The sequence below is a fragment of the Apus apus genome, chromosome 11 (genome assembly GCF_020740795.1).
Source record: "Apus apus isolate bApuApu2 chromosome 11, bApuApu2.pri.cur, whole genome shotgun sequence".
Classification (NCBI taxonomy): Eukaryota; Metazoa; Chordata; class Aves; order Apodiformes; family Apodidae; genus Apus; species Apus apus.
This window is the reverse complement of record NC_067292.1, coordinates 2,883,319-3,025,029: the sequence shown is the minus strand read 5'-3', so window position 1 is coordinate 3,025,029 and position 141,711 is coordinate 2,883,319. Positions and strand designations below refer to the sequence as shown.

Below are 141,711 nucleotides of genomic sequence, written 5' to 3'. Positions count from 1 at the left end.
GAAGTCTGAGAGAGCATCTCGGGGCCATGGGATGCAGGGGACAACCAGCCACTTCACCAGCTAGGACCAAGAGCAGCCCAGGTCAGCCCAGGTGCTGAGAGGTGCTTCCAACATGCAGGTGATGGGTGGAAAATAGAGGAAAGCAAACAGCGGGTGGACTCCAAGGCTGGTTACACTGCAAGAGCCAATCTGGAAGAGGTCAGAGCACCTGCTGCCCATCACACAAAAAAAGGCTCAGCTGTGAGAGATCCAGGTGGAGAAACCACCCAGGCTCAGTAGGGAAGAGGGGAGCAAGTGCTGTTGTGTGGTGATGGGTGAATCATCCAACTTTGGTCTTTTTTTTCCATTTGATTCACTGCTGCTGTAGGTTGACTCATAGAGACCAGCAGTGTCCTCAGCCCTGGATGATGCTGGGTGTCTTGACCTAAAGTCCAGCAAAGCAATTGAGGATAACCTCAACCTGACTTTATTTTTTGTAAAACATGAGTTCTTATTGAAACAATAATGATTCAGAAAGCCCTGTGGATCAGCCCAGAAAAGGAGACGGATGAGTACTGGGAAGTGCCTACAAAGCAGGCTGAGTTTCAGTGGCAAAGCACAAATGCCCACATGGGTCAGTGTTGACACATGCAGCCACGTTTTGTGTGTGAGCAGGCACGTGCTGAGAGTGCACACCAGTGTGCCTCAAACTCACAGCCAACAAGTCCAGGCTGCAAAAAGAGAAAAAGAAAACGAAGGGAGAAAAAATGCAAATAAAGATTTGGGCAACTGGAAGGAATTATTCTTTCTTCTATACCCTGGGTTCTATTCATAAATCATCCACCATTTTTAAGATGTCTAGAACAATGTTACTATTTGATGAAATAAAATATCGAACCTATGTGACATCATCTTTTATCTTGAGAGTTTTGCACACTTGGTCATGTTCCTGAGCCACATTTGTTCTGCAGATATTTAGAACAAACCTGACATTTTTTAGACTTCCTTCTGCTTGTGCATGTGTTGGAGACAGTTGTTTGGATTAGCACGATCAAAAAATTTAACACAGCCTTTCAAGATCCCATTTTCATCTGGATTTGCACAACATATAAGAGAGCACGATGCCAAAAATATGTTTTTTGGAAACACATACACTTTGTTGTGACTGTTTGTAACTGGTAAAATCCTAGGATGCCCTGATTACCATGACCTGTGTGCTTTCATACAAGCCTAAGATATAAAAGTACTGTATACAAATGAAAACCGTTAGCTTTCATACCACATGTGTTGTACTTATGCCAGTGGGAAATGACAGAGAATGTACAAGGTCATGGTTTACTAAAAATATAAAAGTTTAACATGTGGTGTTAATAGAACACACAACAGGGGTCACTGGTACAATGGAAAATAATTCATTTCCAATGTCAGGCCAAGTAATTCACTAGGAAAGAACATTTGAAAATGTGTTACTTATATCTTTCTGTTCTTTATGATGAGTTTTGGAGCTGGGGGGGAGGAAGGCAAATTACTACTAATACAAATGCATAAATAATAGGCATGATTCAGATTTTGCCTGTGTCAGTACAAACCAGGCACATGAGCCCTACCGGAGCTGGCAAAATCACGTCAGTGTGTGCGGCACCAGAGCTGAACCTCCTCCTTCTTCCCAAATGTGTAACCACCAGTGAGCACTAAATCCTCCCCAGGACGTGCTTAAACCTTGACCACTGTCTCGCCAGCTGTTGAGGTGCCTCAGCCCAAAACCAAATGCCACAAAACCCCTGCCCAACCACTGCCTAATCTGGGCAGCACTTCAGCCCAGCAGGCAGCTCTGCTTCCAGCGGTACATACCGCGAGCGCAGGATGTGTCTGCACGGACCTGGCACAAGATCCCACCAGAAATCACAGAGTTTTGGGCCACCTCTCAGCTCATCTGATGGCGCTTCCCAGGACAAGTGCCAGGCTGACCTTTGTACCAGCTGTGGCTACAGGACAAGGTGGAAATGTCCCCTCTTGCCCATGACATCCAACTTTGAGAATGCTCAAAACCCTCTCTCAGGGGACTGCCACCCACATCTCCAGGAACCTCTGCAGCCACCAGCATGTGCATGTGCTGCTATCAGTCCTCTCTTCCCCATCACCTGGGCTGAGCGAGACCTGGTACCTCATTAGGAATCCCACACTTCTCAGGCATCCCTAATAACTTGGGAGGGGGAAATAATTAGAAACAGATGTTGCAGAGTTGCTTGTTATAGCAGATAGAGAAGCCTGTGAAAGGAAGCTATGCTGGGCACTACAGCTGATGCTGCTGATACGATGCTGGCTCTAATGAGCTCACCCCATGCACATCTTGAGCCCAACAGCTATGGCAGGCAGAGGTGATATAACAGCATGGCTGTTGGGAGCATCCCAAATAAACTTGCCAAGCAGCACCTACCCCAGCCCTGCATTTACCTGCCTCCTCCCACATGCTGCATGCTGCTCTGTCAGCAACTTTCACCTAAGGAGAGCAACAGGTGAAGCTGTTTTTCTTTCCTTCTCTCCCTTGCCCATAAGTGTTTTCATTTCTGGGTTGGCTCAGTCCGTTTATGTAACATGCATCTCCCCATCTGAATAGTCCAGCTGATTGAAAACATGTTTTAACTGGCTGTCCTTCCTCTCCTGTCTCCTGGAGTTTCTGCTGCAGTCTCCAGTACGTGTCCACAGAACCGCTTGGCACTGGCCCCTGGCAGAGATGTTTTATGTTCTTCAAATGAGAATGACCATGGTCAAGCTAGAAAAACTGTTGTAAACCATCAGCTGGTGCTTCCTTGGTGCCTGCTTTTCTAGGACTCGGCTCAAGCCGCTGCCAAGTTTTTGTAGGTCAAATCTTGAAACCGTTTGCCCTCCCCTGGGAGCCCCAGGAAGAATTGTGAGCAAGGCTGCAGCCTGATCTGTGCCCATCTACATCACCCACAGTGTCACTAAAGTTTATGGGATTCTTCCCATCTGACTCAGTCAAAAGATCATTAAAATAATACAGTGAGAAACAGTATAAAAGCCACGGCGGAGCAATTAAACTGAGCAGACAGATGGAAAGATGGATCAGAGGGACAAGTATGTTGGGCATTGAGAAATGCAAGATGGGGCCTGTGCGTGTCTTTTCCTTGAAACAATTGTAAAAGTTTGTGTCACACCCTGACTGGAAAAAGCTTCATTATGGATGTTTGTTATCTTATCTCCTGCTGCCTTTTGCATCTGCTAAAGCCAGGTTTGCTGCTGGCATGGAACTGGGATACTTGTTTTCCCTCCCTTTGAGTGGCAAACAGCAGTATGAAATTAATCTTTAATATACAAATGTGAGTTCAACACATCCGAGTTGCCACGATTAACAACCTGACATAAAATATTACAGGATGTAGTACACTCATAATAAATTCCTAAGAGATTATATTAGCTGGCTGTTGGAAAGCCAGCCATGTTACGACACATTAAGTTCACTATAAAGGATGCTGTTTAGTGAGATTCCAGTTTTCTGGCATTGTTAGCAAGAATTTTAAATTACTTTCAAAAGACAGACTGTATGTGATACATTGCAGCAGTTCCTCTGGGAATAGAGACCCCTCAGAAGTCTGCTGAAGTTAGGGGTGTCATTCCACGGTGTCTAGCAAAGGGTCAATGCATCTGCAGAAACAGTGAGAAAAAAACAGCAATAAATAATTGTTAGGAACTGGAAAAGGAAAACAGCTCAGAATATGGTTTAACAAGCTTCTTTCCTAGTCTTAGACTGCCCCAAATTTTGTTAATCCACTTCGTGGCAGCATGAGCAGCCGTGCCTGTGGTGCCCTGAGGGTTACTACAGCTCAGCTGATGGTTGGTGACCTGCTAACCCCCTCCAAGGCTGTTTGCAATCAGATAAACCCTCCCAGATGTCACACTGAACAAATTCAGAAGGGAGGACATGCCTCCTTTTGTGGCTCTATATACATTTACAGTCATTTCTCTTCTCCAAAGGAAAACAAAATCTTTCTCATTTTTCTTGGGAACAAAGACAGGTTTTGTTGCTGATGCAAAATTAATCAGTTATTTTAAAATAAACCACTACATTTGCAGATATGCTCATGTGTACACTGAGAGAGACAGATACCCTGGCAACTATCATGAGGACATTTTTAGAAACTGTCTTAATTATCTGGCCCAGTGTTTTGTTAGGAATCAGGAGAGATGCGGTTTCTCTGTCCTCTGCCAAACCCTCTGATCCTCACTGTTTGCCTTGTTAATTTAAAAATGTAGTCACCATTTCAGAAGTTCCCCGTACGCTCCAACACAACTGAGAGTTGCATCCTCCACTGCCACAGGCTCTTGGCAGAGAACCAGATAAGAGTGGGGCTGTGGGGAAGGAGAGGAGAGAAGGAGCAGAGGAGATGATGCTCAAAGCACTGAACTGAAGGAGCATCCTCTTGCAGTTCTCCCTCTCCACTGCCCTATTACTTTTATACCACTAATCACAGTGAAACACATTCTTCATATAAATGCCAGCTTCATAATTTGGACTATGTACCTTCTACACCATATCTGTTGGGATGTCCCTATAAATGGAAGAATATGAGGAACATGAAACATCCAAAAATTCCACAAGTTAACCAGTCAGATGAGTATTAGTACTTTCAGAAAGTTTTCCTGTTGTTAAATTAGTTTCTCTGCAAGTTGCAGGCAGTTATATCTCAGTGTAAATCACTTTTTGCATCCACCTGAGGGAAACCAAAAGCAAAAAAATGGACTTATATAAAGCCTCTGCAGAAGAAATCATTACAATATTATGTTACGTTATTCTAAAGGTCTGCTTTCTCCTCAGATCTTCCCCAGGCAGCAGTTAAAGTGGCAGAGCTGCGGGGGGGGGAAGTGCCAGCATGAGAGCAGGGCTGCCCAAGTCTTTGCTCTTACATGACCTTTCAGAGACACCCTCTCCTAAACACTTGTGGTCCAGTTGTCCCTTCTTTCCCCCATCCAGGCTCTTTAGAGAAATGGAATTAAAATAGTTCCACAACTGCTCAGGATACTAAAATGGAATATGATTAACCAGGTCCTGACCTCTGCCATCAGTGAGCAGCTCCTTTTCCTGCTCCTCACAGGCAAATCTCCATTGGGTGAAGGTTCCTTTGCAGGACTGGCATCAATCCCACTGGCACCAGCACAAGGAATTTCTCCATTTTCTCAGAACGAGGTGGTTGGGTTCCTCACAGGGGTGAGGATTCACAGGGCTGGGACACAGGATCAATGGGAAACTTTTACAAACACTAGTCAGAGCCATAAAAGGCCCAGGAAGAGCTGGGCTCCCAGGGGGGTGCTAGGCTGTGCCTACATGAGCCACCAGTGCAGCCCAGAACATTTTGGGGGAACTAAGGACATAACACCCAGAGATGACATGATGCCTCTTTTTTCCTGGAAAGCCCTTAAAACGCAGCAGGTCAAACTGAGATACTCAAATGTGTCTGTGTTTAATTGGGATTAGGGCTATAATCAAGGCTGAAATGAACTTGTCTGCTTCTTACTGGTCTGTTACAGGATGTATTTGTACCTAATATCCCCTAAAAAAGCTGTGCTTAGGTAGAATATATCTGTAGAAGAGTAGCACTCAGCTACACCCCTCAGAAATAAATCACACCCGGGCCTGAATAAGCAGGCAAATGATAACAAATTAACAAATTGCATCTGATGAGGAAGAAACAGTGTGTAAAGCACAGCTCCAGGCAGCAGGCTGGTAGCAGCAGGGGCAGGCAGTGGTACAGGTTCACCACCAGGTTACTTTCCCACACACCATGTTCCCTGTTTGCGCAGACGGATCTGTCTGTCTGCATCTATATTTAACTAGTCCAGAAACAAAGTGAGATAACCAGGTTAAGGTTAGTGTTGGGATACATGTGTGCCTGTGTCAAACAGGGTATCCTGATTACATAATTAAATGCTTTCCTGTTGGAGTAATTAGGAGAGACATGCTGAGATTTATAGACGTCTAATCATTGCAGACATTCTCAGCTCCCTATCTGAGGGACTGAGTCTGTAGTTTTTGCCAGATTCTCATTTCCACCACATTTTTACAGCCTCAAAATTAGATTAAAAATATGAGACGAACACGAAGGCTTCTCAAGAGCGAGAGCGAGCTGACTGCTGGGGGCTTTATTGCCAGCTTACTCACATGGACTTTGTTTATGTGCTGCTCCATTTTAAACAAACTCTCTCTTTGTCTTTTCCCCGACAAGAGCTGTCTAGATGGGAATAGAGGTCCCTCCAGCCCTGCTATCCCTGGGTGCACTTGTACCTCTCTGGGAAAAGATGAAGCAAAGTGAATCACTTCTACCCCATTAGTACATGTGCAAAAGATGAGAACTGGCCTTGGCATTAATTAAGTTGGGCAAACCAGAGAGCTGGCTGGCAGTAGCCAACATGGCAACAGTGCAAAAGCCTCAGAAGATGTGAAGATTTAGGGCTCTGACTCACAGATGTAGCAGATTAAACTCAGGCTTCCCACAGCTTCCTGCCCTGCCCCATTCTGAAATGCTCCCCCCTCCACAGCATGGACACTCCAGCCACCACGGCACAAATCCCTGCTGGACACCAAGAGCAAAGCCCAGACATTTAGCAAAGGCATTTTCATGGCACCTGCCCCTCCACAATTACTGTTTCTTGCCCCATTTTTGCTGCTGGGGAAACTGAGGGAAGGAGAAGTTTTGCCAAAGTTTTTTAGGACTGGCTGGTTGAAGCTGTGTTTCTGAATCAGCATATAGGCACCTGCTGAAGACCTGCATAGAAATTTAGGCAACTCGTGGAAGTATCTCAGTATGGAATTAAAAATCAGGGTTTAGGCATAAGTCTCTTCAATGCTTTCCTCCCATGAGTTACCTCTCATACTGTTGTCCCACACTGCAATAGAGGGTGGACATCAGAAGACAGGGGAGTGCCAATGTGGATCAATCATCACTAGCAGGATAGGGAGTTGTAGATATATTGCTCAGGGATGTGGTTTACTGGTGGACTTGGCAGTGCTGGGCTTGATGATCTTAAAGGTCTTTTCCAACCAAAACAATTTTATGATTCTATTATTCTAAGAGTGTTTCCTCTCCATTTTCTTAGCCCAGCTGAACACAAGCTGATGAGGAGTCTGAGTCCAACCTCACTCTCACCACCAGCAATCAGGTATAAACCCAAACTCCGGGACAGTGATTAGCAATCACATCTAGATTTAGTTATCACAGCTAAAGATCCCAAGGACTGCTAATCTCAGCCCCAGTTGACAGCCAAGAGCATCAACGCCAGTTCAAATTGCTGCAGGTCAGCAGCAACACGGGACTGCGCTTCCGATGGGAGCCATGGGGTGGCAGGGAACTCAACCCATGCGTGAACACAGGCGGTCATGAGGAGTTTCCCTTTGCACATTGCTTTCAGAAATCGTTGCTGCGACGATGTTTCTTTCTGGGGATTTTCCTCCTTATCAGCATTTAAGATCTGCCAAGCTATTGAAATGTCATTTAATTTCTCGTCTATGTGATCTGGATATTACTACTCTGCTTCAGTGCTGAAAAGTTCGGGGTAAGTCAAGAGGTTCCTGGAACCCAACGGTTAATGAGAAAAAGTTGTCTTGGCAAGAGAAATGGTCTCATAGGCTGGTTCGAATATATTAAAGGTGAAATGTTTTGCAATGGGGAGGATGCTCTTTCCAGCCCAGGCTTTTAAGGTTGAGTTTCCTGATTTGCATTCTTTTGAAAGCACAGATAAAAGCTTGGAGCCATTTCTGCTTCCTTTGCTGTTTTGGAAAGTCCAGGGGCTAGTGTGTAGATGCTGAGGGATGTACTTGGCATACATTATAAAACTGAGGAGGAGGGGAAGACAGGAAGAAATCAAGAGTTTAGGCATGTGGTAACAGAAGATATTGTTCCTCTGATTTGAAGGTCAACGACTTACCCACTGAGGTGAACAGGTTCTCCTGTCTTGCACCTCTAAATGGCATCAGCTGCAACGTTTCAACAGGAAAACGTGAAATAGCTATTCTGTTCAGGCCAGTAGATATCAGTGGAAGGAGGCACCCCTGAGAGCTCCTTCCCATCTTGAATATCTCTTGGCTGCCTCCCTTGCTGCATTTCTTTTATCACATGGGTGCAGAGGAGAGCAGCCTGCCCATGCCTTGGCCAGAAGGGCATCTCATGATCCTCAGGAGACCGATCTCGTTTCTTAAGGAGTTTTACTAGTAGGGCAGTCACTGCTGGAGGAAAAGCATCTCTTTAAATCCTTGCCACTTACCTTGCAGTGTGCAAGTCCCTCCTGCCCCTTTTCACACGCTGGTGGTGGAACAGGACAGGTCATAACCACGCTTTCAAGGCTGGCTGTTTGGCTCCCTCCTCGCGGAGCGGCCGCTCGCCACCGCCCGCCTTTGAAGTGTAGCTGAGCTCCGGCAGCTATAAGATGACACTTCAGTGACACCTCTCCTGCATTCTTATCTCTGTCAGCGGTCTTTGAATCCCTGACACGTTGGCAGCACGATGGCCCTTCTGGTGAGCGGAGTGTCCCCTGTGTGACCTCTGGGTTTCTGAAGAAGACACCTGAAACCCCAAATGGAAGGGATCAGAGGAAGGGGGAATCCCACCTCTTCTTCATCAGCTGCCAAAGAGCCGTCTCCCCTTCCACAGGAAACAGCATCTGTCTTATCTCTTTATTTGTCTCCCTTTTTAAAACTTTTCCTTTAGACATAGGACCTTTTGAAATCCCTTCTTGTTTTTCCTTCTTTCCCAATGCATCTTTGAACCCGCTCTCTCCTCCCAAGAAAGTATCATTACAAAAGGGAAGGCTGCTAGAGGGAAGGAGGTTATGTTGCTGTTAGTTGTGCAGAATAAAGATGAAGCCCCAGAAAACATCTGAGTTTTTGGTCCACTGCCATAATCTGGAGTGCAGAAGGCAGGTTTCCCCTCTTTTTTCATAGTTCCTTTCACATCAGTGTGAATACCCCTAAAAAGGAGCAGAGTGATAACATTTTATATAGTTATTACAATAACATTTAAAAAAACCCTCTCCACTCTACTTTGAATGAGGTTGTTGAACATCAAAGAGCATCTGCTTCTCCCCATCTAAGTCTTCACCTGCACTCATTTCTCATTCTCATCCCTATAAGGTTACACTGATAATAAATCTGGAATTTATGAGCACATAAATTAGTTATTGTATAATGTTCTCCAATACGGATGGAGCCATCCCAGAAATAGCACCAAGCCTGGTACCTCCTGCCAGACAAGTCCACTGCAGTTAGTCAGAGTGGACAGGAGTGTTGGTATGCTGATACCTGCAGGGGTTTACTCCTCACATCCCAGACTTGGATTTGCTGAGTACTGATGGCAGAAGGTCCCTTGAGCAGTGAGGGACACCACAGAGCTCCGTTATGTCTCAGGTAGTCCTGGGCAGCACCATGCAAACCCACTGCTCAGGACTTTCCTTAGCTGGGCAGAAAACCAGAGGAGGCTTCATTTCTCCTCAGATCAGCAACTCCCTGATGAAAATCTGCTTCCAGCATCATTCCCTCTTCTCAGCTCCCTGTTTCTCCCTCCCGTGCTGCAGACCCACAGCCCCATTTGCATTTGTACTTTTCAGCCACATAACGAAGACCAGAAGGGCTGCTGTGATGGACAGAACTAGTTCAGCTCTTGCTGGATTTTGATGAAAGGCAATTTGATTTCCACAGCCAAGTTATTTAATGAGCCTCTAAAATTACAGCCACAAATTATGCACATACAAAACTATGCATTTGTGCACTGAAGAGGCAAGATTTCCAAAACAGGAAGCCATTGGTCTGCACCAAAAAAAACTCCCTGCCTGCATTGCTGGTTCCCCATATCAATGCATATAATTATTCTGTCTGCCCAGCTAACACAGTGGATTGAATGCACAATGGCTCTGTAGGTACCTACCTGGCCATTTTCACATTATAGTTGTCTCCTGCTGTGTTTATACACTCATTTTCTACAACTGTGCACACAAATTTATGTCTGGAGCATGAAAGGACACGGCTCCCATCATGCAAGAAGTGTGTGCACCATTTGCTGATGATGAATAGGGGGGTAACATTACCTTAATTAACCCAATTCCCTCCTTCTTTCACCCTCAGGGGTTCAAACACCTCCTTAACCAACTCTTTGCAAGATGTCTGAGATGTTGCTAAGTCTGCAACCAGCACCACCTGCCTCTGCACCCCCTACAGTTGTATGGGAAGAAAACACATCCAGAAGCCATTCAATTAATCAATCATTTATTTCCTTTCATAATAGAACACTGGTCACAACACGTTGCTTGCTCCACCACCAAGCATCCCTCCAAGTCCCAGTTTTGAGGCTGGTCATGGGTTGTTTAGATGAGATGATGGAAAGATGGGGAGCTCCATTGCAACACAAGTCAAGTTTTAGAAAAGGTAGAGGAGAAGAGGTACATGTCCCCCAAATGAAATTACTTTCAATTGATAAACCCCATCTTTCACTTTGCCTCAGCAGTCAATGCAAGTCTGTCATCAAGGAGGGGTTTAATTTCTTCTTGTCTTATGTCTTCATCTACCACCTTTTACTCAGCTCCAGAAGTCTGATTGGGCCTTAATTATAACGTATCCTTTTCCTTCTCTCAGTTTAAGTGATTTAGAGTCTTATTCTTTTTCTGTCTTTTTTTCTTTTTCTGCCGAGGTTCTCACAGAAGCCCACTGAACACTGACCTGTTATTTTAAACCTGCTGGCAACCTCACATCAGGTTCTTTTCCATCGTATCTTGTGACTCTCCCTTGCTTCATCCTTCACATTTCCCAGAGCCCATGAGAGCAGCCACATTTCACCAAACCAAAAGCAAGACTATTGCATGGTTTTTTTCAACTCTTGACTATCATTCCCTTCAGCTAAACCTACTCTCAAAGAATAATGTTGGAAGAGCTGTCAGAAAGGGTCTTTTTCTAATTCCACAAAGCTCAAGAAACTCTCTAGGAGTTGTGGGAAAATAAATCAGTTTTCTGTTCTCAAAATTATTTTTACAGCAGGGAAAGGAGGTGCTCAGCTGACAAACCTACAGATGACAGCTGTCTTCTCCAGAGACCATAGGAAGCATGAGGAATAACAGAGAGCAGCATACATTATCCTTACACAGTGCTGTCTCCAGCACACTTGCTCCCCTTCAGGTTCCAGAAACTCCAGAGCTCTGAGACACAAGTTTCTCTTTTAACTCTTGAAAAACCCTTTGCAGCTCTGTGGGCACCATGAGTAGCTGGAAGGGACTGATCTTCATTTTTTTTGTTATTTTACTGTGCTTTCTGCTTTTCTCTTTCATGAAGCAAGACCAGTTTTGCCAATTCCTCTTAAAACGAGCACAATCTCAACCTTTGCTTCTAAGGATTCACACAGCCACCAGCAGTGTGCAAAAGCCAATGGCATTAAAGTGACCTCCATGCACAGGCAGCCATGGCATGAACTTGGTTTTATTTCATTTTGAGACAAAATGCACATCTTTGTTTTTCATCATGTATTCACTAACCTGACCTAAGCTGCTGTTTAAGCACAAGCTTCTCCTTTTCTTTTGAATAAGTTCTTTGTACAACCTGACCATTTACCTACTGGTTAAAGAATCAAAATTCCTGAAAATATAGCAACAACTCCCGAAACAGGAGCTCCTGAGAGAGCAAAAAAGCTTCAGAAATAAGAAGAGCTTCCTGTGCAGCAGGAAATGCCGACACACACCTCCCCAGACAGAGCATTATTGGCCACCCAACCCCAGAAAGAAGTAACAGCAAGGTTAGAACAGCCAATCTTGACATTTCCTAAACTTAGCAACATAGGAAAATCAGGAAAAGCAGCCACAGAATAAAGCCCAGACTTTTCAACATAGCTATAATCTCAGCAGTTAATATACAGGACTGTGAGAGCTGGCAAGTCACTGAAAGGTTAGGCAGAAAACTAGAAGCTTTCCAAAAACAAGAAGAAAAAAATAAAATAAAATTAAAAGACTGCAAGGAGGTCAATGCAGGGTATGGAAAGATTTCATCACCAGCAAAGAGATTTGAGAATTACCCTCTGGTAAAGCTGGAGTGAGCTGCCAGATAAAGAGCAAACACTCTCATGTTGCAGGAAGTGCAAGACCCTACACCAGGAAGGGGACCTGAGTCCCATGCCAGGACAGAGGAACAAGTGTTGGCCAAGGGGTGCAGCAGAGCCAGGAGGGAGAGCATTTTCATGGAGGCAATTTTTAACAGTCAGCTCAGGAACCAGCTGCAATTGCAGCCTCAACTTCTGCCAAGCTGGACACACCAGCCCACAGCTGAGCCTTGGTAATGTGCAGCAAAGCATCTCCAAGAGAAATCTTTGAAAAAGCCCTAGCAAAGGAAGCAGTAGAGTTGGTTTTAACAGTGTCGAGCTGATGGAAACCACTGCAAAGGATGGAGAGAAGTGGAAGGGACAAGTTTCCACCCTGAGTGCCAGTGTTGGCCCAGAGAACATGTAGCGTCATGTAAAAATAATATGCTGTTAAACATAATGGACTGGTTGACCCAAATGAGTCAAAGGATGAAAATAAAAATTAAAGGTTTCTATGGCATTAAATTAAAACTACTTGTCATTATTAACAAAAAGTGGGGAAGCCAAAATTCTACAGCTCACCTTTTTGGAAGTTCTAAAGTTTTCCCACATTACAGCATTTCATATATAATACAGACAAAATTGCAGTGCAGGTCGGAAATTGATCCATCCAAAACTGGTGAATCAAAAATTGTTGATAAGAGAATGACTGGCATTGATTTTAAATGGACTTTGGGTCAGCATTTTACAGAGCAAAACCATTGCACAAGAATACTACCCTGTTATATTAATGTCAACAACAACATCCTTTCAAATATTGCTTGCTTGCCAGTGCCAGTCCACCTTTTAAGTCAAGTTCAAGGCTCCATTTGAATCCTCCAGTCTTTCCATGTCTTACTGTGTACCTGTGGGAGGGGAAAAGGACACTTTCTGGAAGTATTTTGAAAGAACAAGGTTCAGCAGAATGTGTATGCAATGTGGAATGGTCAGGACAGCAATGGGGGAAAAAAAAAAAAGTAGTTAAAGTACTAGTTAGTAAGTTCCAAATATTCAAAACTACGTAATAAGAATGGGAGCAGATTTTATTTTGAAGGATGTCTGAAGCCTTAATGAATGTTTCTCTAAATATAGAGAACTCAGAGGTTCAAGTGCTTCAGGATGTATAAAATGTGGATTTTCCTCTCATATATTTGCTGTTTATTATGCATGTTTATGGATGTACCACAAGGTGTGGGCTTAGTATGAGAAAGGAAGAAGGTTTCACTTATTTCCAGAAAACTTGCCAGCTCCAAATAACCTTCTGTTTCTTTTAACACTGAGCTGGGATACAGCACCCTCCCAATTAACAACAGCACAAAACAGCTGAAGTTTGAAATAAGCTGATCCTAAAGAGTGCTGAAAAATCAGACTTCATGTTTAGTCCACAGAGGTGCAAACATGCTCTAAGGCTCCATTTTCAGCTGCTTCACAATAATTAACATCTCTGTTGCACTTGGCAAACACGACCTGGGGTAACCCTGAAAGCAGGCAAATGTGGTTTGTGCTGGAAATATTGAGGTCTTTGTTGAACCAGATCAAGGTCATCACCTGCAGGTCACAGAAAGGTCCTTTTCACCGTGCCTAGAGATTCAGCTGAGGAGAAGATGGGGAGAAAGGAGATAATCCCTGTGCATCTCCTAGGAGGAAAAATCTGCAGCTGTATCTCTGGGCACCACCTTGCCAAGGTGACATTTTCAACAGCTTGAATTGGTACCACAGCTCAACCATCAAAACTTTCCTCCTGAGCATTTTTCTATTACTCAGGATGCAGCAATCCCAGTTATCACAGCCCCTGTGATGGAGGCAAAGAGGGCTCTGTCACATCTCAGTTGTGTTGGGTTCGTTGTTTGTTTTTTTAATTCCACAGCTAAGCAGGCAAAGGGGGAAAAAAATTATGTGGGGTTTCAAGTACATACAAAACATCTGAAACCAACATTTTTGGAACGTCTTGATTGCAAATAAAGAAAGAGGTGATTTGAGATTTTCATATTTGCTTGTGTCTTTGAGGATGTTTTCAGCCTTTCATCCCGCTCTGAAGGCGTGTCACCTCATTATGACTCTTTCATCCCTCTATTCCCTAGTTAGAACATGCCAATCCCTTTTACTGCAATTGATTATGACTTGGAGGTTTCCACATTCCAGCCAGTTCAGAGAGCTGGGATATTTGTGAATACCTGAATAAACTTCTTTAATCCAAAAACAAACTCCACCTGAAAGCGGCGGTATGAAAAGACCATTCATAGGGTGTTTTCTGACTTAGTGCTTCATGGTTTCTTTGGATTTGACCCGACTTCCTGTACTAATGGTCTCTGAATGCATTCCCAATTGTGGCTTATTGGTCTATAAGGTACCCAGCATTTACAGGGAAGAGGAAAAGGAGTTACACAGCAACTGCTTACACAGAAAACTGCCTGAAAGAGCAAAAAATGGACCCGAAGTTAAAGGAAATATAAAGTGTACAAATGGTTGGCCCCTTCTGCTGAAATTTTTTTAAACAAATACTCTCTTGATGTTGCTGTTTTAAAAAGCTCTTGGCTTCTTGCAAATGAAAAATACCTTTCAAATTACCACCACAATTGTCATTCCCAAGTGTGAGAATTGACACTTTGCTGATGAAGGTAGAACCGTGTTTAAGTAATCTGGTAACTTAAGTGCAAATGTGTCGATGATCTCACGGAGCAGGGAGAACCCCCAGAGAGAGATCTCTGCTCTGGAGAGCTGGGGGACACAGCAAGGTCACCAAAATCTTGGGGATCTCAGCTGCCAAGATCAGATAGCCAAGATCAGACCAACAAAAGGAGACTGAAGTTCAGAAACACACATAATCATCTACAAGTAATATTTTTGGAGGCTGTGAGAGGATTTAGAGGTAGCATTACACATTTGCACTATTTTAATACATTTTCTCATGTATCTTCTATGGACCACTGCCAGAAACAGGACTTTGTTCTGGTATGATCAGATCATTTAATTTAGTGTCAAATGCTTCATCACGTGCTGAAGGTGAGTCCACCTAAACAAACCTTCTCAGCTTCTTGAGTTCCTGCAAAAGTCAATTAAACCTCCTCAAGGGTGTTCATCTTTTTGGAGATCGGGCCAATTCCAATTAGAAAGCTGCAGATGGCTTTTGGTGGCTAAACACTGGGTCTTACCTTTAAAAGCTGGGCTCTGCTTTACAGCAATGTCTCAGACAAAGGTGCTTCAGCCTCCATGAGTGAGATGGAAGATGACTTCCTTTGGCAGCAGTCCTGCTGTCCCCATCTGAAGCTCTTCCTGATATTAAGAACATAATGCTGAGGCTCAGCAAACCACACTCATGATGATGGACCTGCACCCGAGAGTCCTTAAAAAAAGTTAGTTGGGGCTTTTTTAGATCTTTGTCTTAATTATTACACTTACTGCCTCATAAAGTTTCACCCAATAATGTGACAACATAAGACCCGAGGACAGGAGCTTGTGTTTGAATTTCCATTATTTGGTGGTCTGAACCGATTTATCTGTCTGCAAACACACGGGGCCTTGAGCTCAGTATCCTGTGAAAGGCAGGATCTAATGAGGCAGAGGAAAGAAGTGACAGATTTTGGCTTCCTGCAGCCCATCCTCAGAGATGGAAACTCCCGGTGTTGACTGACCGGCTTGGCTGAGTGATAAGACAAAATGGATTCGGGCACTTGGCCAAGATGGGGACAGTTCCTCCTTCAGGATAAGATTAATGAGTTTCAGGAGAGGGGACAGAAATTCAGGCCCCGTCTGACATCTGGTTTCCGCCCTTGCAGTGGTGACATTCGTCTCACCAGCGCGGGGTCTTTGCGTTTCTCCCTCGGTTGCCGTCTGACTCTGGTCTGCTCAAGATGCGCCAAAAAAGCCCTGGAAAAGAGACAGTCCAGCCTGGAGAATTTGGCAGTTCTCCTCCACATACACTATCCTTGGTAAAGCAGATTTTTTTGGAACCTATAGCTAACGCTGCTTGCTGGTAGTGGCTGTTTGCCTACAAAATAAACAGGACCAGAATATGCCTCATTACAGCCACACAGTGGGTTTTATTTTTCTCTGACATTTCAGGAGGTGGTGCAGAAAATGAGACTCTCTCCAGCGTGATTCAGGCAGTGGCCAAAGAGGTCTCTGTGGCTGACAGTAAACTGTGTGACCTACTCATTTCCCAGTAAGGATCCAGCACCCGGCGCCAGCACGGGACAACAGGGCAAGAGGGAAGGCTCCTGGAGAGAGATTTGGTTTGGAAAAGTCTCTGGGTGATTTTTGAAGGCAACAAAACAAAACAAACCAACCAAACGAAAAAAAGACACAATAAAAAATGGAGGCAAAGTTTAAAAAACACCAAAACAACTAAACCTCCTCAAACTGAAGCCAATCTTTGATTCCTTCTCTGAAATGACATCATTGCATACCCAGTGCAGCCACAAAGCACGACAGCCGGCATGGGCCTGCCTTGGGAAGGACAGATCACTTCCCTGGAAGAAATATGGAAGGTATTGTGTGTAATCGCTGCCTGCCCTGGGCCAGGCAGGGGGGCTGGTTTTTCCAGTGAGATCCTTTTGCAGCCTGTTGTGTTTTTCCCTTGGTCTTTCACACAAATGAGAGGACCCCGGGAGGCTGGAATGCTCCCCGCAGCAGCTGTGTGCATCCACAGGCTTTGAGCAAGGAGGTCAGAGAGGGATGGAGTTGGACAAAGATGCCTGATTCATGCAGATGTGGCTGCTTGCAGCCCTGAGGTGATGGTTGCAATGTCCCCTGGTGCCACATGTTCCTGGTGGCATTCACTGCTGAATGCCTTCGTGCTTAACCCTGTGTCTGCCAAGCTGTAACTACCTGCTGTTCTTCCCTTCTTCAGTGCTGGAGCAGGAGAAGCACAAGGGGTCTTGCTCTGCAGAACGTATGGATATGGAACCAACCAGCAGTGCTTCATTAGATGCAAGCAGATACACAGGGATTATATTTCCAGGAATCTTCTCGATGTCAAAGCAGGTCATCATAGAGAATGTAGAAACTAAAGTCCCAGGAGCAGAGGTTGACTTTGGTCTGTTTTTTGACGTGATGCATATCATGGGCATCAGGAGTTTCACTATACATGAATGATTGGAGAGAAAAGGAGTTTGAGGTTCCCCAGAGATTTGCTTTTGGATGGTCAAATGTCCCACAAGAGCATATGTGCATCTGCCTTTCAACGGTCAAAGCTGGGTCAGGAGGAGTTCACTCCCAAAGGAGAGAGACCAGGGCCCTGCTTCACTCCACAAACTGCAGTCTGGCTGAGAGACAGACAAATGCCATAGGAATCTCAAAGATGTATTATTAGGACATGTGTAGCTCATATTTCATTCTTCAAAATGTCTGGGTACATTAATGAAACCCATGCTTCATTGTTTCAGAGAATTTTAAGGCCAAAGGGACCATTAGATCATCTGGTTTGACCTGGGTAACACGGGCCAGAGAATTTCATCCACAGAGACAAATAATGTGTGTTTGATTAAGTTCAGTTAACACAACGTTTCACCAAAACAATAGAAAAGGATGCACTTTCATAATCCATATTTTTAGGAAAGATCTTAAAATTTATGTTTTCCCCTTGGGAACAGGAGCTCAGCCTTTATTGTTCTTTTCAATGGCAACGCTGCCCACACTGGTGGCCTGGCCACACTCCCGCCCAGGGGGAGGGTGGGGAGCAGAAGCCACAGCCACATCACAGGGGACCATGCACCATCCTATGCTACGCCAGTGGGGCTGGAGCCCTCAAAGTCCCTCCCTGGATCAAGTCTGTGGGTCTGGTGGGGTCTGTTCACAACACACCTTGACCTGCAGAGTGAATTCGAGAAGGGAGATCCTCTCTCTCTCCCAAAACCAACTCAAATGAGCAATGCTTAGACCGAAGACAAGCTGAGGATGCTCCTGCAATTTGCTTTTTTATTATTACTGTTAGCAGAATCGTGGTAGAAGATACTCAGATGTTCTGGCCATGAACAGAGAAAGAAGCTTTGAAATAAAATATCATGATTATGGCTGCATATTTCAGCTGGCACCAGATGAAGACTGTTGCAATGAGCACTGCACAAGGAATTGTTGGAAGACACCATGAACAAATGTCAGAAGACTGACTAGTGGTGAGAAACCCAAAATATCTTCAGAACCACGGGAAATTCTCAAAGTTTTAACAACATTCTTCACGGCATCCCTCTCCTCTGCATCAGCTGTGGAAGTGATCAGCATTTTTTCTCATTCAAATGGTGGCAAAAAGCTGTCTTTTACATCCCACAAAAGCACATCCCCTGTTCTTATTTCTTTTTCCCAATTATTGAGTGATAAATGGAAGCACGAGGAAACTTTCCCAAGGTCACACAGGAAACCTAAGGAAGGGGCCAGGAGTCAAAACCTGAATTTCTGGGTCTGAGTCCATCGTTACAATCAATAGGGGAAATGATGATAAACCTTATACTTGCTATAGGATACACGATGCACATTCCTGAGCCTGAATAATGTACATTTCAGACAGGGATAATTATGAAGTTGGGCAGAGCTGCAGCTACCCATGAAAACTTCCCAGCTACTGCCAACGTTTGTGCAGTACTTTAAACTGTTTAAATGAGAGGGAAAAGGTTTGTCACAGACTGCAATCACTGCCACTTTGCATTTTCCTGATGAAGCCCATGCAAATGGTTATGATCCTGAAAGAGAGGGATCTATGGACATCATTCTTCACAAGGCTTTCCATTCCCAAACTGGTACAGTCACTTGAACAGAGCCTTTTGGTAAGGGAGTTTTTCAAGATGTTCATAGTGGAAAACACTGACTCCACTGTCTTTTATCCTTTCTTTTTTAAGACTTCCTTTTAATTTTTTTAAATTTTTTTCATCTTGTGGTCCACATTACTCATGGACTGAAAATTATTCCCAAGAAAGCCACAATCAGTGGATTCTCCTTCTGTCTGTAAAAACAAGACTGGGTCCGACCTGCCGTGAGGTCATCGTTAGCAGCCAGTTCTTTGGCTGGAACCAAACCATGAAGGCAATTCACAGGCACACGGCCACCTCTCACCAGGTCTGCCTTGCAGGGGACTAGCAGAGCTCCCAGGGTCACTGCCCACAGCTCAGGCAGCCAGTCCTGGTCAGTGAAGCAGGACTTCTTTGACCACCCTGCTACCTGCCACACCGGCAGGGCTAGAAAGGGGTTATGCTTTTAAAGCAACACGGGGTATAAAATAATGAGACTACATCAGAGGGCTAATTAGTGGCAAGCAGTGGGGTGCCAGGGTGGCATCGTGGGGGCTCAGCACCTCTGGTGGTGCTGAGCTGCTCAGATGTGGCAGAGACCAGGTGATAGAAAAGGTTCCTCAGAAAACCGTGGGCAAAGCGCCTTTGCAGCCCAGGATTTTCTGGTTTCCAGACTGAAACGTCATGACCTCAGCTCCATTCCCTGTGGACTTGGCCCAGCAAAGCTAATTTAGTACCACCATCCTGGCTGGCAATGTCAGCAGGAAGGCCACGAACCAAAGCTCTCCTCCTCCCATCTGTCCTCCTTAATGGAGATGTGAGTCACAGGGAGGGCTGGGAGACGGGTGGAGGAGGCAGGGAAAGGTGTCACTGGAAACAATCATCGTTTGTGCTACCTACCCTGGGATACAGAGGGACTTTGTTCTTCCACCAGCATGAACCAACGTGGGTGTCCCTCCTCCATGAAGCATGTGCATCCCCTTTGCCAAACAGTAGACTTGAAGAAATGAGCCCTCAGCACCAGAAGTGCCTTGAAAGGTGGCGGGTTTTAGCTGTTCATGATCACATTAGAAGGGGGAATTAATTTGAAGTTATCACCGAAGGTGACAGAGTTGTCTTGCTTATGAACTGCTGCTGAGTCTGTGTGTACGGATCTGTCGAGGAGAAAAGAGCCAGAAGCCTTTATTGGCCTGGCTGTGCCTAGTGAGAGTGTCTGCCCTCTTCCAGAAGATAAGTTCAGCCTTGTTTATTTTCATTTTAGCTATTCAGAAAGCTCCATTATGTGCTGTCCCAGACAATATCACTGGGCCTTTAAAAAGGAAAGGAAGTGTGGTCCTGGCAAACATAACCCGAGCAATAAAATATAAATCTTTGTAATTGTTGTGGAGACAGAAAGCAAAACAAATTGTACTTAAGAACATTGTAAGAAAATGTCAGAGATTTGAGGGAATGGTCATTAGCATACGAAATCATTTATCTCCCATGAGTAAGCGAGTTGGACAGAGACCAACCCATTTAATTTTCAGTATTTTTCCTTTTGGGATTTCTTGGAATGACAAAACTACTATTTTTTTCCTCCAGAAGAGAAGGTTGACTTCAAGGCTTGATGTTCAGAGACCACAGAAACAAGTTGAGCACAGTGTCAGCTCCCCCAGCCACCCCCAGCACACCCGAAGTTCTTTTGCAGATGCTCTGTCTGCAGCCCTGAGCCCTGTGCAGTGTTCATGAGTGCTGCCTGACATTGACACCCAGCTCCTGAGAGAACTCACAGGCTGCCTCCCATATCATCACCCCCACCCATGAGGGTGTCCCCAGAATGTTAAATTTGCTCATCTGAAAATTATAGTTTCCTGTAGGTCTGCGATCCCACGGCCACTGCATGAAACCATCCCAAGAGCAGCAGGATTCTTTTAGTGTCACCTCAAACCACCCACTGTTTAACTGGCCCCTTCCTTGCCGGGAAGCTTGTCTGAAAGCCACTTCCACAGGCAGCCACTTCTTCTTTGTGTCACCCCACCAACATCATGTCTCCTTTCTTTATTCATTTAACAACCGAATTATGGGGGGAGAAGGCTATGGGGATAAGCATAACATGAAGTATCTCCATCCAGCTGGCATCAGGTGATTGTGTCCTGGTAGCCTTCATCTCCCATCCAGATGGTTCCTCTTCCAGGAGGGCCAAGGGACAGGGATGGGTTGAACCCAATGGGGAGCCCCATGCTGCTGCACTTGGTTACACAGCTGCCTCGCTGACATACATGAAGTTATTTGAGACAGTTATGGAAACATTTGGGTACCCTGAACTTCTCCCTGCTGGATTCTTCTCCCATATGGGAAGAAAATGAAGTTCAGATCTTCTGGGATTAATATAATCAGACAATCTGAGAGGAAAACTCATGAGATACATTCCTCCTTTCTTTGATGAGGGGGGTGTCTCCAAGGTTAATGAACTGCATCCCTCACAGTAGGCAGAATGATATCACACGTGTTGCAGAGCAGAGCAGGCTTGGAGGTACCATGGAAAAAGTTTATTCTTTTAATTATAGAACAGGAAAATCATGTTTCAGCTCTTAAGGCTGTTTCTAGTAAGAAAGTACTGAACAGCACCAAATGCAAATATCTTGCCTTTTTTTTTTTTTTAATAAGGTGGCCAAAAGGTCTAAGGGGAAGCAGGGATTTTGGAAGTATGCACAAAGTCAACAGAGCAGTTAGCAATGGGATAGTAAGATTTCACAGCTCTGCTTTGATCAGTATTTCAGAAAAGTGAAGCCATAGCACAGAACGTCCTCTGAACTGAAACCAAGGCAGGCTTTGTCTTTTATCTCAAATATCAGCTAGGAAAATTAGAATGATATGAAAATGCTGAACTCATTACATTTTCCTCGTGGTTTTACAAAACTGCTCCAGAAAGGCATATGGGTTTTAATCACAGAATCACAGAATCTTAGGGGCTGGAAGGGACCGCGAAAGATCATCCAGTCCAACCCCCCTGCCAGGCAGGATCACCCAGAGCACATCACACAGGAGCATGTCCAGGCAGGTTTGGAATGTCTCTAGAGAAGGAGACTCCACAACCTCTCTGGGCAGCCTGTCCCAGGCCTATGTCACTCCCACAGTAAAGAAGATTTTTCTGATCTTTACATGGAACCTCCTATGTTCCAGTTTGCACCCACTGCCCCTTGTCCTATCACTGGACATCACTGAACAAAGCCTGGCTCTGTCCTCCTGACACTCACCCTTAATGTATTTGTAAACATTGATGAGGTCGCCCCTCAGTTTCCTCTTCTCTAAGCTAAAGACACCCAGCTCCCTCAGCCTTTCCTCATCAGGGAGATGTTCCACTCCCTTCATAATTTTTGTGGCTCTGAGCTGGAGTCTTTCAAGCAGTTCCCTGTCCTTCTTCAACTGAGGGGCCCGGAACTGGACACAATATTCCAGATGCAGCCTCACCAAGGCAGAATAGAGGGGGAGGAGAACCTCCCCTGACCTACTAACCACCCCCTTTCTAACACACCCCAGGATGCCATTGGCCTTCTTGGCTACAAGGACATATTGCTGGCTCATGGTCATCCTCCTGTCCACCAGGACCCCCAGGTCCCTTTCTCCTACCCTGCTCTCCAGCAGGTCAGCCCCCAACCTGTACTGGTACCTGGGGTTGTTCTTCCCCAGATGCAAGACTCTACACTCGTCCTTGTTGAATTTCATCAAGTTTCTCCCTGCCCAGCTCTCCAGCCTGTCCAGGTCTCGCTGAATGGCAGCACAGCCTTCTGGTGTGTCAGCCAGTCCTCCCAGTTTAGCATCATCAGCAAACTTGCTGAGGGCACACTCTGTTCCCTCATCCAGGTCATTGATGTAAACAGTACCTGTCCCAGTACTGACCCCTGAGGGACTCCACTAGTCACAGACCTCCAACTAGATTTTGTCCCATCTACCACAATTCTCTGACTTCTTCCTTTCAACCAGTTCGTGATCCACCTCACTACTTGACCATCAAGAGCACACTTCCTCAGGTTATCTACGAGGATGCTGTGAGAGACAGTGTCAAATGCTTTACTGAAATCAAATCAAATGAAATAAAAAATCCAGAACTACAAGTGACACGCAGTCAAAAGACAAACCCCATCCTCATCTTGCATGAGAGGACCTCAGCCTGCCCTGGTCCTGATCCAAACCTCTCAGATCTAACAAGAGGATCAGACAGAGCTGAAGGTCAGGACCTATTTGTGTAATTATCCCATGTCTGTTGTTCTTAGCAAAACCACAAGACCTCTGTAAAGCAGCCTCACCCAGGATGCTTCCAGCCTGGGGGATAACACAACAGAACCAAGAGCTGCGTGAAATTTTGTTTTCTTTAAAGCAAGCAGAGTCTTTGAAATATTCTCTGAATTTCAGGCTCGGAATCGTGGGGGGGTTTTTTGCCCAAGATTATCTGCAAATTCAAAACCAAAACCATTCTGCAGGTTCAGCCTGTCTGTGGGGAGGGGGTGCTGGTGGTGGGGAAGATCAGAGCCATCTCCAGCAACAGCAAGACAAAGTCAGGGAAGGCACATGCTCCTGGGCACAATCTGCTTCCTAATCTTTCAGTTGTATCAGTGCCTTCACACATCAGTACCAGACCACACAATTACTGAGCACACTGTGGAAAATAGGGAATGAAATTGAGGGAAACCAAATTTTGTTGTCTTCAGGATGAAGAACTCTTATTCCATGGTGAAGAAAGGAAATGATGCAGGGAGCAGAGTGGGATGACAGTGCTGGAGACCTAGAGTGTTTCTGGAGCAGGAGCATCCCAAACCCTCCCTTCAGCTCAATGGCACCATCACCCTGTTTCCAGGGCTGCTCTCTTGTCACAAGCAACCACTTTGCTTTGGGTTTCACCAGAGCAAGTGTCCATAGGATGAGGATTCCTACATTACATCAGGGAAACAAAATCTTACGCTCTTAAGTGCAACTCTTCACACCAGAGATGCCCCACATTCATCCAGCTGAGGAACAGAAACAGCCCTGCACTTTCCAGTGCTCTTCTTAGATACAACCTCAGGTCCTGATTGTCCCTTCCACAGTCCCTTCCCTAGCTCACCCCACCGAAGAGAGCTGTAGTTGCTCTCAACAACTTGCCCAGGTCTTTCCTAGCACAGATTTTTCCAAGAGTTCCTAATGGACTTAAGGTCTTACTTCGAACTCCAAAACAAATCCTGGGGGGCTGCAGGGAGGTTGTTCCAGCCTGTTCCTGCACATGGGGTACGACCAACAAACCAAGGAACAAAAAACACATCCATGTTTATTTTGGGATGCTCTGGTTGCTGCTGACTCCAGGATGCAGCTTGGTTCCCTTTTGCTTTGTGCAAGCTGGCAGGTGACACCACACTACCACAATCCTCTTTCCCACTCCAGGAGCTTTTTTTTGGCTGAGACACAGCACCAGCTCAGGAGCTGGATGCTTGGTCAGCATGGAAAGGCAGCTGTCCGTGGCCCTCAGCAGTACCTCCACATCCTGCCAAGGCATCAACTCCACACTGCATGTTCCCAGAAGCATCCCAAGGCCTCTGGGCCACCTTTGCTTGTGCTTCTTCTTTATGAGCTTCCTCCTCCATTTAAGGATTATTTCTTCTCTTCACCTTCCTGATGTAATGTAGGGGCATTGTCCTTCTTCCTCCTCCTCTCCCCACATCTTCCTCCAGTTTCTGGTTTGAGGATGCCACAGGAACAGCAGCCCACCCACTCTAGTGCCCACAAACCCACTCAAGCTTTCACCCCTGAAAACAAAGGTGTCCAGTTGTCCCCAGGCTGACCCGTGCAACTGCTCTTGTCACAGAGCTGCAGAGACTGAGGCAACATGAAGCCTTTTACAAATGTCTGCATGGGGGGAGAAACAAGACATTTTACCAGTTTAAAACCTTATTTGTGGGTGGTGGTGGGAACTAAAGCAAGGCTGCTGGATGGTCACCCATAAAACTGCTTCCCTTTTCATTTGGAAAAAACGGGAACCTTTCTCTGTGCTGGAGAATTTGTATGATAATGAACCATGCTCTAATGTGTTTCAACAGTTTTCACTCCTTTCTTTTTAATGATGTGGGATTTACAAGAACCTCCCTTTAATCAGAGAATCCACTTTAACCCTTGTTACCCACACACACACCATTGCAGATGTTCTGGGATGACAGAGCTCGACTGTCAAGGGAATCTCCATAATGGGAAATGCATTAAAGCTAATTAACTGCACACCAAATAGTGATCCAGTGCTTGGACCCAGCTCACTCCAACCTTCATTTTCCCACTGTGCTGTGCAAACATACTCAGTGCCTCTCCAGTGGCACAGAAGTGCTGAGTTAGCAAAGCCTGGAAGCAGATGCAAAAGTTTAACAAGTTAAAACCTTTCTAATTTCAATGAAACCACTCTCAGGCTTACAGTTAAGCATGTGCTTAGAGACTTTACTGCACCATTGCCTATGTATTGAAAATACAGCAAATAATAGTTCTTTTTTCCTTTGGTTTTTGTGGTCTTTCTGTCATTGCAATGAGGTGACAGTCAATTTTTTCCTCTGCAGCATCCTGGTGGTACCTATTTGTTAAAGCAGAGTCTTACATCAGGAGGGCTGTGCCTTACTGCAGAAGCTGAAATTGTGCTAATCAAGTTATAACAAATGGAACCCCTCTTTTATCCATCCCCTTGGTGCTGTGGAGAAATACCATTCACATGGATGTGAGAAACCAAAAAGCATGAGGGCTGCACAGATCTCTCTTCATCTTCTCCCACCAGAGATATTTTTATTTTTAAAAATTGAAAGAGAAGCACCTTCCAACTGTCACAACATATTAATGTACATCAACACAGGTACATCTTTACCTGAAAACAGGAGAATGCCATTTTGCCAGAAAACTCCTGTGCTTTTTAACTTTGGTTGGTGCCCCATCCTCAGTAGTTAAGCTATCAATGAGATCAGTGATCACCAAGGAAATGTGTCATATAGCCAAATGTTTGTAAAATTGTGCATGACTCTGCTCCTCCCTGCTGTAAATCCATGTCTTCATTCCCCACTCACAAGGGTCCAGGTTTTTTCTCTATTCCAAACCCTTGAGAATTTACTTCACTGTAATCAGTTTTGGTAAGAAAAATAAAATAAGAAGGGAAAGAAAGGAAAAAGAGGAGGGGGAATATTCCCACACAACAAAAACTCCATGACAGCAGAATCCAGACAAACAAATAACAAATAAATACCTCATTTAATTGTATTTGGGTGCCATGGCTTTTCTGGCTTGGCTAAATTAGCTGAGAGCAAGAGTCCCTGAGCTGTCCCATCCCTGTTCCAACCCGTACAAACAGAGGAAGTGGTTTCCTGGGAACAAAACCCACATGAAAGTTTTGCTGATGGTGCTTTACTTCCTGTCATTTCCTCCTCTCTTCACATTTCACACGTAAACCCTCCAGCAGGACAGAGCACCTGGTGCCCGGGTCAGATTTATTATGTCATCTGAAAAAAGAGGGGCACAACTCATTGTCTGTGCTGAGCAAACCAATTCCAACCCTGGCTCAGTCTAAGGTCTCCTAAAATGGCAGAGGGTCATGGCAGATTTGCCTTGGATGGGCTCCATCATAGCAATTACTGGTGGAACAAGAAAAGCTAAAAGGGCTTTCTCCTCTCTATTAGCTGTGATATGCATTTTTGTCACCACATCATGGCCCTGTGGTCCTCAGGTCACGCAGATGTTGTGTCTGCCCTATTTAAAGTGACCCTGTTGCCGTGGTTACTTTCATTGAAGAATTAAAAGGTGGCTATCTCAAGTTCAAAGTGGTTGAATTCAAAAACATCTTTGGAGCAACCAAGTGTCTGTGGTGTTCAGGTAATTTCTGTGGTCTCACCTGGCTGCAAGCAAGGAGCATGCAGGTCCAAGGGATGATGCCATATAATCAGTCTCCTGACCTGCCCAGTTCTTTCTGTGTAATAAATGTAAGACTGTAGAAGGACTAAGCTCTCGTTGCTTCAAGAAGCTCATTTCCCAAGCCGTGGCAAAGATTAAAAGGACTTCAATGGGTTAATCCTTCTCTGGGTAAAGATTGTATCCAGAATATTGACTGGGCTGTCTCTTGAATGTGGCATGAACCACACAGCAGGGACGTGCATGTTTTTTGAGGAGTTGTGCTTAGGCACGTGCTGTTTAGGGAGCCATAGCACACTGAATGGAGCAATGAAGATAGTGTGGTAAGATTGGACCAAGTAACCAGGGAGATCATCAACAAAAAGGTTCCGTTTCCAAATCAAAGCAATAACACCTTTAATTTATTTTTTTTTAATGAGATCTTTTCTTGCCTTGCTGACTGCTTTATGTTAAAACATTGAAATTCTACATTTTGCAGAGCCATGAGGAACAGCAAAAGGGAAGGTAGTCTGGTCAACACCTCAAATGTTAATAAACTGCAGGTCTTACCATGGTTTATGTCTTGAAAACTAAGTCTTTAACATGTGTTTGAAGATTCAAAACTTCAGCTGTTTCAGTTAATTAGAAAGCTTAAAAAATGCAGCTTAATGAATTCAGTGCTTGTTTATGTTAAACTGTCAAGGAGTTAAGCAATGAAAAAGTGTGATTTGGGGAACATCTGATTGCAGCCCATGTGGAATTCCATATGTCGGAGAAGCTGGAAAGCATTTCATTGAGCTATTGTCTAGAATGTGAATTAATTTCCTACTACTTCATAAAAGACTTCTTAGCAGGGCTGACAAAGGATTTATCATAATTATTGCTCTGGCCTGGATCATGATTATAAATGATACGTGTGTATATTTTGTTTATAAAATTCCCAGTTTGCAATTAAAACAACTTGTAAATTGCTCTTCCCTGCTTTCTCATCAGCGGCTGATCTGAAAATCTAGCATTTGTTTTCAAAACTAATACCTGTCAAACATTTGTTTTGCTTTTTGGTGCCAGAGAATAGTGAAAAATAAGAACTGTTTGAAAGATTATAACGGAAGAGGATTGGTACTGAGCTGGTAGAAAATTATGATGCTTCATAGTTGTTAGGACAAAAGCTGCAACCACTTTTCTGTGCGTAGCTGTTTCATTGCTCGAGAGCCAAACCAAACACCCTTAATTATGTCAAGCACTTACAGTTTGTTTGATTTTAATGAAATCACTTCTAGAGGTTCCTGAACTTGGTTTTACTCTAAATTATCACTGAAAGCGTTTGCATGATTTTTGTTGCAGGTGTGGACATCACGTGCATGAAAGGGATGTGTTAAATTAACAGGATTTCATTAATCTACAGGCAGTGGTTGCGTTTCCAGTCAAGGAACAGAAGCAGCATTGCAGGATTTACCTGGCCAGCATGTCCTGGTTGGTGAATGAATCTTGCATTGAGTAAAAATAACATGGCCAGGTTAGGACAGGAGTAGGTGTCACCTGCTGTCCTGGCATGGTGTCCTGTGGGGGCTTCTGGACACCAGCAGATGAAAAGGCAACTTGGGCATTCGTAGATCAGGTGAATTGAGGAAGCAATGAGAGGGGTAAGATGGGTCTCACACATGTCTTGGGTCTTACTGGGGTCATCACCCCTCACAGAAGTTTGGCATTTACACAGCTGGGCCAGGGAATGAAGAGGCTCAGCCCAGGACAACCTATGTCCTCTGTGGCTCTCACTGCAGATGTATAGATGATCCTTCAAGCCATAACACTGTGTGTTCCAATGATAGACAAATACTAAGGTTATTCAGTCTTGGCACCTTGAGTCCTCTGTCTTTCCCCCTCTTTATTGCCTGGGAGATTCCTTCTGCATCCCAAATGCTTGACCCAGTCCTTTAGGATGCACAAGCCTGGGTGAGGAGCTGACTGACTTCAGACAGAGCAGACCAATGTCCTGGGCTTTAGAACATTGCACTTATTACTAATTCAGCTCATCTTGTAAATGTGGAAAACACAGAGGATATTCTGAGTCTACTGAAACACTTACTGACTGTAAAAGAAGGGATCTGATGAATTTTTGATAAAATTAACCCGAAGTATCATTTTTAACACCAAACATCCATGTAAGGTCATCTTGTCATTTTCTTAACTATATGTAAGAGCCTTAAGTCTTTCAAATCTCTTTTTTCCTTCTTTGATACCACCTGTAAGTTTGCAGCTAGAACCACAGCCATCCTGGACTCCTTGGCTGCTGCAAGCACCAACAATTCTGCAGCCAGCAGCAAGCCTACAAGTCACCTATGGCACTTCTGGTTTGTAAAAAACCGTGGTCCACTCTCTTGGAAATTTTGTCTTAAATGCTGTTGCCAACACCAGCAGTGCTGGGTACACCCAGATCCAATAGATGGTCCAGTAAACAGAGTAACTGCCTATGCAAAAGCCTTTTCCCCTCCCAGTAAATCGAGCTCCCATTTTCCATTCACAAAATTCGTGTGTTGATTTTGAAGTTGACTGTTCTGGATGGTGTTCAAACATCAATACATTTTTATCACAGCTTTTTTTTGTTTGTTTTGCCTTTTGGGTTGGTGGGGTGTTTTTTTTTTCATATGAGAGTTAAAAGCCTGATGGGATCACTGCACAGAGACGGAACAGTTCCAGGGGAGGAAGTAATATATGATAAAAAGAAGGGTGTTTGATTTCAAAGACTTCTAATAGAAAGTTTCAGAAAACCATGAATAGAAAACACTTTGGCTAATACTGCCAGCCTGCATTATGTATATCAAATAAAATTTAAAAAGTCGATTCTTTTTTTAGCTCTTGGGGGAAATTAAAATAACATACTTGTGCAGGAGAATATGCATTCTAAGTGAAGGCTTTGTTTATATTTCATACAACACAGGGAAAGTATTTTTGAATTCACTGGAGCAGCTCAAGCTGCTTACACTTGGGTGCCCAAGACTGACCATTGCAATGAGCCTTGTGCTGGGCCATGTCCTGAGCTTGGCTTGGGTGCCACCACACTGATTTCACTGGTCGGCATCACCAGGGCATCAGACAAAACTCAGACATGAACTAAACCCCTTTTCATTGCCTCAAATGTGTTTCACGTCTTCTCACTCCTTCCTTTTCTTGTTTGATGTGAAGTTTTCCAGAGTGTTTTTCCTTGGTTGGGTTCCTAATTTTTTCCCTCGAGACAGGATTGCATCCATCTTCCTGCGAGCATTTCTTGTCAGTTCCCTGTCCCAGTTCCATAAATACGTGTGAGTTCATAAATCTATTTTCAAAAGGCCAAGTTTCCTCTGAAAAGTAGGCTTTTTTTCACAGATGATGAAAGTGATAAATAATAGCTATTTGCATGTATAATGCAAGGTTCATGGAAGCTTTAGCCTGCTACTGGAACCCATCGAAATATAAAATGGAGCTCTCGGAGTTGTTTCTGCTTATTGACCCAAGTAGAAACACTTGGACCATCTGAAAATGAAGCAAACCTTTCTTCTCAGTGGAAACATCCCACAAGTTGAATCCACTTCTGCATTCAGCCCAGAAGTTTGGCAAACCTTGGCTCAAACTGTGGCTCCAGCTTGCAAAGCAGCTTTGTAACTGCCCTGATTTCTTTTACTTTTTTGCACTTCTTTCTCTTTTTCCTTTCTCAGACTTCTTTGTGAGCAAGTCTGGCTTAGCCAGTCCTGTATTTACACTCAGGCAAAACCCCCCGGGAAGTTTTCCTCCCCAGACCCTGCATGAGGTTCTCCACTATTCCAAGTTACCATTGTGCAGCAAAAGCCACAGAGGGCACTGCCAGGCAAAAAAAGGAGGCTGAGAAGACCTGTGGCTGTGTCCTAGAAAGCAGAATTTGTCCCTCATTACATGGGATGTGGCAGGACATCCATATCAGTGCATCCCAGCTCTACATACCATGGCTTTTCTTCACCTTTTTTTTTTTTTTTTTTGCAAACAATGTTTGGCCAGTATTTATTTGTTTGAGTGTTTGAAGAGGGACTTTTATTCATGTGAATATAGGTATTCATCATGTAAATGAATGTATTTATTCTGTAAAGGCTCACCCTGTCTCTGCTACACTCATGCAGTTACTTGATAGGAATGTGACAAGAGGAAATTGAATATAAAGTCTACTGGACAGCCAATAAATCAGGCTTATATCTTTCTCTCTACCTCAGACAGGAAGGAACCCAGCTATTTTTAAATCTATGGTCCATATAACTACCCAGAGCTGTTTCTTCTGTTAAAAAGAGGAAAGGGGGGTGGGGGGAATAAATAAATAAAAGAAAATAGAAACTACCAAGATTTTAAGTGTCCTGCAATCCCTTAAATTTTCTTACCTGGCCATGTGCCTGTCTCTAACCCCCCAAGGGCATTGCCTCCCCTTCCCTGAGACTCACAACATGTCCATGACACAGCCAAAACCCCTTCAAGGGCCCTTCAAGGACCCAAAGTCAGATCCAACATAGGGCATATTCATCAGTCCGAACCCAGAGCTGGATAAAAAAATACAGCAATAAAAACATCTGTCAGACCATTGCCAACCCTGTGAGCTCTGGTCTTGATTCTGGAGCCGTCCTGTCCAGATATGACAAGCCCTCTCTGCCAAGCAGGCTGTGGCAACAGGTCTTTGAATGTCAACTTTCTCCAGCTCGGAGTCGGTCACACACACACACACACACACACACACACACAACCTCGCCAGGGCTGCCGGGTAAGAGGGATTCATTCCAAACAATCCCCCAGTGTGAATCTTTGCTGATTAACATTTTCATTTGTCTTCCTTTAACAAGCAAGTTACTGCTGATGAGGAGATGAGGGATTCTTAAGTTTCGGAGAACTAAATTAACTTTTCCTACTCGATCCGCTCTGGCTGAATTTATATTATATTGCCCTCAAGGCTGCTAATTTGAAAAATGCTCTTGGATATTATTTTCTTCGTTTTATATTTTTTTTCCCAGTGTTCCTGATAGAGATCCAAGTGCTAATAAGGAGTTAAGTTACATTTCTTGGTAAGATTTCTTAATTGCCAATGCTGGCTGAAACTTGAACAGTTCAGAGATTCTGTTGATTATGTCGGCCTGAATATTATGACATTGAAATCCCTTCAGGATAACTGCAGCTTTTGTTGTATCCATTGCATCATTTTCCTAATGTTGTTCAAACCCGGTGCTAGAATAATTTTGTGGATTGGAAGGAAATTAACTGTGTCCATAATGCTGTGCCTCTTGAGTAGGCACTGCATTGGAGCTGTCTCACCAAAGGTTTTTTTGGTCATGTTTGCTCCACGACCTGGATGAAGCTTCACTGATTCTTCAACCACACAGCTTAAATATTTTAGAACAGCAAAGGAGCAGTTCCTGCCTGTGGGCTCAGAAGCAAGGGCTCCAGAAGAGTTAAAATCCACTTTTTCTCCAGGGAAACCCATTTTGGGAAGGTTGCTCTGGTCTGGTGGAGATACCCACACTAGTGCTGGGCCCTCCAGGAAAAAGATGGACACCTGGAGGGAGTCCACCCAAAAATAAATACTGAAATATTTCTGCATAGATGCAAAGCAGGAGATCTGGGTCATTTGAAGGCCAGTTAGTGATTTCAAGGCCAGGCTGGATGGGGCTTGGAACAACCTGGTCTACAGGGCAGTGTCCTTGCCCATGCAGGTGGGTTGGAACCTGGAGAACTTTAAGGTCCCTTCCACCTCAAACCATTCTGTGATTATGATTCTCTGATTAAGCTGAGGTACACATGATGTTACCCACTCCCCAACCCCTCCTGGGGCCCCTGACCCCCTACGGCTTCCAAAGCAAACAGCAGCAGTGGGACACGTCCTCGAACACAGAGCGATGCTCATCCCAAGGCAAGGCAAGGAAATCAGCAGGACACTAGGTCAGCCTGTCTGCATGGGGTCTGTGGTACCTGCTGCTCCCCTCAGAGCTCATTTAAAAATGTGCCCTTCCTACGCATGCACCTAAAAAAAAATACATGCCTTGAGACATCTCATCCGTTACTCGGAGTCACCAGCGGCCTCAGAGACCATTTGTTCAGCCTGAAAAATGGCAACTCTGAAGGTACAATATTAGCTCTAAGCTGCAGCTATCACTGTCTCATATATCAGCTCATTAAGAACACGGCTCGTCTGGATGGGGCCGATGCAGATGATAAGAGACATCAAGTAGCAGCCCTTGACAGGAGCAGCACGAGAGCCCTGGCCAGGCTTGATGGGACTCAGCTGTCCTTGCCTTCCCCAGCCCTGACTCCTGGAGGAATTCACAGCTATGCCTTATTTTCATGGTTGCTTTTAGATGACTCTCACTCAAGTCACAGCGAGACTTCTTGTTTGTTTTTATTCTCTTTTCTGGAAATGCATCATTTTCTTCCTCACTGTGCTGGTTTGGTGGGTTTATTGGTAGGGGGAGAAGGGACCCAGGAGTGGCTTCAATAAGAAGCTCCCCCTGATCCAAAACCAGCCAAGGAGCATTAGAGGGACAATAGATGCTCCTCTGCCATTAATATATGAAAGGACTGAGATAAGAGCTGAGCAGAGTGAGCACTTAAGGAAAAAAGGAATAACTGTGCTGGAGAAGCAGAGGTGAGCTGGTGGCTGGTGAGGAAGAAGGGGAAGAAGGTGCCCAAGCAGAAGTTTCCCTGCAACCCATGGCGAGATGGCAGCTGTCCCCCTGCACTCATGAAGGAATGTGGTGGAACATTCCCTGAAGGTGCCAGGAGGGGGAGTGGACTTGGATGTTGTGGCAAGTGGACTCTGATTTGCTGCCAGTGGACTCTGATGATGCAGCTGTGGAAGGCCCCGGGCCAGGGGAGGTGCCTGTTCCCAAACTGCCCAGGACTCTGTGGGCAGCACTGGAGCAGCTCTGGACTTGGTGGGAAGGACTCATGAAGGAGAGGTTCGCGGAGGACTCTCTGCCATGGGAGCAACCCCATGGGGAAGCAGGGCAGGACTGTAAGGAATCCTTCTTCCTGAGGAGGAAGGAGCAGCAGGAACCACCAGCCTGTGAACTGACTCTAAACCCCATCCCCCTGTGCTACTGGGGGGAAGGAGGGAGAGAGGAACAAAGGGATTTGTACCTGGGAAGAAGGGAGGGGTGGGGTAACATATGCAAGCCCTGCTCTGGGTGTGGTGTGTGTCCTGTGGGTGTTTGATTAGTGTGAAATTAAGTTATTATTTTTTCCCCAAGTTGGGTCTGTTTTGCCCGGGACCTTAATTGGTGAAGAATCCTCCTTGAACTTTGTCTCTCAACCCATGAGCTTTGTCCTCCTCATCCCAGAGTGTGTGTGTGGGGGGAGTTGAGTGGGTGGCCATGGGGCTGTTCCTTTGTTGTCTTGTCCCAAACCATGACACTAATGGCAAGCCAGGCAGGAGAGACACAAGGAACCATCACACTCGCCGCCTGCACAAACTGGTGTGTTTGCAACGTGTCCCCTGCAGTTCCAAATCCTTGCTCCCCTGAGGAAACATGTTTCTCATTTTCCCAGTGTCAGCTTCTCAGAAGTCATTTCTGTATAAACTTTCCACCCTTCTTCCCCTGCTGTTTTCTGCCTTGTGTTCAAAAGGCCTTTAAACATGTGGATTTTCAGTTTCCTCCTATGGTACAACAATATTTTCAGTAAATATGATAAGCATCTCTGTTGAAGATGCAAAAAATAATCCACTGCTGTTGGCTGAGTATTTTCCTTGTGTTGGGAGGGCACTAGGGATAAGCAAAAGGTTATTTAGAGCCCTCAAAGCCTGATTGGATCTCTGAGATGAATACAAACACTAGAAAAATACCATAGTTGTCATTAGAAATTCTCATTTATTCTGTATTTACATGTACTTGGTTATTTGCAATGTTCCTAGCAGGGACAGCACAAATCTTGTGCTAAATGTGAGAACTTAGAGGTGACAAACATGGGCAGGATTAAGATATTTTCAGGGTCTCAGGAGTTTTCCTCATGTAATATTTGTCGTTTTTTCTCCTGGTCCCCCTCTGAGAGGAAAAGCTGTTGCTGTTGTTTCAAAAGCACAAGAGCAGAGATGATTTTGTCACTCAGATTAATGAAGTCAAGTTTTCAGCCTTGGTTTCTGACCTCTGCAACTGACTGCCCATGTGGCCTTGGCTGGGTCTTTCCACTTCCTTGTTTTCCTCTCCAACAACAAACCCAAGACTGGACCAATTGCTGCATCAAGAAGCAGGTGGACACCGCTGCTAGGAGAAGATGTGAAACTGCAAAATGTGAAAATGCTACTTTTTGTTTTGTTCTGTTAATTTTTTATTCTAAAACCCAGGCAGTTTCCATGCAGGGAGAGTCCCTTGCTGTCCTGGTCAGCGGGTGCTTTCCCTGTCTCTTCCTGCAGGCGTTGCCATGTTCAGCCCCTGCAAGGCACAGGTGATGCTGCGAGGTGAAAAGTTCAAATCAGAAATACTTCCATCCTGAGCCTAACCTTCCTGCCGTCAAAACCCATTGCCAGATTCCTATTGATCTAAGGGAAGGCAGAATCAACACTGGGATAATGGGGAGCTTTGTTGTTGGCTTTTTTTTTTTTTCATGGTTTATTCTTTTATCAGTGACTCCTGTGTTACTGAGGGTTTATTCACGCTGTCTCCTGGATCCCTCTCTCTTTTCATATTCATTTTTCACTTCTTTGCACTGTTTCTGGTTGGGTGAATGAGATCATGGCCCTGGCAGTGTTGCTTTTGGACGGGCTCTTACCTTATCAGATGGGATGGGAGTATCCGATCTGTTTGACAGAGCTGCATAGCCGAGGGATTCTGCACTTCATAGCAGCTCAGTTACCAAACCCAATCTGTTTGTTTACTGACCCCAGCATCTGTTTGGTGAGAAAAGGCCACGAGGTGCCCCAGTTCCCCAAGGCTGGTCAGGACAGTGATGGGCTTGCCTGCCCCGTGCATCCCGGGAAGCAGCTCCCACAGTTTGGAGCCCGGGAAGCAGGGAAGGAAAGCAGCCAACCCTGAGAGCTCATGTTGTGTGGCAGCAACTGCAGGGTGATGTTTTTCTGTCCTCTGCTTTGCCTTTCCCAAATGTTGTGAACCCGAGCTGGCCAGAAAAACAAGGGGAAAGGGCATTATTCTTTTTCTTTTTTTTTGGTCAGAGATGTTACAAAATCTTTTGCTGACTCTCCTGTGTAATGTTTGATCTGCTGCTGCTCCTGAATAAATGGGAGAAATTGAGAAAATATTGTATAACCCCATGACTTCTTAAAACCAGAATTCTCTAAAGAATGAGAATCAAATTATTTCCCCCTCCCTTCATCTTAAAGAAGATCACAACCCTCCAATTTAGGCTGCATTTCAGCTTCCACTGCAGCTCTCTGAAGGGTGAAAGGGTCCATAGTGAGAGATAATCTAATTTATTAGCACTAGGAATGAGAAAACAAAGATAAGTATATGGGAAGAGAGAAAGGGAAATGCAGGAGAAAACAGGAGAAATAGAATAGAAACCACACACACCAAAAAATACATCCTTGTGACTGGACTTATCAAATCCTTTCACTGATGAGCACAATTCCAGGACACTTCTGATATCAGGTGCCACCTCAGAGGCTGAACTGCCCCTGGCTTTGTTAGCCCACTTTTAAATGCCACAAGCCCACTTGGGGTCCTGACCCCTGGTTTGGAATGCTGAGCTGAGTGGGATGCTCCACACAGACCCAACATGTCCACATCCTAACGAATGAAAATGGCAACAGCTGATGTCAATGACTTGAACCTACAAGTTTTATTCAAGTTAACAAGGGAAACCTGGCTCAGATGAGCAGATTCTGTGGCATTTCTAAAGACAAGCAAGCTTTGAGTTCACCTGACACTCACCAGAAGCAAAGCTGATTTACTAGGAACAATATGTCTAGGGACAAGTGAGGCAGAGTGCTTAATCACATGCCTTCACCCAGCACCTCCAACTGGCATCACACCAAAAGGATTCAGCACTCAAAACATTCCTTTGTTTTTCTTTGGGTTTGGGGTTTTTTTCTTTCAATTTCTGCACTTCTAAGCCCCAACCAAGATGAGAAGAGCCCAGAGCGCCGTCAGAGAAGACAGTTCACTCCTCACTAGGAACAAGGGGAGAAGAAAATCAGAACATATTTTCAAACCAGATAAACCAGTTCCAAATATTTATCTTCTGTGATGCACCAGTTTCATTTTTGCCAAGTGAATAGCTCATTTTGTCTTCAAAATCCATTTGCCAGAGGGAAGACTGATTAAATAAAGGAAAACAAAAGATCCCCAGAACCAGTATCTAGTTAGCAGATGAACTATCATCAATGGAAGGCAGATAGAGGATGATTTCTAGCAGCCTGAGCCTTTCCACTGTGATGAAGAAGGAAAAAAAAACAACAGGGAAAGCTTAAGACAGGGATGACTTGTTTGGGAAAAAGATCACATAAAGTTGTTGATTGTGCTTGGAGATAATTTGACTTGTCAATCTATATTTTTCCCCCCTGCTGTGTGAAAATCCCCCACTGCTGTTTTCTGCACAGTCTGCATCTTTTAAAGGAAAAAAGCTTAAGACTTTCTCCAAAGACAGATTTTTTTGTTTTCCATGGCAAAAAAAGGTGAATCCTGCCACACCTGGGTGCAGAATCAGGGCTCCCAGGATCCATTTGGTGTCACACATGAAAACCAAGGCATGTACAAACGAACAGCTTAGGACTGCACCAGCATGTCCTGCTGCTGAGGGACCCCCTCTGTGCAGAGGAGAATGAGGTTACAGCTACTCCAGGGAGTAAATCTGCTAAGGCAGCCACTACAGGTGTGTTGTGAGAGAATAGTCTGAGGAATTCAACACCTATCTCTGATTTCTTCTCTAGCGTGCTGGTTTCTCAAGTGGAAGAGAAGCACCTATAACCTTTAACATCCTCTTCTGTTAAGGCAGGGAGGAGAAAAGGTGGGCACCGATTCTTTAGCTGCTGGTGGGACCTCTGGAGAGGGTCCTCTGCCCCAAGCTCAGAAGGAATATGGTAAACAGACTAAAGGGATTAATTCCCTTAACTAAATATAAGCAAGAAGAGAAGCATCACCTCCAACCATGAGGTCAGGGAGGCAGAAAACTGCCCTGAGCCCACCACAGCATCCCTCTGCAGCGTGGCTGAAGGTAAAGGGGGATGCAGGAAACCTGGCTCTTACCCACTGAGTCAAGCAGAGAGAGGAACTCCAGCCCCCAAGCACGGAGCAGCAGTGAGACCTGACTTCTGCAAGTCCAAAAGACCGAAGAGACTGAATCCAAAGCTGGTTTATTTGCCCTCAATTTCGCAGGCACTAGATGAGCCCAGATCCAGCAAGTCCAGCCTGAGGACAACGACGTGTGGGCTCTGTTTTACCCACTGTCACCAAGAGAGGGATCCTTTCGCCTGTCCCTGGAGGCTTGCCTGACATTTCTTTTAAAAATTAAGAAAACAAAGCCATGTGAGTTGAGTGAAAGTGCAATTACACAACGCTTTGAAGTGCCTTGCTAATCCTCTTGCTCCCTCGGGACATGAGGCACAGGTTTGCAGAGTGACATCCACATCCCTTCACCTGAATGTTGACACTGGCTCACAGCAAAGGCAGTGGAGGAACTTGGGGGGGACACAGGGGGGGGACACGGACACAAAGCCGTGCATGAGGACAGAAACTAGCCCAAAACCCCTGTCCAGACACACAGCCCTTTGCTTCTACCATGAGCAGAGACAGAGGAGAAATCCTGGCAGAAATTATAACCCCACTGGATGAGAACAGCAACATTGATCACAGAATCACAGAATGGTTTGGGTTGGAAGGGACCTTGAAGATGCTCTAGTTCCAACCCCCCTGCATGGGCAGGGACACCTCCCACCAGCCCAGGTTGCTCCAAGCCCCATCCAACCTGCCCTTCAACACTGACAGGGATGGGGCAGCCACAGCTTCTCTGGGCAACCTGGGCCAGTGTTTTACCACCCTCACGCTAAAGAATTTCCTCCTATTAATTTTATAATTCTTTTCAATCTGACCTCCTGGGGATGAATCCAAAGCAGACTATGGTAGCAATGTGCTCTCTCTGTTATTTTAGGATGCCTCAATACAGCTCTCAGGATGCTCTGCAGAAGAAGTAAGGCCAGGTGAGTCCGGTATGGACTCTACCCTGTCTGTCTTCTTCTTAACCCTGACATAGCTCTGAAAGGAGATGTGGTTTTGCCTTCCCAGCACCTCTCTCTTGAAGCCAAGTGACGTCCCAGCTACAAAGGGAGCAGCAAGCCGTGGGGCTCATGGGAGAACTCGGGAGAGGCACTCCCACCCAACTCCAGCACCTTGGCAGAGCCTTTTCCCCAGTCTATTTACACAGGGTTTAATGCCCTTGATGTCAGTGTGGAGATGTGTTAATAACCCAATTAAACTGTTCATCCGGCTATGGCAAATCCAATTGCTTGAGGAAAGCTTGTGTGGTCTGCTTTGTCATTCCTGTGCCACGTTACAGCTTGCAGCAGTGATGTCCTTGTGGCTGACACGCAGCCCCAGCTCATCAGCAGCATGAGCTCATGCAGTGCTAACATTTAAAGTTGTCTCGGACGAACACCCCCCGTGCTGGCTGGTCACCTCCTCTGCACCAGGAGGATGGAGGCAAAAGGCAAACGAGAGCATGAGATCATGCATGAAACTTGGCAGAAGGTGCTCTTGGCAGGTCATGGCTTTCTGAGGTGGGAAACATCAACATGAGACCCTGGCAAGTGGGATGCAAAGGGAAAGAATTAAATGCCTATGGCAAGGACCTTGCATTGATGGCAGGACAATCCAGCAGCTTGCCCACTGGCAGGGCACGGTGCAGTGTACATGGCACCCAGCCCACCAGAGGTGGCTACACGCAGGCAGCTGGACCAGGGCTCAGATCTGCCTGAACATGCCTGTGCACGGTTGATACGACTGTGTCTCTGCTTTCCCACCCAGCAAAGGAAGGCAGGAATGTTCCCCTACCCCAGTCGGCTGTTTGGGTGGCTCCAGTCGCTCCTGTCTGTGGTGGGATGACAAATCCCAGGCAATGTCTCTCAGAGATTTTGCCAGGAAAGACCAGCTATGAATGTCCCTCTGTCATTGCCCTTGGCTGTCGTCCTCTGAATGTGAGAAGCCTGTGGAGCACAGTGTGTGCAGGTGTGGGAGTGCCCATCTAGATCCACATGTGCAACAGATCTATGCATACACATCAGTGTGTAAATTACCCAGTATTTAGTCCTTAAAATGTAATACTTTAACCCTTGAGATTGATCTGACTTCCTTATCTACCAACCAAAATCTGTAAGCTCGGAGTGTCCCCAGTGCTGTCCCCTCAACTAGGAATTTCATGCAAACTCTTCCTGAAGCAAAAAAAACCCAAAAACTGTGTGACATGGACCCACTAGAAAAAAAACCCAAACATCTGCCCTCCAGACAATTCTTAAGCATGTGCTTAAGTGTAGGCACGTTTAGTGCCAGTTGGTATCCCCAGAGCTCAAAAACATCAATAAAGCTGAACTTAACTTCAACGATTCCCTTAAGGGCTGGTCCAAACAGGGAGCAGCTTAAGCATGTGCTTAAATATTTTCTTGAGTCTAAGCCTATATTAGTGGAAAAGTCATTGTTCCATACTAGATTTTTATATGCCTGTGACTTTGGGATAGTTTTAGTATTCTCAAAAGATCTCTTCTTTGGATGGATTCCTCCACTCATCGTTAATATTTGGCGTCAACTGTCTTTCTTTCTCATCCATTCCCAGAGACAAGGAAAAATTTTCCCTTCTTTCCACGGATGTATTTATGTTCCCCATGGAAATTCTTCTCTATGATATATGAACTATTTGCAGAGAAGTTTAGCAAAGCCTAAATCACAAAGGGGAAGAAAACCTCCTCAGCTCGAGTTCAGAAGGGGAAGAGTTGGGATTGCAGTGACCTGTAGTGTGATTTTTTTTCTCAGGTTTAATTGTTATTTCGATTCAAATCCCTTATATCTTTAGCCATAAATAAGACTCCTGAATAATACTTAATTTTTGTCCCCATATCTACCTCCTGTAACGTTAAGAGGGAATATTTAGGATCTGTCAAGATGACAAAGTGTCCTTTATGGTGGCCGAATGAAAGAAAGAGTATAACTTTGGGAGAAAGCAACATGCTTTTCTTCAGCGTAGGATTTCCTCCACAGAGACATCATCACAGACTGTCAGAAGCTGGGCAGCTGTCCAAAGGTTAGAGACGGGGCCAAAACTTATAATTTCTGCTTCACAGAGGGCCATTTCTGTCTCTGAGCTTTTAAATACTGTCTCACCACAGCTGTGAAATTCAGAGCTTGCAGATTGCAGCTAGCACAAAACATCAGCTCTCCAGCCTGGGATATTTCACATCTAGTGCTGTACAGGCTGGAAATGAGTTTTGAAGAGCAAATGCCAGGACAGACACAGCCTGGGCTTGGGTTATGACTTGTCACAGCCATGGGAAAGCTCAGCTCCACCACCCTCCACAGTCCCCACACCAAACCACCCTCACACCGCCTTCCACAAAGAACCCCCCTCGCCCTCTCCTCACAGAGCCAAGTGTGGACAGCTCTGTGCCTACCTCCGTGCTGGGGGAGCTGAGTCACCTAATTGTTGTTGGGGTGTTGTGTGCAGCCCGGGACACAGGACCCTTTGTGTGAAAGCAGGAAGACATGAGGGCTCGAATATTTTGCATGTGAAGTTTCCATGGTCCTTAAGGTCACCCTCTGGATGGGACATCCACTTGAGGCCCAACTCCTACACCTGCCATGGGGCCTAAGACAGAAAGAGCTGATGGAGAGAAGCCAGGCTCTTCTCAGGCCACCCAGGAGGGATGAACCACTTATAGGGCCCAAACAATTCTCTCGTTAGCCAAGGATGGGGCCAGGGTCTATCTGCCCTTGACTTCACCTTCAATTCCAGGGCAAGTCCCTCTTTCAAGAGCAGGGGGTATCATCTGAAGACACAATCCTCTCTGTATAAAACACCATGCCCACATCTCAGGGTCACATACGCAGGAGCACAGAGGTTTGCAGAGGACTCTGTGCAGCCCTGACCTCAGGTTTATATCCAAGCAGTTTTCAAGGGATGCAGGGCAGCCCAGTGAGCAGCCGAGCCTGGGCGAGGTCTGTGCAGCCCAGCCTGGCTCCCCGTGGTTGCCCTTTGGGCCAAACCAGAGCTGCTGCCCCCTGGCTGGGGCCGAGTGAGCCAGGATTCAGAGGTTCACAGATGCTGCTTTAAGCATTAAATACACACACAAACCAGCAGGGAGGAACCCCCAGCTCATCGGCTCACAGATCCTTCCCAACCTTAGGAAATACGAGGAGATGGATTTTCCCTGAGACATCATAGAGTTTGGGAGGCAAACGCACAGCCCTGGCACTGGTCCAACCAAGTCAGGCTGGGATAGGTTTTCTTTCAAGAATTTCAACCCATTTGTGTACTTTCTTAATGATCCAAAGTCTTCAAGGAGTTGCCTTTTAGCTCCAGCTCCCTTTCAATATTTGTCATGTGTGTCAAAGTTGATTCTTCATGTTTCCTCTGTAGCTTAACACTCTCTAGGAGAAACTTCATTCCTTAGGCATTTGAAAGATATTTTTCCCCATTGATTTATTTTATTAATGGAAGAGAAAATTATCATTTTCAGAGTAAGGAGCAAAAATATACAAGCGTGAGAGCGGAGGGATCATCTCTCATTTGGAGGCTTGATGCTCATGTCTTAGCATGGAAATCTTAATGAGTGACTGGAAAAGGTCATGGAGTTACTTATTCTTCATTATGTTTGGATAGACAAGCAAGTTTTGGTGCAGAACTGACTCCTTAAAACCACCTGTGTAGAGAGAAATTTATTTATTTTTTCTTTCTGGTGTGGGGCAGGGTCGGGTCACTCATGTGTGTTGTCCACACAAACCAGTTCTTATTGTGTATGAAAGGTGGGGGCTAAATAGGCCACTCTGGGATGGCAGCAAAACAGAGGCAAAGGGAACCAAGTCCCATCTCAGACCACACATGCATGATTCACATCAGTCTGATGTACCGAGAGCCTTGGAGCCACCACAGCATGACTGGTTTGCAAGTACCTGTGGGCAGTGACCACTTGTCCAGGCTGCTGAGTTCTTGGAAACCTCAGATAAGTTCCCTGCACCTGACAGCTCTGCAGGACTGGGAGTTAAAGCCTCCCACCCTCCTGCTTCTCCAGGAAATTTTCTCACAACATGCCTAACACCTTCGGAAACTCAAAGAAAAGCCAACAGGTCTTCAACAATTGCTGAGCCACCAGTGCAGAAGGTGACTTGTCCTGCCTTGATTAAAGACTTGACAAAAGCATTTGGTAAATCAAGGCAATCCCAAAAAGCCCCATTAGATTCCTGCCCCGACCAAGCCTGTGTATTGCAAATGAAGCATTCAGGGAAGCTTGCCTGAGCCCTGAGGTGGGAAGAGACAGAATCCTCCTCCAAGCACTCCCTGTTGCTCCTCTTGGCCCCAAAGCCAGGCCAGCAGGACCTTGTACAGCCAGGAGCCCAGCCCCATGTCTGGAGTGGCAGAGCTCCTCCAACACCAGCTCCTGGACCTTTCTTGTCAATCCCTTTAACTGGGTAGGTTCTTGCTCTTCACCAAGGCTGGGGCTCTGCAGTTTGCCCCACCCTGCAAACACCTGATCTCTCAGTTCTCCAAGACCCATGTCTCATGTTGGGGGCTTTAGTTTGGGGTTTGTTTTGTTCTCCAGCAGAATTAGTCCATGAGACTTCAAAGGGCTGACTCACATCTCAGTCTGGTCTTGGGCTGCCTCTGTTCAGCCACAAGCCTTATCAGACAAAGGTGGTTTGGGTGCTTTGCTGCATGATTGCATTTCACATTCTAAACACAACTATTTTCTTAGTTTTATATAAACTACAGCTACAGGGATTTTTCTGCTTTGTTTTGCTGACAGCTGACCTGCTGTTTCCTAGAGATGCTCAAGCTTAAGTAAAATATCCCTGAAATAAGCTGAGAAAATAAAACTGGTCGCTCAAAGGTTTCAAGAGACTCATCATGCTGCAAAGGGGTGCAGAGCATCTAGGTGCCCCATTTTAAGCTTTAACTCAGTCTTTTACTATTTACCTTCACTAAATCCAGAGTCATCTACCTTAATTTGGTTTGCCAGGAATTTTTTTTAGGATAATTTAGTACAGGATCAGAGTCATGAGGGTTCCCCCCTCCCCTTTTAGGATAGAGGATAATAATAAAGGGTTTTTTTCCATGAAAGCATATGCAATTTCCTCTCTAGCCATCCAAAACAAATAATCAGGAGATTTCCCCATGTTTATCATGGAGCTTTCTGCTGACCTGCCCCACAAAGCACTTCAGGAGAAATCAATGAAAAATACTTCCTAAGAAGTGGGTCACAATTGCTGTTATTGTTAGTTAGACTTTATAGGGCATCTGATCTGAAACCAGATGCAACAACAAAGGTCTCTTTTTGCCCTTTTCATAAAAAAGCAATTATATTTAACAGTAGGTGCAGTTAAATGGGACTGAATCTGGTTTGTACGGGGAGACTTTTCATGTTTGTTAATAGTCATTGTGTCCAGGGTGTTTAGACCCATTTCAAATATAAGTTGTAGCAACGTAGAGAAACTTTTCCTATTGGCACAACTGATTCAACCTGAGTGACTTGGCTCTCCCACTTTTTTCAAGGACTGTAATTATATCAGTGCAACACCGGCTACATGAGCTTCGGTTTGGAGCAAAGCAGAGGCAGACAAAAGTGAGGGGAATGCTTTTGGATCTCATGGGGAAAGAGAGTTATTTGGGCCATCATTTGATAAGGTTTTGCAAATTGCTTTATCTAGTGCCTCTGCCTGGGGAAGGAGCTGCTGGGCTATTTTTAAGTTACTGGTGATTTCACTGGTCTAAACCCTCAGCAGAAGGAAAGCAGTGATGTCTTACCTGCTCCACTGCAACACAACCCAGCCAAGAATGGCTTGTAAGGAAATAAAAGGAGCCTTTTGGGCGAGTTTAGAGAGGATTCTGCTTAGGCAAATGTTACATTTGCCAAGCGAGCTGACTGCTGGAAGAAGCAATCCGCTGAGGGCGGATTTCACCTCCCCTAATGCTCTAAAGGACAAACCTTATCCAGATCCTCCATGAAGGAGGGTAGTTTCACCCACCCTAAACTCTGTGCCTCAGACAGCTGGAAGTTCCTCCCTGAAGGTGCTTTGATTCCCTGGCCAATTCTGGAGACAGTTTCTATGACCAGCAGAGCCCAGGAATGGAGTTGTTAGCTGAGCAGGGTTGATTGAGATTAATCCCATGCAAAGTGCTCTGCCTAGACTTGCATCTGCAATGGTTGAGATGTAGAGAGATCTCTGGGGAACAGCATCCTCACCTCTGCCTTTGATCTTTGGGGATGTGAATACAATGTTTTATGCAGCATATACCAGGAGCTTGAAGTCCATCTTGCCTTCAGGACTCAGCTCCTTGTGATGGAAACAAGTGAGTCTGTCTGCTGAGCTCAAGAGAACAGTTTGAGGATGCTGATCACCAAGTCCTTGACCCTGTAAAGACCTCCAGAAAGATCTCAGGTGCTGGTGCAGGAGAGCCCAGCACTAAAACCTTTGTATATTTAAATTTCCACAGGATTAACTCCATCACTGCCATTGAAGCCAATGCTGCACAGCTTGAATGGTGCAAGAAGGTGCAATAAGAAATAGAGAATTAGGATGAGGAAATGTAAATTTTTGCTGCTCTGGATACCTGTGTGAAAGGAGGTGGATGCTGTCACCTGCCTATTCAGCATCTCACGAGGTTCTTACTATGCTGATGGATGGGTATACAAACAGCTGAGACAAGTGGAAGGACAACACCAGCTTTTGCAAGAGCTGAGGAGCTTCTGACGCACTGCGAGGTCACAAATCCATCACATGGAGTCTAATGAGGGGGCTGAGCCAGTATAAATACAACTGTTTAACAGTTTATGTTAACCACCCAATCAGAATGAACTAACTTAAAAGGATTCATGTTGCCAGCAATCCTTTTTTCTCCCCCCCCCCCTTCTCCCCTCCCTGCATGGTATTTGTTAGAAATCAGGATTTTCCTCAACTAATGTCTTGTGGTCTCCTTAGCTTTGTTTCTTAACAGGGTTGTCTTTATGTTAGTTTTCTTTGGCTTCCCAATAGAAGAGTAACAGATTTCTTTTGAAGTTTTTATTGATGAATGAGCTCCTATAAATAACTCTCTGTGGCAGCAGCTTGATCTCAGAGTTTACTCTGGAATAATAGTAGCAATGGGAATGGAGGAAATTTATGGCAGCATGACATGAAATAGTTTAATGGGCTTCATACTGTTTAACTTAATCTTTACAGATGTAAAAACAGAAATACAATTATTTTAACAACTATTATTACATATTGCTTTTCTAATGAAAACAGTGACTTAGTAAGCAGTTGAAGATAGGTAGTGAAGAAGTAAGGAGTCCAGCCCAGTGCAGAGTCAGATATTAGTGTGTTGGGCCAGTGTGTTTGCAAACCTTCATCTGAAGGGCTGAGGGAGATGTGAGGTGGCTGGGGAGGATGAACCTACAGGTGGCACTTGGTTCTTGCAGGTGAAGCTGAGGCATGGAACTTCAGATCAGGATGTGGATGTTTGAAGCTGCCTAAAAGCAGTGGAAGTGGTGGAGCCCTGTCTTTGAAGGGGGGGGGGGGGCGGAAAGACCCTCAGTGTTTTCTTCCATGCTCCTTTATTTCACCTGTCTGCTTGGTGAGGAGCTGATCCCACCAAAGTCCATGGGTATCTTTGGGGACACTGGGGGACACCTGGCTATGTGCCTTTTGTCTTGTAGCCCCACGAGTGGCCCAGCTGCAATCCTCTCACCTTGGCAGCAGGAACAGATATGACACTCACACCCAGCAACAGATGGGAAGGACAGAGGGAGATGAGGAAAGCTGAGCATAATTTCCAGGCCCCAACCCTCTGATACTGACCTGATAAAAGAGAATTTAACTGCTTAACATCACAAGTTTGCTCGTCTTTGCTTGTTTCTCTAAGGCAAGGTCACTTAAATAAACACAGCCTCTTTTATTTGCATAAACTCAGGAAGATGATGCTGGAAGAATAAGATCATTTGTCTTCTGTCTAAATGCTCAACCTGCAGCCAGGCTGGCATTTAACCCAGCTGAGGATCTGGCCAGAGAATTTTGGCAACCAGTGTGCAAGATGTGGGTAAAATCCAGTATCATCATTACTAGGAAGAGGCTCAGGACCTATTTCAAACTTCAGATTTCCTTCGCAGGGGTTTGTATGTGGCTTGGAGCCAGCCACAGCTCCGTTGTGCTTTTTGCTGCTTTGCAAAGAGCTTGAGTAAATATTGAACCACGCTGATGCTCTGCCTGATTTCTGTAACAAAAGCTGCCTGCTAATAGTGGTGTTTCCGCCTTGGGGGAGCACTATTTGAAATGCAACTGTGATGAAAATTATTAGCACTGTGCTGTCAACTGTTTGTTTAGTGGGAAATTTGCATTATTCATGATGCTTTCCAATCCACAGAAATTGCCCGTGCAAGAAATAACTTGCAAGTTCCTACTCCATTCCCAAAAATGTGGGAAAGTTTATTTATTTCTCCATGCATTCCTGATTTGCAATGTGCTCTCTAAAAATGTCACTAAGATTCAGGCTAACCAAGCTCATGCTAAATTTAGCAACTATATTTTAAATAAACATTCTTTACGCTTTACTGAACCAGCTTTGAAGCTGGCTTAAAACAAATTGTGTTCACATGAACATTAACAGTGTTTTACTTTGGGCTAAGTGAACATCTGAATAACTAATAATGTATTATTCAGTATAATCCAAAAATGAGATTAAAGAGACCTAACTCATCCAATTTAGGAATGATTCCTGTGAGGAATACTGGATCAGGCCCGTGGTTGTTCGTGGAAGAGTCCATTCTCTTCTCCTTGACCACACAAAGCTTTCTTCTGGTGTCTTATTAGACACCACAAGCTACGAGCCTGGGTGAAATCAGCTGTGACTTTGCACGCATTGCATTTGAGGAATCTGGCCCATTTTAAAGCACTTAATGATTTGTCTGGATAAAGCACTAAAAATATACTGTGGGGAGCAATTATGCAACGTCCAGACTGATGGATTGCGTAACCTCATAGACCTTTTCCATCTGTAACTTCTCTAATTCTCTGATCTCGTCTTCTTGCTCTTTCACTTCCAATCGAAGATGTGATCTGTTTAATATCCAAACTGCTGTCTCCCAGGAGATCTGTTTTCTGGGTGTGTGGGGCTATGAATCAAGTCAAGGGGCAGATCCTTCTCCCCCTCTTGTTTCAGGAATCAGCTGCTCTTCACAACAGGCTTAGGAGCAATTAGCAAGACACCAGAGGGTTTTGGTGTGAAAAGGGAGGTTGTCTCCATCACACGTCTTCTTTGGGAAATGATAACTATTAAAAGTAACTATTAAAAGGTTGGGGGGGAAGGCAGAAGCAGTTACGAAGTCTCTTAGAGTAATGTCACTTTGAAATCAGACACAGACAGATGTGCATGTTGAGTGACAAGTCCTGAAAGTGGTTCCTGCTCTTGTATAAATACTTGGTTTCTTTTTTATATGCTGTGGGACCAACTTTAAGAGAACACACACTGAGCACATTTCAAGACTGGAAGCCCCATTTATGAGAAATTAAATTCCTGAGTTATTTTAATACGCCAAATTTTCAGTTCCTCTCATAGGAAACCTGTGTTTGGAGCAAAGCTGCTCCAGGAACCGAATGACTCTGCTGTGAGCCCGTTCCACTGTGTGCTCTTCTCTGCTCCTACAAGTTAAAATTGGCTGCAGACCTTGGAGACGTGAAACCTTGCTCGGTTGGGAGAGGTCATTCCTCCCCAGCGGAACGGAAAGGCAGATATATATATCGCCCACACAAGAAGTGTGCTGTTTATACTGCATCATGGGCTATTTTCTACATTTCTTCACAGTCTTTCAGACTGGTGATTATAGCCAGAGAGGTTGGGAAAGCCAGGATGGGGAAGATTCCAGGGATGAGTTAAATACTGGGTGGCAGTCTTGTGTTTGGCAGCTGCTTTTTTGGGTTGTGGAACAGGTGTGAAACCGTTGACATCAATTATTTGCAGCTTGTCAAGTCCTTTCTCTTTGTCTGCGTTTTGTACTGCACAGCACCAAAATTCCCAGGATGTACAGGGGATTAAAGGATGCTCAGCTACATCCCAATGGCAAACATAGGTCTATTGACATCCATGTTTATTTCTCTGCTCTGAAATGCTGCTGGTTTTGTTGTACCGTTGCTTCTTCTCCTCTACATACAAACAGATGACGTTGCCACATGAAATTAGTCATTCTGCATGTTGGCAAGACAACCCTTTTTCTCTGCAATCATGCCCTGCAAGTTACATCAATTCCCTGGAATTAATCCCAGTTAATTCCAAATTGCCACTCAGAACTATTCACTCAGTTCTGAGTTCATTCGAATTAGTGTCACTTTTGTGCAGAACATGTTGAGTTTACTGATTCTGCTTTCTCAAGTGAAACCAGAATCTTAAACACTGCAGCTGTACTTGGTCCAACTCCACTACAACAAACCAGAAATAAAATCAAATGTCACCATAAGCAAAGCTTCACAAAAAATGAGTTCCCATTGCACAGGAAAAGTTGGAACCCCCCCCAAAAAAAAAGGGCCTGTGGTAAAAATATATGTGGTGCACAAACCAAACTGCAATCCTAATGTGAGACTTACTCCTTTGGGTTATTTTTTTGGCCAGTACCTACCACTAAATGCTGCCCTTATACAGAAAGGGCCCTGAGGTGGAAGGGTTACACCTGTATGAGTAGCAAAGGAATCCAAGCTCTGTCTGCAGGTACAAAAAGGTACTTCAGAAGCTGGAATAGGATCTGGGAAGCACCAAAACTGGGAGGGGTCGTGACTGGGGTGCTAAGTTAGAAGAAAGGGAAGCAGAGGAGCACGAAGAGATTGCTCTGGGGAGGGATTTAGTGGATTTTTTTGAGTGGGGGGCTGTCCTCACACTGAAGGCAGAGCTGGCCCTCACTAAGGGTAGCTGCTTGCTGGCACCTCCTGGACACATGGGGACACCCAGGGATGGTGGAGCAGCTGCTCAGCTCTAGTCCATGCCCCACACCACTCTCCCCATGCCTGATGGGAGCACCTTCAGGGGAGGGTTTTCAAAGAAGCAAAAAGGTTTTTCTAGGAATAGAGACAGAGAGCACGAATAACCACTTCCATGGGCCAGGCTGCAGGGAGACCAGGGATGCAGGATCCCCACTGGTGGGAATCTCCTCTAGATCTCAGTGGAGACCTAGCTTTGCACATCCTGGGAGGCAGCATCAACCTTCTATTTCACACACCTGCCCAAGTCCTGGCACATGCAAGAACACAAGAGAGATTATCTGAGGTCTCTGCTGGGCAAGAACTGAGCTGGGTCTTTGCCCTTCCCCTGCAGCTTCCGTGAGTGATGTTACCACATGGACTCCAAAAAGCCTGGTGATGTCAGCCCCAAACAAAGTGGCCACTTCTTTAACTTGCTCTAATACATGTCTCTGATTACTCACAGGAGTGGCACTGGAGGGACAAGGGACCTGAGCCATAGAGCATTAACTCTTTCAGCACTTGCTCAACCCTATAAATGATGGTGGGGGCACATGTGGCTTTGACTGGGCAGTGCCACCTTCACTCTTGCAAGTCCTGCTTTCTGGATTTTTTTTCATCTGGTGCTATAGCTTGAAAGAATGTACTCAGTCAATATTCACGTAGGAATTGCCAGAAATAGGAAGAAGGGATTTTATTTAAATAAAGATCTTGCAAGTTTATATAAAAAGACCTTCCCTGCTTTTTCATTCTGCTTTTCCAGGGATCTGCCTATGAACATCTTTCTTTTAGGAAACTCAACATCAGTTCCCACCTTTTGGAGGTTTCTTTACTTCCCCATGTGAGAGCTCTTTGCCCTATGGTGAAATGAGCCTCTCTGAGCTCCTGATCCAAATGTCAAAGCAGTTTCATGCTGATCATCACAATCATCACATCATCAGTCACAACTCACCTGAGAAACCCAGATTTCCAATAGTCCAGGTGCTAATTTAAGGCCAGGATTTGCTAGCGAGATGGAGTGGGGTGGAAGGAGGGGAGGTAAGGGAAGGAGAAACAGAATCATTTTGGGAAATGCCACAAGGAATGGGTAGTTTCCCAGGCTCCTGGTTTTAGCCTCTCCCACCTTTTCCCTCTTCCCAGCAGCCGCGTTGATCAGGCCATCACCAGGATATTTGCACCAGAGCTCCCTGCAGAATCCAGCAGCAGGCCTTGCTCCTCAGCCCTCTGGCTGCACAAGCCAAGGGATGTTTTACAACTCTCAGCCACAGTCCTGAACAAAATACTTTTATTGGATATAGATTTGGTTTCATAATGAAAATGGAGAATATAGAATATTTTCTTTCCAAAAGGGCATTTATCCACTAGTATACAAAAAAGTCTCTATTTATGGCCAAAAAAATTAAGAAATATTCCTGATTGCTTGTAGTGTGTCTGGATTTTTCCTTCTTCGAGGAAAAAAGAAAACTTTAGAAACACAGCTGATGCATTTTCACTTCTTTCCTGGCAATCGTCTGGGTTGTTAACACACCTGCTGTAAAGCACCCAAAGACCAGCCTCCACAACCTGCAGCAGTCTTTTTTGATCAGAAGCAGCTGATCCCAGCAGGACATGGAAACCCGGCTGCATCTCCATGTTCTCAACATGTTTGCTCATCCGTCCCCCTCTCGCTGGCTGCATCAGTGAGACAGAAACACTGTCGCGATACTCGAGAGGCAGAAGGAAACCAGCTTCCATTGGCGCCGTGAGTTACACGCAGTGCTGAGTCAGAGAAGGCAGGGTTGTGCAGAGTGAGCCTGGATTGTTTGCTCTGCTCTTTTTCAGCTCTGGTTACCTGCCTTTTACCCCCCTGGCAGGATTGGGCCGGCAGGGCAATAGCAGGAATTATTATTATAACGTGCAGGCACCCGTGGGTGTTAATGGCAAAACAAAACCGAGCCTCCTTCCCCAGGGATGGAAAATGGGGGGTTGGTTTCCGCAAAGAAGGGGAAAAAAGAGAGAAAAGCGGAGACTCGAAGGGCTCGAAACCAGGTCTGAGAAACCTGAGGGGTGCAAAGACTAAAGGTGCAGAGCACATCCGAAGTGGGGGGCCAGGGGTTGGAGGCCAGCGTGACACCCTCCCCCCCCACTGCCTGTACCTCCACCTCCCATGGGAAAAGAAAGCCCCATTTACCTTACAAGTCGATCTGGCGGAGGGGGGGGGGGGTAGGGGGCTAGAGGGGGTTGAAGGCAGTCGCTAAAGAGATCTCTGTGCCTTGAAAATGCCCTGAAATCCTGAGTCATCTTTAATACCGCTTTTCTTTTTTTTTCTTTTGTCTTTACCCGCTTGGTGAGGTCTGAGTCCGGTCTCCCCCAACCCCAAACCCGCCCCCCCCCCCCCGGAGCAGCGAACCGGGTCGGGAGGGGGTGTAGAGAGGGGTAGGTTATAATTAAGGGGCAACTACTGGAAATTAAATACTGCCTCGGAGAAGTGGAGAGGGAAGCAGGAGAGGAAGGGGATGCCGATTTGGTAAAGCCTCCCGTGCACCTGGGAATCCAGCATGAGGGAGGCATTAAGGGCCGGCCCGAAGCCGCCGCTGGCGACCAAGGAGCCACCGAGGCAACCGACCGGGCTCTCCCGGGCCGCCCTGGGGGCTGCCCCGGGGGGTGGCTGTCTCAGCCCCTGGGCGAGGATGCTCTCGATGCTGAAGCTGCGGCCCCTCGGGCCGCTCTTGTGCGAAGGGGCGGCGGCGGCGGGGGGCGGCCGGGGCGCTGGGGGGGCCGGGAGAGGACCCCCGGGGGATCCCGCTTCCCCCCCGCCCGGCCTAGGGACTCCCTCCTCGCCCGAGTCCCCTGCCGTGTTCCCCTTGGCCCTCTTGGGCTCGTCGGGGCGGGCTGGCGGCCCCGGTTGCTCCCCGTCTGCCGGGGACGAGCCGCCCTTCGCCTCCGGTGGTCCCGGGGCTTTGGGCTTCCTCTTCCTCCGGCGGTAGTTGCCATTCTCGAACATGTCCAAGCACCGGGGGTCCAGGGTCCAGTAGCTGCCCTTGCCGGGCCGTCCCTTCTCCCGAGGCACCTTGACGAAGCAGTCGTTGAGGGAGAGGTTGTGGCGGATGCTGTTCTGCCAGCCCTGCTTGTTGTCGTGATAAAAAGGGAAACGGTCCATGATGAACTGGTAGATACCGCTGAGGGTCACCTTCTGCTCCGGAGCTTCTTTGATGGCCATGGCGATGAGGGCGATGTAGCTGTAGGGGGGCTTCTGCGGGGGGTCCTGCCGGGAGATCGCGCTGCTGGGGGCGAAGCCCAGGGCGGCCGGGAGATAAACCATGGAGGGGCTGCCCATGGGGGAGAGGTGGCTGCCGTAGATGTGGCTCATCGCCGGCGGGCTCTGAGCTCCGGGTTTTCCCCCTCGGAGCCGAGAGAAGGGACGGGGGAAGGCAAGAACCTGGGACGAGTCCACCGGGGAGCTGTTTGTGCGAGCTCAGATCCCAGCCCTGCCTGAAGGAGCTCGCGCTGCCTCTGTCCCTGCTTCATAGCTCTTAAAAAAAAAAAAAAAAAAAAAGGGAGAGGAAAAAAAAAAGTTAAATAATTGTTGTAAGTTTGCTATTATATGTTGACTTAGCACTGGAAAATAAATTGTCTCTGATAAACAGTCGTTTGTGTTCTCAGCCCACCCACATTAATTAAAATTTCATTGCTACAAAACTCCAAGCTCTCTCCACGTGTCTTGCTGGTACCAGCCAATGGTCTCCGGGTTATTCCTTCATTTGTTTATACAATTAGTCTGTTGATAAGTCTGCCCACCCAAGTCGAATCAAGCTGTGTTTATTTGGAAAAATTTCCGGGCACCCAATATATAAACGCACTGATCTGATGTTTGAAATATCACGTCCACCCTTTGACGCTGTAAGCACACAGAGCAGAGCAGGATGTTCGCTGCTGGAGCTCGGGGAGGAGCGGGCGAGGATCCCCGCAGGAAAACTGGGGCATTCTACAACAACAACAACAAATTGCTAAAAATGAGCAGCAGAAGAAAAAAAAAGGGACGGATGAGAGGAGGAGGCAGCGCTACGACGGGAGGGGGGGCGGGGAAGGAATAGGGACTCTGTGGAGGAATGGGGGTCCAGGTGTGTGGGGGTCCCCTGTCAGAGCCTACATCTCCCATCGGAGACCTCCACCCTCCGTCGGGACAGGCCACCCGGGAGCGGGCGGGGGGCGAGCCCCGGGTCCAGCCCCGGGCAGGGAACGCTGGGCAGGGAGAGACCCCCGGGGGGCTGCAGCGACCTTCATAAACGGGGAATTTGGCAGGAGCGGGGAGGAGGGTCAGTATTTGTGAATGCGGGCCTGTTGCTTTATATTATGTACTTTCCTGTTTATAACAAGGAGGGGGATTATAACAACTTTACAAGTGCACACAGCTGGCCGGTGCTTACATTAGGAATTTGTGATGCTCTTTTTCTGTATAAACGTCCAGGTTTGGGGCTGTGCTTTCTGTTGTTGGATTTTATTATTTTATTTTATTTTATTTTTGAAGTTGCTGATGTAACTGCTTTAATCCGAGGCCCCGAGGGATTCCGATGCAGTTGGAGGTGTCGGCTGTTTCCCCAGCCCCCTCCCCCCCCGGCTAAGATCCGCGTTAGGCACTAGGGAGACCCTCTTCCGTGGAGCATCATTTCTCCCGGAGAGGGAAGAGGAGGCTTGAGGGGGATTTCTTCCTCCTCCAGAGAGAAATATCCCATCAGTGCAGATCCCATGATCGTGGTGGGAGTTTTACCTGGTAAGGCAAGAGGTAAAATGCAGGGTCTGGGGTGTCCTCCAAGCACCGCCCGGCCCTGGTGATGCTCCCACCCTCCCGGACCTCCCTGCGAGCTTCCCTTCACCCGTGAGGTTTCTCGCCCATTTCTGCTCCCGTTCTCCCCAGCAAACCATGGACTGAAAGGGGCTTCAACCCTGGGTAAAATCCAGCGCGATGGCTTTGGAGCACCATATGAGTCCTGAAAGCTTCAAACCGACATGGGAGCCTGGAAAATACAGCCGGGGTGCAGAAGGAGGTGGCTTCTCCAGAGGGAGGAGAGGGTGGGGTGTCTCCCCGCTCACTGGCCGGTCCCAAGAAGGGGAAGGGAAACCCACCCCTCTAACACCGCCCTTGCCGGTAATGCAGCATCCCTCCCCCGTGGTGCACAAACCGGGGAGCTCTGGGAGGATCCGGAGTGCCGTCAATGCAATAAGCCCCCAAAGAAATAAAAAAAAAAAAAAGGCAAAGCAGAAGAAGAGTTTGGGGAGAGGGGGATTTCCCTCATTTCGACACTGGGGCCCAGCCCTCCCGATAAGCCCCCCTGTAGCATCCTTGCCGGGGTAGGATGGGGTAGATCTCGGCTGTTCCCACCCGCCCGACGCATCCTCAGGGCAGCCTGCCGAGGCGAGGGTCGCCTAACCCCCCCTGCAGCCCCCTTCTCTCCCCACCTCGGGGAGTTCCCCGCTCCTTGGGACACTCCAAGCACGGATTATTAAAACAACAAATACTCGCGTGTACGGCAGGAGTCAGGCACACAGGCTCCCGCTCACTCCCCGAGCTCCCTCCCCTAGTAAAATTCTCGCTTCCTCCTGGTTTTCCCCTCTTCGCGGTAGGAAGCCCTTGGAGGCGGGGATGCGGCTTTTCTCTCTGCTCCTTCTTCCCAGCTCATGCCGGCTGTCCCTCTCCTGCCTCTGGCATCGCTGGAGCTCGTTGCTTTCTCCGCCCGGTTCCAGCTCTCCGAGCGGCTCCGACGGCTCCGGGGCGGGGGGGGACCGGGGAAGCGACCAGCGCGGCGGAGAGGGGCTTTGTTGTTGTTGTTGTTGTTGATGATGTTTCCGTCTCTCTTCCCCTGAACGGGAAACAAAACAAAACAACCAAACCGCGGGGCCGGCGGTGGAGGCGCTCCTGGAGGTGTTTCCCCTCCTCTCCAGCTGACAAATCCCTTCGAAAGCAGCAGCGAGGAGCGCTCCCGCCCGGGGGGAGCGGGGGTGTCACTCAGTGCTCCCCACTCCTTGCAGCATCCCGGCCTGGGCTCCCTCAGCCACGGCCTCCCGGAGGGTCCCTGCGGGAGCTGCCCACCCCTCGCCCCCTCACTGGGCACTCCTGCGGTCGCTCGATATCGCCCCGGGGCTGCGGGGGCTGTTTCTTTCCCTCCCGGCCTTTCAGGGCCTGGGCTGGACTTTCTGCAAAGTCCCTTCCAAAGTGATAGCAGAGCGAGAGGCCTTCCCCAAGAACCTGTCCAGCGGCTTCCCACGGCACATGGTACAGCTCCAGGGGAGGCAGGACAGCTTGTGGGGGGGACCAGACAGCTTATGCCGAGCTGGGGGGACACCCTGCACAGGGACCTTCCCGGTGGGAACGAGCTGGAAAAACCGCCGTTGCTTCCCCTCCCGAAACCCGGAGCTGTCTGGGCTTTCGGACAGGTTTGCAAACACGTAGGTTAATGGCAGCGCATCAAGGAAGGGAAAAAAAAAAAAACCAACCAGCTAAAACCAACACACAAAAAACATTAACCATCCTCATCTTGCTGCCCGGAACCGCGCTGGGCCCGGGCCCGGTGCAACCGGCCATGCAGCCCCCCCGGGGCCGGGCTTGGCCCTCCTGAGCTGCTTGTGCGGAGGTTTCGTGCTGGTCCTCCAGCTGCGAGGGCCTGAGGGGCCCGATCCGGCAGCATCTACCCCCGGCCTTCCTCCTCCTTTCCTTCCTTCTTCCTCCTCCTCTGACCCAACAGGGCTGAAATCACCTGTCGTGACAGACGCCTATCGCGTTACCGAGACCTCCACTCCTCAGCTTTTAAATACCGCCCCGAACAGGTCCCTGCACCCCCGCTTTGTCCTCACCTCGCCTGCGAAGTCAGCCCAACGAAAAAAATGAAAAAGGGTCCCCCGGGAAAAGGCGGGGGGAGGACACACGGCACTGGGGGTCACCGGAGAGGGGCCGGCAACAGCGCAGACCCCACGCGGGAACATCCCATCGGGGTAGGGTGGGAAAAAAACACACCAGTAAGGGGGTGTAAGGGGAGAGGAGACCCCCAAGCCCAGCTCAAACCCCTCTCCGAGAACAGACCAGTAGTAGCAATAGGGAAGGTAGCAGAGCCCTGGGGGGACCCCCCGGCATCCCCTTCCCGAACACCCACGGGCGTGGGGAAGGGTCCCCGTGTGTCCAGCGCCTTTCTCCGGCCTGGGAAGATGTGGGAGCATCGGGATTTCATGGCTCGTGTGGGAAAACCCACAGTAACCACCTGACTTCAATCATCTCCGGGGGGACAGGCACCCACCTGGGGCTCCCCTGCCCTCGGGCTCCACTCGGGGAGAAGACTCGCGGGGAAGGGGACTGGATCAGGGGAAGAACTATTCCCCTCTCCCCCCCCCTTTTTTTTTTTTGTTTACCCTATTATTATCTCTAAACCTTTAAATGTATATATTTTTAATTTTTTTAATGTTTTTTTTACCCTCTAGCCTATTTACTTTGTCTCTTTAAAGCAGCACTTTGGGTTTTCGTGCATTAAAAGAAAATATCTATATATATAAATTTCAAAACCACACTCCAAGAGCCAGGAAAAATGGCAAGAGTTTTACAAGAATGTTCCTTAAGATACAAATCAAGTGAGGCTCGGGCATTTTTTCTCATTTAAACCGAGAGTTTCTGTGCTTTTTGCCAGCTTTCCCAGCGCATGAGAAATGTATCCCATCAAAACCAATTTAAATCATCGATTTTAACAGTTTACCGCGGGAATAACCGCTCCCTAACCCAGCCAGGGCTACGAGGGCTATTTGGGATGGAAAATGGGGGGGGGGGTGGGGCATGGCTGGGAAATGTCTCCGGGAAATGTTGGATGGCTGAGCTTGGGCAGCTGGGAAAAGAGCCGGGCTCGCCAAATCCCAAAGAGCCTTCCCAAACTCTCCTTCAGGCTTTGACAGCGTCTCCGCGCGTTGCTGTTCCCCCGCGCTTGATTACAGGTGGTTTAACAGGTTAAGGTTGGTTTGGGGGAAAAGACACAGCATCTGTCAGCGCTCAGCATGGCCAAGAGGAGCTTAAATAGATGAAGGGAAGGTTAAAAATCAGCAAAATGTTCATACCGGAGAGGACTTGAAAGCTTAAAACTATTCTGAAGTGAATTTCCACCTTCTTTTAGACTCTGCAGTGAGTCCGGGTTTAAAGGAGCGCTCTTATGGCTCTCACTCGTAGCCTTTCAGGCTCCCTGTTTAAAAAATAACTAGATTTTGGTTTCTTTTCTGTCTTGGAAAGAGCCGGGTCTGAGCGCTGAGACTCGCACAAGGCCCACAAGGCAAGGCAAGGCAAGCCCAAATCATCCTCCCTGAAGCTCTGGGGTTTTTTTCCCCCGTTCTCCCCATCGGAGAAGAAATTTCCCCAAAATTCCAGCTAGCCAAGGATTTGGGATTGAGGGAGCTCCCTATTCGATTCTCCCCTCCCCGCAGTTGTATCATTTCCAGCTCTCCACGTGAACTAAACCTTTCATGAAATCATAATAATAAACCTTCAAGCTCCAGGAAAACGACTTTGTTTTTAAAACAACCAGTTTTCCGCGTGAAGAAAAGGTTAAGGGAGGGAAAAAAAAAAAAAAACAACAACCACCTGCAAAAAACACGTATATACACAGACAAGCGCCAGACTTGGAGCAGAAAAAAACAGCATGGATTTATTTTAAGGTAAGTACAACAATTAAGACCACGTAAGACAAACGAACTTTGAAGCAGGTTAAAGCAAATAGTCCTTAGGAATGGTCAAGGTGAAATCTATTATACAAAACATCACACGTCGTAAATAATAATTAAAAAAAAAAAAGTATCAGATACTTTGTCCTCTTTTTTTTCTTTCAAAAAAAAAAAAATCCACCAGCGAAAAATAAATTATTTCCTCGTCTTGTGAAAAGAACAGCTCTAAACCGAAAGAAACTCTATTGCATAATTGTACACAGAAGAAGAAGTCACTTGTCATTAATTTGGAAGTTAAGGAATCGTTGGGCGAGACAAAAATAATCCAGTGAACTCAACTTTAAATATTATATTAATGGCTCTGAAAATCAGCCTGATTAGAAATCCACACATTTTTTACAGCAAAACAGAGAACTTAAAAAATACCCAGGACATATATTTATATATATATATTTATATACTTTTTTTTTTCCTTTTAAAACGTATAAATGGTCGTTGTGATATTGGTCCATAATTTATTTTTCTGAGACCCCCTATACTTTAGCATATAAAATTTGCCACTTTAAGATAGACATATATATATAGAAGTATTCCTTTAAAAAATTTTATTTTTTATTTTACTTTTTTTTTTTTTTAGGAAAGATCCCCCTTTTTCAAGTAGAATTTACTTGCCTGGAATTTAAGGAGGCCCGAAACGAGGCTTGGGATCTACAAACTCTGTGGCCCCCCAGGTCCATGGGGGTCAGATTATTGTATTTTAATTTTTTTTCCTCCGTCTGAAGCGTTTGATGTGGTTTTATTTCTCCTGATCGTTTCGTGTTTCGGAATAGTTATTAATAATACTTTTTTATGATTTTTTAATGATATTTTTTGTTGGTCGGATGGCCCTAGGAGGGGGGGGGTCGCGGCTACTCAGTACTTAGTGCAGTCGTAGGAGTAAGGGGCGGCGTGGCGGTATAGGGAGGGCGCGGATCTGTAGGGGATCTGACAGGCGGAGTTGCTGCTCACCTGGTGCTCGCTGAGCGAAGCGCTCTCCATCCCCAGCCGGTGCGAGGTGAACATTTCCCGAACGGTGGGAAAAGTCTGCTGTTGGGAGCCAAAAGTGTGGCCGGGCAGGTGGCTCAGCTCAGCCCCGTGGTTCAGGTACCAGGAGGCGGTGGGTTGCCCCCCACCCGCCCCTCCACCGCCTCCGTGGGGGTGCCCGGTCCCCAGCGCCCCTTCTTGCCCCGACGGCAGGTTGAGGGTGCCGAGGGGCGAGGGGGCACCGGTGGGATGCTCGGCCAGCCCCTCCTCCAGCGGTGCGGGGGGGACGCACATGTGGCCCGGCCTCTCGCCGCTGTAGAGGCTCATGGCCCGCATGCTGCAGTGGTAGCTCCCACTAGTGTCCAGGGCCTGGCTACACGCCGCGCTGTAGCCCGACGGTTGCCCCGCTGGGTAGCCCAGCGGCATCCCGGCTCCCGTCCTGCCCGAGGCGGCACTCACCGGGCTGAGATCCCCCGCGGGGGAAGTCCTCAGGGTCATGATGCTTTCCACGCTGAAACCCGGGAGCCCGTTCCCGGCAGGGTGATGCTCGGGAAGAGAACCCTCGGGGGAGGCGGCGGCGGGGGGCGAGGAGGTGCTGCGGGGGCTGTCCCGCAGGGCCCCGCCGCTGGCCGGGCTCAGCGTCTCCACCTTGGTGATCACTGGCAGCTCGGGAGATGCCGTCTCGCTCTTGATCACCACTTTCTTCTCGGAGGCCGGCGCCGAGGCGGAGGAAGAGGAGGAGGAAGCTTCCTTGGGGAGGTCGGCGCCGGACAGCCCGGGGGGCTTGGGTTGCTCCTTCAGCAGCCGTTCCCGGGCCTCCTCCTTCTCCTTGGAGACATCCTTCTTCTTGAAGCGTCTCCGGCGGCGGAGGAAGCTGCCGTTCTCGAACATGTTGTAGGAGTCGGGGTCCAGAGTCCAGTAGCTGCCCTTGCCCGGCTTCTTGTCGTCGCGGGGCACTTTGACGAAGCACTCGTTGAGGGAGAGGTTGTGACGGATGCTGTTCTGCCAGCCCTGCTTGTTCTCGCGGTAGAAAGGGAAACGGTCCATGATGAACTGGTAAATCCCATTGAGCGTGATCTTCTTGTCGGGGGCGTTCTGGATGGCCATGGTGATGAGGGCGATGTAGCTGTAAGGTGGCTTCACCAGGTCCTTGGGGGCAGCGGGTTGGTGGGGGTGGTAGGGTCCGTAGGAGCGCCCCATCCCCGCCGCGTACTGCTCGGCGTGGCCCGAATAGACGCTCATGGGGTTGCCCATGCCGCCGTACGTCCCCGCCGTCCGGTAATAGTTCTGCTCGCTTAAATACGGCACCACTCCCAAAGCGTTGGGGTCCGAGACGGAGTAGCGAGCCTGCATCATGGAGAGGGGCTTCCCGCGGCCGGGGAGGAGAGGAGGAGGAGGAAGAGGTTGGAAGGGCCTCACCCCCGTCCGGGACCCCTCCGCGGAGGAGGAAGAGGGGAAAGAGAGGAGCGGGAGAGAGAGAGTCTCAGGGACGAGCTAAATCCTCTAGCAGCGGCACCGCAGCAGCATCCTTCGGGTCGCCGAGGTCTCTGGCGGCCTCTCCCTCCCTCTTTATTACTGTGATTCTTATATACACACCTATGGCCCGCGGCGGGAGGCGGGGAGCGGGGCGGGGGGAAGGGGGGGGCTGATCTCGCAGGAAAAAGGGAACGATTAAAAAAAAAAAAAAAAAAAAAAAAGGGAAAAAAAAATGGATATGAAGCAGCCTCGCGGAAACCCAGTTCCTGCCACAACCACCGGCCGAAATCTTCGGGGGGCCAGCGGGGCCCCGCCGGCTCCTGGCGAGGGGTGCGCGGAGCCGCCGAGCCCAGCTCCTCCGCGCCCCGCGCAGCTTCGAAACGCGCCCCGCGCCGCCGCCCGCTTTTACCGCGCGCTGGCCCCGCCCCCGCGCCCCGCCCCCCGGCCAATGGCGGCGCGCGGCCCCGCGGGCCCAGCCAATGGGAGGGCGGCGCTGCGCACGACACGCGCGCGCGCCCGCGGGCGGTGGCGCGCCCGCGCGCGCGTTCCCGCCTGGCCGGGCGCTCCCAGGGTGCGGGCGGGCGCTCAACGCGATCGATCTTCCACCCCCGGCTGTAACGTTAGCGGGGTTTTGGGGGGTGGTTTGGGGGGGTTTGTTTTCGGCCCCGCGAGGCGCCGGGAGCTGCGGTTCTGCTGCCCCCACCCCCCCCCCCCCCCAACCGGCACCTTCCCTCGCGCTGCCCCGAAAGGCGAAGTTCTTAAAGCACTTTTTAAAAAGCTTGTAAAAGTACTTTTAAAGGAGGGGTTGAGCTCGAGGACGGCGGGAGTCGGGACATCACTCTCATCCCCGCGATGCCCCCGCGCCGGGCGGGTCCTTCTGCCCCCTTTTATTTTTTATTATTATAATTTTTATATTTTTTTAAAGATATATTCATTTGCAGTGAGATATCCCGAAGGTTCCTCGCCCGGCGACGGGAAAGGCCACCGGGTCCCTCTCGCACCCGGTGGCATCTCGGCCCCGTCGTCGTCGCGGAATGAGATGTTCCTCTGCCGCTACGGGGGACTTTGAGGGCATTTAAAAATGAGTATTCTTTAAAAATAATAATAAATAAATAAACCAGGGAGTGCACTTTAGGTGCATTTCTTTTTTTTTTTTTCGTTCCGTCCATTGAGGCGGATTTTCTTGTGCGTGTGAAACCCTCCCCTCTGCCTTTTCTCTAATGATTTCATTAGAGGCAATCAGAGGGGGACAATTAGGGACGCATGGTGACCAAGTGTCAACTCAGGGATTGGGAAAACTGCTGCGAGCTGCCCCGTCCCAGCCGGGAAGAGCCTGGATCTGCCCAGCCAAGAAACCAAGGTGGGAAACAGCGAGTTCCCCGCTCCCCGCTTGGCAATATATATATATATAAAGTAATATAAAAAGAGTAATTTCAAAATTGACTCGAGCCCGAAGAGACCAAGATAAGGTGGAAATTAATTAGCTGTCACTTCAGCCTGGCTCTTCCCGCCCCAGCCCGGCTGGGAATCCAAGCGGTGATTTTTTGGTTTCTTACACTATAATTCTGCCTTTCCCTCCTTGCAATTTGTGGGGCTTCGTAAGGCTTTAAACAAAGGTTTATTTATTTATATACATATTCTTTTTCCCCCCAAAGGCAGATCGGGATTGTTGCCGGGGGTTGCGGGTTGTTGTGGGGCTGCGGGTACCAAGGGGACGAGACCGCGGCCGTGGGAACTCGGCGGTGCTGTTAATTACCGGAGGTTTTCTTAATAAGAGAGGAAACGATTTTAATGTGTGAGCCGGAGAAAATAAAATAAAAATTATATCTTAAAAAATAATAATAATTAAGCGGCTGCTATTTTACAAGATGAGACGGTTAAAAACTCTCTGAGATGGTCAAAGGGATGGGAAAGTTTCGCCGGACGCTTCGAAATTGTGATTTCATGTTGATGGAAATAAACGTGAATGTTCTCGGAGGGTTTCACCAAACGAGCCAACGTCTGGGGGGTTATTATTTTTTTTTTAAATGAAAACAAATAGTGAATTCTGAGAGGTCTACTTATCCTGTTCCTCTACATGTGCGACCATGGAGAAAACTTTTCTTTTTCTTTTTTATTCTTTTTTTTTTTTCTGGAATAATTTGTGAACGAATTCGCGTTTTTTATCTTCGGTTTAAAAAAAAAACAAAACACAAACAAACAACAACAAAAAAACACCCTTTCGCATAAAAACTAGGTCGTTTTCCCAAGGTACACAAGCACACGGGATTTCTCAGACCGTGTCATTTTTTAAAGGCAGGAATTTTTAAACAGAAAGCTTGAGGAAAGTCACCCTGCGGTCTCCGAGAGATGTCCCTTCCTAGAAGCCTGGTACGCTCTCCAGAAATAACCTGGGTTGAATCTTACCTGCCCTCGGCTGCAAACTTTGCCGAGATTAATTTCTACAGAAAACCAAGCGGCACCGACAGGTCTTTGCTCTCTGGGAACTGAACCGAGACGCGGCCACGGGCTCGGAAAAGCACCGAGTGCGAGCGGCAGGAAGTAAAAAACCAAACAACAAACAACCAAACACCCCACGAATAATCATTAGGGAAAATTAGCCAGCTCCCCAAGGGGGGAGGGCAAAGAGAGGATTCCTTCCGAGCAAAAGAACGAGGGGTTCGGGGGGTCAGGGTCTCTCCCCCCGGCGGGTTTTTCTCTCCCTCTTCTCCGGGAGCGGCGTTTCCCCGAGTCCCCCCGCAGCCCCGGCGGGTTTCCCCTCCGAAACTTTGATTTGCCTGCGGCGAGTCCCCGGGAGCAGCACCCCGCAAGCCTTCCCCTCTGCGGGGTCTCTCCCCCGCCCGGTGCCGGCTGCTCGGCGGGGCCGGTCCCGGTGGCGGTGCCGGCGGCGGGCGCTGCGCTCACCTGCCCGCCCCGCCGCTCGGAGCGGCGGCTGCTGCCCCCCAGGGGACAACGGGGGGGTTGCACGGCCGCACCGGCCCCGCACACCGGCCCCGCACCGGCCCCGGGCTCCCCGGTGTGCGGGGGTATGGTGCGGGGGAGGAGGAGGAGGAGAAGGATAAGGGGAGTGGGAGATGGGGAGAAAGGAGGTGAGGGGGGGAAAGGAGAGGGGGAGGGAGAGAAAGAGAGAGGGGATCTGAGAAAAAGAGGGGGAGTGAGTGAGCAGGCAAGGAAGGGAGAAAGAAAGGCTGAGAGGAAGAGGGAGACAAAGGAGGAAAGGAATAGGGAAGGAGGAAAGAGGAAGGATAAAAGGAAGAGAGGAAGAGGGAAGAAAAGAAGGCAAGAAGGAAGGAGAGACAAAGAAGGAACGAGGGAAAGAAGGAAAGAGAGAGAAAAAGAGAAGGAGAGAAGAAAGAGATTAAGAACAAGAGCAGGAAATAAGAAGCAGGGAGAGAGGGAAAGAAGGAAGAAAAGAAGGAAAGAAGGAGAAGGACAAGCCATGTCTTGGCAAAGCAGAGAGGGGCTGAGAACCAGCCATGCACACAGCCTTCTGCTCGTTCACCAGTTTTGCATCTCCACTGGTGACCAGCCCAGCAGCAGGCACCCACCACAAGGGCTGACACGACCCCCATAGCCTCTTTTCCAGCAGCAGGAGATGCTGTTGGGCTCCAACAGGTTAGTCTGGACCAGCCTCACCTGCCTCATCCACCTCCTTTTCTGGGCTATTTCATAAGCAACACAATCTGTTCAGACACTGTTTATTCACACATGGAAACCCATTCCACAGAGGTCCAAAGGACTTGTTTCTAGCACCCATCTGTATGAAAGAAAACCCCATTAAAAACTGTTGCCTTTAATATCTGTAGCCTATTTTTAATTTTCACTATTGAAAACCCAGCAGCACCTCTTTGGGTGATTTTCATCTGGTTTTTTTGTGGCTGCCCTTGTGCTTTCAGCCTGTGCTTCAGAGAAATGCTTCACGCAGCACAAGGAGATTCTCTCTGCTTTGGTCACTCATTTGGCACCCCCTTTTTCTAGGTGTTTGCACAAATTGTGGTTGTTTCGAGCCAGAGCTGCATTTTGTCCTTCCTATGAAACGCCAGGATCCTTTTTTAACCTCTTTCACTGGAGTATTTAGTTGAACTTGCTAAAATGGGCATTAGAAGGAATTCAGGCACCCCCAGAAGACTAATTCCATCTACAAGGATGTTGGTGGCCCTGTCTCCTTCCTGCTGAAAAGAGAGGCTTCCCAGTGGCATCCATACAAGCTGTGAGAGCCTGTTAGAGTGGCTGCTAAAAGCTGCAGTACGTGTGATAAAAGAGACCCTGGAGAAGTCATTTGGAGCAAATTTCAGATCTGGAGAACTGAAGCAGAGAACTGAACCAGCAGAAAAGATGTCACCTATGAGGAAACTCCTCATTTGCTTAAGGCAAAGTACCCCGATTTCTAGAAAGCCAGCTCAGGCCCTCTTTTTTGGAAGCCAAATTTGGAACAGCTTTACTGAGCATCTTGAATGGAGGTGGGAGCAAGATGTAGGTGGTCTGGTAGGACCTCAGTCCCCCTTGACTGCTAATGTCTTTAATTAAGGGCACTGTTGCTACCTCACTCCCTTTCCCTTCCCCAGAAGAGAGGAGGAAGAGAACACGTTGGAGTGGAGACAAGTCCCACGAGCTGCTGGGTGGTGATTTTGGGTGACAGCAGACAGAGGAACAGTGTGGCACTTGCAGCCCAAGAGTGCAAATGGCAATGCTGATTTAGTGAGGTTGTAAATCACTTCACCCAAGGCCCGATCCTGAACTCCCTGCAGAGATATCAAAGTCGCTGGGAGTTTTCCGTGAGTAGGAAGTGGAGGAATGAGCTTCAAACATTTAGGCCCAGCTCCACGTGGGTGGTCTATTATGCCTGGACAGATTCCCACTGGCTCCAGCAGCACTCTGAGGTAGTGAAAAGGCTCTTCCTCAAGGCACCCCATTGCAGAACCAGGGCTCTAAGTACTTTCTTTGACCGCTTACAAGGGACTTTGGTGGAGAGGTGAAGCCTCAGGCTCACCACAGCTGCTCCACAGCATTTAGCCCCATATGTTGATATTCATCCCAGTCTGAAAAGCACTCGTAGTTGGAGGGGGAAAGTCTCCTGAACACAGTGGAGTCCTGGCCTTTGGTTTGCACTGTGAAGAATAAAAACAACCAAAACCAGTTCAGCAACCACCAGCAGCCGCAGAGAGAAACGCTGTTTGCATCTGCCTGGCTACATCTGTAACTGTTCAGAGAGGAGCATCCCAATTTGTTCCGCTTTTTGGTTGGCAGAGCAACAGTCAGCTCTGACAGTGGATGTGTATTGGTAGCATCCAAGCCAAGCAGATTAGAAACCAAACTCAAAAGCCATTTCCCCCCCTCCCAGCTTCCCCAACACACTTTAAAATAAACCTCCGTTTCATTGTTCCCATGACCCTTTCATCCCACTCGGCTCAGGAATGTCGGGATTTTCAGTGTCCTCCCTCTTCTTGGGGCAATTGTCAAAGACATTAATTCTATAAATAATAAATCATGCAAGCAAGTCATTTACTACCCTATTAAAGGCCAGGACTGTACTTTCAGAAAGCCGGCAGGCCTGGAAGCCCATGGAAAGGCTGGATGTGGCTTTATTCCTGACCGGCAAACCTTAAATGCAACTCTAATCGATGGGAGAGTTTATTTAATGAAAGGTGAGGTGTGTTTTTCTTTCCCTGGCCCTAGCACGGACCTAAAAGGGGGCGGTATTTCTCTAACCGTGCGGGGCACCCTGGCCTGGTGCTGCCACGTCCGGACGGGGGTGCACGGGGGGCACGGCCTTCCCCTGCCCTGGGGGCTCGCCCTGCCCTGCCCTGCCCTGCCCTGCCCTCCCGCAGCCGCCATCCCCACGCACCATCCCGCACCGCTTCGCCGGCGCAGCTTTCCTGACCCCTCCGCGCCGCCGTAGCGGCCCCGCCCCCGTCCCGCCATGGCGGGCGGGCGAGCGCGGCCCCGGGACGGCGGCCCCGGGAGGGCGGCCCTTCCCCCCCGCCCGCTGCCGGCCCGGCCCGGCCCCGCGCCCCCGGCGGGCGCCTCCAAGCAGCAGGTCCGGCGGAAGGTGTGGGACTACCTGGAGAGCAGCGGCCTGGCCGAGTTCCCGCGGCCCGTTCACGGCCGCATCCCCAGCTTCAAGGTGGGTGAGACCCCGGCCCCTCCCGGGCTGCCCCGGCCCCGGGAGGCCGCAGCACCGGCCGGCAGCTCTGCCGGCAGCTCTCCCCGCGGCCCCGGAGGCGGCGGTGAGCAGCTCCGTCCCGCGGGCCGGGCGCTGAAGGGCGGCAGAGCGCTGAGCAGCGGGACCGGCGGGCTCGCCTGCGGCAGGACGGGCCCGATCGCTGGAAGGCAGCTCTGGGAAGGGCCTGGGAGCCCTGGCGGACGAGTGAGCCCGGAGCCAGCGCTGTGCTCTTGTGGCCAGGAAGGCCGGTGGCATCCTGGGGTGCATCGGGAGGGGGTCCCGCAGGTCGAGGAGGGGATTCCTCCTCCTCTAGTCTGCCCTGGTGAGGCCGCATCGGGAGTGTCGTGTCCGGTTCTGGAGTCCCCAGTGTGAGAAAGACGAGTGAGTCCAGCAGAGTTGATGGGGGGGGCATCTGTGATGAGGAGAAGCTGAGAGACCTGGGTCTGTTTAGCCTAGAGAAGAGAAGACTGAGAGGGGGTCTTACTAATGCTTATAAATATGTAAAGGGTGGATGTCAAGATGATGGGGACAGGCTTGTTTTTCAGTGGTGCCCAGCAAGGGGCAACAGGCACAAAGTGCATCAAAGTTCCTTCTGAACCTGAGGAAAACTGTGTTACTTGGAGGGTGAGGGAGCACTGGAACAGGCTGCCCAGAGAGGCTGTGGAGTCACCTTCTCTGCAGATATTAAGAACCTGCCTGGACATGTTCCTGTGCAGCCTGCTCTAGGTGAACCTGCTTTAGCAGGGTGAGTGGACTAGAGGATGTCCAGAAGTTCCTTCTAACCCCTACCATTCTGTGATACAGCATTTACAGTAGATAAAGCAATGCAGTTATCTGTACCTGACAAGAGGAGGCAGGTGTGTGCTATGTTTTAATCAGTGGATACAAAAACACCTTGTGAATGAGATGAATACGTTTATGGATGGGGAGATTGAGGCATTCAAAACTGGAATTACTTCCCAGGGTCTTCATCAGGTCCATTAGGATGGAAAACAGGCTCTGCCTGTCTTGTAAGGCTTAGCCTGGGAACACAGAGTGTGCTGCTAAATGTCAATGGTGGCCAAGTTATTGCTGGCAAAGTGTTGCTGGGCAGTGATGGGAGAACCATCCTCCTGCTCTGGTTTCATTGTGTCCCTGCTTTGGTGGGTGAGAGGAAGAAATAAGAGGACTTTCAAGTATTCAGTTACTCAGGCCACTGCTTTTACCTGATCTAATCCCAGCTCCAGGTGTGCAGCCACGTATCTACCATGTATTGAAGAAATGATGGCCAAAACAACACTGTGGGGATCTGTGCTGGGTGTTTTAGCCCGTGAGCAGGATTAGGAGATGGGCTGTGCCCAAGAGACTGGCAGAAGCATTCTGCTTGACCCCAGGGCTGAGGTAAAATAGACACTGAAGCAGGTGGGGGAAGCCCAAGACTTTCTCATGCCCTTAAGCAAGGGGAAAGCAGCTTAAGTGACAAGAGAAATGTGTGCTCTGCTAAGATGGGGCACCTTGCTCAGTTAAGGAGAGAATCTTATGAGTTCAGCGTAGCCTTTGTAAAGAGAGAGCCTTGTCCAGAGAGTCTTAATCTGAAAGTCTTTGACTGTGGCTTGTGCTTGAAGGAATCTGTTTATATCTGTTTTGGCTAAAAAGGGACATTGGTCTCCAGATTTGAGTGAGGGGTGAGTGGGCATGCAGTTAGACAAAGTGCCTGAGCTTGGATCCCCTCTTTTTCTGAGGCCTGTGAGATCAGTTAGTTAAGGCCTGTGGATACGTTAGTCAAGCTCTCAGCATCTGTTGGTGTGTGGGAATTTCCAGTAGGAAACAGCACAAAAGTGACAGTACGTCCCATCACGTTTAAAATCTGGCAAAATCGGCCTCTGTAGGAGGAAAGGTTGTAAGTTTCCCATCTCTGCTGTGAACTCCTTGGTGATGCACTGGTATCTTATGAACACAGGGTGCCTCCCATGCTGCCACAAGGCTTCTGGCTTTACAGGAGTTCAGAGCTGCCAATACTGTAAAAATCAATCCTGACACTCCCCAGAAGAACGCTCGCTTCCTAACGCTGGAAGTAAGTGAACATGTTCTCTTCTCCCTTGGTTCCTTTCTTCACACAGGGCTCTCACCAGGCTTGCTGCTCTGTTAAGGAGCTGGATGTGTTCAAAAGAGCAAGTGAAGTTAAAGTGGATCCTGACAAGCCTCTGGAAGGTGTTCGGCTGGCTGTGCTCCAGGTGATGGCACCTTGGTACCCCTGAGGAGGAGTGGGACAGCTGGGCAGCCCCTCCTGGGCAGCACCTGTCATTTTTCCAGTGGGAACATTCCCAGCCCTGAGCCTTGTGAGGTTGCTCATGTAAAGGTGTCTTTGCCTTTTTTAGCAGATGGTGAAGGTGCAGGTAGAGTTTGGGGAAGTAAATCTGTTTCTGTGGAGCTGTTTCACCATCATTGTGTTCTTATTCCCTGAAACATGTGAGGTGCCTTTGCCTCAAATTGCTGAACGTTGATCACAAGATGAATGTGGGACAGGCTCACCTGAGACCTGTGCATGGTCACTTGTTTACATGTGTAGCTCCTTTCTGGGCATGCACTGGAGATCAACAGGTGTTGCCATCTGTCTCCTAAATCATGTCTTGAATTTTGCTGTACTGGAGGGGATGCAGCTACAAGCACAAGACAATCAGCAGTGCTAACTGCTTCATAGCAAATAAGAAGACTGACCACATGGGGATCTGTGGGACAGTAACAATATTCTAGTGGCTCACCTCCTCTTACTGTGAAAACTTCTTTTGTTGCACAGGCAAGGAAGACTCTCTTGGTTCCCACACCTCGGCTGAGAACTGGGCTGTTCAATAGGATTGTTCCACCTTCAGGTGCATCTAAGGAGATCCTGAAAATATGTGCTACATCCCAGGTAGGGATGGAAAATGGGAGAGGTCTGGATTAACTTGTAGAGGAGTCTTGTGTGTTCCAGCTAGAGGCTGGAAAACCAGATACCCAGTCTTGGGTCTTGAGGTTTCTAATACTCCTGTATTCTGCAGTTTTGGCCAGTGAACCCCTATCAGAGTTCACCCCTACACTGCTTACAGGTTTTGCTTAATCTGGTCAATAAAGTATGAGGTTTTACTGAGTAGGAAAGATCCGTTTTTTTCTGAATCCTAAGTCTGAAAGCGCATGAATTGTGTCATTTGCATCAGCCGGTACAAAAAGGTGTGGGCTGTTTCCTTCTTCAGGGCGGTGTGTTGCTGCCCTCCGGTGGTGAAACATCACACTGCGGTGTTGGGCAGAGGAACCTGCCTGCTCTTAAATGCAGCTTAATTTTGTGATGAAAACTTGTACAAAGTGAACAGGCCAGCTCTGTAGGCTGTATTTCCTTCTGTTTCCCCTTCCTAAAGGCAATGAAGTTCTGCAGTAATCCTGTATACAACCGAGAGCTGTAAATGGGTGTCAATTAGTAGTGACTTTCTTTGTTGGAACTATTAGAGTCATTAATTAATTAAGCTTTTCGGGGTTGCAAAGCACTTTTGAGAGAGACCTTTCTCTTGACCTGCCTCAGGCCTCGTATCTCATCTGTGATCTTGTCACCATGTGTCTGGTCTTCCCCCCAACCAGGCACACTAATGAATAAATGCTATTAGCAGTTTATGTTTGCAAAGCACTGTGCAAACAGTTCTTACCAGGCTGCTGTGAAGTGGGTATTGAGCAGTAGTACAGATAGTCAGCCACAAGCTACTGATCATTTTGGGTTTGTGCTCTGCACAGGAAGTATTTGCCTTTACATTGTGAGGATTAATTTACCCTCAAGTTGAATTAGCATGAGGAGGATTTACATTATGCTGGACATGTGTATTGAGAGTGAATGAATGACAAGGTATCTTTCTAAAAGTGTTAAACCTCTACAAGTTTTGCTTCAGTAAAGCATTTTGTGTGACTTCAGACAAGCAGCTTAACATCTTTCTGCTGTTAGTTATCTGTGTCTCAATTAACTTTGGGAGAATTAATGTACTCTGATATTCCTATGGGTGTGAATTTACATATTATGACTTTAAGTTAGTGTAGGTCATTTGACCTCATTTTTAGAAATGAATGTCCACTAAAGGGTTTCAAAATACAAGTTTTTGGTCCCAAATAACTAACTTTGCTTAGAAGAGTGCCCACCTCCCTTAGCTCTCCTCGAAATGTGCCAAAATTCTTGTCATTCTAGTAGGGAATGCATTCCAGGATTCCCTAGAGGATAACTTTCCAGACATGTACAGCTTGGCTATACGTGGAAGAAACACTTTGAAGCCAGGGCAGTTACTTGGATTTATCAAAATATTCTGGATTTCTGCCTCACTGGTTGGAAGACTCTGCACTCTGTGAACTGAAAACTCCATTTTTCTTGCAGGGTATAAAGGAGTTCAGTGTGCCTGTAGGTCTGGATGGGAAAGCACGAGTGGACTTGGTTGTTGTAGGATCAGTGGCTGTCTCAGAAAAAGGTAAGATAAAGCCTTGTCAACTTTCAGAAGGAGAAGGAGGAGCTTAAGTCACAATTTACCATCTCTGTAGGATACACTGCCTGTTCCTTGAGGCAAACCCAAATTTTTGGAGCTGAATTATGGTCTTGACTTCTGTCTCTTCTGTGGGACAAGTCACTGGTCCCAGTCCAACCAGGAAGAACCACCACCTGCTTTGCAACAATACCACCAGGACTTGGAGGACAGCCAGCAGTGAGGTTTAGAGCATGCAGGCCAGTGTTTTGGCCTGCAGTAGAACTCTTCAGGCAAGCAATTTTTAACTTGTAATTTTTTCTTCTTTTAAAAGAATCAGAGAGCTCCCTGTTCAGAGGATCTGCTCTCCTCTCACATGGTCTGTGAAAGGACATGTTACAGCTACTGATTCAGTACTTCTTTGGGAATCAGGTTTTGCATTTTCTAGTATTTTGAAGACCTGCTGGTGGTGAAAAATGTTCCTGACTTTATCCATTGCCTAAAAATAACATGCTCTTTGGGTGTGACCCAGACTCCTCTTTACCACAAGTTTAACCTATATTTGACATGAGTAGAGGGTTCTAATTACAACAGGTAAATATGCCTCTGTGTTAACTGAACTGGTTTGGTTTACTCTGAATGGGAGACTCCTGGGATCCTTTAGGACTTCATTAAAACAAATGTTTTGTTTTAATGTCTTTAATTGATTTTTGTTTTAATTGTAAGGAAAGCTGCATTCTGTGAGGGGTCCCAAGTTTCAGCTCTGTGCCTGGTTTAGCAGTTGCAGGCTGCTTGTTTTAACTCCCTGCTCTTCACAGGTACCAGCCTTCCCACTCTGCTGTTCCTGTCTTCACTGTCTCTGTTGGCTTCTGTGCATTTTAGGCTGGAGAATTGGAAAAGGAGAAGGTTATGCAGACATGGAATATGCAATGATGGTGTCGATGGGTGCAGTGCAGGAGGATACCCCTGTAATCACTATTGTGCACGACTGTCAGGTAAGTTAAAATATCCACTGCCAAGTGAGGGGTCAGAACAATGTGACAGGGAATGTGTGTCTGAAGAAGAGACCTGGAATGATGTTGGTTTAGGTCTTTGTTTCCAGCATCATCCCCAGATTGTCGTATGTTTCAGGAATAATGCATCACTTTAGTGAATTTGTTTCTACCTGTTTACCAAATCTCTTGTTCCTTGTAGGTGCTTGACATAGCAGAAGAACTTCTTGGTGATCATGATCTGACTGTGGATTATATACTGACTCCAACCAGAACTATCAAGACTCACTGCAAACGACCGAAACCTCGGGGGATAATTTGGCATAAGGCAAGTGACCTCTGCTAATGGTGGCTCAGTGGTACCAACATTCTGTTGATAAGTCCCCCCTTTTTACCTATAAACACACTTGTTGTGTTAGAAATACTTGGAAAAGGAGGAGATGTGTTTGTCAGATGAAACAAAACAGCAGCATCTGTGTTCAGCTTTTTTTACGTGGTAATGGTGAGGAGGAGAAACATGTTAGTGAAACTGAGGGTGCTGTGTCAAATCAAATCACAAATCATTATTTGTTGATAAATACTCTTTTATGGGTTTAGTTGTTCCCCCATCTGAGTTTGTCAGGAAACTTGAGCAGCTTCACAAATGGTTTCAGAAAAGTATTTAGTGAATTGTTTTACTGGAAGTTCACGTGGGGAAAACTTTTTCTTTGTCATTAGATTTTCATTCCTAAATCTTCCAGTTTGGGAGCAGACACAATCCTGCATGACTGAGTAACAGCAGGAATGCTGAAGTGAGGAATAGTTTACCCATATCTTGCAGAAACCACTGAGGAATCACTAGTGAATACTTCCAGGGAAATCAAAAGTTGTTGGTTAAGCACTTGCCAACCAACCAAAAGAGTTAAATTTTTAAGGTAATGTTTCTGCAACAAACAATTCTAGCCAGTACTATTTTTATTCCTATGGTGGGAGAGTATTTTCCCCTGCTTGTGGTTGAGGATTTGAGGTTAGAAATAAATAAATAAACGTTCTCTACTAGTGCATTTTTTCCATTGAATTATTTTTGAATCTTTTTTTTTTTAGGATATTATTGAATTGAATTGTTTTGAAGGCCTTGTGCTCCATCCATCTTGCCAAAATATTTTTGCTTGCTTGTCTGTCTTGATGTCAGGCTTCAGTCTTATTAAGTGGCCTTGCTGACACTTTTTTTTTCTTCAGTCTGAGCCCCTTTAGCAGTGGCATTTTTCAAAGGTTTGAGGGGCAGAGTCTCTGGCAGGGGATGTTGAATTCTTGTGAAACTTGTGCCACTCAAGAAAAAGTCAGTCAGGCCCAAGCAATTTTTTCAAATTCCATGTTACTTTTGCATTTCTTTGCTTTTCAGAGAGAGAGAAAAAAAAAAGTCATTCTCAGTCTTATATGCCTCAAACCAATGAAGGATCTGCCACATCTCTGCATGGGTGGTGGTGTCTGAAAAACACACCTGTTGCTGAATTTTCTACAGATTTCACTCTCAGCCTTTATTTGAATGTTGATTTAATAGCTAAAACTGCCTTTGGCTGTTCTTCAGAGGGTATGTTGATAAGAATATTGGAGGATACTAACCAGAGCAGGGATAGTCACCACATTTCTGTCTTTTTGGGACAAGAACAAAGTGTCATGAAGAAGAAGAAAAAAAAAGAGCATGATTCTTTCACAGGGAGCTGAACCACTTGTATAAGGCTGTGGTTGTGGGAGGTCCAGTTAATCAACAAGGTGGTAAAAGTGCAGGATTTGGTGTGGGTCATTTAAGTGTTTGTCCTTGGACTTTTTCTGGCTGCTTCCAGGTCCTTTTCTCTACATCCTTTTCTCCTTCAAATCCTGGCTTTACTGTTGCATTCCTGTTCCTCAGGGCAAAACTAAATGAACCTAGAGGTAGTGAGTAAATAAACAACCCACTTCTAAATATGGTGTTTTGTCAATAGAAAGTAGCTTAACTTCATTGTTAAGATGTGTGATGTGTAAAATACATTGCAGAAAAGTTCACCCTTCAGGAACATGGCTGGATCAAGCCAAGACAATGATTTAAGAGCTTAAATTAAAGGTGTTGGCAAACATGGGATTAGAGCCAAGCATTGCTGTAAAGGAGGTGCTTCCCTGAAGCTGTTAGGGTAAACAGCCTTTAAGACAGGCTGTTTTCAGCTGAAAGAGGTCAGAAGGGACTTGTGCAGCAAACAAAATGCAAGTCTCCAGGCTAGATTTCTGTGCTCAAAGGGCTGCTGCATTTTCCTGGAGTGTTTTTGTTTGTTATGTGTCATGTAGGAGAGAAATAGTGGGTCTGATATGAGGATGGGGTAAATAGGTGTTCCTCTGAGAGTAAATGATTCACTTTTGGGGTAACTGACATGACTTGGGCTTGGTTGCTTCCTTTCAGTTCTTCTCAGAATTTCCAGCTGAGCTATTTCTTGCTGTTGAGGTAGGATGTTTTTCCAAACAGGAAGATGTGAATTATTTGCTCTGATTTTTGTCACAGAAATGCTGATTTAAAGACTTCCAAGCAAGTATAAAGCCTGCAATAGTATTAATTCCGAAGGAGCATGATCAATATCAGTGCTAGGCACTGTAGAAACACTTGTAAGGGCAGAGGCAGTACTGGAGTGTGTTTATGGCTGAGTTTTCTGCATCTGAGAACAGGGTTTTGAGAAATCAGTCTGTGCTCTTGGAGGACAGCAAGAGCTGAACACTCTGGAAAACTTTATTTGGATGCCAGTGGAGAATTATTTGGCTTCATCTGTCTTGAAAATCTAACCCATTGTTTCTGGGAACTCAAAATTCATGCAACTACTTACTTTCCCATTTAGCATTTTGTATGGGTAGCTGTGATCTTTATCTGTGACACTGTCTATTATATTTGTCACAATTATGAAGTTATTTGTGCCGTGCTTATTTTAAATTGAAACGATACAAACCAATTAAAATTGATGGGGTTATGAAGAGGGAAATTAGTGTAGATGGTGGAAAAAACACTAGATGCTAGCAGGCATTTCCTTCTGTTTCTTTAATCATTATTTTGCAGAGAATTTTATAGAAGTAGGAAGAGATTTTTTTTCCCAAATGAAATGAACCACGGGAATCCCTGGGTCTAATGTTGAAGCAGTTCAGGACGCAGTGGCAGAGATGGAAACTATCTGACAGCAAACAGCTTGATGTTGTTTTAAAGCTCAAAAATTCACACATTCAAGCTGGCAAAACTTTTTAGCAGGGACACAGTGTTGCCATCAGAAGAAAATTGCTTTTAGTTTAGCCAAGGTTTGGTTTGTTGGAGGGACAGTGTGAGCAGGGCATGGTTCCATGCATGGTTAAACATCTCAACACCTTAGCAAGTCTGACCCTTGCTGCAGAGTCCATGGAATTGTGGGGGTTTTTTTTTGCTGATGGATTCCAAATGTGGGTTGCATAGGCTTCTCCTGAGGGACACTAGCAGATTTCATGGGCTGCCAGCTCCCAGAAATATGCCCTCGGATTGTGTGCTCATATTTGGACATTTTGTGCAAATGGATGATAAAATGTTGGACTGTGCTGGCCTGTCCTCGCCTTGTCTGTGCTTTAAACCCCTGTGAGCTCAGTGTTCCTTGAAACAAGCAGCTGCTGAGGGTCACAACACAAGAGGTGGGCTCTGTCCTGGAGACCTTGATGAGGACTCTTGGGTCAGACTCCCCTCAGGGTGGGCAAAGCTGAATTTTCCAGACACTTTCTTTCTACCATCCTCAAAACTTGGGCTGGTGGATCTGCTCTACTAAAGGATCTTGACTGCAACCTTCCAGGGCAGGGCAGCAGCAGCATCTGTCTCCATCCTGAGCCATGTGTTCTTACATCAGTTGGTGTGTGAAGCAGAAGCAAACAGCAGACCTAGCTGGCTCTCCAGGCTCGAGCTGTCCTTCCCTCATCCTCCCTACATCAGAACTGCGCCGCCTCTGCTGCCAGGGAAATCCAAGTGGTGTTTGGCTTGGCCTGCACTGCATCAGGGGTCAGCATTACTCATTCTGTCAGAGGACAAACACATCTTTCATTTTTCCCCAGCAAAATATTGAAAGTGGCTGTGCTCACTGTTCTGGAATACCAGTGGTTGAAGAGAGCCCCAATGTCCCAGCAGAGACGTTGCAGAAGCCCATCTGCTACTGCATTGTTTTGGGACCAAACCAGGTGTCCTGAGAGTGGGTGCTCAGGGTTAAGTGCTGGGAGATTTGTATTGGCAGTCAGCATCCAAGACTGTTTTCTTCAGGTTTCTGTCAGAAAGGGGCCACATTTCCCTTCTCAGCTCCTTTCCCATAGCCCGGTAATTGTGTGCCAGAAGAATTCATCTACCCTGCTGTCCTCTTTCCCCAAGGCTCTCCCAGCTATGGCAGTGAGCAAAGCAGGATTGTTAAATGATTAATTGCCTTTGTGGAGTTATTTTTAACCTGAATCACTTCAGTGACTGAGTTTATAGCACAGACCCACAAGCACTTCTGTTGGCCAACCCCAGAGGGCTGAAATAGGGAACTGGCCTGGGAATTGGTGGTCAAGGGATAATAGGAAACTTCTTGTGCTGGCTTCACTGCCAAAGCCAATCATTTAGCTAAATCCCAATGCTCAATACAAAGTTTACAAACATCAATAAATGGTTTGGCCTTGACTTTACTGGGACGTGGGGAGAAAGGGAAGAAGCTTCTGTCACTGGATTTGTCCAGGGTCCATATAACTGGATCAATCAGACCTGGGGCAGAACCCAGCTCCCTTGCATCCTGGTTTAGCCTCAAGTGGTAGGCAAGGCTAGGGAGGAGGAACCATCCAGCACAGGACCAAGAAACGTGCAGCTTGTTTGAAAGAGAGGACTAATATCTTTGGCTTCTCTCCACATGGAAATAAATCATTGCAATCCTCCACAGCTCACAAGACAAAAGAAACTTCTTGCATTATCATAATGAGCAACATATTGTACTACCACAGAGCTCTTTTGTTTGCTGTTTTGCAACAGAGCAGAGCAAGTTTTTTCCTCTTCTCTGCCACCCACTGCCCCCTTTGCCCTTTTGGCTCCCACCCCTTGCACCCCAAGAAAGGTAGTGAACTGGTTGGTGGAACTGGAACTCTGAAGTTCCAAACTGAGTTTCTGGCTTTCCTTGACATAAAAGTGGGGAAAAAGAGGGAAGGATTTAGAAAGTTTGGCCCTGCTAAAAGATTGCTCCTAGACCCTAGGGAAAATAGCCTTTAAGGTAAATCCTCTGTCTCTTGTTTGTGGCAGGATAATGTCAGCTGGCAGTGTCAGAACTTGTCTAATGTAGGGTTTTTTTACAGAATGTTTCCTATTATCAAAATATCCTTGTGTCGAATCAGCTGCCCTGTTGCTTTGGTGCTGTAAAGGCTGTGCACTGGTACATATGCAGAGCTGAATTTAAGGTAGTGGTAGGTTCACTTCATGGTGGTGTTTGATCAGAGCTTCAATAGGAAACAACAGTTCTGTGAAGACACATGCACTGTTGTAACCACAACTTCCTGAGTCTGCAGGGAGCCCGAAAGAGTAGCTCCAAGAGCTCCAGTCAGGTGCCAAAAGCTACTGGTCACTATAGTGAGAGGAGAGGCCATCTTGAAGGCTGGCCAGTTGAAGACTTTTAGAGAGTGTCTTGGCCTCTGGATTATCTAAATCCTCTCCTTGTTTTTTCTTTGAAAGACTGGGAGTTCCAGAGATCACCCTTCCAGTCCCCATCTCTTTGATCCCCTTAATCTACAGAGGGGTGAGGGCTTGCCCTTGGTGGTGTTGATCTTTCCAACTGAGCACCCAGTCCATGCCTTGGGAACTGAGTTTAATGTCAGGGTGAAAGGAACTGTACATACACTTGGTAAGAGGTTGAGGTTGTTCTTTGGGCCCAGGAGTGATTAGTTGCATGAGAATAGAAAAATGTTTTTCCTGTTTGGTTTAATTAGCTTAGAGCTTACATTTCACATAGAAATTTGACAGAGGACAACAAATGTTCCTAATTGTTGGCCAGTAAAAACAAAGTAAGATGGCTTCAGCCATTGGTTTGATGTTCTATTGCCCAGGGAAGGGGAGTTTGCTGTTGAACACAGCAGTCTGAATTCTTGGCTGAGAAAAACAAATCAGTCCAAGAATCCACAGAGCAATAACTCTTCAAAATCTGAAAATGGCATGTACCTTTCACAGTGTGGAGGCTCCCAGAGCCCCAGAGGAAGTCCTTGCCTCTCTGTACTGGCTGCCAGACCAGGCCAGATTTGTTCAGAAATTGTTCTCAGTCAGTTTGCTTGTTTGAAGGGTCTGATCTCAAACACCTTGATTCTGAGTCCGCAGTGTGGCCAAGTGGAGGTTACTTCTGTTCTGCTTTTTCATGCTATGTTAACAAAACAGAGCTAGGACAGGCTTTATGTAAATTATATTTTTATTTGGTTTCAGCCTGAAATACAACTTACTTGTTTGCTCCTCAAAAGAGGAGTCCTGGGAACATTTGAGAGACTTCTGTTGACTGGCTTTCCTGTTACCTAAAGCTCAGGTTGCCCCCACCCTGGCTTTGGCTCTACTTGAGTCACTTCAGAGCTGGGCTACTCTCCCTAGAGACCTGTAAATTTTAGACCTTATGTGGTGCAACTAGATCCAAACTCACTCTTGACTGTAAGTGTAGAACCAGGGATTCAGGGGCTCTGAGCTGGGAGATCTGCAGGCATGTTCTAGTCAGGATATGCTGGTGCTGGGCCGGTCCAGCCTGCTGAGGGGTAGTGGCAATGAGCCACTTGGGTGCAGTGCCCTGCTAGGGTGGCTTGCTCACACTGTGTGGGCTACTAGCTTGGGTCTCTGCTAGCTCAGGCATCACTTCCCCAGGCCTTGTTTTGCTCCCTAAATTTAAGAACTGGATCTTGTGTTGATGGATGTTCTGCTTGTCCAGCAGCCAAGTACAAATTATTCCTCCTTCCAAGCGCAGTCTGCGAGCCAAGAGCGAGACCACATGAGCTGGGGAACCACTGCGTTTCCTGCCAGTCACCGAGTGCAGCCTGGGGCATCTCATGCCTGAGATGGATGGGGTTCAGCTGTTGAGAGGAAGAGCCCTTCCAGAAAAGCTGCTCGTGAGCTGGGGGTGGGTGGAAGGGGCAGAGCATTCACAGTTTTGAAGTACAGTGTCCAGGCGCTCTTCCGTTCCGTGATCCAGCCCAGCAGACCAATGTGGGATCTGATGAGTAGCTGGGGGTGGTGTGTGAGGTGGGATGACAAGAGGGAGGCTGTGGTGATGTGCCACAACCAGAGAATGTGCCTCCAGCTGGGCCCACACTCATGGGAGCTCTGCTACAAGGCACGCTCCTCAGCTGCAAACTTAACACCATCGTCCCTCCCCATTGTGTGACCCAGCCTACGGGATATCCTGTTTTGAGGGAAAAGAGCACAAGGAGATCTGCAGAATGAAAGTGCCTGATGGTCTGATGAATTGTAGGCGTGTAGGATTCTGCCAGAGCAGGAGCACAGGCCCTGGCTCAAAGCAAATATTAAGGGATAACAATGAGAATGCAAATCTGAAAGCACTCTGATAAATAAATGTCAAAATCGAATAGCTGTGAGTTTGGTTTTGATTTTCCTGCTGGATCTACATTGTGTTGCTTACTTAAAGAGTAGCTAATGTTTATTTTTGTCCTGCAGTGTGTATTTAGGGAGCAGCTTCAGAATCAGGCCAGCAGTTAGTAACGTTTTGAAAGCTCTGGCACTCTGGGTGGCAGTGATATAATAAGGTTCCTCTCTTTATGGCGCAAATGGATCCTGCTTGTTGTTGTCTCTCTCTGGAAGGAACAAAATCTTATAATTGTGTCTGTCTTCCTCCTTTTTAGGTCAGCTATGAGATGCTGGAAAAAATCCCCATCCTAAAGAGTCTTCGATACAGAGAGAAACAGGCTGGCAAGGATGTTACCCTCCAAGATGAACAGTCAGACTTGGCAAATGCCAACAGTGTTGCAGCAGTAAATGAGAAGGTGGTGGCTGAAAATTCAAGACCCCAGGCTGCCATGGGCTTGGCCCAACCAGGACAGCATCATGTTGGAAGTGCTTCTTTAAGTCCCAGATTGGAGGGATCTGGCATGATTACTACTGTGTATGTGGGGAACATCCCTCCCAGCGTCAGAGTGAGCGAGCTGAAATCTGCTTTGAGGGAATTCCATGCAACTCCTTTCCGACTGAATTGGCAAGGAGCTCAGCACAGGGCTTTTCTCGATTACAAAGATAAAGCAACTGCAGAGAGTGCTGTATCCTCTCTGAAAGGTTTGAGCCTCGGGGGCAATACTTGGCGAGTTGAGCTGGCCAAGAATCAGAGAAACAAAAGGCAAGTAGAAATCAATAGTCAGAAATGAATATGAATAGAGGGGGCTGAAAAAAAAATAGGCATGTTCTCATTGTTTTGTGAGAGGCCAACCTAAGTTTTCAAGGATCTTGGTATGTCCTCTGATTTCTGCAGGCTAAACAACAAAGTGCAAAGCCAAATTTTCAAACAAATGGGGCATGGAGCTGGCAGGTGACTTGCCTGCCTCATTCCTGCAGTTGTGTGTGCAATATCTATTTGTTAAGACAGGTGACAGAGGGGCTGTTTCCCCAAAGGGGCACCTGCAGACTGGTGCTGTTTGTTTTGCCCTGGCTGGGGTGCCTGTGCTGTTTGGTGTGTACATTGGTTAGACCTGGATCAAAAAGCCTGCCTCTTGGTAGCTGTGTGCAGCCTGATGGGGTGAGGTGGTTGTGTTCTGTCAGCTAAAGGTTGTACCTGCAAATTTGTGCTTGGGAGCTTAAAAGCCCCCTGCAGAAAATCTGTCTTAAGGGTTACAATTCTATTTACTAAAAAAATGAGTTCTGCCTGTTGGGAGTTTTCAGCATATTATTCATAAGAATGCCCTTTTTGTGCTCTTGAAGAATGGTTGTGGAAACACTGTCTCAGCCACTGAGTTCTAGTAATAACTATTAACATCATGTGGAAGAGATGGTAGCCCCTTTCTCAGCTTTGTTTTGTTAATTCAGGCCTTTGGAAACCTTGTATTTCTTATTTCAGTCTGGGAGAGAAAAGTGAAGACCAAATTTTCTCATCTGCTTTTCCCCACAACACTTCAGGTGCCTTTTTCACAGGTGCAGGTAATTATTAAATAGACACTTTTCCTGATGGCCTTGTCTCTTGCAGCGTGGTGGGATTCCATTGCCTGTGGGAAATTAGATTCCTATTAATCATTGTAGTGGAAGTGAAAAGCACAGACCACAGTCAAAACTTGTGGGTGACTGGTCTGGTATGGGGTTGTTTGAAAAGTTGCTGGAGATGGGAGCAAAGCCTGTTCCTGCTGTGCCTTTGTCACCACCAGTGTGGTCTTCCTGCACCCTCAACCTCAGACAGAGAGGAGGGTTAGACAGCAGCACTGGCAGCTTCTCCTTGTGGAAGGGCTACCAAGTACTGGGCTTGAACAGCAAGGTCTGGACATACATGAACATTCACTTTGGGCTCAAAGAGAATGGTGGTGGATTTTTGATGTGTCTTTTATTATTTTCCCTTCGGTTTCCTATTCCTGAAAAACAAGTTGAATTTTGGCTGAACCATCTTTTCTAAACAGAAGCACTTTTGCCATCGATGCTGGGCACGTAGTCAAAGTAAGCATCTAAGTGGGTATTTTTTTAAGTATGAGTTGGAAACTTTTTTTAGCCAGAAGATACTGTGAAGTATATTTTAAGCACATTATTATGCCTCAAGGGTCAGACATTTTGTACAGTATTAAATAAGAAGTTCTCATCATCATGATGTACTCAGAGGGGCTCGAGGAAAGCATTGCTTCAAATTCTGGTAAGATCAACAAAAGAAAGGTTTCTGAAAAAAATAAAGTGCTGTGCTCTGAAATGCTCTGTTTTTCTCCAGCTCAAACTTATTTTCAGTACCACTCAGTCTGAATTAAAACATAAGCACTGCGGAGTCCTCTGTGTCTTGTTTTGGTGGTTGTGCACTGCAAGGGTAAGAGTCAGGGGTTATGTTACTACTTAAACATACTTGTTACATCATAAGCTTAGAAAGCAGAGGGAAGAAAACTAAAAAAATAATTATACTTCACTGCCTTCCCCTTCCAAATGATGGCAAATTAAGTAACCTGATCATTTGAAGTTCTTTTTGACTCTTGCAATACTGCTTGCTTTGGTGAAGATGCCCAGGTGACCTTAGTAGTTAAAAAGAAGTTATTCTGCCAATGAAAACTTCTAGCATCTCAAACTTGTTGCATTACAGATCCAACCAGCCCTTCTTGGTCAAATTTATGGGAATTTCATCCTCTACCGTACTTCCTTTCTTAACATCTGAAATTTCAGTGCAGACACATTTACCTGTTAGGTTATACATCACTGTGTTACATTTCCTTGCTTAGCTTTCAGCACTGCCTGCAGTCAGTGGCCCATTTGGTTTGGAAAAACATCTCTAGATGATTTTTGTTTGCAGTTGTGGTTCTTTGTGTAACCCCCTCAGAGTGACCTGTGCCAGGTCTGTATCCAGAGGGGCAGATCTTGGCAGTTCTCTTCCAGCCTGTCTCTTTTGACTGTCATGTATCATGAGCCCATGTTTTATGGTATCTAATTCTCACTTTGTCAGTAGACAATTAATTATCCAAACCACACTATGGAGAAGATACTAACTAGACAGAGGTATGTGGCTGTAATTAGGCTCAAAGAAAAATAATTACTGTAAGCTTAAGCTTGTGCACCATTCATTAGCATTTTCAATGGACTGGAATAATGCTCTTGGTGCTTGGGTAGTTGTATTTCCAACTTAAGTAATCCTTTTTGATCCAGGTTATTAATAAATGGCAAGGTCTTCTGAGCCTTGCCCATCGTAAGGTCATTAAATAATGTTTTTAATTCAAAATAGCAGCTGTTCCAGGTCTTACTTTGGTCTGTTGCAAACTGATCTACACCAGCAGAGAATCTGAAGTGCAGGTACAAGTTCATTTCTGGCATCTCTGCTTCAAGAGCAACAACCTGCAGGGAAGGAATGGGTACAGGCAGCTGTTGAAAATGGAGCCTGAAGCTGCAGAAGGCTCAGCAGGGCTCAGAGCCTCTGCAAAGGTTCAGTAGTAAGGGGCTCCATGGAGGCAAAATGGTTGGACTTGATGGTCTTTTAAGATCTTTTCCAACCAAAACAATTCTATGCTTCTGTAAAACAATAGTCCTCAGAAAACTCCTGTGGGTTGCTACAGGATTCCCAGGGGGAAAACAAGAACTTGAGTATTTACATTCTGGGAAACAGAAAAAAAAAAAAAGAAGAAGAGAAAAGAAGCAGCATGACTTGCAGCAAAGCTGGTGCTGCAGCTTACCTGTGAGGAGGAGGAGGGTCTAGCTCCTGCTTTTTGAAGTGCAGAGTGTACCAACACAGCAGGAGTTTGATCCCTGTGCACTCCCAAATCAAGGCAATTTCTGCCTTGGACAGCAAGGGAAGCAGTGACCAGGATGGGGCCGTTGCTGCTGCTTGGGAAGTGGCTCATCTTCAGCTGAAAGACATTTCAATGCAAGATGCTAAATTGCTATTTAATTAAATAATACAAGCCTGCCCAGGGCACATGCCTACGTGGCCTTCTGGTGTCTTTAGCTGTATGATGTGGATTTTTTTCTTGTGGGCTGACCAAGTTCCTACTTGAGGAAACAGCAGATTTTGAAGAAAAAGTGAATGGAGGCCCTCTGCATCTCTCAGATCTATTGTTTCAGGCTCTCTGCATGCTCAGGAAGACATCAGTTAGACATGAGTCACTTCTGACTTTCCTCTAAATCCCCAGAACCCTGAAATGCAATACATTTTAGTGAATCCTTGCACTCTGGTCTCAGAATGAAACTCGAGGAACTGAAGCCTGGCTTATGTTTTCCTTTGGCCCAGACTATGCAAGACATTCTACCAACAATCAAACCATAAAGTCCATGCCCTAAAGAATTTATAGCCTGAATTAATAGGCTTTAAAGAGGAGAACCTTTGCTCCAGTAATAATTCTTGTACCCACTGGAGTTGTGGCCCTGCTATTACAGCATGTAGGTTGAACTTGGCTACATCTCCATAGATGTAGTTAATGCCTCACCTCAGGTGGGTTCCAGCCCTTCCAGCCATCCCCTTTTTCCTGCTGTGGCAGAAACACCAGCTGGATCTTCAGTGCTTCGAGCCAGTTCTCTGTCATGGCCTTTCTGTGACCACTCATGCCTGGAGCAATGGGGAGAAGTGACCTTTAAGCATTTAACCCGCAGTCTGTTCCTGTAAGAACAGTGGGACATCCTTGCTTCTTGAGGCTCATGATAAAAACATCCACAGTGACAAAGAAGTGCCTGGATGCTGCAGAAAAGTTTGAAACGCTGGTGACAGTTGGGTCATCTGCTTTAAGTAGGGAAGGAAGTGATCCCTAACACAGACTTGACTTCAGTCCACTTGCAGCAGCAGCAGAGCCTGCGTTTGGCTGCTGTGTGATGAGAAGAAAAGTTCAGCAGTACAATGGGAAATACTTTACTGAGCCAACTTTGTTCAGAGCTAATTAAAAATGAGGTCTTTCTATTCTCTGAGCAGCCTGATGGCCTCGCTTGTCATGTGGTCGAGCACATTCTTTCCAGCTCCTTTCATGGCACAAACAAGTTAGGATGTTGTTGTTGCACGCCCCTCTTTTTTAAGGCTTCAGTGGGGAAAGATGCTGAGCAGCTCCAGAGGCTGGTCAGTGTGAGCAAAGCCAGCTCCAAGCTCCTGGCAGCTGTGGGATCCAGCAGTGACCACCCTAGGTGTTACCTCAAGGGCGTGAGCATCCCAGGGTGATTCTGCCCTTCTTCACATCTTCGCCTGCGGGAGAGATGAGGAGAGAAACAGTGTGGGATGAATGGAGCCTCTACCAGGATCCATTAGGCTGAAGAACGTGGTCACTTAGGAGGGGATTTTTCTTTTGTTGAGTGATATTAGTCACAGCGTGGTGTGTGGCACAGAGCAGTGAGGCAACACTGTGATCTGCTAACAATGAAAGCGAGGTGGCTAACTGCCACTCGGGAGGGTTTTCCTTCAGACAGCCTTGGCCATGCATTTCCTGGAACCAGGACAAGGCCACACAGCTTCAAATCCATCGAAGACAACAGCAAGTAAACAAGTCGTGTTGCTGTGTAGTCTTCTCTGAGTGACAAGAGTCAGAGATCCTTCTGTTTCCATTGAGAGAAAAAGGAGAGAAAAAAAAAAAAACCAACAGATCTCACCATCAAGAGTGGGGAGAGTGAAGCCCTGTCCTGGTCACACAGCCATCCCCAGCCAGCCCTCCAGCATCTCCAGGCACATAGTCCCTGGTCCCCTCCCAGAAAGCAATCTTTAAGGTCAGAGGCTTTAGCCCATTATCTTTGGAGACCAATAAAATATCTAAGAGGAAGGATGGTTAAATATTGTCTTCGAGTCATGTCATTTAGTATCTTTTTTTTTTTAATTATTTTGTCTTCTACTGCTCCAAAGGGAGAAAAATGGTTTGTAGGGGAATGTTTCCATTGAAAAAAACTTGCACTGGGGCTGCGTTTTTTTTCTCCACAACTGCAGCAAAGGCTGAGGAGGGGGAGGAAAAGCATGTGCTGGGATTTCTCTCATTCCGGTTCCTGAGAAGGAACAGCCCCATGAAGCAGCTCTGGAGGAAACATCTGTGGCTGTGGCCATGTCACTCAGGCAAGCACACCCCTCGGTGAGGTAGGCTGTTGTGTTCAAATGCTTTTATTTCCTCGTTGCCATCTATTAAAGATTATCTCCCTACAAGAAAAGTGCACCATTTCCCATGTTTTCATGTGTAATGTCCGTGATGTCTGCTATAAACATCATGAGACCTTTCCCTGCCCCTACACTGACATAGGTAGAAAAGTCACCGCTTTTCATCTTTCAAAGCACTGCAGAAATGTTTAGGGTCGTGTATCCTGCCATTGTTCTGGGCTGAGCATCCCACTGAAGTCACTGGGAGAAATGAGTTCAGGATATGGACCTATCTAGTCAATCTTTACAGTGGCCCCAGGAAAATGGGAAAATGGGGAAAGCAGAGATGGCTCCTGATAGACGATGCAACTGGTAATTGCTACCACTTTGGAAAACAACTGGACAGGACAGACTAGAAACTCATCAAAAGCTCTCCAGAAACAAAACAAGAACCCAGCCCCACAGCATGGAAGCCTTTGAACTTTTTTATGGGAGAGGTACCTGATGTCCCAGATGGGCATCTTGTTGGTTCCCAGCGGAGCTGCAGCATCGTGGTCACTCTGGTTCCTCACATGGGCTGTGGCTGGGCAGTGTAGGATCCCACAGGTCCTCCTGCTCCCCTAGAGTCTTCCAGTCCAAGCACCCCATGTCTCTCTCCAAACCCCAGCTCTGCTGCCCTGTGAGAAAAACCATGAGATAGAAATTAAGACACTTCCCAAACCGGTCCTTCTCCAGAGGTCTAGCAGGTCACATAGTGTGTAGTGGTCCACCCATCCCATGCAGGAACACATGATGCTAAACGAAGGTCATTTTTTTTTTTTCTTTCCTTGAGGAATAAGGGAAACATACAGGACTGTTAGACGAGAGGAAAAAAAAGGCAGGGAAAGAAGGGAAACATTCATGACATGCTGCAAAACTTCACATTAGTGTGTCCGTTGCTGCCACTCCTTAGCATTTTGGAGTGAATAATTGCTCAGACAAGAGTAATACTTACATTTTTCCAGAGGGATATCATGTTCTCAGAGTGTTTCCAGGCACCTGCACTGCTCAGGCTCTGAGGTGTGACATTTCCATCCCTCTGAAGGAGGCGATTGCTCGGGTAGCTGCTCTGCAGCCACTTTTCTTCACCACCACAGAGGAACACAATTGCTGGAGCAAGTTTTGCTCCAAGTGAACTCTTGCTACTCTAAGTCCCTGCAAAACTTTCCAGGCCCTGTCACCTTGCTTTCCCAGGTGTGTTTGCTTATTTTTTCAGTAATTAGCCTGAAGCTGAGCCGAGCCACAGAACTGCACTTTCTGTACCATTCTGGGTCTTTCAACTCCTGCTGCTTTAAATAAAGAACCATCTGTTCCAGCTCATAGATTTACACCAATCTAAGAACTACTGAAGTAAAGTGGCCCTGATGGTGTCCCTTTCCATAATTAAGCAGAGATGCTTTGATCCCTAGGATTGTCATTTGCTCTCTGATGCTTGTACCAGTGGCCTGCAGGCTTCTTGGAATCACTCAGAGGACCTGCAAGAAATATCCAAGAAGAAGAGAGTCACATGGACTACACAGCAGTCCACATCAGTTTGTTTTTTTCCTCAAGGCTCTGCCTCTCATGCAAATGCTCATTTTAAGATTGGGTTTAAAACATTCATCAGAAGTTTGGTGAATCAGAGCAACCCGGGGGAAAGGGAATTCCTCTTAAAGAACTTTCTATAAGCCTGTGCAAACAGACAGATCTCCAACAGACAGGTCTCTTGTTGTCTTTCCTTAATAATATTCTGATTTTAGTTTCTCACTGGGCAAGATGAAAACTGGCAGTGAAAGTTACTTAAAAAACCAACAGAGCTGCAAATTCTCCTCACTTGTTGAGCCAAGGTAGTAATTGTTTCTATGAATGACACCAGCTCACCATTGCAGAGCTGCTGCACTCAGGGCATCTCCTGCTCATCAGGGGTCTCCTTTAGCCAGCCACACACTCACCTACATCAGGTATTTTGTCCCTGAGGATGACTCTGGGTGGCAAAGGTCCCTTGGCAGGGGTGTGGAAACGTGAAGCCCACAGGAGCATCCCAGCACTCTTTTCCTGCAGAGATTGGTGTCAGGCAGCAGTTATCCCAGCTGAGATGCATGGAGAGGGAACAAATGTTCAGGCACTTCAGTGACATAAAAACCTAAGTCCCCTTTTCAAAAGTGACCACAACTGTGGCTCATGTCCCCCAACATACACGGGTCTCAGACTTCTTGGTTTTGAGGGAGAAATCAGACACCCAATTATTCTGATGGATCTGAGTCTTCACCTGCTAAGAAGTTGGTCCCAAACTCAGAACCAGGCCTTCCAAACATCTGTTTAAGGTTCAGGGTGTCTGTTCCCACCAGTAAAGACCCCAAGGTCCCAGTTTTCTGCTGCTCTGGGTAACCAGCCCCATCTGAGAGCATAATGTGCCAAGTGTCTGGGCTACTTTACACTATCCCATGCCAGGTATCCCCATCTGTCCCACCTGGGCATGCAACAGGCCTGACCCAGGTGTGTCCCATAAAAGTTTCACTTGGCACGTTCAGTCACTGATGCTGCAAAGCTAAAGCTGAAGGTGCCAGAAAGGGAAGTTCCCTTCTGAGCTCCAGGTGCTAGAGGGAGAATAAAAATAAAATAAAAAAAAAAGAAAATAAGAAGAGGAAGAGGGAAAAAGAAAAAAAAATAAAATAAGAGAAAAAAAATAAAAGAAAAAAATAATATAAGGGAACAAATATATAAGGGAAAAAATAATATATAAGGGAAAAAATAATATATAAGGGAAAAAATAATATATAAGGGAAAAAATAATATATAAGGGAAAAAATAATATATAAGGGAAAAATATAAGGGAAAAATATAAGGGAAAAATATAAGGGAAAAATATAAGGGAAAAATATAAGGGAAAAATAATATAAGGGAAAACATATATATATAGGAAAAACACATATATAGGAAAAACACATATATATAGGAAAAACACATATATATAGGAAAAACACATATATATAGGAAAAACACATATAGGAAGAAAAAGGAAGAGGAGAAGAGGAGAAGGAAAAGAAGAAGGAGAAGAGAAGAAGAAGAAGAAGGAAAATATGACAAAGAAAAGAAGAGAAGAAGAGGGAAGAAGAGAAGTAAAGAAGAAGAATAGAAGAAGAGACGAAGAGAAGAAGAAGAAGAGGAGAAGAAGAGGAGGAGAAGAGGAGGAGAAGAGGAGAAGAGAAAAGAAGAGAAAAGGAGAGAAAAGGAGAGAAAAGGAGAGAAAAGGAGAGAAAAGGAGAGAAAAGGAGAGAAAAGGAGAGAAAAGGAGAGAAGAAGAGAAGAGAAGAGAAGAGAAGAGAAGAGAAGAGAAGAGAAGAGAAGAGAAGAGAAGAGAAGAGAAGAGAAGAGAAGAGAAGAGAAGAGAAAAGAGAAGAGAAAAGAGAAGAGAAGAGAAGAGAAGAGAAGAGAAGAGAAGAGAAGAGAAGAGAAGAGAAGAGAAGAGAAGAGAAGAGAAGAAGAAGAGAAGAAGAAGAAGAAGAGAAGAAGAGGAAGAGAAGAAGAAGAGAAGAAGGAGAGAAGGAGAGAAGGAGAGAAGGAGAGAAGAAGAGAAGAAGAGAAGAAGAGAAGAAGAGAAGGAGAAGAGGAGAAGAGGAGAAGAGGAGAAGAGGAGAAGAGGAGAAGAAGAGAAGAAGAGAAGAAGAGAAGAAGAGAAGAAGAGAAGAAGAGAAGAAGAGGAGAAGAGGAGAAGAGAAGAAGAGAAGAAGAGAAGAAGAGAAGAAGAGGAGAAGAGGAGAAGAGGAGAAGAGGAGAAGAGGAGAAGAGGAGAAGAGGAGAAGAGGAGAAGAGGAGAAGAGGAGAAGAGGAGAAGACGAGAAGAAGAGAAGAAAAGAAGAAGAAGAGAAGAAGAGAAGAAGAGAAGAAGAAGAGAAGAAGAGAAGAAGAGAAGAAGAGAAGAAGAAGAGAAGAAGAAGAGAAGAAGAAGAGAAGAAGAAGAGAAGAAGAAGAGAAGAAGAAGAGAAGAAGAAAAGAAGAAGAGAAGAAGAAGAGAAGAAGAAGAAGAGAAGAAGAAGAAGAGAAGAAGAAGAGAAGAAGAAGAGAAGAAGAGAAGAAGAGAAGAAGAAGAAAAGAAGACAAGAAGATGAGAAGATGAGAAGACAAGAAGACGAGAAGAAGACGAGAAGGAGAAGAAGAAGACAAGAAGAGAAGATAAGAAGAAGACAAGACAAGAAAAACAACAACAAAAAAACCCAACACGAACCTTTAGCGCCCGAACAGTGGAGAAAAGGCCAAAACAGTCAGACTCGACCCGGTTTTAAGCCCAATTTGGGAGCATCGCGGCCGGGCGGGGAGCAGGGGAGAGGCGCGGGCCTGCGGTACCGGGTTGGGGGCACCAGGGGGCGCTGTGCCCAAGGGAACGGGAGCGGCACCCCCGGCACGGAACCCCCCGGCACGGAACCCCGGGCACCGAATCCCCCAGCACGGAACCCCCCGGCACGGAACCGCCCGGCACCGCCAGCCCCCGGCACCGCCAGCCCCCGGCACGGAACCCCCACCCCAACCCCCCACGACCTGCCCCTGCTGCCCCCGGCTTCGGGATCACTCCAAATCCCCCCCCTTCCTCCCGTGAGAAGCCCCTCGACAACATCCCTGCCCAGGTGCTTCCCCCCCAACACAAGTCACCCCGACGGGGCCCCCCCAAATGTTTGTGTGTCCCCACGGAAGACCCAGCCCCTCCTTCTGCAGGGGCTCCACAGGGCACATCCCTGCTTTGGGACCCCTGCATGATCTCATGCTGTCTTAAGCTGTGCCCCCCGGTAGGCGCCTGTGCCCCCCCCATTCCATAAGCATCCCTGGAGACACCAGCCTGTGGGCAGGTGACAGCTCCAGCTCCCTGCAGGGATGGGAGGAAGCACCCAGGGAGGAGCAGAGGGAAGCGTTGGGGCTACCAGCACCCCTCACCATGCCATGGCAGGGCACTGCCTTGGTGCAGCTGGGCCTTGGGACCCACAGGTCCCTGGAGCCAGGGATAGATACATAGTGCATCAAATGCAGCTGGAGCCCCCAAGCCCTGCTTCTCCTCACACTCAGAAATTTCAGCCCTGCAGAAAACTTGTGGGCTTGCACAGGACATCTGCAGCAAGGAACTTTCCTACAGCAAAAATGGAAAAAAAAAAAAAAAATCACCAAAGAAAACTGTGGTGTTGTATCACCTGCAGCTGGGGAGGTGGGTGACAAGGAGCAGAGCACTGAGACTGAGCTGAGCCCCAGCAGCTGACCACGGGCAGATCTGGGCCCTTATGTGAGCAAATATCCCATTTCTGAGCAAGCCCATGGCTCATCTCCTCTTACAGGGCTCCAACAGCTTTTCTGACCAAGCTTATTTCTCCTCACCTCCTCCCAGCACCCAGCCAATCCTACAAAGTCATGAGCAGAGCTTGTACAAAGGAACCACTTGTGACAGCAGTGAGGCTTTTCACAGGCCCTAGGGACAATACAGGGAGGGGAAAAATCAAGTTTGCCTTGTGCAGAAGAAGGGCTGGGGGCAGGAGCCTGTGGATTTCGTGCTCTCCTGCCTGGTGTAGGTGTCTGAGATGGAGAGCTGTCTGTTTAGACTGTGCTCACTGGCTTGAGGAATATGTGGTGTCCACGGTATGTGGTGGTTCTGTTTTTCCAGGTTTGGAAACGAACGGGAGGGAGAAAAATGAAACACGTCGACTTTTGTTGGGGACCAGATATCAAACCCCCTCGGGCTGGACCTGAACCTTGCAAGGTGCCTGCCCACCCCTGGCAGAGGCCAAGCTGTGGAGGCACCAGCCAAGGGCAGGCAAACAAGGGAGCCCAAAACGAATCTGAAGGATGAAAACGAACCTTAGGAGCGACAGGGAGATTTCAAGGAACGCAAAACCACTCGGCAGAGGCTGAACTCCTTACCCTGGACCTTTATCTCGGCCGCACCTAGCGCAGATATGTGCTCCAGGAGCAAAACCTCCGTCTTCAGCTTGTGCGCGAGGGTAACGGGGCAGCTCCTCCTCCGGCAGGGACGGCAGCGGAGGGATCAGTCCGTAAAAACACAACCCCAGAGAAACCCCAACAAATACTGCAGGACTGCTAGCTTAAGCAGACCTACTCTCAACAAAAAAAAATAAATTATTTCAAACAAAACCCCAAAACCCCCCCCCAAACAAACTCAGACAACAACAAAAACCCCCTGCTCCTCGAGAAGGGCCTCCAACTCTAACAAAGCCTTTCCCACCTGCCTTAATTAAAATACTAATTAGCAAATTGGGTGGGTGGGGTTTGTGTTTGTTTTGTTGTGTTTGGGGTTTTTTTTTTTTACCAGTTAACAATTCAGCTGGTTACACAAAGCTGGGTTAATGAGCGCGCAGGAACCCAACTTCCCAGTGGAAAGACAGAACCTCGCAGCCAATAATCAGGTTAATTCCTGTGCATCTATTTTTATGTGCGTGCATGCTCGCGGGATGAGTGTTGCTACAGACGTATTGGCCCATGGATTAAAGCAAAATTTCCTGGATACGCCAGTATCCTTAATTAGACCGAATAAAGCCAGACATGGCAGGAAAAGCCCTATTTTCACATCGGCAGGGTTAGCGGCCCCGCTGCCTGCGGATTCACCGCAAGGTGATGGTGCAGGAGTTTATCTGCTTGGTTCTTAGGATTTGATTTTCTTCCCAGGCCGGAAAAAAACCCTTGGGAAGCAGCTTTAGCGCGCTCCTCTGCGGGGCCGCTACCAGCGGATGTTCCGCGGAGTCGGGTTTGAGCGCTGCGCGGCTCCGCGAGGATGCGCGGCTCGGGCAGCCCTAAAAAAACGATGTCCATGTCCCTCCAGGAGAGGAGGAGGAGGAGGAGGAGGGCAAAGGAGCGGCGGGCGCATCCCTGCAGCCGCACATCTTGTCTGCAAAGCGCTGTCAAACGCCGCCTTCCGCTTTCGCCTCGGGGAAGAAAAAATATTAAATCACCATAATAAAAAGATAAAATTAAAAATCGCCTCCGTTTCTCCTCCCTCCCGGTTTTATTATCCTAATTTTAAATCTTTCCGCGTAGCGAAATGGGGGGCGGGAGGGAGACACGAGTCACAGGACCCTTCGGGAGCCGCAGCCAAAACCCCAAAAAAGGCCTTTTCGACTCTGCACCGAGATGGGAAATTGTTTCATCCAACGCAGGAAGGTTTACAGCGGCCGGGCCGGGCTCTCCGCGGCCCCTCCGCGCACTGCGGAGCGCTCCGCGGAGCCGGGCAGTGGCCAGAGACTCTTCAGATATAATTACGCGTGTTACACCGCATGCTGGTTTATTTGCTGCTCATACAATCGTGAAGCCCATGTACAAATAACATACATGTTTTATTTCGGTTCGATTTTTTTTTTTTTGGGGGGGGGGGGTTGTTGGGTTTTTTTAGGGACAAAACGTACACAAACAAAAAAATAGACAAAAAAAACCCCCACATAATTACAATTTTATACAGTGCAGAAAGAATTAAAATAGGTGTCAACAAACTGTACAAAGTCAGGGCGAAAAAAAATATAGAGGGGAGGGGAATAATCCTTCATTATATATATATTTCTATAAAAACATATGGAGGATTGTCTTTACACAGAGACCACGATCGGTTTTAAAATTTACAAAGGTTAACTACAAAAAAAGAAACCCCAAAAATATCTATATGGCAAATATTGCCAACGGAGATTCACCGATTTAATACTGATCAACTGAGACTGCTCGTGTCTCGATTATTAGCAACAACAACAACAACAAAATGTAGAATAAATAACAGAATGAGCATGGCTGTCTCTTCTCAAAGTGCCTTATTCTCTCTGCATAGGGTCTGATCCTGCAGTCTTTACACAGGGAAAAAGAAACAAAAACAAAACTAAAACCAAACCAATGGCTAAAAAAAAATTAAAATCCCCTCCAGAGATTTTTTTTTTGCCCGCTGGGTGTTCGCCATCCAAAAAAACAGAAAGAAAAAAGAAGGAATTTTTGGGAAGAACGGGCTCGAAGTCAGACGGGACCGGGAGGGCTGAGGGACCCCCGCGGTGTCTCCGCTCCTCCCCGCGGTGTCTCCGCTCCTCCCCGCGGGGCACGGCGGAGGGTCCACGGGATGAGCCAGGCTCGGGGTCGGGGTCCTTCCCAGCCCGATCCAGTTCTGCTCCTCCCCACCGGACCGGGGGCACCGCTCCACGCCAACCGCGAAACCGAGTTAGTAACTGAATGTCATTCGTTTTGTTTAAGAAGCATCAAACCCTTGGGTTGTTGTTGTGTTGTTTTGCTTTCAAACCCTTGACCCAAACTCGCAGTCGGGGTTCTCGCGGGGGTGGGGGGGGCTGCCGTGGCTCTTTTTTCAACCCAACCCCGAGCGAAGAAGCAGAAGAAGGCAGAGACCGTCGGTGATGAAGGACCCATGGGTGGAGGCCGGGTCCGGCCGATGCTCAGCGGCGGGGCAGGCTCAGCCCCGGGGTCCCCTCCCGGGGATACCTCCAGAATAAAACCAGTCTGCAGAGAGACCCCAACCCCCCCTTTCCACCGAGAGGGTCCTGGGGGGGTGCTCGGGTCAGGCCTTGCCGGCCCCAGGAGGTGGGGTTTTTTTCCGCCCCGTATCACATAACGCACGGCTTGATGTCCTGGTATGTCACTTGTTGGTGGTAATAGGAGCCGCTGCCCGCTGAATGCATGGAGGAGGAGGCCATGGCGTTGAAAGAGAAGACGAATTCCTTTCTGTCGCACATGCTCGGAGACTGGGAGTGATACCGCGGGATGCCTGCGGGACGTGGGGGGAAAAGATTGTCAGCCGTGGGGATTAGACTCAGGAGAGGAGGCCGAGCGCAGGGGGTGGGGGGGAAAAGCCGCCCTCTGGGGTAAAAACAAATAGAAAACAAAACGAACGAACCCAAAACCAAACCTCGGGCGCACAGCATGAAACTGAGTCTATTTTTTCATGCACACGAATACACGGGCGCTGCCGGGGCTCCGCGGGCGCGGACAGGTGCGGCGGGAATAGCCCCGCGCCCGCGGGACAGCGCGGCCCAAGGACGCTTCGAGGAGACGGGATTTGCTTTGGGTTCGGTTTTTCACCCATTTTGCCCCTTTGAAGGTGCCGGCTGCTTTTCCCGTCCCCTCCGTCCGTGCCCAGCGTCCGCAGGGTGCGGAGCGGGGAAAGAGCACCGGTCCAAGGGGGCCGGCGGCAGAGACCAGAGGGGAGGCCGAGGCCGAAAGGCGGCCGGGAGCAGGGCTGTTCCTGCCGTTTCTGCCACCACTTCGAGACAGAAAAACCTCCCCAGAATTTGGGGTGCGCTGGGGAGGAGCGCCGGCCCGGGGACCGCGCTCCCCGCCGCTCCGCCACCCTTCGTTGGGGTGGTAATTGGCAGCATTTCTGCCAAGGCCGCGGGCGGGCCCGGGAGCTCCTCCGGGCGGATTTTGTTCCGTTTTTCAGCGGATCTGGGCGCGCACAACCGGAGCCGGGACCGGCCCGGGAGCAGCAGGGGGGCTCGGCCCGGGTCTGTGCGGTACCCCGGGCCCCGACCGCTCTGTACCGACCCGACTGAAGCTTTTTTACCCCGTTTCTCCTCTTGTTTCTGACCCGCTAAGGCTCAATTTCACACCCTTTTCTGCCAGGCACTTCCCGCTCCCCCGAAGGCCCGGGGTGATGTTCAGAGACCCCCCAGACCTGCCCCTATCCCCGGCCATGGCTCCCAGGGCATCCCCGTGCCCAGAGAGACGCCACGCTCCCCAATCTCCTCGAGGTGAATTTGGGCCCCGGGACAAAGCCCAGCGCTGGCCTCATCCCTCCCGAGGCCTCCTGAAACACCATCTTTCCCCCTCCACTCCCAGGAGCCAGGACAAATCCATCCCGGGGCCAGGGGCGAGGCCGGGTCTGGGCTGTGGGGCGCGGGGGTCCCGGGCCACCGACTTCCGCATGGGCGGAGGAGCGGAGGGTGGAGGGAGGCGATGGGCCTGGAAAACACAACCCCGAGAGGAGCCGATGGCGGGGACGGGAGGGGTCGGCGGACATCCCGCTGGGGAAATCCCTCTTCTTGTTGTTTTTTTCACCCTGCGGGTGTCGATGGAGGTGGAAGACCCCTCGGGCCCATCCCTGGTCTCGCTTTCCCACCGCTCCCCGCCTGCCTGAACCCACCGGTCCTAGGCCCGGTAAAGCAGCCACCCGAGGAAGCGGAGCCTTGGACCGGGGCTTCCCAGCCCTGCAGGAGCGGGTCCCTCCATCGGGGCGAGCCCCGACGGCTGCCCGGTTGCCCCTGGAAAGGGAGGCGAGGATCGGGGAAGCCGTCCGCGTCCTTCCGCGTCCTTCCCCGGGGGGAGAATGCATTAGAATTGTTCAAGAAGCGGGGAACGACTCGGCCACGCGTGTCCGCGGAGATCACCCACCCCGCCAGCAATCCCCAGCCCGCCCCCGTGGCGGTGGTCTCGGGTCTCCCCGCCACGCGTGTCCCGCCTCTTACCTTGCAGCTCGGCGGTGTTGTGGCTGTTCTGGTGCAGGTAGGACTGGTCGAGAGAGTGCGTGGAGAGGCTGGAGGAGAGCGGGTTGGCGGTGGGGTTGCAGGGCGAGAGGGGCTGCTGCTTGATGTAGGACGCGCCCGTGTTCAAGGCCGCCGAGGCGGAGGGAGCCCACGCAGAGGCCGAGCTGGAATAAACCGAGTGGGGCTCCATCACCCCGCCGCCGGCGAGCAGGGGGGAGGCGGGCACGGAGCTCTCGTGGTGCGGGTAGTCCCCCGCCGAGGAGCCGGTACAGCTGCCCATGTAGGAGTGCCCACCGTTAGCGGGCAGGTGGGGCACAGAGTGTCCGGCCAGGCCCATCCCCTCCACGTTGCTGGACAAATGCCCGTTCATCATCCCCAAGCCCCCTTCGAGGGAGAGGCTGTTGGGGGGGCAGGAGAGCCCGCCGGCCGAGCCCTGGAAGCCGTAGCTCTCGGGGAGGTGGTTGAAGCTGAGCCCGTTCATCATGCTGTACATGGGCTTCAGCGCTTGGCATTTCCTCCTGAAACCGCGGGGTCGGCGGCGAAACGAGCCCTCCTCGAACATGAACTCGCTGGCCGGGTCGATGGTCCAGTAGTGGCCCTTGCCCGGGCGTCCCAGCCCCTTGGGCAGCTTGATGAAACATTCGTTGAGCGAGAGATTGTGGCGCACCGAGTTTTTCCAGCCCTGGTAGGAGCCTCGGAAAAAAGGGAAGCGGCTCTGCAAGAACTGGTAGATCTCGCTGAGGGTCAGGCGCTTGGAGGGCGAGCTCTGGATGGCCATGACGATGAGGGCGATGTAAGAATAAGGCGGTTTCTCCGGCCGCCGGATCCCTGCGTTGGTTTTCTTCGCTTTGGGACCGCTGCTGCCCGGGGCCCCCCCGCTGCCCGTGGCGCTGCCGCTCGCCCCGCCGGGGGCCGCGGAGGAGGAGGCGTCCATGGCCGAGCTCTGCGGCTGCTTCTCGGCCACGGAGGACATGGGGCCGTAACTGCTCTGCACCGGAGGAGGAGGAGGAGGGGGCTGAGAGGACAGAGCCTGCTGCGCTTCTGCAGTCATCTACGGCCAGGTCCGCGGCGGCCAGCCCCGGCCCTCCTCCGCCACCCTCCCCTATGCGCCCCCCCAAAGGCCACGCTGCTGGGGGCTCGCCGCCACTCACCCCCCACACCCCCAACCCCCGGCCTCCTCCCGGCCCCCCGGCGGGGTTTCTGTCCACCGAGAGACTTCACCCCTCCGTGGATAAACAAATGGAAGCGACGACACCCCCCCCGCCCCCCCCCTCCCCTTCCCCTTTCCCTCCTCCTCCCACTTTATCCCTAAATCCGAGCCCGGCTGCAGAAGGCCAGCGAGAGCGGGGGGGGGAGCAGGGAGGCGGGCTGGGGGGGGGCGGGTGGAAGAGATCTGAGTTCGGCTGCTGCTGCTGCTGCGAGAAGAGAAGCCGGCGGCCGCTGCCTCCGCCTGCCCCGCTGTCCCTCGGCGGGCCGGTCTCCGGGGCCGCCGCCGTGTCCCCCCGGCTTTAGCTGGGCTGGTGCTGCGGGGAGCTGCTTCCCATCTCGGTGGCTGTCGAGTCTGCCCCCGGCCCCGCCGCTCGCCTTCTACTTTATCTCTTGCAGCCGCGTCTGCCGCTCCTTGACAGACGTAAGAGCAGAGAGGAGATCCCCGCCCCGACCCGCTCCCCCACGCCCTCCCGGGCGGCCCCCTCCGCCGTCCTGTCCCGGCCCCCCTCCGCTCCCGGCTCCCAGCTGCTGAGCAGCTTTTAAAGAGCCCTTTCCACGCCGCCCTGTCCGACACGGGGGCTGCGCTGCGCATCCCTGCCCGACGGGGGGTGGGGGCTACATGTATCGCGGGGGGTGTGCCACGCGTGTCCGCGACACTTCGGGGGGGTGGGAGGGGGGCGGGGAGGGCATCTTGCCCTCCCGCCTGTGCTGAAAATCACGGTGGAGGGTGGGAAGGGCCCCACGCGGGCCGGGACGCTGTAGCTACGGGCAGCGCGGTTCTTCCGCGGGAGGAGGAGGCGCAGGGCAGCGTAAGGCTCTGCCCAGCCGCGGCCTCCGCGCAGCGCGGAGCTTCACCCACTTTAAACCCCCTCTTCGTGCGCTCTTTTAAGCTCGGCGGGCCCGGGCAGGATGTTTATACTGCGCAATGTAAACACGGGCTCGGGGGTGCTTTAATAAAAAGAAATCGGCGAAAACTCCTGCTGCCTCTTGAAATGCCTTTTTCTGCCTCCGCCGCCGGTCCGGGGCTGGGAACGGGCTTCGGATCTCTTGCCTGCTCCGGGTCTGCTTTAGGGATGAGAGTGGGTTGTTTTGGTTTTGAGGGGGTTGTATATAAATCTGTGCTAAACATTCGCAGTTGAATGCCAGGAGCTTGATGCTCAGCTCCGGCGGCTGCCACAGGCACACACAGAGAGTTGGGGGGAAGGAGAATAGGAAGGCAGGGGGGCAGAGACCCCTTTTTCTCTCCCGCTCCCCCTCAAAAAAAAACCCACCAAACCTTTTGAGCATCGCCCCCTCAGGAGACATGTCACTCACTCAGCAGGGTAAGTCACTTGAAACCTTTGTCACCTTCTTGCGGATCACGCGTGGAAACCTGCGCTCCCGGGGGTGGGGGGGGCGGGGGGTGGGAGGGTGGGCTGCAGGGCTGCAGGAGCCTGGGCTTTCAGGGCTGCCGGCCGGGAGCAAAGCAGATGTGCTGGCTGCCGCAGCCTGCTCGCTTTCCAGACTGGGGAAAGGAAGAGAGAAAGGAAGGGGAAAAAAAAAAAAAAGAAAGAAAAGAAAAACCTCCCCCCCCCGCCCCGTTGCAGGCCGCACCGCAATGCTGTGGGTCCGTCCTGCTGCACCCTCTGCAGAGAGACAGGGGGGACATCCCCCCCCAATCCTCCCCGTCTTCCAGATTCCCTTTTAAACTTTTTAATGATAATTTAATACCTTTTTAAAAGAGAGATAGATACTGATCGGGTTCCTAAGCTCTCTCGAGTTATTCGCGAGCAGTTGTGAGCAGCCTCCGGGGCGCCTGTCACATCTGTGATACAACCAAGAGGGTTTTCACATGGGGGCTTTTTTTTGTTGTTCCTTTCGCTCTCTCATTCCCCTTCCCACCCTCTGCTCCCTCTCCGTTAAATAATTCCTTTTGCAGAAGCCATCAGCTCTCCTATTCCAGGGACAAGGGGGGACTGGGACAGGCGAGGAGAGCCCTGGGCAAACCCCAGGCCGGGGCCAGGTATCCTAGGAGGGGGTGAGAGCAGGGACACACACAGTTATTTCTGGAGCTTTTCCCTTCAGGAGGAGGAGAAGGGGCTGCTCCGGCTGCCTGGGGAGGCGGCGGCCGCTGCTCCCTCCCGTCCGGGGCCGCCGGGCGCGGAGCACAGAGGCTGCTCAGGGAGGGCGTGGGGGGAAAAACCCTACCCCCGACATCTCTTTTTGGGGAAGCGATCGCCTTCCCTGGGTGCTTGCAGCTCCGGAAGGGCTGGTGCAGAATAAACCCTCCGTTTCTCGCTGGATATATTTTTCTTTTTTGCGGGGGGAGCGCATGGCTGGCCCTGAGTTTTGCTCCTCATCGAACGCCCTTTCTCCGCCCCAGGCAGAGAAAAAGGTGTTTTTTCTTTGTTTTACATCATTCTGCGACCGAATCTCCCCGACCTGTCCCCAGAACCGCCGGGGATGTAGCTCGAAATACATCACAAAGAGCTCGTGTAAAACCCACGTTCAAACCCGTCACCACCGGCAGCGTTTCGGCTAGGAAATAAAATAGCTCGGAGCAAAACAAGGTCTCCAGAAATCAAACCATTCCCCTTTCGAAGAATATCAGTCCCCGCACGAATGCCCTTTCCCGCCCTCGCAGTATCTTTTCGGAGTGTGAAGATTTGGCTTCCTAAGTATTTATTATAGTCAGCAAACGTTAAAAATGGAAATACATCGCCCCGGGTTTTATAGGCCTCGCTGTGGGAATAGCAGAGACGCTGGAGCGTTTTAAGCCGAGCCCGTGAAGTGAGGAAAGGAGAGTTTTAGGCAGGAAAAGCCGGGCCGGGCCGTGTCTGATGTAGGAGGGTGATGACGGTGTGCGGGGCTGGACGGGCCGTGCCGGCCTTGGCGACGTGGGGGAGAGAGAACCACGCCGGGAGAAAGGTTGGTGGGGACACCTTATTGCTTATAAAACCTCCATCCAGGTCCTGGGAGCACTTCCAAATTCAAAATGGGCCTGGAACGGGTTTTAGGAGGCAAAAGGACGGGAAATTTTCTGGGATGAAGATGCGGGTTGACCCCCGCAGATGCACGAGACTCGTTTTAGCTGTTGTGTGCTGGTGGTTTGGGTGTTTTAACCAGGTCCTCCCCTAGCCCCCGGCCGGACAGAGATTCAGGGAAGAAAAGAAGAAGAAAAAACATCTAGAGCCATTATTCTCGCTAATCCTTGCACCGTTTGGAGCCCGTTTTGCCGGCCCGACCCCGCAAATTCCCCGCTGCCACCCCCGGCCCCTCTGCGCTTCCCAACCGGCTCCTTCCCAAACCCGTTCCCCTTCCCTCCCCCTCCCCGAAACCCGGCCGTGTTTTGTGTAAAAATAGACAAATCCGAGCTTTCTTCCTTTTCCTGCGCCGAAGGTATTTTTACTAGCTAATTGCTTAAGTGAAGTCAACTTTGCAACCAGGCCGGGTGTAATCCGAGTATGGAAATGTATATAGGTGGTATTGTTATAGGAGGGCTGGGTGCTGCTCGGAGAGGGGCCGGGGTGTTCCTGCGAGCCCGGACCACCCAGGGCGAGGGGAGTGACCGCCTCATGTCCCCCTCCCCACTACCCCTGCTTTGCATTAACACCACCCGCAAAACACCCCCCCGCCCCCTCCTCTCTCCCTCAGCCTTCTTTTTTTCCCCCTCCGCTGGGTTTTCTCCTGTTGCTTTTTTTCTTTTTTTTTCCTTTTAGTCGCGGCCATCCCCGTGGCCGCTGGCCCCAAATCCGCAGCAAATTGATCCCTAAATATTTGTTTAAAGCCGAGGGGGTGCGTTCAAGGGAGGGGCTCAAGGCTGGGAAGAAGGAGAGAGGCTCTTGGGGGTGGGTGAACAGGCCGAGGGAGAGGTGATACCTGGGGGGACACACGCAACCCCCACCCGTTTTTGAGGATCCATCACATCCTAACACTTTGCCCCACGCGTGTGCGTGTGGCCGGTCGGGGGCACTTTCCTCCAGTCCCAGCCTCTCGCATCCCCACAACTCCGTGCAAGCAGATCCCGGCTGCCGGGACCGAGGGGGACCTGGTGAAGATTTTGGGGAAAAAAAAAAAACAAGCCGAAACTGGGGGCGGGTGTGAAGCAGGAACTGCCGAAGCGCCTAACGCGGCTGCGGGGAGGTGCGGGCTGGTTGTCAGCCGCCGTGTCTCAGGGAGAAGTTCAGGTTTTGATCAGAAAAGGAAAAAAAAAAAAAAAAAAAAAAAAGAGGAAAATCTGATACTTCCCCCCTCTTTATCTCCCTTTTTCTCTCCTCTGCCCGTCCCAGCCTGCCCCCCCCCCCCCTTCCCCATTCCTCCCCCCAGCTCAAGCCCACATTTTCCATGACGTCCTTCGATGAAATATTGCAGCGCAGGAATTTACAGCCTTCTTCAGCGCAGGATTTTTTAGGAGTTTTCTGGCAGGACCCGGTCCCTGCAATACCAATCGGTTCCAGCGATAATACGCTCCGAGCGCTACCACTTAGACAAAATCGCTTGCCACAGAGATCTTCAAAATACCTCCGGGTATTTATATCCCTGCTCGGGGACAGATAGCTCGGGGAGGGATGCTTTTTGCCTGGCTGGGATTCAGCCCCGAGGACCTGGGTACCGAGAGAACCAGCGGGACTAAGCAGGAGCAGATCAAAGACCCTGAGGGTGATGCTCTCGGCAAGCACCTTCACCCTTAAACGCCTCCCAAAGTGTAAACCAGGTGTAAATCCAGGTGTAAATCCGGGCTGACATTGCTGAGCCATACATGCTTTATCTGACAAATTTTCTTCCCTGGGGGGCTCCTCTAGCATCCTCCCCCGGTGCTGGGGATGCCCCCAAACCGAGCAGGACCCTCGGGAGGGGATGCCCCCAACTCTCCCAGCTCTCTGGCAGAGAAGCGCTGCACGCAAAAAAAAATGGGAAGCCGTTTCCAGCTTTTCTAGCCCCAGATTGCGACGGGTTAGCGATAAAATAGGGACGGCGGTACGGGAGAAACATTTCGTTCCGCAGAACTTTTTGGGGGTGAGGAATCGCTTCCAGCATCCTAAGTTTTCGGGAGCGAAAAGCTCGGCCAGGCCGAGCCGGGCCGGGGAGTCCCCGCCAGACGGGGAGGGCGGGGGGCTTCCCTGGTGCTCCCCCTGATTTCCAGCCTTAGTGCACATTTTTTTTTCGTTGTTTTCTTCCCACCTTTAAACAAAAACCACGTCGAAGTAGCTCCGTGTGCCGGTGCTGGCAGAGCGAGGGCATTTTTAGCGACGGGCAGGAGAGGGCCACTGGTCCCCCGTTTCGGGCTACCATACGAAATCCGTCTGCACGGAGAGGTGGGAGATGTTCAAACGGAATAGCCCAAATCCCGGAGGAAAGGTTTATTTTCTTGGACGGGTACTAAAAAAACACGAGGACGGTATATTGCCGGGCTAAATCATCACCAAGCTGCCGGCTCCTTATTGAGAGAGACACGCGGAAAAATAAACCCGACGGGTTTTGGGAAGGATTCGGCCTCCTTGTGCTGCGCAATGTGGGTGGGGGGGACACACAGACTCGCCCGGATTCTGCGACCCGGGTCTGTCCCGGGTGCGGCGGGTCCGGGTGGGCTCCTCGGGGGGAGAAAGAACCTTGTGCAGCAAGATCGTCCCAGGGACCACCGAGGCAGGAGCATCAGCCGGCCCCGGGGGGAAAGGTGGTGCCAGCAGTCAGGGCAAGTGTCCCTGGGGTCCCCAGCGTCGGGGTCCATAGCAGCGACCACCTCTCCTGGGGTCCCCAGCGTCGGGGTCCATAGCAGCGACCACCTCTCCCGCCTTGTCACCTGCCGAGCGGACTAAAGGGGCTGGGGAGGCAGAGCCATCCACGCAGGACGCGGTGGTCCCCCATGGGGAGGGATGAGGCAAGAAGAGCAGCTGCCAGTGAAGGATGCTGAGGGCAGGACTCCCTCGGGGGAGCGGGGAAGGGTTGGCACTTTCCCCGGGCTCTGACAGCGACTGCCGGGAGGCACCGACCTCCGCAGGTACCGGCCGGGGGAGGAAAGCCGGGGGTCCCAAGCAGAGGGCCTTTGTCCCTCCTTTCTCTGCCCACGGAGCACCCACGGGACCGGCCAGGTTCTCCCCTCTTGCGAAAGCGGCTTTTGCTGGAGGGAGCCTCGGCACATCCCTCTAGAGGGAAAAAAACACCAGTGGGGTGTTTCTTAGGGTCCTTGGCTGCAGGGAGAGGGGCTGGGCTGCAGAGCGGCCTTGCAGCCCCCAGGCAAAGGGGCAGCACTCGGCAGGGTGAGGGGGGGCGGCACAGGGGCCTCCCCTGTCCTGGGTCATCCCCCTCAGCCGCCTCCTGTGTGCTACGGCAGCCTCCTGAGTTTTTAAACCTCCTCGCTACAACAAACCTCGCATCTAAAACCCGTTCCACTCCTTCCCCGACACAAAAGGGGAGTTTCGGGACTCAAGTTCATAAACAACGTGAAAAATCCCCCCTGTAACAAACTGCAGTTCCCCGCTCCCTGCTCCCCTCTTTGCAGAGCCCTGGGGAGGGCTTTCCTTGGAAGCCCTCCTGGCAAAAAAACTTCCGTCGTTATGATGATTATTATATATAGACCTATTTAATGAGTAAATTCCCGTTTAATGAGGTATCGCTTAATTGGCAGACGCAAGCAGCTCCGTAGTGCACCCACGGGCTCTGGAAACAAACCACAGGGTGCTGCAGACTTGGGACCCCATTTGCTCTCCAGTTACCAGCACAGAGAATTAAAATCCATCAAAAATTGGTTAATCATCTTTCCCATCTTCTTAGAAAACCAAACAAACAACAAAAAAAGCGCGTTCTAAAACGATCCCCTTCGCCCGACCGGTCCCTAGTTAATTATAAGCGATTTTGGGGGAGCTTTAATAAATGTTCTGCAAGGAACAAGGTGCTCAGTTGGCATTCCCGGGAAAGATGCTCAGTGGATACTTTAAACGCCCGAGCCAAGGTGGGAAGACTTTCCACAGGACTGGTTATTATGTTCCGAAATTCACCGGTTTCTGCAGCAAAACAGTCACTTTTGTGTGAGACAGAGAGAATCAGGCTGATAACGGGCACGGGAACATCCATCTTCCCGCTGCACACCTGGGTTTTTTTTGGGGGGAGGTAAAGGGATGTACGTGCATGAAAGACGGGGTGAAAAAAGGGAAGAAATATGGGAGGGGGAAGTAATTTAAATTGGTGTAGAAGTCCCTAAAAATGTAAATAACGAACCCGGGAACTGTTTTGCTTCTCCCGTTTTCAGAATCTCCCGCTGAATGATAAAACGCTCCAGCGCGTTTTGCAGAGCACCCCTCAGCTCCGCGCTCTTCATTGCCCTCAAATCCCACTTCTTCAAATAAGCCAAATAATTTTGCATCTCTCCTCCTTATAAGTCCCTGAATGAGGGAACTCCTGCCGGGTCCTCAAGGTGCTGGAGGCAAATCCCTTTCTCCAGCAGCTTTTTCGGCAACCTGCGAGGAAAGATGCTGCCCGAGGGCTGGGGCTGCTGCACAAGGGGTTTCCTTACGGGATCATTCGTTTCTGCTTTGGAAACGATCGAATTTGAACGCTTCACTCCAAGCTCAAGGACTTTTGCCCCCCTCCCCGAAGCGGGGGTTGAAGCCGCAGCTCCTGCGGGGAGGGGGTCGGTCCCTCGTGTCCTCCCACGCGTGGGATGGGGCGAGCCACGGGGGATGCTGAGCACGGTGCTGAGCCCTTAAACCGCATCGAAATCTGCTTGCAGAGCCCCGGAGTTGGAAAGGGGGGAAAGGGGGGTGTGGGACCGACCCCCGGGGGGTACTCAAACCCTGCCGATTAAGGTTAAACTGCTGCGATTAAAACAAATCCAGGCGCGTTGCGAAATTTGCGCTGGCACATCAGGAAAAGGCGTTTTTCTTTACATCGGGAAGAGGTTTTAGAGCAAGGGCTGGAGAGGAGCCCTGGGTCTGGTTCGCTCCGCAGCTCCAGAAGAGGAAACCAAAAATGCCTCTAAATACTGAAATAGATAAATAGAAACAGAGAGAAATTGACCTGGAGAGAAAAAGAGAGTGAGGAAGAAGAAAGAACAGGCAGAACGACTTGTAGAACTACAGACAGTAAGAGAGAAGGACCGAGAGAAGGGGAAAAATAAATTAAATTTAAAAAGAAAAACAGAAAAAGAGAAATAAAAAGAGACAAAGTACAAGAACTAGAAAAAACCCACAAGCAATATGAAAAAAAGATAAAGGAAGAGATAGGGAAGAGAACAAGAGAGAAATAAATACAGAGAAATTAAGAGAGCGAGAATGAGAAAGAGAGAAAAGGTGGAAAAAGGAACGGAGTAACAGGGAAACAGAGAGACGAAATAGAGGGAAACAAAAATTAATCAATAATTAAAGAGAAAAACAGAGAGGAAAGGAAAAAACAGAGAGAAAGCAGAAAAGATGGCAAGAGGGAAAGAAAAAAGATAGAAAATGCAAAGAAAGAAAGGGAGAAAAGGATAAAGAGAAAGAGAGAGGTAAAGTAAGGAAGCAAAGGAGAATAAGAGGATGAAAAGAGAAAGATTAAAAGAGCAAAATAAAACATAAATAAATAAAGGAAATGAAAGAGAAAGGGAGAAAAGGGGTCAGAAAGGAAGCAAGAAAGCAAAAATTCAAAGCGAGCAAGAAAGCAAGTACGAAAAGGGAAACAAATTTCCTGCAAAACCAATACTAAGACAAAGACAATATCATTCTTCCGTGGAAAACGGGGGTGAGCCGGGAGGAAAAGGCTCCCGTGGGCAGAACAGTCTGGCCGCGGGCGCTGCCCGTCCTGTCCCCTCCTGTCCCGTCCTGTCCCCGACGACCTGGTACCCCCCGCTCCCCTGCCCGGTGCCGTTAATCCCCCCCGGGCAGCCGCGAAACGGAGGGAAGAAAGAAAAAGAAAAAAAAACCCAACACCCGCGTTTAGGTTCGGGGGGTGGGGGGGAGGATTTTGAGTCCGTGTTTTATTGTTCCCCGAATCTTTTCGAGAAGGAATTGGCGGCGCATGAACTGCTCTGTCCCCCCACCCCGGGGCAGGGACACGGACGAGAACACGGGGTTCGACACCGAGTTTTCCCGTGGGTTTTCCACGCAGCTCCTGCCCCGCGGCTCGGCGGGCTGCGCGGCCGCTCAGCGCCCCTTAAACCCGGCTTAATACCCGCGGCCGGCTCCTCATTGACTTCCCTGGCTTAGTAGGTGGCCGTGTATATTTTTGTTGAAGTAGTGTTTATGTTAATGAAAAAGGCTGAGATTACAAACAGACCACTGAATGCCCGGGATGTTGCTGCCGGATTGGTTTAAGCTGGGTATTTTAAACCTAATCAGTTTTGGGGACCAAAAATGAAATAAATATATATATAGTTCAATTCATTATTTTTAGCAGAGAGACATTTTTAGGGACCATTTCTGCCGGATTCGGGGCTGCGAACAGGGATGGAGGAGGGTTGCAGGGAAAAGCATCTCCAAGAACTAGCCGTAAAAAAAACAAAGAAAACGAGCCCTGGGCTCTTGGGGGTGAGCAGGGGAAGTGGGGGTTCGGCTCGCCCTCCCCACGTTCTCCCCGACCCCACAGAGGGGTTTCTGTGTCCCGGCGGCAAATGGGTGCGTGTCCCCCCCAAGCTCGGCTGCGCGGGGGGAACCGCAGGCGCGGTGGGGTGGGGGGTGCTCAGGGGGCTTGCTTTGCTTGGGCAGAACCTGAAATCCGCTCCAAAAAACCCCCCCAGTAATTTACTCATTTAGGATGGTAGAAATAGACATAAGTGATAGAGTTGCAGTCCTTTGACATGCTAACTAAGCAGGGATCGATTCATTACAGAAAAATAAAAATACCGAAAGTTTAGTTTGAGGGGAGCAGGAACCATCACCCTGTTACTTTGAGTTCAGCCTGACTTTGGGGTCAGTCTCATTCTGTTTCTCTTAACAAAAACACTCTCCGAAATTATTCCTACCCCCCAAGCGTTTCTATCCCCGTTTGCATGAGCTGTCGCTAGTTAAAAAATCAGATTATTTCTTTTTTTTCAGACTTGTTTCCCCCCCTCTTGATAATTTTCCCAGGGTGGAGGGATCCGTTTTGGGTCCCAGCGAGTGGGTTTCTTCCCCCGTCCCCCCCAACCCCCCCCAGGAGCTCCGGGAGGGAACGTGCGCTCAGCGTTTGGCATCTCGATCCTTTTCAACACTTTCCTTTTGTGGGCAAAAGCTCTCGGCGGAGGAGCCTCCCCGGCACAGCCAGGCAGACCTGCAGGCTTTCTACATTTTCAGATGTTTTACTACTGTTATGATTCCTCATCGACTAAAGCAAAAAGAAAATTGGACCGTAAACAAGTCACCTTTGGAAGGGGACGAGATGAAAAATTGGGGCGAGTTGCAACCTTAGCAAGGAAGGGATTGAAGAAAACAAGGCGGGGGGGAAAGGGATCATGAGAAACCCCTACCCAAAGTTTTCCCCAGGCAACGACTGCGCTGCACTAGAGCTGCAGGGGAGTTTCTCCCTGGGTTTGGGGGAGCAGAGAAGCACCTCGAAAATAGCTTCTTTTCCCTGAAAATATATGCAGGGGATCAAACTTTCTCCCTGCAGAAATAGGAAGATTCCGAGCATGGGGCTTAGCGAGACTGCAGAGAAGCTTCTTTGTTCTCTCCTCGCACCTGGAATTAGCCTTTAGTCCATGATGCTTTTTTCCCTCTCCTTTCGTCTGGGTTTGTTTGGTTTTTGTTTGCTTTTTTTTTTCTGGAAAACATTGTTTTTTCCCAGTGACACGAAGTGATTTTGTAGGAGAGACTGTCAGGGCAAAAAATAACCCCGAACCCAGCAGAGCGGATGGCTTTGGAGAAAATGTCACCGAAAATAAGTTGTTAGAGACAGGTAGGCCCTGCAGAGGTGCCGGGGTGGGGGGCAGCTGGGAAAGGGGGTCCCAGGACCCTCCCCAAACACACTGATGCTCGCTCTGAAGCAGGGACAGCCCTTGTGCCCGTCACCGCGGGCAGCCCCTGGGTGGGGAGCAGCTAAATGATGGGCACGAAGAGCTGTCCCCTGCCCCGACACACACGTGTGAACGCACACACACGCACGCACGCACACTCACAGCCCCCTCCCCAACTCCTCTAACCCCCACATCCGACCAGGCTGCTCTCTAGAAGCACTAATGATGCCGCAGACCAGCCATGCGGTGTGAGGCAAAAGCAGATGAAAGTGATGTCACATTAATGTCAGCTCACAACTCGAGCCCACACAGCCTTGATTGCTCTTATTAATCTTGCCAATTTGTCTGTCAGCACTTGGCTAATCCTTAAATAGCCTCCCAACAGGTGCTTTATGCTTCCGCCACATCCCTGCTCCCCGGCACCCCCCGGGAGCCCCGCTCGCCTTCCCCGGTGACACCGGCTTTCTCCTGCCCATCTGGGACCCGCTCTTTTCCCCCGGGAGGGCTGGAGGAGAGAGAGGCGACTTTGCAGATGTTGTTTAGTCTGTCCAAAGAAGGGTCAGAGCTTTGGGCTTCCCAAAAGGAAGTGATGACCTGGGTGGGGGGAGAAGAGATGCTGGAGAAACCGGGGTGGGGGGTGGCAGGGGGGAATTACCTGGTGGTAACGGGGGGTGAGGGACCCCTCCCATGGTGTTAGCCCCACATTGCAATTAGAAAACACCTTTAAGGCACCTTCTGTCTCAATCACAGCCCAACAGGGAGCTGCATTGCTCTTACTTGTCGTGGGTTTGGTGGTTTTATTAAGAGGGAGAGAAGATGGAAACGAAAGGTCGGAACTGAAGTTGCAGTGGAAAAGCCATCTTACACCTTAAGCAGTTTTATCCTGCAGTTAAGCTGGGGGTTGACCATTTTTTTTGCTGCACTATCAGAAAATCCACTAGCTTATTAGAGTGCATATTTAGCCACAAAGTACCTGGGGAGTAGAAGACTAAAATGACTGGGCTACAAGGCTTAATCTTCCTAATACTGCTCTTCAGCACGGCAGTCTTGATCACAAAACACAGGTTTTGTGTTTAACACTGTTAACTGCTAAACCAAATGAACTGCTAAACCCTATTAACTGCTAAAACAGAGCCCGGGCTGCTTTTCTCTCTCTGCATTAAGAAAAAAACCCAACAGTTTATTTCTGTTTGGCAACTCTGCTGCATGAAATGGTTCACACGCAGATGGTGAGCCCAGTGCACTGCACTGCTCTCCTCCCACCATTCACCTGGGAGATGCTCTGGTCTGGAGGAAGAGCTGCCAAACCTGTCTCCTATTTTATATCCAAAGTTGGCTCAGGCTGTTTCCAACCCTGAGCTCAGCACCGCAGGAAGGAAGAGCTTTCAGGAGCACCTTCAAGCATTTCTCTGAGAGCCTGGTCCAAAGTGGTCCGAGTCACCAAGTATAACCACTAATTGAGCTCAGGGCTGTTCATCATTAACCCTTGGGTGCTTCGGATCAGAGCCTAAAAGCTTTCTAAAAACACCATTCACAACTGCAAGCTGTTTCTCTCCATCCTGACCTGGATTTATTATCAGGAGACAGATAGACTTTTTTTTTCTCCCTTTCTCCCCAGGCCATTTATTTCACCCAATAAGACCATCCATCACAGTGTGCTGGAACCGACCTGAGATCCAGGGATATTCTTAGATGTGCAGCATGTCAGGAAACAGCTAGCAGCCCTGCATGATGCAAATATTTGGACGACCAAGAGGTAGGAAGGATTGTCCAAATGTTTACTAAAGGCTGTTGATAGCCTAAGGATTTATAACTGGTGTATAATGTCTGCCCCCACACAGCTCCTCTAGCAGGTGCATCCAGTTTCAACATGACACATGGTATGTCTGTGCTCTGGGAAAGGGGATGCAGGAGAACACCAGTTTCACAGGTCTCAGCTCCCTTTTCCCATCTCTGTTAAGCTGCTTACTGGTTTGGAGCCCAGGGAGCAGCCAAACGGGAAGCTAGGATCCAAAGATCTGTGCTCCTCATGGCAGCTCAAGCCATTGCTAACATTTAAAAAATCAAAACACAAGCATCAAGTGTGTTTAGTTGGAATTTCCTAAGTGAAACCAATTCTCTTAATTGTTTAGGTCCATCAAAATATACCCTGCCACACTCCCTCTGTGCTGCGGTGGAGGAAATTCATGACATTGTTCTAGTTATTGTTCTTGGCATTTCACTTCCTAATTTCCACCACCGGGATTTGATCTCTTCTGTCTCACAGCAAGCCCTAATTGCTGCTACAGGCATAGCAGAAGTGCTAATAGATCAGTTTTAACCATTTCTGGTGTTCAAACAGCTACAGCTTTCCAGTGGTGGATCAGACCCCACTGCAGATATCCCATACCTATTGCCAGGTAGCCTCCACCTCTGCTGTTCCAGCCAGAAGAGGTGTGTACATCCCATACAGACCAGGTTGACTGACTAGAGCTGGAAGTACAGTCAAGAAAAGTTTTGGTGATTCAATGGCAGAAAGATCAACCCTGGTGCCTTGATACCCCATCCTGCAACCTACTGTCCCAATGTCACTGCCTCAGCAGGATCCAGAGGGACCACAGAGGGCTCCAGCTAAACCTCCCACTCAGAGCAGGTCCATCATCAACACTAGATCAGGTCAGCCATGGCTTTGTTTAGCTGAGCCTTGAAAACCTCCAAGGACACAGTCCGACTACCACCAGTATTGTTAGTCCAGGTAGCAGAGCTGCTGTCAGAGCACTTGTGTCCACCCCAGCAGGCTGCCAGGCTCTGCCATCCCAGCAGCAGCAGTTTTGGCTGCAAGCGTCGCTACCACCACGTTACTGAGAAACATTATCCCAGGGAATGGGGGGAATTCAGCGGGGAGCTGAGTCCCTCCAGTCTGGTAATCACCTCCCCCTCCACTATTTTGCAAGTTTGGACCACGCTGGGAAGACGAAGGCCTGCACTTAGTGTGCTGCAGACACCCAGACAACGTGCTGTTCTGAGGAACGAGCAGCAACCGTGTCTGCTGCAGAAAAGCCTTTAATTCATCACAGCCCCAAACGAGGAGAATTCACTGACTGCTCGGGTGGGGAAAACAATGGTCCTATTGTTCTGCCAAGGGAAGATCTCTTCATTGCAGGCTCTTGAGCAAACTGTATGTTTTCTATTTGTTACCTGATTCATTTCAAGGAGCTTCCTGGGATGGGGTTAAGACCATTTGCTGTCCTGTGCTGGAGCAACGAAAGCAACTGTTGCAGGCTGTGGACCAGATTATTAGTATTACCTCTTTTGGCTTGTTTAAAAAAAACACTAAGTAGGGAACTCAGTGTTCTTCTAGGCAGAAGAAATTGTGTAATAAAATATATGGGAAAGGAGAAGTAAGCGCTCGAATTCCAAAGTCATCTGTTGTGCTCGATGGAAGGTTTTTAATATATAAAAAGAATTCAGTCCTGAGGTTGGTGTCACATTCTCAGTGTGACCTTAGATGAGGAGTCATAACTCATACTTATCTGGACATCTCTCTCCTTGAACATATTTCTCAACAATCACCCACCAGTGCTGGAAACACATTTCCTAGGCAAGGATCTTGAGCCATTGGGTGGCTCCAAGCCAGAGGGATGCAAGGAAGAACCAGCTGCATCTGGTAAAGTGGCTGGTTGGTAGCTCCAAGCTCTCACTGGGGCTGGTGGCATCTGGACAAGGCACTCCAGGTACCAGCACTGCAGGTGTAGAGAGATCAGAGGCAGAGCATTAACTGTGGCTTTGCTTTTACTGTTTCTGCAAACTCTGCACAGCCTTCTTGACAGCCCTGCCAACCATGCTACTCCTCAGTATCTCCCGTTTTTCTTAGCTGTGAGCCTTGGCTTTGTATTTGTGCTCCACTGAGGATGTGCTATGGGACTGGAAGAGTCCTCCTGCAGGGTCACCCTCCATGGACACTAGCCAGGAGAAATTCCCCCCTGGAGAGAGGCTCTGGCTGTGTGTTTCCATACTGCTGGGCTCCTGGGTTGGAGACTCGTACCCTCTTTTCCAACCAGCTGTTCTGGGAATGGGCGGTGACTTTTCAAACACTGTGGATACAACTATGGGCAGAGCAGTTTTGAGATTAAAAAAAACCCCAAACAAACAAAAAACCAAAAACAAATGGGAAAAATATTGGATTTGAGGCATTTCAGCCCAAAACACTGCAATCCTAAGATCTCGGTTTTCCTGTTTTCTGAACCTAGAAGCACCCACATTCCTTGGGGGCAGCTGCAGGCTCAGACCTCTCTGGCAGAAGAGAGAAGGTGCTGCTGAGCCACTGCAGGTCTATTCTCTAAACCTTGTGCCAGAGCAGTTTTAGGAGACAAAGGCCACTGACACCAGTTTTCAGAGAGGCTGCTGAGGGATGGAGGCCACTCTTCTGTTTTAGGATCCACTGCTCTCTTCCCAGCTGGGAAGGAGCTGCACCTGGACTAGCAGGCTTCAGGCAGGTGTATGCTCAACCAAGGTGGGGAAGACCAATTCATTGTTTAAGACCTGACCTGCCTCTCCCTAAGCCCTGAAATTCAAGCATCTCACATGGGCTCTTCTCACTTGGAAAAGCTGCTGCTCTACATCTCACCTTTGCTATTGAAATCCAACCAAGAGAAGCTTGCAAAATTAGTAGGATTTGGCCCAGGGTTAATCAGAGCAGAAAGAAATGAGCTCAGTCCCTTGTACATTTGGGCTCAGAGGCTGTCAGTGATGACTTGTGGTCCAGACCAGCTCTACTTCATTTGATGTTTTTCTAAAGCAAATCAGTACTGACAGATGGAAAGGTCTTTTCTTTTTAATTCTACAGGGTTTTTCCTGCCTCATCTGCCAGGGAACACGCAGGACTCCCTCAAACTCTGCTTCCTGGGAGTAAATCACAGCGTGGGGCTGCCTTATCTCAGCCACAGACCCTGTACAGGAATGTTGCACTGTCCAGCCCTCGGGCCACCCAGCCCTGATCCCAGGCATCAGCATCTGCTCCAGACCCAAGCTCTGACCCTTCAGAGATGTATTTTTGCAAGGTCAGGAGGTTGGGTGGTAAAAGAGGAATAGCAGACAGTTGAGGCTGGCTCTGCAAAGAGATTTGAGGGCGATGTTTACACTGGCCATTAAGCTCAGCCTTGAGCCTGTTCTCCTCTCCAGATTTGCCACCCATCCGTGTTGTTTGCATGTAAACACCCACCAGGCACAGACACAGTCCCAGCTTCAAGCCTTCTGGATGAGGTTAGCCCATGGATGCTCTTCACCCTTGGTCATGCAGCTTGGTGTGGGCTGGGTAAAGCAGCCAGACTTGCCAGGCATCAGCTTCTCCCTCGTCCCCTCGAAGGGCCATGAAGGTGTTTTCAACATGAGCTGCAACTGAGGTTCTGTGGCCTAACCAAAGGGAAGTAAAAGAACCTGAAAAGCCTTATGGAAGGGGGGCACACAGGAGAAGGGGAGAGACAGCTCTGCCAGATGGCAGTAGATGGGTGTCCCTGTCAAATGGCTGGAGGCACAGCTCTGGCTTTCACCCTGCTTTTTGTGTCGTGTTGTGGTGCTTCACCACATGCTAACTTGTCAGCAGGGAGGTTTACAGAAAACACCATTGCCCTGGAGAGCAAAGGTCCATTTTGTACATGCTGATGAACCATTCCCCGCTGTGTGGAAGCAGTGTCCTTTGGGATCAGGTCCAAAAACTTACTTCATGTGAAGTTTTCTCTGTGGGATTTCTGTCGTATTTGTCTGGAATGGCCAAAAAATTGGCTCAGTCCAAGAAACAGGTGTGAAAGGGGTCCCTGAACATGGTCTGACTGGCCCATCAGGAACAGGAGGAGGTTGTTTCTGGGTGCATCACACCACTTGCCTAGGAGGTACTTCAATGCAAAGAGAGAAAGGGGGGGAAAAAGAGAATGCTCCAAGCAAAATTCCGATATTTTTTAGTGGCTAAACTGAAAATGGGTCATTAATTTTTTGCACAACCACTTCTGTATAAATCTTTTTCCTGAATGAAGAGGAAAATGTAATTTCCTTTTGTATAAGGGCTGATCTCAAGACAGGAGATGAAGACTAATCCGTTGCTCAGTAAAATAAGGATTCGCTGTCCTCTACAGAGAGTTGTACAGTGAATTCTTCCCTAGATACCCAGTGAAATAAGCTACCCCAATTCCTACTGCACCTTCTAGGTGAGTGGCTCATTTCAGAGCTGTGTCCCAAATCCTGAAGTGCAGGAAGTCACCCCTGCCCATCACCCAACCCAAGCTGAACCTCCCTGAGATCCTGTCCCACCAAAGAGCTTTGGGCCGAGCCACCCACCATGGTGCCCCTGAACCCAGTTCCCATTTCAGCCCTCGCTTTCCTCCGTGGCAGAGCACGGGAGCCTCCCTCCCTCCCTTCCTGGCCGTGCAGCTGCTGAGCTCTGCAAGGGAAAGGCTCCCAGATGTGCTTGGGAGGGAGCGGGCAGAGTCCTGAATTCCACTCCGTGCTGGGTGGACTCTTTGTATATTTTTGTTTGAAGGAGAAAATATGTAGAGAGCCCTTGGAGAAAAGCCGGGGAGCAGGCACATCCCCATGAGCACACTAACCACAGGGCTAGGAGGTCCTGCAAGTCATCCACCCTTGGCTTGCCTTTGCCTGCCAGATGGACCAAGGGGCAGCTCTCGGCCTCGTCAGCAGCTGAAGTCCATCTGCATCACACCACAGGTCCCTAGACCCTTTCCTGGAGATGGCTCAAGGCGACCAGACCCCTGGAGAAAACGGGGCTTTACTCCAAAGCCAGCGAGGGCTGCAACACCTAAACACCCACGTTTGGTATTTTTGGCTCATAAATGATGTGCTGTACCAGATCAATAAATACTCACACACTTGTAAGTGTTTTACGGAGCTGGTTTCATTGCATTTTAAGAGCATTTAGCTGTGGTACTTGGTAGCTACTTGATTATTGCGTGAGACAACACATTTATGAAGTGTTTGCCTTCATTTAGTTAATCACTTCATTGATGTGTAATACAAAAATGGTATGAAACTCATTGTTCCCGTGGAAACAGGAACCCAGCAAATGACTTCATATCACAGCTTGGCAAAAGAAAAAGAAGAAACTTCTGTAATTGTTCCCATTAACCAAGTGCAAAGAATTCATGCTCAATCTCTTCTACACTCTGCTTCACTTCTGCTGTGAATTAGGGGACAAAAAGTCAGCACAGAACCACATAAAAAAGCACTGAAACAAGCTGTGCTTTATTGAGTATTTGTAGTTCTGCCACCAAAACCATTTCCCTTCTGCTTTACAGGTTTCTGGCCAGCAACACCAACGACTGTCACGGCCAACCCATAAATACAGAGATGTTCTGCACGGGGGCTTTAACCATGCACGAGCTGTGCGAGTGCAGGAGGAGGGAGGACATCCCTGGCCACGCTGCAGGACTGAGCTGAGGGTTGGAGACAAGATGACCCTCACCTCAAGGGGTGAGTGCTTAAGAAGTACAGACAAAGCCAACTTTTGGAGGAAGTCACTGGGGCAACCCTCCTCAGCCCCAGGCAACCGAGATGGGCCATAGTGCAACTCAGCCTGTGTGGGCATGAAAGAACCCAACCCTCATCTTCACTGAGCTTTTACTGGGTCATCTCAAGGGTTTTGTTGCTTTAGAACCCCCCAGTATCACCGTATTAGAGGGACCCACATTTTCCAGTTCTCTGAATTTCCCACCAGCCTGAGATTTCCTCATCCCAGGCAGCCCAGTGAGGAGCAGCAGGTCCTAGCAAGGTGCTTGATGGTCATGGACCATCAGGTGCAAGATCAGCCTCGCCAGTTTCAGTAAGGTCAATGGCTCCACAATGCCATGGGGTGACCTGTCTGTGCACCTGTGTGGAGGTGCACCATCCTATGCACCCTCCCTCCAGGTGGAGACACCTCAGCCATCTCCCCAACTGCCTGGAGGATCTGCCTTCGATTCCAGCCCCACCACAAACAACAATAAATGGGAACCAAAAGCACAAAACACATCCCACCTGCCAGACCAATGGCTGCCCAACCCACCAGCTTCACAGGAGGGACCAAAAAGCCATGGACCTGCTCCATCTCAGGAACCACTGCACAACAGGCTTCCCACTGGGCTAATTGCTGCTAATTGTGCCACTTTGCTATCTCACCAGCCTTGCCCTGAGCAGGGCTGATAGGGTATCAGCAAGATAAGGACCTCTCAGCACAGGTAACTGGTAAATGTTGTCAGACCTGTGGTGAGGTGAGCTGCCTTCTGGAGGGGTTATCTGTCCTGCCAAGAGCCCGAGGCACCAGCTTCCTAGGGAGGAACACTGTGGTCCTAAGGATATGTGGAGGGAAGCTGTGACTGTCACGCTCCTCTAAGCTTTTTAGGAGGTGCTGTAGGAGGATTTTGGTGAGGATTTACAAACACTCAAAAAACAAGCTGGCATTCATTTCATAGTAATTTTTTAAAATTTACCAAACATGCAGCTTATTCCTTGGAGTGGCTTTTGCTGTTGTTAATTTAGCACTGTGGACATGAAGGTTTCATCATTTCTCGTTTTTTTTTTCCCCCACAGTGAAATAAATTCTGTTCTTTCAACAAATGCTGTACCCTTCAGATCTTTTCTTATTTCTCAACATCTCTGCTGACCTACATGAAGTGGTTCAGCTCCTACATTAGCCTGAGCACTAGGGAGGAAATATTATCACCTGCTTACAAAACCAGAAACTTGGATAAGGTGTCATTGTTGGTCTGCAACATTTTTTGACAGAATACTTGAAAATTTTACAGCCTACTCAAGAGAAAACTTGTGTCTAGACATGGATTCTGCCAGTACACAGTATCACACCAGTGCCTACACATTGTCTTGCACTTGGGTATCTCAGTGCTTATTGTAGAAGCTAAGAGAGCATCACTACTTCATGTGATGGTTGAGTCAATGGAGTTTGTCCATGGTAGTCAAAGTCAACAGCAGGGCAACCCACACACCTGAGAAATCTGCTGGGTCCTCTAAGCCACAGCTTGTGATATTATCCTTGTCAAGTATCTTCACACATAAAAGCAAAGCAGGAGATCCTGAGATGGACAGGCAGACAGGAAACATTTTCTTCTTCAAGGCACCTCAGTCATCCCCTTCTCCTTTTACCCTGCAAGTCTGATCCATTTGCAGTTTAAGTGCAGTTTGGTTTAAGTTACCAAAGTTTCTCAGCTTGTTACAGTAAAGCTCATAACAAAGTCTGTGGCCAGCTCTTTCTTTGATAATTCCTTTCCCCCCATTTGTTTATCTCAAGTACTGAGCTTTGTTCCAGGCCCAAAACCAAAAGCCTTTCTACCCTGTTCCCTTCTTGACTTGTTGCAGATGTAACGAAATAAATCTTTAGAAAGAACAAACCTTCACTTCCTCTCTCCCGTCTGATTCGGTCACAAACCCCAGGAAAGAAAAATAAATCACAATGTGAGCTCGCCCAGTCTCAAAGGAAAGTCTAGTCCTGTAGGCCACCATTCAGACTGGACGTGTCCATCCCTCAGAGAAGTCAGTGAACACAGTGACCACACCAGCAGCATCAGCCCAGGCAACTACATTAAACCACTCATGCAAAACAAACCCCCAGACCCAACAAGCCTTACCCACCCTTCCCAGTTCTCCATGTCATATTCCCCCTCCATGGTATTTCAATGGGAAAAAGTTCTGATAACCACAAACCCCTGATTTTGAGCATGGTCGAAGTCAAGGACTGACAAAAACCTTGTGATCAGCCTGAACTGAGGCTGACGTGATGCTCAGCAGCAGTTGTGGACACAACCGAGCGGTTGGTGCCTTCCCAAAACTCATCCCAAAGGGGGATGTGGATCTCTGGCTTCTCTCACAGCCCCACTGGTGGCTCTGGCCTGGGACCCACCTCCTGCACCTTGAACTCTAATCAGAAAAATCAACTGCAGGATATGTTTGTTTCTCTAAACTGGCCATAGCAAAGAGGTAGAAATGTGCCTCCAAACAGAGCTTCTCCTTCTGAGAGATGTCTCCATGTGAAAGATGTGTAGTTCCTCCATCAACCATTAAAGGAAGGCTCAAATGATCTCTTAACTGCAACCAAGTTATGCTGGCTTACCAAATTGCTGTTTTCAGCCAACATGCCAGAGATCCCATGTATGTTCTCCTACCCAGTCCCAGGTCTGGGATAAACACAGCAGCCTGAAGCCCTTTCCAGTGCCCAATTCATTTTGCATCACCCTGGACTAGGAATGGGCAGCCAGTCCCCATGTCCCCACCACAGGGATTGCAAGTGAAGTGGGGCACAACTTCTGAAAATGGTGTTGTCTAACCATGTCTTCAGTTGACATGGGTCTGAGGAGATGTGCAGAACCTGGAACCATGGTGTACTCAGAAGATATTTGGCTTATGCCTCTAGTCCCAGACCTTCACTCCAGAGGGATGAACTGAGGGCTTCCTTCCTTTCCTTCCTCCTTTTCCTTCCTTCCTTCCTTCCTTCCTTCCTTCCTTCCTTCCTTCCTTCCTTCCTTCCTTCCTTCCTTCCTTCCTTCCTTCCTTCCTTCCTTCCTTCCTTCCTTCCTTCCTTCCCTTTCTTTCTTTCTTTCTTTCTTTCTTTCTTTCTTTCTTTCTTTCTTTCTTTCTTTCTTTCTTTCTTTCTTTCTTTCTTTCTTTCTTTCTTTCTTTCTTTCTTTCTTTCTTTCTTTCTTTCTTTCTTTCTTTCTTTCTTTCTTTCTTTCTTTCTTTCTTTCTTTCTTTCTTTCTTTCTTTCTTTCTCTCTCTCTCCCTCTCTCTCTTTCTTTTTCTCTTTCTTTTCCTTCCTTCCTCCTTTTCCTTCCTTCCTTCCTTCCTTCCTTCCTTCCTTCCTTCCTTCCTTCCTTCCTTCCTTCCTTCCTTCCTTCCTTCCTTCCTTCCTTCCTTCCTTCCTTCCTTCCTTCCCTCTCTCCCTCTCTCCCTCTCTCCCTCTCTCCCTCTCTCATTCTTTCTCTTTCTTTCTCTCTTTCTTTCTTTCTCTCTCTCTCTCTCCTCTTTCTCTCTCCTCTCTCTTTCTTTCTTTCAAAACAAGATGTCTTTGCACATTTGAAACAATCTGTACAGTTAGCATCGAAGAAAGTGTAATTAGACACTTTGAGAACTGGAAGAAATTAGCTCCAACCACAGACTGTCACTCAGACTATTACTTAATAATACTTCCCAAATGTGCAAAGTACTTAGTTTTAGAATAACAGGAAAGGAGCATAACTCTTCACTGAGAGTGAAGGCTTTGGCTGGAGGAGGATGCATGGCAAAGATGAAAGCCACCATGCTCCAAAGCCAGAAGACACTTGTCACCTCTTGCCACCTGCAGGGTACCAAGGCACTGGGCTGGGACAACCATGCTGGGCTGGGAAGGATGCAATTCCTGGTCCAGAGCCCCATGGCCCCTGAATGGCTGGAACGGAGTCAACGGGAGCGACTGGCCCGAGGTGCAACCAGCTGCACGCGAGAAGATCTCCTTCAGTTTCCAACATGCCAAGGAAACCGCTGAGAAATTGCTGTTTTCCTTCTTCTCCAGCACCAGGCAGAGCCGTTGACTCACCCCACGTTACGGAGGCCTGGCTAGAAAGAGATTATTGTGATTTCTGCCCGTTTCTTTCCTCACTACAAAAGGCCCCATTCATCTGGGCTAATTTTGAAGGGAGGGCAAGGGGTATCAGTAGCATGAACTGTATCTGAGTGTCTCCACCACATTTCAGCAAGCCACGCTTGTTGGCCAGTCCAACCCCGTGAAATAGATACTTTTCGTTTGAAGCTTTTCAGTGGATAGTTTCTCTGATTTTAAACAGAAGTATCTTTGCTGGCCGTGGCAAGTTTAAAAAGTCCTGACGAAGCAGGGACGGCCACTTCCATGGCAAAAAAAAACAAGAGGCCTTTCAAAAAGTGGGGGGGAAAAGGTTGTTCTCGTGGCAGAGACGTGTTTCTGCTCCTGCAATTGACATCCCTACCTTCACCCAACTGAATGCACACCTCAGATGTGCAATAAGACCCTGGCCAGAGCAGTGAATCTCTTGCCCTATTTCAAATTGCTGGAAATAAATGGATTTTTAAAAAATTTTAAAAATCCATGCATGATGCCTTATATGCTTAACCACTAGTCTTTGTAGAGCACGACTGGGACTGCCTGTGTGTGGGAAGAGCTACAACATAATTGCTTTCAGCAGAATATCACTGTAGTCTATAATTAAAATATACAAGGTTGCCAGTTTCAAAATTTTTAAGTGATTTCATCTGTATTTGGGTGATTACGTCTCTCTGAGCGGCTCATTTAAAATGATATTTCTCTTTTCAGTGCCCAAAATGGTTGTCAGGCAAAAAGAAAGATAATTTTGTTCTCTCCTTCTTGCAGTCTCCAAGGAAGCATCTAGGGAAGGCTGGAGAGACAGAGCTCAGAGTTCACCAGCATGTCCCATCACCAGGGGAATCCCTGGTGAAAGCTGCTCGTGAAGTGTCTTTCCAGAGATGGAGTGGAAGGTGTCAAGAAAGAAAAGGAAAAAAACCTTAAAAATCACTAACAGAAAAATCTGGCACCTCCTAAATCACAGTGACAATTTCAGCACAGTGTTTACACAAGGTAGTAAAAATAAATTGCCTGAGACTGATTATACCCACATGCCACTCGCCAGGCAACGGGGATGTCCTGCAGCACTGGAAGCAGAACACGAGGAGACACGTGCCAGGGGAGCCACCAGCAGCTCCACAGCATCGTGGGCTGGTCTGCTCTCTCCACAGCCCCAGGAAAGGGAAGCAGCAGTAGGAAGAGGGATCTGTCACTCTTCTCCACCACTCAGACAGGGCTGTGTAAAGGGTGGCTCTTGAGGCCACCACAGATCCTGCAAGGACCATGGACAAACGAGCAACGTGGTTTTAGGGTGTCCTCAGGCTTTGATAAATTAAGCTTGTATATTGCTGGGGCCCCTCTGATGTTTCTTCCACAGCTGGGATCTGTGGGATAAGCTGGGGAGCCAGTGACTCATCCTTGGTCCTCCCCTAAAACCCTCATGGTCTCATTCAGCTTGCAGCCAAACCTACCCTGAACCTCATGCAAAAATGAGGGGACCTCTGCTGCATCTTCCTTAGGAACAACAGCAGGAGAATACCCTGACCCATCTGAAGGGGAATAACTCAGAGCACATCTGCCCTTAACATATAACCCACAAAGCATCCCAGATTACCATGGGTGGGAGGTGGACCTCTTCTCATCCCCACCACAGTGCCCCTGAAAGCCTTTCTCTCACTTCTGGTCTTTCTCCAAGGTAACTCGTGTCTATCAGAAGAGGTCTCTGGCCAGGGAGCCTGGATGGCTCCTCACAGTAGCACAGCCCCATGACATGGAGCATGGGCCCCATCCCTTGGCTAAAAAGTTGCATGTCTTGGACATAACAGAGGGAGTCTACACATGGAGAACAAAAACCTGAGCACAATTTACACGTGGGACCATGTACAAGCATTTCCAGCAGAACGAGCTCCAGGTCACTGCAGCTGGTTACTTCACTTGGTGGCAGGGCCAGAGCAAGTGATGCAGAGCTACCTTGCCAGGGCTCTATTGCTCTTTTTTTTTTTAAAAAAAAAAAAAAAAAGAGGAGAAAGAGCAAGAGATAAAGCCCCTGGAGAACAATACTGAGCAAGAGAGGACAGCACAAGTGTGCTGGCTGCCACACAGCAACCCTTGGGTTTTCAGGACATCCCAATGATGTGGCTAAATCCAGAATAAATTCTGTGAATATTCCCATCACTGATGAGCTGCTAAAGGTACGTGTGGCAGGCAGTGGGTTTCATCAAAATAAGTCATCTAAGAAGGCCAAGATGACAGCACCCCTGTTAGGATCGTAATGAGTCACAAATGCTGTTTTGATGGTTTTCTTTGAAAGAAATACACAAAAACCCAAGGCATTCAATTCAAGATCTCCAAGGCTTTGTAATCAGCACAGCCACAAACGAAGGCAAATCTGCTTTCATGTGGCAGAGTAAACGAGCAGTTTTTCCCACTAAAATAAAAAGAAAAGACATTTTCAAGAGTTTTGTTTGATACTAGGACACGACGTGAGGGACCTATATGCCCCGTGGGAGAGAAAGCCTGTGATTAGCTTAGATAAAGCACAGAGGGTTTGGTGGTTTATTAAATGGTTTATGAATCTATACATTGCATTACACGTGTCTGCTTAACACAGAGCACATCTCCAAGGAGCCCTTTGGCAAAGGCATTTGGGAAGAAGAAGAAACTTCTAGGGAGTCAAAGAGGCCTAGAGCACAGGAAGCTCCACCTCAACATGAGGAAAAACTACTTTACTGTGAGGGTGACAGAGCTCTGGGACAGGCTGCCCAGAGAGGCTGTGGAGTCTCCGTCTCTGGAGACTTTCAAGACCCGTCTGGATGCATTTCTGAGTGACCTGCTCTAGGTGGTCCTGCTCTGGCCAGGGGGTTGGACTTGATGATCTCCAGAGGTCCCTTCCAACCCCTAAGATTCTGTGATTCTGTGATTCAGTCACAGGTAGCTAGAAATGTCCACCCAGCTCGACTACAGAAGCACTTCCTGAGCTTTTTCAGAACAAATGCCCAAAGGCCAGGATGCAGAGCAGCCTTTGAAGCTGCTGAGATCTTTAAACCGAAGAAATAGGATGGATCACTCAACAAAACAGTTTTTATTTTTGGCAAGCAAGCACGGAGAAAGTGAGCATTTTTGACCTAAGTGTGCAGGGGGCTCTGACCACCTGGGACTGATCTGCTTGGAGAAGCAGGAAACACTGTGAGGCTCAACCTGATAGAAATAGCTACTGTTTCCTTTGCCTCCTATCACCACCGTGCCTGGGAGATGCACAGGATCCCACGTGCACCCAAGATTTGCTGCAAAACATCAGGGAAATGGTGAGAGGGCAGATGAATCCCATTTACTCTGAAGAGGCCCATGATTAATGCCATTTGGATGGTGCTGTAGGAAGGGGGATGGCTTAAAAAGATGGAAGGAAGTCAGTGGCTGTCCTTACTTGATACTATATATGGTATTTGGTCAGTCCTGCTTTAGAAGCTGCAGCCAGAATAATGTTTTTATTGTATTTCTTTTTAAAGCCGAAAAAAAAAGAAAAAGGTCAAATAACTTCACTGAGCTCCAAGAGCCCGTGGTGATGGATAGTGCCTCAAGTGGCAGCTGCTGAGTTTTGAGCCCTGGGGGTGCTGGCAGGGGCTGCTATGGGAGCTAATGGGCCCCCTGCCCTCGCCAGCCCTGCCAGCCCTTAGACCGGGTGGCCTGGCTGCTCCTGCTGCCTCAGGACTTCCCTCTGCCACGATTTTGACCTGCATGGACATGCTCAGTGGGGAACTGTGTTGGGTTTGATGCATGAACCATCTGGACCAGAGCTGTGGTGCCTGCAGAGGGGGCAGCCGGGGCTGGCAGGAGCCAGGGCTCGGAGGAAGGAAAAGGTCTTTCTTCTGCTGTTCCCGAGTCCCACCACACACCAGGACAGCAGCAGTGTTAGGAGCTGTACAGGCAGTGGTTGCAGATGTTTTGGCCAACTAAAGAGGTGACTCACAGGTGATGAGTCAACAAGACTCATCAGAGTAACAAGGCTGGTGAAAGGACTAAAGGGAAAGTCTTATAGGGACAGGCTGAGGGAGCTGGGGTTGTTTAGCCTGGAGAAGAGGAGAACTGCAGACTCAGGGAGGACCTTATTGCTCTCTTCAACTATCTGGAGGGAGGTTGCAGTCAGGTGGGGTTGGGCTCTTTTTCCAGGCAGCTAGCAACAAGACAAGAGGGCCTGGCTTCAAGCTGCTCCAGGGGAGGTTTTGGTTGGATATCAGGAAGCACTTCCTCACAGAGAGGGTGATCAGATATTGGAATGGACTTCCCAGGGAAGCGGTGGAGGCACCATCCCTGGATGTGTTCAAGGAAAGGCTGGATGTGGCACTTAGTGCCATGGTCTGGCTGATGTGGTGGTGGTGGGTCATAGGCTGGACTTGATGATCTTAAAGGTCTTTGCCAGCCTTGGTGATTCTGTGATGAGACAATTGGTGGCCACAGACTGACAGAAAAGGAACATGAGGGACTACAGGGCAACCAGCAAGAAGTGAGTCTCTGTCTACCTCAGAGAAGTCCAAGAGAGTCACAGCCGTCCCATCCCACTGCCATAAGCTCACCTTTCTCCTCAGCCCTCTCAAGTCTCAGTGCTCCTTTCAGCCTGCCCAACACCTCAGGCTGGCTTCATGGTACAGGTCTTTGCTAGCAGGACAGCTCCACCTTCTACTCCTATTACGAACTGGCCACTCTAGCAGGCTCATTTCGCAGGGCTAGGACCATCTGGTTGACCCACCTCCTCTCCAACAGCCCTTGGTTAGCCTCCAAAGCATCTAGGGGCTGCATTTTTTGCAAAGTCTGACAGCCCTTCCCCTCTCTGATCCAACCAGCACTGATAACCAGGGCGGCTGCAAGAGCAGGAACATCCCCCCTTCCCTCCACTCCCCTTTTACATCTGCTCCACATTTGCATCTCAGAAATTAGAGAACTTAGTTATGTGGAATTACATAGCTCAGACTGGAGTATGGAACTGATTGGGTATTCAAGCTAAATAAGACGAGTTTAAAGATCTTTCCAGGAAATTGAGTGGAACACCCAAACTGACATTTGGTATTAAATATTATATTTGTGCAGTTGCTCTTTATAGCCCATTGGCACTGAACATCTGGGAGCACGATTTATAACACACAGAAACTGAATACCTGCTCAAAATTATGCTCATCAGAGCTCAGAAATTAAAATATTACTGTGTACACTCCAAACCAGTCCATTCCTAAAAGGTAGGGCTATTAAAATATGATTAGTTGAGCCAGATCTGGTCTCAGAAATGTCATACACCATTACAGCTGAAAAGACCTTGGTACAACAGCATTGGCAAAGTCCCCTGCTTGATCAGCCGCGAGATGCCAGAGAATGAACCTTGCAAATAGTTGTCCCAGCACCAGGAAGGAAATGAAAAAGAGAAGCAGGGGTCTCAGAGCTCTCGGTTGCACAGATTGGGGTGGCTTTTGCTCTTCCTTACGGCAGGAAAGAGCTGAAATCTTCCACGGTTTTATCTCTGGGAAGAGCCCCACTGCGCTTTGGTGCCTCGAACGCACGTGGCCTCTTCATCCTGACCCAGGAGAGAGGTGGGCACTGTCCCCTGCCACAGCCCCGTCCCAGTCCCCAGCAGTCAAAGCTCCCCATCCCCAACATGTTCATGTTTCCAAGAGCTCCATGCACTCCATGGGTGGTCGGGATTGCGTTTCCCCCTCTTTGCTGGAGAATAAAATCCAAACAACCACAGAAAACCTGCAGGGCCCGGGCTCAGGTTGGGGTAATTATGATCTTCTTCCGCTTCTAGCAACACAGTGAGATACAGACAGATTTATATATGTATAAAACATCCCCTGTAATATATGACTGTCTCTCCTAATGAGCTGGATTGACCTAATCAGGTCAGCCTTGCACAGCCTTCATCACTGGAAGATTTCTGTGCCAAAACCTCTGCAAGGGCAAATCACCCCAGGAGCAGGGCCCAGCCAAGGGGGTTTGGCACTGGGTGCCCCATCCCCATGGGCAGAACCTACTAGGTCTGGGCTGCTCTCAGATCCAGGAGAAGCCTCCCCTGGGCCTGGCCAAGGGCTTCAAGGCAAGAGCACTGATGGGTTGGTGCAATGACAAGAGCAACAAACTCCCCCAGAGTTCCCAGGAGCTCCCCCAGGAGCCCCAGCTCCCTGTAACCGAAGACGTTTCCCACAGGCGGGTGGCATTTGGTTTGATTTTTGAAGCCTGGCTGCACTAAACCAGACACCAGGCTAAGAGGCAGTTTTTTGCAAAAACCAGGCAGAAATGTGGCTGTTTTGTTATTTTGTTGTTTTTTTTTTAAGGTCCTGAGATTGAGGCCAGGTGAGGTCCCAGCCCCTGTGCCCCCACTTTGCTGCCCTCTGCCCACCCGACCCCGGGCAGAAGCCCCCCTGAAAGTGGAGGCAGTGCTGCCTGCCCCGGTGGGAGCTGCTGCTCCCTGGCTTTGTCAGGGCTTATTACTCCATGTTTTCACACTTATCCCCAAGGTGTTGAACTCGCCCTGAAGGTTAATTAGTAATTTATTGCCTTGTCATCAGTTCGAGGCTACTAATGGCTTCAATTTAGCCCCAGGGCTTTTGGGTTTTTTATTTTCTTTTTTTCCTTCTTTCCCCCCCCCCCTCCTTTCCTTTCCTCCTGCCTGCTTTGGAGGAGCTGGGGGTTGCAGGATGGGCTTGGAAAAACATCTGGAAATAAGGTCTAAAGGAGCAGCTGACAATGCCCCCTCCCCATCTCTGGTGTGGACTCTACTGGTCCTGCAGCCCCAGCCCAATTTGCAAAGAAAAAATTCGAAGCAATTTACACAGAACTGCAAAGCTGGGGGTGTTTTGGGGTGTTCCTAAATGCCCAGCTTGAAGCAATGTCCTTTGGACAGCTTTTTCCAAGGCAAGGTGGCCATGGAGCTGGGATCTTGGTCCAAACTGTGCTGCAGGAGCTGTGTCATTGATCAGCAGCATCTTCCTCCTCCCCGTGCAGGACATTAAATCACCTTGGCTGGAGAAAGCTCAACCAACTTCACTTAGGGGAGGGCAGCCTGAGAGGAAGACACACTGAGTCCATCATTCCAGCCTCTGTGCACCTGGTTTTTCCATGCGTGGCTGCAGGACTCAGCTGATTTAGCAAAGAGCAAAGCCTGGGGTGTGGGCTGGGGAACAGAGCTATTTTATACCCTTCTCAAAATGCACTTCCAGTGTGCCTCAGTTTCCCCACTTATTTACACAGCCAATTTGCAGCCCACCTCACCCAGGCACACAAGCAGAAATCTGAAGAGTGAACCAACCCCCAAAACCCACCCACCTGCTGCAAAACCCTCCACCCCCTCACCTAGACAGGACGCAGACGCTGTTCCCATCAAACAGTCCCTCTTCTTCCTCCCCCTGGCTGCTTCCCAGGGGACTTTTGTGCTGCCCCAACATGGTGATGCTAAGCAGAGCCCTGAGGACATCACATGAGCTGTGTCCTCCCCAGTGTCCCCATCAGCCCTGTCTTGCCTGACGGAGAGTTTCTTGCAAAACAGGCGCTCACCACGTTTTTCTTTTTTGGAAAATAACCACGTTTCCTGTGTTTATCCAGGCCCTGAGGTGAACTGGCTGCAGGGAGGGGGGGCAAAGGCACACGAGGTGCTGGTGAGGCGTGGCCAGGGTGGTTGTCTCAGCCTGTGTCCTGGGTAGGATGGGGTGGCTGGGACAGACATGTCCCCAGTGTGGCTGAGCTACACAAGGTGCAGGCTCAGATGGCATCAGGTGGCCTTGTCACCACCAGCCTGTCCCTGCATGGGCACTGGGGACAGCAACAGCAGGGCCGTGTCCTGGCATTTCTGGGTGCTGGGCTCCCAGTGCATCCTCACCAGGGATTCATGGAAGAGAGGGATTGGGAGAAGGCAAACTGGGTGACTTTAGGACAAAAGGCAATAAATAGCTCTCACTGGGGATCTGTGTGTGTGGTTCTTTGAACTAAGAGGCTGCAACAAATCCCTTGCTAGGGAGTGATCCAGTGGCCTGAGCTGGAGGGGAACTGGGGTGGTGGGATATTTGCACCCTGCCCTGTCATGGGACCCAGACTGGGCCTCAGGGATGAGTCTGGCTGGGGAGGGAGGTGGAAAGGTGCATTTCTCAAAACTGTGTGACCTGACTGTCAGCCGGAAAGGAAAAAGGTAGGGACATTTCCTTGGATTTTGATTGAAAAAGAAAAAAACAACCCTCTATATTTAGCTTTCACCTTCAGACACACACACGTGGATTCCTAGAGTAACATCTGCTATTCCCCTCCCCTGTTTAATTTATGGCCGTTAACTTTAGGGCTAAGGACAGTTTATGGAAAAAAACACCTGCTTTCCCCTACTCCCAGGGCAAGGGTGGAATTTTCTCTGACTCTGCATCCTAAATAAAGCTCCGTTCCAGGCCCCGATGATTCATGGCGTGGCTCACGCACACATGCCTTATGTTAGGAGGCCCTGTCAAGATGCTCATGCCCCTTTCAGGATCGAGGACTCCAGAGGCTTGGTGCAGATCTCATTTATACATATCACCAGGGCTTTCTGCAGAGCCCAGGGGAAACCTGAGCCCTAGGACCTGCTCTCCTGGTGCTGGGGTATGGACACGCCATGTGCCAACCTCTTGTAGGAAGGCACGGGGAGCTCAGCCTACATTAGGGTCACTGGGACCCCAGTAGAGCCACCCAGTTCTAGTCTGGTTTTGCTACATCCCACATTAACCCCAGCGGGCTCCATCCCTCCCCATCTCCTCCCCAAATACACCTTTTTCATGCAACAAGCCCAGCCCTTTGATACAGATCCCTGGCTCTGCTACTGTCATCAGAAACAAGCCTTTCCGTGATGGAGCTTTCACTCATGGATGCATGTCAAGGGGTGGGGGGGAGGCAAAGGTGGGGGAAATAAAAATGAAAATTGTTGGCAGCGAGTGGAAGATAAAACCTGGCTGCTCACCCAAGCTTGTGTTTGCAAACTGATAGCCAGCACTCACACTGCATGCAAAGACCCCCCATGTAGCAACCACCCCCCCCCCCCGATCCAGAGGAGGGTGCAGCAGGCAGGGCTGGAGCCCAGGGAAGCTTCTCCCCTCTGCTGCAGCCACCCTGTGCACCCCAACAGCAGCCCCAGGGGAGCTTTGCTGGCTCTGATGTGTTTTTCAAAGGGGGAGCAAAGCAAGGTGGGGTGGTGGGATGCCTATGACTAATCTTGCAACCTTTCCTTTTAGTGTTTAAGAGAACCAGAGTCTGTTTACAATAAAACGGAGCCATATTTTTCATCCTTCCAAATGGAACAAGGGTTATATAAACAAAGTAACCTCAGACACAGCAAACACCTGTTGAAGGGAACTGGCTTGAACAGACACACAAAAAGCCCCAAACCCTATCTGTCTATCAAGGCCTCCTGCTGACTTGTGGTCAAGTTCAAGTTGAAGTGCACAGCAGAGATCTGGGACAAGCAAAAGCACAAGCCCTTGGTTTTTGCTCAGCAGGTTGGTGAAGGAGCAAGGAAGAGCCTTCTACCTCATGAGGCAGGTTAATTTGCATGTTCCTAGATACCTTCTCAACTGGATTGGAGCAGTTTTTCCTGTTCTCCACTACATCACTTCCAAGAAGAAACCCCAAACTGGGAAGTTACAAAACAAGCTGTCACAAATCTCCCTGTCTTCCTTCTCTCCTTTGGCTCAGGTTTCAGTCCTGCACCAGAACATTTCATTTCCTCCAAACTGTTGTGGTTTTGATTTTCCCCCAAACTGATCAAATCAAATGCAACCACATTCACATAATCCTACAAGCTAGGTTTGAAATTTTTAAGTCCTTTGGCTTCAACAGTGTCTTGTGGTGTTAAGTTCCAGGAAATAATTATGCATTTCTCACCACAATACGAGGCAACATCGTATCTTTACTAACTACCAACCTAAGGTAACCGAGTTATGTCATATCCTTACATTTTGCATTTTTTTCACAAACGTTTGTCAAAACCATCCAGCTCCTTGAGCAGAACCATGCCAGGAAAGTCCTACACCTGGGAGCCATCCTTGGCTTTAGGACAAGTTCTGAAGCAACACAGAGATGAAAAATACCCAGATCCTGATTTGGTCTGTTGTGGTGGCAGTGCATCTAAACATCCCTGGGATGCTGGGAAGATGTACCAGGACATACCCCACGTTTCAGCCACTCCAGTGGTGCTTCCAGGCTTGCTGGAAGCTGAATCTCCAGGACACCACAGCAGCACCAGCATCGGAGCTGCAGAAGACCGTGCTCCTGCAGACCTGCCTCCGGATCAGGTCCATAGACTAGGGCAGTCAACAGTGGGATGTTTTATTAGGGTTTGTCATCCTTCAGTGAAATGCAGGAGACAGCAGCAGTAGGTGTGCTTGATGACTCCTTTTACTGTGTCACTTGAAGGGAACTGAAGAAACGACCACAGCGTTTTCCAGAGCGGAACTGGCGGAAGGTGTGTCATCCTCCAGCAGCCATTCCCCTCTCCCCTGAGAAGTGATATTCCCCATGAGCTGCGGGAATAGGAATTTCCAAAGCTATTGTTCAAACTCATGACAATCTCATCCTCATGATAACTTTTTTCCTTTTCCCACCCCTCCAAGAGCAAGGCAAAGAAACCTTCTCTCTCCCAGCACACCACCAAAAAGATTTCTCCGCTTGCATAAAACAGCGCAACTCCACCGACTCCGTGGAGACGTGCCAACTTACACCTAGTCAGGAATCTGGTCTCCTACTTTTAATATCTCAGATTTTGACAGGCTTCCCTGGCCGAGGAGGAGGAAGGTTCCAGCAAAGTCAAAACTACCTGTTTCTCTGACATCCCATCCCAGCAGACAAACCGACATCGCATCGGAAACGCAGCCGATAAAGCGCAAAGAAAAACATCGCCTTCCGCTGTGCTCACAGGGTTGTCATCCTTCTGAGAGCTTTCCTTCAAAAACATTTTTCCACCTGTAACAAGAGAGGCTGTCTTGCTTCGCCGGGGCTCTGGAAGCGTGTGCTGACAGGCTGTGTGTAATGTCATCTCCCTGCTTCAAACCCCCTTCTTCCAAGCTCGGGAATCCAGCGGGCTGGATGGAGGACTGCTCCGGTGCAAGGAGGAGGAAGGTGGTTTTATTTAAGCTTTTTAGGGGGGTAGTTTATTGGTCCTAACCTAACAAACATGTTGACGTGGATGACTAATAATCAACATGATTTAAAGTAAAATTGTCTGTCAGGCTAGCAAATAAATACATACATATCTGTCGTCCCTTGGTGCCCAGTTCACCATCTACCCACAGCAACCTCTGCACTCATGTCACATAAATGATGTCCAAGCTTGTGCTTCATGCATCTCTATATTTTATATGTACGATCAAATTAATGAATACTCACAACGTATTTGGGTCCAAAAATAAAAGGAATTAAAGGGTGGAAAGTAGATACTAGGTGGTTGTGGGTTTCCTCTGTGAAGTGTCCTCTCTGTGCTAAGGGGACATGCTCCCACAGGGGTGCTCACTGCCTGCTGAGCTGTGCCCCACACACGGGCTGCTGGGTCCTACCAGCTCCTCCACACATTTTGCAGGCTCTGGTGCTGTCACCCTGAGTCCTGTTTTCCAGCAGACACAAGACTGAACTGATGGGGATAACAAGGCACGGTGTTCTTGGTGATGCGAAATGGTCCCTTATTAAATCCAATTATGAATATCTATTTGTACATACATTTGTAAGAGTCTTGGCTCTTTCCAGTCACACCCTCTATGCCAGGCTGGTCCTGAAGTCACAGCATTCCTTTGCCTGACCCTTCTCCTGTTTGGTTGCACACATTCTCCTTGCATCATGCAGCAAACCTCTCCACGCATCCTCTTTCTGCACCATTTTCTAAACAACAACGAGAAGGTAGGTCCTTGGAAATAGCAACTTTTTCCAAAATCCACCTTTTCTTCAGCCTTTTCAGGTCCTGCTCCACCTCACAGACCTTGCATGAGCTAGCACTGCCATTCATCTTCTCAGCATCCCTGCTGTTCATCACTGCCTACAGAGTCTGAGCTCAGTGGCAGGACTGAAACTCAGTATTTCACCAAGACACTCGTTGTCCCACAGTATCACACCTTGGCCACAAATGTCTCTTCTTAGTTCAGACCCAGAGCTCTTATTCACCAAGACAGCAATATCTAATAAGCAAATAATTTGGTCTCCTGGCACTCCATGGGGGACACACTTTCTGTCCTGTTTCTTGGGGTTTTTTTGGTTCATCAGTCCTTTCCTGCAAAACTCTTCATGTCGAAAGGGAGATGGCCACCAAGCTCTTAACACTTTCTCTTTGTGGAGAAGTGGGCCATGTAATCTTTAAATAATAATTCAACTTGTTCCTTAATACAGTCCTAATAGCTGCTCTACAGTGTTCCAGGCACTATCTCATAGTAGTGACTCATCTTCTTATCCAAGACTGTACATATTCCTTATAAAAACACACAGCTGAGCACTCTTAAATATTTATCTCATCCCCAAAAGAGAGATAGGAGTGGTATCAATAGCCTGAGCCAAGGCTCCTGTCCAGGTTTAGAGCCCAAATACTCAGCTCACCCTGCATTTTCTAGAAGGGTCAAATCTGACCCTTGTCCCTGGGCTTGGCTTGGAGGTCTTCCTACTGTTCCCTCCATGGCAATGGAAAAGCAATCCTATCCCATCTTGAGCATCTCACTTGGATGACTTGAACGGAGCAATGACACAAGGAGAATTCAGCACTCTCCTTGTGGGTTCACTCCTGCAGGAGATTCTCAAGGGACAAGAGGATGACAGTGCGCCCTACAGTTCAACATCTCAGAGCCAGCAGGAGGGAACATGCCTGCAAGTTCACCTTTGAGTTCCCAATACGACCTTGTAGAATTGACTCATTATCCATCAGATCGGACCGAATCCTGATCCCACTTCCACGATTTTGCAACATTGCAAAAAGGGCTGAGACCAGCCAAGTCATTCCTGTATAAACAAGAACAAAATTAAGCAGATGAAACTTGGATCTGCACATGGGAGCTCAGATCCAACTTGTTGGCTTGAGCTTTCCTGTAGCTAACGTCCAACTTGGGCAATGAGAGCAGCAGAGCAGAACTTGCATGACTTTCTCTCCTTCCCAGTGTATCCAAGGAGTCTTTGCTGTCCCAGGCAACCACACTCCATGTTTTCTGTATTTACACACACGCTCCCTCAAGGTCACCTTTTGGCTGCTTCTTTTCCACCTCGAGTCCAGCATTATCTCTGCTGATTGTTTCCAACTATAACACATTCTTGATTTTTTGACTTTTCAGATAACATGGAAACTTTTTCCAAGCTACTTTGTCTTCCCGCCAGTACCTTTCCAAGCTGACAGGAGATGCATGTGTCTTGCAGCTCACAAGACTGGCTTCTCACTCAAGACATGGGGGCACAATACCATAGTGTCAAATTACTGCATATAGCACAAAACTGGACTAATTCAAAGGCAGCTTTAAATTAATAGCAGTTCAGAATGGATCCACGCATTCAGATTGATTACTAGGCTGTTAGAAATCCAAACTGAAGGTACAGACTAAGGGAACTGTAACAATCAGTCTGGAATAAGATAACATCTCCCCAAACTGCCTCATACAAATTCCTGCTGAGTGGGTTGGCTGCCTTTGGATGGAACTCCACAGTTCAAAGTCCTTCCCTGGTTCCCACAGACTAGGCAAGGAAACAGCCACTGTAACCCAAATTCAAGCCTGAAGGGCAGATGATCTGCCCTTACCCATGTGGTCCCACCAAAAACTTTGCAGAATGACAAGTCTGGGCCAGCTCTAGTTGAGCAGCTATAGCTGCTTTGTTCATGCCAACCCAGCTACAGTCCTGGCCCTTACCTCCTGGCTCTGTCTCTCTGCCTTCACCTTCCTCCTCCAGTTCCTCCTCCCACCACAACGGCAGCAAGAGCCCAGCTTGGCTCTGGTTCCCAAGCCTTTGGACCACAACAAGCAGCTCTGCCTAAGCTGATGGGAAATCCTGAACCACTTTTCAACAGTCCCCCTCCCACCAAGGCCAGTGTGTCAGGTCCTTGGTGGCTGCACATCCCTCTGAAGCCACCGAAGCTGTGCTGAAACACACCACCTGACTCACTTGGCTCTAAACCTTTGATTATTGACTTCAAGGAGAAGAAACTCTGGGCCTCCATGACTTTCTGCTGACCTCAGAAGAGTTTAAGTAATAAACTGCTCTCTTGTCATGTGCTGCTCCCATAGGATCCCTCAGCCAAACAGACCACGAGTGTTTGCAAGGTAAGCCCAGTGCTTGGAGAGCACAACCACCACGCTCGGGCTGAGAATGTTAATTGTTCTCCATCGCCCCCAGTGACTTCAACATTTCATAACTCCTCTGCTGGCTGACAGCTGGATTCTTCCCTAATTAGAAACTAGTTGTAGTTGAAAAATCAGACGTTTCCTGGAATTTAAATAACCAATTTTCCACCAGTCAGCATCCCACAACACAATCCTTCTGTTTCATTCTAAGCAGGCTGGAAAAAACCCATCATTGGAGCATGCTGGATAAGTGGGGAAAAAAAGGATTTTGATGACTTCACACATTCAAAGACACCATTCCTGGATCTTTGTACTCCAGCTTATTTTGTAAGGTTTTGGTTCTATTTTTTAGAGGCAGAAATAATAGAATGCATTGACAAAACCACAATTCAATGTTTTTAAAAGGCAGCATGCCCTTAAATGTTGTGAATGTATCTTTTTAAATACAGAGTTGACATCTAACCACACAGTTATTCCTCTGTGCCTTAGGAAACATGTCTTCATTCACAATCAATGCAGAATAAACACTGATTTTTTCCTCAGTCAGTTGCCACAGGAGGTGCTCATTTTCTCTCTGCAGAAATTGCTATGACAGTAAGGAATAGCTCTAAATTCCCAAGTCTTAAGCTATTAAAAAGACAAAAGGAAAAGCTCTGGGACAGATGCTGGCCTCCAGGAAGCTTCATGAGCAGAGACCTACGGCGCTGCATCCTAATTACATCCTTGGGGAACAGCAGAGAAGACAGAGCCCCACACACTCACTCTGGCAGAGGCAAGAACAGCAACACCACTTGACAATACATCTTCTCAACTGCTATTTTCTGTTCCAGAATGCACAGTTGCAGGCACATGTATTTTTTTCTTTTTTTTTTTTAAAAAAAGCCTCTATCTTTTGTGGTCGTGGGAAAGAAATAACCCATCAGCTGTAACTGATTAAAGAGGTTGGTGCTTGAGTTTGCAAGCAGCCTGAAATGAAAGCTGATAGAAATCTGAAGAGCCTGTTCATCCCTGTGAACTGTGTGCTGTGACCTCCCCAGTGGATGTCTCTTCACCAAGTCCTTGCCTTAACTAAGAGAAGACAACTGCAAATGGAAAAAAAAAGCATCGAATAATTAAAATGAACTTTGAGGCTGTGACAATATGAAGTAGCTGCCCTAGATTGGAAACCTTAAGGCAAAAGCTCAGAAGTCATTGTACCTGGGGCATCTGTGTACCAAGCACTTTCCAAAGAAAGCTGTTTTACTTGGGAAAGAAGTAAATGGAATTTTGAGTTCTCTTTGAGTAACGGAACTCAAAGAACTTAGATCTTTTACACTGGTGGGTTTTTTTCCTCTTCCCTTGGGAGAAGTTGGGATTTCCCCAGAATATCCCATTCTCATGGTCTGGTTTATTTTTGCACCACCTCTATTTTACATGCTTTGCCTTGGGGAGGAGGGCTCCACAGACAGCCCAGCCCCTGCCACCCTCAGCCTGGGAGCAAGGTGCTGTGCATCAGGCAGCAGGTATTTGCACATGACAGCACATCAAGTCAAACCAGAGGCAGCTTTGGACCTCTCCACTCAGAGCACTTGCCTATAAGGGGAGGGTGCAATTGGGAGCTTACAACATTGCCCCATCCCCAGCTCATTGAAAACACAGGTGAGAAGCTGTGGCAAATGTTCTGGAAACAAAACAATCATCACATGATGGAATCTGTCCCTAGATACTGTGTCAGGGGTTGCCAAAGACATTTAAAAAGCTGCTTTGGCCTTCAGCAAGGATCAGGGAAACCAAGGAAGAACACCTGTTTTAAGGAACAATTCTGGAGAGCATATGCAGAGGCTTCCAGAGGGGTTTTTCAATGAACTTGTCAAGCAACTTAAATGGAAATGTTATTCCTAAAGTTTATTCTAAGATTTGCACACACTTAACCCATAAACCCACAGCAAACAAGCACCGTATAAAAGCCCCGAGGGTAAATAGAAATAACAAATCCCACGTAGATCACTACAGTTGTGCTGGGGGGGGGAAAATCTTTTTGGAAGAAGCCGTTTGACTCATTTTCAGCCTTTCTGCCAGCCCTTGGTTGCACATTGCACACAGGAGAATACATTTCACCTAGTTAAGCTCTGCTCAGCAGTGGCGCTGAAGCCTGTGGAGCAAAACTGATGATGCCAAGCTGAGTCTCACCCCAGTTATTAGTGCTAGGAAGGCATGTGGAGATTTTTAATAATAAGGGAGGCTAAACAGAGATGTCTGTTTTTCATAATTGCACAGTGCTCCCAAGACAGCTGTTCAGCCATCTTGAAAATCAATGTTTTGATGCCCTTTGAACCTTCTTTTCCTGTTGAGTGTCTCTCCTACAGGTTGCTCCCCAGGATGAAAACAATAAAAGCAAATATATAACAGTAAAGGCCTGAGGTTAATGTCCTTAACAAGATAATGTTACTTAAGGGAACTGTAAACCAAATCATTCCTAAATTCCATTTGTTCTTTGCAACCTAGGATGTATTATGAAACCATATGTGCGTGCATGGATGTGTACACAGCGTGCAAGATTTTTTACAGTAATATGACTGAGTTTCACATATTTCATATTCCAGTATTCCCATCCCACATGGTTTGCTGGGGATTACTATTATTTTAACCATTAGTCCTTTTATTAATAACTTGCTCTTGCAGCTGTGTCATAAAGAATCCCATGGTAAGGTAACTGGTTACGAGTCTAATGTGGATGATTTAAAAAAATTTGCACTGGGTCATTTTACCAAGCAGAATCTCTTTGGATTTAGCATCAAAAGGTAATTAATTCCAACAAACTGGCACATGCCTTTAATAGTTGTTAATTTTAAATTTCTGAAATTACTTCAAGCTGCATTCCTTGTGCATAGATGAACTTAAAGGCAAAGAAAAGAAAACAAGAAAGGGTAAAGTCTCCTGGTGCCCACGCACTGGGTTTCATATCCACTGAAAATTTAGCTCAAGACGTGGTCAAGTTACTCTCTCCAGAAGTTACTTTTGCAGCATTCTTGGATATTCCCAGAAATTCAATTAACTTTGGGCGAATTTGATATGGAACAAGACTCTGACCCTACGTGTGCATTTTTTCTTGACTTTCAGGGAAATGGGAGATAGAAAGTGCAGACCAAAGGAGCGAGACTAGTTTATTTAACTTCCTATTATCTACAATACTATAAAACCTGGAAATAAAACAGAAACATAATCCTCCCCAAACATGTTGGAGGGTGTCCAGAAAAAAAATCTAAGGACACTTGTTTCTACTGACTCAATTCCATTAACACAGGCAAATGGAAATCCCTGTCAGTGGGAATTGCTGACGACTGTAGTTACTCTACAATGACAAAAGTCTCAGCCCCTGGTGCCTTCAAACTGCAAACCTATGTAGATGCTGAGGCAGAGGATAAGAGCATTGAGGAGATGGTCACCATGAAAAACCCCGGGCAGTTTAGAAAATGTTGGCCTGAGTCCAATTCTTCCTCCTGCCCCTACGTAACTCTGAGGTGTCAGAGCATTTGGCATGAGGTCTGCCATGGGCATTGGTCAGTTGGGTGTTTTACTGTGAATCAAGCATCTCTAGAAGTGATCAAGATGGAAAAGAGAAAGCTCTTCAGCACTATTTATGGCAGGAGGAGGCTTCAGCATTCCATTTAATTATCAACACCATCTAGCTACGTTCCTGTGAACCATCATGGCTCTCTGAAGAGCATGGTCATGCCCTGCAGTAAAGAGTTATTGGTACAGCCACACAAACTGGAGGCTTCAGGGGAGTCAATGGATGAGCCTGGCAGGACTGCAGGGTCTTGCCCAAGAGAATTTCCTTCTGGGATAGACGATAGGTACACATGGAAACTGGTGCAAATTGCACAAGAGCACCCAGCAAGCCCGTGGTGGAGCCAAGGACCAGCATCTTTTGCATCCTGCACCAGGATCACTGAGTTCCTCATTAGTCTAATAAGCTTCAGGAGTTGTTTCGCCATCTCTTCATTGTAGAAGAGCAACATCCTTAAGACCTCTGTCCAAGTTTCCCCATCTCTTCATTGTAGAAGAGCAACATCCTTAAGACCTCTGTCCAACCTGTCCACCCCATGACAGGCAACCATCCTCTATCAGCAAACCCTACAAGGCACCACAGAATGATGCAGGGCCAGGAGAAGGCCTCCCCAAAGGCAGGAGGTCTCTGCTTTGACACAAGCCACTCACATGGTGTCAGCACATGCCACCACCTTTGCTGGCAATAAAGCCACGGTGCTCCAACAAGCTCAGGTTTAACAGGACTCCTGCAGGGTTTTACTGCTGCCCTGTAAAACACTTTTCATAAATGGAAACATGATCCCTCTCTTCTTGCACAGATTACAGGTTTCCACACCAAGACATATTTTTAGGTAGGTCCCAAGCATTCCACTTGCTCTCCCTGTATTAATTAGGGATTAACCCAACCTCATCATGCCATTGCAGCTGCTGGTATAACAAAGCCTTGGGGCAATGAACATTTATGTCATTAATTGTCAAAACTCTTCTTTTTGTGCCATCAGCAGAACTACTGCTCCACAGTCATAGAATCATGGAATGGTTTGGGTTGGGAGGGACTGTAAAGGTGCTCTAGTCCCAACCTCTCACCATGGGCAGGGACACCTCCCACCACACCAGCTTGCTCCAAGCCCCATCCAACCTGGCCTCAAACACCTCCAGGGATGGGGCAGTCACAGCTTCTCTGGGCAAACTGGGCCAGCCTCTCAGCACCCTCACAGTGAAGAATTTCTTCCCAATATTTTATCTAAATCTCCCCTCTTTCAGCTTGAAACCCTTCCCCTCATCCTATCCCTCCATGCCCTGGTGAAAAGTCCCTCTCCAGCTTTCCTGTAGCCTTTTCAGAGCAGAAGGAATAAACCAGCCCCATTCTGTCATCCTCCCCAAGATGCAACTACACTTTTCCCACCCTCATCCATGCAGGATCTACAAAGGGATAAGACAGAGATGCTGTTTAACCCAGCAGACCTTTTCAGACACACTTACTAAAGGAAACAGATTAGCAAGGTGACAGATTTTCCTGATACCAAATATATTCCCACAATAGAGCATCTTCTGTAGAAGATTATAAAAAGATCTGACTGTATGAATAAATGAAAAGGGCATATAGGAATAAATTCTCTGTTGCTCGCCTTAAATTGTTACAGTTAGAGAAAAACCTGAATTATAGTTTAGGAAAAAAGAAAGCTAAAAGGAGAGGAAGAAGATTTGACAAACATTTAATTATGAGTGGCAGACTAAGGGCATAAAGAATAATTGCTCATTATTTCTTAGAAGCCAGATATTTAAAATTAAATTATCAGGTAGTAGTTCTGAAACCAACTGGGTTTTTTCCTCATCCTCTTATGTTGTAAAAAAACATTGCCCTAAGGATGCTTTGGATACCAAGTGTATAAATGGGTCCAAAAATCCAGTCTTCTCTGCTGCCATTGGGTAAAGAATTAAAAATATGAGTTCAGACATGTAGCACTGAATAAACTCACTGTATTTACTTCTAAAGACCTTTTAGCACTTTTGGGTCTCAACTGTTTCCACTGATTCAAAGTTCCTCACGTCACAAGTGATGATCTTTAAAGCCATCAAATACCACAGATTTTTACTGCTAATTCCACAGTGTGAAGTTTTCATTCTAGAGAAAGGAGCTTCATTAGTGAGAGGATCAGGATCCCTGGAGGCAAAGCCAGAGGTATTCCCAACATTTATGTCAGAAAGACAAACTGACAGTCCATGCTGAGCAACATATTCTGAAACAACTGCAAAGAAACACTTCCCTCGACCTCCCACCAACAGGTTATTTTTAGATTATTTTATTATTATTATTTTTAAAACCCCAAAAAACAACAAAAAAAGCCCCCAAAACCTTTTAATCTAATCTTGGCTTTATTTTCCCCTTCAATGCCTAAGGGATACAAGATTATTTATAACAGGAAACCTTTGATTTCTGAGCTTTTATGTTTTTGCAACGTTCCAACTTACACAAAAAAAAAACCCAAAAAGAAAAAAAAAAGTTGATTTTGAAGCAAAAAGCAAATTGCAGCATGAACCTGGGGCTGATCCTCCCACCCACTGGTGCTACCCCTGCCACCTGCTACTGGTGTGACATGGAGCAGAGTTAGGTCCACATCAAGGGTTTTGATCCACCCACCCTTAAGGGAGGCAACCTCAGGAGCACACAAACCCCCAGGAGAGCACCATCCCTCCTCGTGCCTGGCAGGAACAGCCAGGAGACAGTGATGACAGACACGTTAAGGATCCCCCTGGGCATTTGCCTTCCCACTAGCACAAGCAGTGTGAGGTTTGCATGCCAGGTCAAGGCAGGGATGGAACATCTCCCGGACAACAGCACAGCCGTAGGGTCCTCCCCCCTACTCTTCCTGGGGGTGGCAGAAATTTTCCCACTGACCTCAGAGGTTGGAATTAGGGCCATGAGAAGCATGTGGATGACACTAACCCATTTTCCAACATTGCACAACATGTCTGTGGTGCTGTAGTAAGTGTAAAATCCAGCTCTGCCTCTTGGAGAGGGGCCTCATCTCCTCTTTTTTGCCTCATCCTCTCCAGCTCCATCCCACGTGCATGTGACCCTGCACTCAACTAAGTTTTAGCTCTGCCAGCCTTCTTGTGAAGAGGATCTTGCTCCACTCCTCTCCCAGCCAAGCTGTTGTAGAATCATGGAATGGTTTGGGTTGGAAGGGACCTTAAAGATAATCTAGTTCCAACCCCCCTGCACGGGCAGGGACACCTCCCACCAGCCCAGGTTGCTCCAAGCCCCATCCAACCTGCCCTTCAACACTGCCAGGGATGGGGCTTTCATAACTTCCCTGGGCAATCTGGGCCAGCCTCTCACCACCTTCACAGTGAAGAATTTCTTCCTAAAGTCTAACCTAAATCTCCCCTCTTCCAGTTTAAAGCCATCACCCCTTGTCCTCTCACTCCATGCCTTTGTATAAAGACTCTCCCCCTTTCTCCCTTATCTCTTTAGCTAAACAACTCCAGTCCCAACTGACAAAGCCCCTGCCTGAATGACAGATGTCAGTCATTCCAGGTGACAACAAGGGCTTTGATTTCCC

At 48.1% G+C, this 141,711-nt stretch overlaps 4 protein-coding genes across 5 annotated transcripts; 1 reads left to right on the top strand and 3 right to left on the bottom strand.

Annotated features, from left to right (window-relative positions):
- Positions 1 to 52,195: 52,195 nt before the first annotated feature.
- On the bottom strand, positions 52,196 to 53,107 carry FOXL1 (forkhead box L1). The gene has a single exon (XM_051629881.1). It carries the CDS (start codon positions 53,105 to 53,107, stop codon positions 52,196 to 52,198), a length of 912 nt encoding a protein of 303 aa, XP_051485841.1.
- A 6,194-nt stretch (positions 53,108 to 59,301) lies between these two features.
- On the bottom strand, positions 59,302 to 60,817 carry FOXC2 (forkhead box C2). The gene has a single exon (XM_051629875.1). The coding sequence runs from the start codon at positions 60,799 to 60,801 to the stop codon at positions 59,335 to 59,337; it is 1,467 nt and encodes a 488-aa protein (XP_051485835.1). The 5' UTR covers positions 60,802 to 60,817; the 3' UTR covers positions 59,302 to 59,334.
- A 6,010-nt stretch (positions 60,818 to 66,827) lies between these two features.
- Positions 66,828 to 81,667, top strand: MTHFSD (methenyltetrahydrofolate synthetase domain containing). Of its 2 annotated transcripts, none has more exons than XM_051629878.1 (7): positions 66,828 to 67,045; positions 69,184 to 69,297; positions 69,861 to 69,974; positions 71,448 to 71,538; positions 72,412 to 72,524; positions 72,724 to 72,849; positions 80,358 to 81,667. In XM_051629878.1, exons 1-7 carry the CDS (start codon positions 66,842 to 66,844, stop codon positions 80,871 to 80,873), a joined length of 1,278 nt encoding a protein of 425 aa, XP_051485838.1. In that variant the 5' UTR covers positions 66,828 to 66,841; the 3' UTR covers positions 80,874 to 81,667. The 2 variants fall into 2 exon arrangements, with proteins under 2 accessions (XP_051485838.1, XP_051485839.1); XM_051629879.1 differs by lacking the exon at positions 69,184 to 69,297 and adding an exon at positions 69,024 to 69,137.
- Positions 81,668 to 93,527: 11,860 nt separating this feature from the next.
- FOXF1 (forkhead box F1) lies at positions 93,528 to 97,726 on the bottom strand. The gene is made up of 2 exons (XM_051629880.1): positions 96,658 to 97,726; positions 93,528 to 94,961 (listed from the first exon to the last, which is right to left on the bottom strand). The coding sequence occupies exons 1-2, from the start codon at positions 97,724 to 97,726 to the stop codon at positions 94,801 to 94,803; spliced, it is 1,230 nt and encodes a 409-aa protein (XP_051485840.1). The 3' UTR covers positions 93,528 to 94,800.
- Between the last annotated feature and the right edge of the window lie 43,985 nt (positions 97,727 to 141,711).

What these genes read in the sequence shown, in the direction of transcription:
- FOXL1 (XM_051629881.1), bottom strand. Translation starts at nt 53,107, where the DNA reads ATGAGCCACATCTACGGCAGCCACCTCTCCCCCATGGGCAGCCCCTCC.
- FOXC2 (XM_051629875.1), bottom strand. Translation starts at nt 60,801, where the DNA reads ATGATGCAGGCTCGCTACTCCGTCTCGGACCCCAACGCTTTGGGAGTG.
- MTHFSD (XM_051629878.1), top strand. Translation starts at nt 66,842, where the DNA reads ATGGCGGGCGGGCGAGCGCGGCCCCGGGACGGCGGCCCCGGGAGGGCG. An exon ending in AGTGGCTGTCTCAGAAAAAG is followed by an intron (nt 71,539 to 72,411) that starts GTAAGATAAAGC and finishes TGTGCATTTTAG; the next exon opens with GCTGGAGAATTGGAAAAGGA. An exon ending in CTATTGTGCACGACTGTCAG is followed by an intron (nt 72,525 to 72,723) that starts GTAAGTTAAAAT and finishes TGTTCCTTGTAG; the next exon opens with GTGCTTGACATAGCAGAAGA.
- FOXF1 (XM_051629880.1), bottom strand. Translation starts at nt 97,726, where the DNA reads ATGACTGCAGAAGCGCAGCAGGCTCTGTCCTCTCAGCCCCCTCCTCCT. An exon ending in CAACACCGCCGAGCTGCAAG is followed by an intron (nt 94,962 to 96,657) that starts GTAAGAGGCGGG and finishes CACGTCCCGCAG; the next exon opens with GCATCCCGCGGTATCACTCC.